Source organism: Anser brachyrhynchus (genome assembly GCF_964034855.1).
Source record: "Anser brachyrhynchus genome assembly, chromosome: Z".
Taxonomy (NCBI): domain Eukaryota; kingdom Metazoa; phylum Chordata; class Aves; order Anseriformes; family Anatidae; genus Anser; species Anser brachyrhynchus.
In genome coordinates, this window is record NC_137697.1 from 45,149,779 (window position 1) to 45,293,957 (window position 144,179).

General features: G+C 42.1%; 1 protein-coding gene across 1 annotated transcript; it reads right to left on the minus strand.

Annotated features, from left to right (window-relative positions):
* Window positions 1-6,889: 6,889 nt before the first annotated feature.
* MEGF10 (multiple EGF like domains 10) lies at window positions 6,890-111,580 on the minus strand. Its single transcript, XM_080573312.1, has 26 exons — window positions 111,466-111,580; window positions 100,059-100,160; window positions 85,264-85,390; window positions 82,232-82,333; window positions 81,189-81,289; window positions 73,214-73,306; window positions 57,619-57,865; window positions 56,875-56,995; window positions 54,768-54,904; window positions 51,292-51,504; window positions 45,236-45,410; window positions 44,228-44,348; window positions 41,126-41,289; window positions 37,936-38,038; window positions 27,694-27,840; window positions 25,362-25,496; window positions 24,848-24,976; window positions 23,018-23,146; window positions 21,245-21,373; window positions 18,561-18,689; window positions 17,791-18,027; window positions 16,358-16,485; window positions 16,077-16,200; window positions 14,099-14,143; window positions 12,230-12,436; window positions 6,890-11,266 (listed from the first exon to the last, which is right to left on the minus strand). The coding sequence occupies exons 3-26, from the start codon at window positions 85,371-85,373 to the stop codon at window positions 11,106-11,108; spliced, it is 3,387 nt and encodes a 1,128-aa protein (XP_080429438.1). The 5' UTR covers window positions 85,374-85,390; window positions 100,059-100,160; window positions 111,466-111,580; the 3' UTR covers window positions 6,890-11,105.
* Window positions 111,581-144,179: the final 32,599 nt, after the last annotated feature.

The window sequence follows — 144,179 nt, forward strand, 5'->3', positions numbered from 1 at the left end:
CCCCCCTGTCCTCCAGCAGCGCGGGAGGCCCCCAGGCCCAGGATGTTTTGGGCCTCCCCGCTGCACCGCTGCACGGCGGTGGCAATGAGCCGCTGCACGAAGCCGGCCGTCTGCCTTCCCAGGGAGGTCCTCAGGAGCAGGGTGAGGGCCCCCTCGTCCAGGCCAAAGAAGCGCAGGCCTGAGATGACGTTGCGCTGCGCTTCTGAGGCTGCCCTGCCGTCATCCCCGAGGAGCTGCCCCAGCTCGTGGCGCAGCCAGGGCAGCAGGGGCTGGAGCACAGCAGGGTACAGCCGGAACAGGGACGCCCAGGCGAAGGGGTGGAGGCCGCCCACAGCGGCTGTGGGCACTGGGCCTGCAGCCTCTGGTCGGGAGGCTGCGTGGGCAGGAGCTCCGTCTGCCTGCTGGGCGGTGACCGGTGCCTCCGCAGGTGGTGGGATGACGAGCTCCTTGAACCTGTTGTCTGCCCGCACCGAGTGCATGATGGAGCTCACCCTCCTCTTGCAGAGGGGGCACTCGGGCTTGCTCTCAGCCCACCGCTGGATGCATTCAAAGCAGAAGCGGTGGAGGCATGGCACCACAAAGCTGGGGTTCACCCAGCTGTCCAGACAGATGGGACAGCGGGTGTCCAGCGCCGTGGCCATGCTCTCCACCTGCTGAGGTGAGCTGGGGAGAACTGGCGATGACGAGCCGCTCCCTCTCACCGGCGCTGCAGCAGCAGGTGTCACGCTGCAAAAGGCAGAGAAGAGGCCATGGTCATCGGCTGAGCCGGGGGCGGCTGGAAGAGTTGTGCAGGTCCCCCAAGGAGGAAACCCTTCCAGCTGCCCAGGGCCCAGGGGAAGGTGTCCCCACCGCGCTCACCTCTGCTGCCGCGAGCACTCCTCCTGGGTCTCCCGACGGCCCGAACGAGGCAGGGCCGCGGAAGAAGCTCCGATGGCTCTGGGAAGGGCACTGAGAGCTGCTGCAGCAACTCCCAGAGCACGACACCAGCACCAAGGCCAACCTTGCTCCTCACTCCAGACCTCGCGTAAACGCTCAGCTGGAGTGCGGGCACTAGCCGGCGGGGTGGGACTCTGCGCCCGCATATGAGCAGCGAGGGCCACGCAGTCACAATCCGTCGCTCCAGGCTCTCACAGTGCGTCGCTCGGAGCCATCACAATGGGCCGTCCTGCCCCGCAGCGCTCGCTCTGGCAGCGCTCTGGCCCCAGCACATGCGTCTGTGTCTAGCACAATGTCACTTACCACTCTGCCCAACAAAATGTTTGCCTTCATCTTGGCGTCGGTGTTATCCACCAGTCACTGCAGCCTTGGCCGTGTCTTCCCAGTGCACCATCAGATCACCCTGGCCATGGCAGACACCTCCGGGCCCATAAAGCAAGAGCGTCCATTCCATAAAACCTCGTGCCTGCCTTTGAAGCTGCACGACACAGTCCTCACACTGCTCTTGCTACACTCCAGCACAGCTGGCCAGCCCTCGCGTTGCCCTGGTTCTCCCCACAGCAGGCTAATGGCAGCCCTTGCCTTGCCCTCAGGAATCTCCTTGATTTTGACCCTCTCTGGAGGGAGCAGGGCATTCCCCTCTGCTTAGCACCCATCAGGCCTCATCTGGGCATCGTGTCCTCTTTGGGGTCCTGGGCGGGAGAGACATCGACAAGCTGGAGGAATTCAGGGGAGAGCACTGATGCGGTGGGGCTGGAGCACTCGCCCCGTGAGGAGGGTGTGGGACCGGGACTGGTTCAGCATGGAGCAGAGTACGCTTAGGGGCACAACGTGGAGCCTGTGGGAATGGGATGACTGCAACGGGGACGAGATCTTCCCAGCAGTAGCTGGCAGGAGGAGCGGAGGCAGATCTGGGCCTGGAGAAGTCCAGGCTGGTGATAGGGAAAAACAGAGAAGTCCTCTCAGGGTTCCAAAGGACACTCAAGAAGTCCTGTCAGGCTTAGGAGTGGGTTTTCTAGCAAGGTGGTGTCACCCCTGAGCATGGAGGTTTTCCTGACCCGAGTGGAGCCAGCCCAGAGCACAAGGGTCACAAGCCTGCAAAGGGACACATGCGGAAGTCCAGGGAGGGAAAGCGTCGCCAGTGTGAAATGGAGACAGGGTTTCCAAATGAGCTCATTGCAGCCAAAGCAAGACGCAGAGGCCCTACAGATGCAGAAGGCCCAGCCCCGTTGGGCTCTCTCTCCTCAGGGCCCAGAGCCCCTGCGCGAGCACACGTCCCCTCTCTGTGGGGTTCAGAGCAGGGCTTTCAAGCCCTGTAGGAGCAGAGAGCCAGGTGCCGTGGTGCTTGATTTAGGGAAAGGGCAACATAAAAAGCCATGGTACCAGCAGTGGTGGGACATGAGTGAGCAGAAAGAGGTCCAGCTTGAGCAAGCCACCCAACTCAGAGGTGCTCAACTCACTACCAAGAAGCTGATGAGTCAATAGCACCAGGCCCCATGGTGCTCAAGAAAGGGAAAAGGTCCCCTGCAAGGTTAAAGGGCTCAGCTCCTTCTGCTCTGGATCAAAATGCACTCAGAAAGCTCTGGTCCAGGCCCCACGAGGGACAAATGGTGGTATAGAGGCTATGCAAGAGCAGGCAGAGAAGCCCCGCGGTGCTCTGCAGAGGACAAAGAGGCTCTGCAAGAGCAGTGGGCAAGGACAGCTGACCCAAATTGGCAAGAGGGATATCCCATACCAAACTGGGATACCAATACAGACGATACGAAATTGGGTGGAACTGTTGACTCCACCGAGGGTGCTGAGGCCCTGAAGAGAGACCTAGACAGGTTGGAGAGCTGGGCAGTCACCAACAATCTGAAGTTTAACAAGAACAAGTGCCCGATTCTGCACCTGGGAAGGGGCAGCCCTGGCTATACGTACAGCCTGGGGGATGAGATGCTGGAGATCAGCCCTGCAGAAAGTGATCGGGAGTTCTGGTCAGCAGCGAGCCAAACATGAGCCAGCAGTGTGCCTTGGCAGCCAGGAGGGCCATCCGTATCCTGAGGTCTATCAGGCACCTAGCCAGTCGAGGTGTAGTGGGTTTATGTGGCAAGGTTTTGGTAGCGGAGGACTGCAATTGTGCCCTCTGTAAGAAGAGTCCAGCAGCTGCCCCATGTTAGATTAGGGCCAGTTTCAGCCAGATCCAAAGAGACCCACTGCTCCCCAGAACCGAGCCAGTAAGCGATGTCTTTTGCGCCTTTCTGAGAGCAGATTTAAGAAAAGGAAAAAGCAAGGAAACAAACAAACAAAAGAAAACAAAACAAAACAAATCTACTGCACAACAGCAAGTGGTAGAGTGAGGAGTGAGAAGCAGCACTGCAATCCCCCAGGACAGTGCAGAAGGAGGGGAGGAGGTGCTCCAGGCACGCAGCAGCAGTTCCCCTGCGGCCTGTGGAGAGGCCCCTGGTGGAGCAGGCTGTCCCCCTGCCGCCCACGGGTCCCACGGCGGAGCACATCTCTACGCTGCCCCCATCTCAATCCTTATGATGATCTGGCAGGGAAGAAGACTGGTGTGGCTGAACAGGGAACTTTTGCTGAGTCTCCGGGAGAAAGAGAGTCTATATCCAGTGGAAGAAGGGACAGGCCACTCGGGGAGAGTACAAGGAATTTGCTAGCATATGCAGAGAGAAAATCAGAAAGGCTACAGTCAAACATGAGCTCAACCTGGCCACTATGGTAAATGATAACAAAAAATGTTTTTCCAGGTATATTAACAGTATGAGGAGGGCCAAGGAGAATCTCCATCCTTTATTGGACTCAGGGGGAAACATGACTACTGAGGATAAGGAAAAGGCTGAGGTTCTTAATGCCTTCTTTACGTATGTCTTTCCTAGTCAGACCACTTGTCCTTGGGGTACTCAGCCTCCCAAGATGGAAGTCTGGGTTGGGGAGCAGAAGAAACCTCTCACAGTTCTGGTGGGAAGAGTTGGAGACCTGCAGCTCCACCTGGACTGTCACAAGCCCATGGGGCCAGATGGGATCCACCCGAGGGTGCTGAGGGAGCCAGTGGATGTGATTGCTGAGCCGCTTTCCAGCATCTCTCAGCCGTCATTTTCATCCGCAGAAGTCCCAGATGACTTGAGGCTTGCTAATGTGATGCCCATCTCTAAGAAGCGTCGTAAGGAGGACCTGGGGAACTACAGGCCTGTCAGCCTGACCTCGGTGCCAGGAAAGGTGATGGAACAGGTTGTCTTGAAGGCAATTGTACAGCATGTGCAAAACAACTGGAGAATCAGGCCCAGTCAGCATGGGATCATGAAAGTCAAGTCCTGCCTGAACAACCTCACCTCCTCTTATGACCGGGTGACCTGCCTAGTGCATGAGGGAAAGGCTGTTGACATAGTCTACCTAGATTTCAGCAAAGCCTTTGATATGGTTTCCCACAGTATTCTAGTGGAGAAGCTGGCAGCCCGTGGCTTGGACAGATACACTCTTTGCTGGGTTAAAAACTGGCTTGACGTCTGGGCCCAGCGAGTGGTGGTGAATGGAGATCCAGCTGGAGACTGGTCACCAGTGGTGTTCCCCAGGGGTCAGTGCTGGGGCCCATCCTGTTTAATACCTTTATTGATGGTTTGGATGAGGGAATTGAGTGCTCCCTCAGTAAGTTTGCAGGTGACACCGAGTTGGGGGGAAGGTGTCGATCAGACCCATGGTCTGATTTTTTTGTTGTTCCTGTGTGGAACCAGGAGTAGGATTCAAAGATCTTTGTGGGTACCTTGCAATTTAGGATGTTCTATGATTCTGTGGATTTAAATTATATATAACATGTTTGAAATGAGGGGTAATTTCATTCAGCTACAAATTCTGATCAGATTCTGAACAGGGGTACAAACATTTGGTGACATATCATTTAAGTGACTGTAATATAGGGTTTCAAAGATGTCTTTGGTGCATCAAATGAACCTTATATTCTGCACATTTTAAAATAATAAACCAAAAGGAAAGTCAGTTAGTGATTACAAAGAAAACATTGATAAATCAGGGTTGTTATACATGTTTTTGTGTGCAGAATGGATTTCTTTCTTTTAAAATAGAAATGACATTTTAAGGCCCTCTTTGGAGACTGTAGAGGTAGCTAAAAAAAGTTTATAGGGAGGAGGAGAAGCAGTCAAAGTGGTGACTCACATACCCTATTCTTCAAACTAGTAACTCACTAATCTGTTTTATTTTTGTTCTTATTTTTGTTTTTGTTTGGTAAGTTTTTGTTTTGGCCAGCGTGAAAAGCACTATAGCGCTGTCTTGTCATTTCAGGAACTAATGTTGCAGCTCTTACCCATCCTCAGTCAGTCAACAATGCCATAGACAAAAGGGGAAAAGAGTAGGAAGATACTAAGAAGGGGCAGTAGAAAACAAAGTGCAGGTTTTCCTTTTTATTTTGAAGAAAAGAATAAAGTGCTTTTCTAGGTCACATTTGGTAATACCTTACCTTCCAAATATTTTTGCAACATACTTTTTTGTTATTCAAAGAATAAGTAGTAGCAGGTTTTAACCATAATGGTACACAGAAATTGTTTTCATTCTTCAGACGAATGTAGCAGAGCTTCTGCATTACCATCCATTAATGCTGATCTTGTCACAGATTCATGACAGTAAGAATCTGATTGATGGAGCACTCTTCATGTGCCACACAGAGCATACATTAACCACTCTAGGTTCCACGGTGATAAAATAAACCAATGGCTAGAAAAAGCTTGTATCCAGTCTTTTCTTTGTCTTGCTGCAGTTTTCAAAGTGTTATCTTTTCCACTTTCCTATTTTAAAATTATGTTTACGCGGAACAAAATCCTACACACCATTACCACTGCTGTGATAGGGATTTAGGGGAAGATTAAAGTGAATGGAAATCAAATTTTCTTTATATTATCTCTGATAATTATCTCTGAAGAGAAGGGATGAGCTGGAGGCTGTAGTGAGGTGAGGCAGTTGTTCAAAGGCAGGTGATTGGTGTGAAAAACTACCTTTCAACTCCTGCTGAGGTTATACTTTGGCTGATTGCAGTGTAAAGTCTCACCACAAATTTAAGGTGTTAATGAGGTAATTTAACCCATGCAAATATCATCAGATCTTGTCATTTTTGGAAAACGTGCAAATATGTTTGAGGCATTTCATTTATTGTTGGCTATCCTGTTGAAGGCAGTTCACTCAGTGTTTTCAAGGGTCTTGGGAGAACTAGAGAGTCCATTTACTTTCTACTGGTGGTTAGAATCCTAGAAGTAACCCGTATAACCCACACGACCACTCACGTATCTGAGGCATGATGTTTGGTGGAGGTGTCATGGTGACTAACTACTACCTCTTTGCTTAAGGTGAAACATAATTGAACCAGTCCTTAAGAATCTTCTGTGGGATGTAACACTTTCCCGTTAGTACCTAATGCTAAATCCCTCATCCTTGAGCAAACAGTGATAGCAAAGAACAATTTCCCACACCACCTACTTGTAGCCACTGCTTTTAGGTTCATATAAAGAGTCAAAGTTAAAAGTCAAAACAGTATCTCATTTTACTCCATGTTTGTACTTCGGTTATTGGCTTTTTAAAGGTCAGTCGAAGGTTATTGTCCTACAAAAAAGGGAAAACACCTTGCTTTCGGCAGTTCAGTTCCACGTCTTTTCCAAGGGCAGAGCTTTACGCATTCAAGAGACAGCCTTGAAATAATCACCCACTTCACAGAGTTGATTCCTGTGTGATCTGACAGTAATAACAAAAGTTCAGCAGTTTAAAATCCAAAATCAACCTTGCTATTCTGCAAAGCACCTCAGAAACTACTGGCTTTTTATAAGAGGGAAAATAAAATACATTACTTGTTGGCAACGATAACATTATTTATATTTCCCGTTCAATTTAATATTCATCCTAAGGGGCCTAAGGGAGGAGGGGGGGAGGGGGGGAGGAATAAATTCAACCATTTCCCATCTTTCATTAGAAACTTTATTATGTTAACCTACAAGTATGTGAAGTGAAATAAATGGTAGTGAAGGGCAAAATGATGAACATCAGTCATCTTTGGAAAATAGATATATTTTAACAACAAAACAGGTTTTTGTTTTTGCTTTGTTACAGCTATGAAAAAAAAAGTCCAGACATACTTGATAGGTTTTCTTTAAAAATATATTACAATTCAGTCTTATCAAAGTGAAGTCATGTGGTCTAAAAAACTGAAAATAGAAGTGTTAGGTTCAGTGCTCTAGCACTAGTGTAAGCGTACCAAAAATGGAAAGATTTTCTATACAGTAATTAATAAACACACACACAATTGTTTTCAGTCATTTAAACTACTATATATATAATCTTTAATATAAAGCATTTTTGTCAAAATTAGCTCTGTATTCTTCAGTCTGGATTATGGAGCTTCAGCGTAAGGATTACTATTTGGAAACATCTAATTAAAATATCCAATTGTAGTCACAGTACTTTGAAAATTCAACATATGTTAAATAATGCATTTTCTGCTCCTGAATTTTTATTCTAATTTCAGTATTAACTTGACTTTGCAGATTGTCTCAGAAGAAAGTACGATTACAACAAAATCTTCATTCTCCTCTAATCTGTATGTGCATTTGCAATTAAAATTGATGGGAGCTCTCTGGGTAGATCAAGATGAGGACAAAGTTTACACATAACAGTGTGTTTTGATTAAAAATATTTGATAAAACAAAAAGCTGTTGCAGTTTATTATGCTTCTAAGTGACCAGAATAAATAAGCCTGTACTATCTAAACTTAAAGTTTATACTTACCACATGCTTTAAAATCAGCTATTCACTTTGTGCAGAATTTTGCACTTTATTAAACTGCTAAACAACTTGCTAGGGGATAGCTACCTCATTTTTTCAGTGCTATATTTCTCACTCTTATCATGTGAACACGTAGAAACAAGCATCTCTTTCCAATCCTATCTGTGGTGAAGCCAATTCTCTCTGTGTAGCTGGTGTTTGCTAAAATTATTGCATCAACTTACTCATTAAGTTCCCACCAGAATATAGAATGGATGGTCAAAAGTATTCTAGTTCTTTAAGAACGTACTATGATCTGCAAAAAGGACTGTTACAGTCATGAGAGTTGAGTTTTGAATCTGTTAAATTGACAACAGATGTACTCCAGAGCTAGCCTCCCTAACAGCCATGCAGGAGATGAAAGGATTGCAAACAGAAGTCCCAGGTGCTTTTTTTCCTCTCAAACGAATGATATAAAGATACCATTCAAGAGGAATGTATTACCCCTACAGGCAACCCATTTTGTAAGTGTCTACCAACAACCATCCGCTGAAGTGAATTCACAAGTCATTTACTTGACCTAGATGTACTGCAAATATAGCTCAGACATATTCAGACATTGCTTACGCTGACTACACAGCAGGATTTTTACTCACAGAAAGGCTGGTTATGTATATATGGCTATGTATATACTTCGAACATACACAATAGGCAAAAGTATCAGAAATCCATTTGTTCCCACAAATATCTGGCTGAATATATCACTAGAGGAAATGTGTGTCATACTGGAGATTTTCAAACCAATTAAAAATCACGTATTGAGCTCTTCGTTGCTGCATATTAAAAAAGAACTGTTTCTATGATGAGGATTTATTTATCTAGAGGTCTCCAAATTTTATACAGAGTAAGAAAATAATTTTTTGTGAGCTTACAATTGCCAAATACAGCATTTTCTATTCACGGCTTCAAAGACAGGTTTTATTTTAAAGTCTGTTTCACACAGTACAAACACATGTATATACCATTAGCGCTACATGTTCCTATATGCACACAGATCCAGTCAATATTTTGTTTTACGGAGGGATTAAATGGTGACTGGCTTTTAAAACCTTGTATTTAATTGCTATGCTGGCAATGACCAAAGCTGATCAAGTTGTTTGTTCCAAGGATGTGCAAGGGTCAGTGCTTACAACCAGTAAGAACCAGGAATGTTAAGGGGCGCTGCAAACAGGCATATGCTTTCCCCAGGGTTAAGCACACCTGCTACAATGTCTCTGATGCCGAACTCTCATTTATCACCACTTCAATGACAACAAATAAAAGCACATGGTGTTTCCATTTCAAACCAGGGGTTTGTTTTCAAAAACATTTCTGAAAGTGTGTGTTTGTTTGTTTGTTTTTCCAGTTGATACTCTGTTGCATTTAGTATTTCAAAGGCAACTGGTTGTGATTTTCACACAAGTACATCTATTCCACCATGATAGATACTTCATTGTCTCGGGCTCTGCTGCAGTCCAGCCTTAAAACTGTCACAGCAGTCCCTGTGCTGAGCTGGCACACACACCAGACTACTGACCGATCAGCTCCACATCACATAGTGAGTGTATCACAGGTCTCTGTGCCAAAATGTGACTCCAGTGCAGAAAGAAGAGACTAGTAGGACTTTATGCTTCCCATTATATGCCATAGAATGCAACTACCTATATCCCTAAGCTCCTCATAACAAGCTACAGAGTTGGTACTAGAGCAGGGTGAAGATTGCTGGGATTGTGTCACAAGCATGTCAGCAGATGGCATCACTGACAGCAGAAGCAGCTGGAAGTAATATTGCCACAGCTGAGAATATCTTTTTTAGGTTTCTAAAGGTATCTTTACTTTTTCAGACTGTTTCAGACAGAGAAAGGAGTCTTTTGGAGGGATGGTCTCCATCCATGTAGTCAACAGAATGAGCTAAATTTCAAAGCGGGAGTCTGTTTTTCTGTTTTTTGTTGTTGTTGTTTTTTTACTTTTTCTGCGTTGTTGTTATTATCCCCAACAAAAGACCTTGATATTTTATTCTTCCAATGAATTCATTTCATAAAGTTAAACTATTATGTAATTGCTAACCACCTCTTATAGTATCAGTATGACATTATCCTTACTTTAATCCTCTTCCTCCACCCAGAGGTCTCTTTAACCAGACAAAGTAAAGGCCAGTTGGCAAAAATGCAAAAAAGAAAAAAAGAAAAAAAAAAAGACACACAGTAGAATATTTTTGCAATTACAAGCTAGATCACTAGAAACACAGACGTACACCTTAAAAATTGAGACAGAAGTTAATGAAGAATGGGGGTACATGTGTCACATTATTAGCAATGCAAAAGACCAGCTTAAGCATGTTTTTCCCTACATCAACTATAAAAAAAGAAAAGGTGCCTTTAGCAAGTATGCACAGAGATTGCTTAGTTATTTCTAAGAAAAAAATCACAACATTTAACTGTTTTTACCCTATATTACAGTAATTATTACTACCTGTTTATAAAATGTAAACCGTTCATTGCAAGTCAGGTTTACATAATTCATCACCTTTTTCCACTCCTTACACACTCAGTCCATGCTGACAAAAATAAACTGATTTAATTTACATATTTTATGAAGTAATTACTGATATGTTGTGGATTATTAGTAGTGAATGGAAGAAATAGTGGTCAGAACTGCAGCATATGGAGTTGAAATGTAGCAAAAGATTTGTTGAGGACTGGTGCTGGGTTTGGAGTACCCAGAGATCTTGAGGCATCATGTAATATTGATGTATGCAATGCTTTTGTCATCTTCAAAACTGTTCAAGCAAAGTATTCCCACCACCAGTAAGGGACAAAGAATGCCTGATGGTGGAATTCCCAAACAACTGCAGTATTGTGCTTACTCACACCCCATCTGATCTTGTTTCTTAGTATGTCTTGACTAAAGATCAGAATGGAAGGTAAAATTTGGCAAGGCAGTTTTTCTTCTACATAACTAATCACCTGTATAAAGTGGCATTTGGCAAGTTGCACTGTCCTGGGAGTATTTCTACTTTGAAACATGACAAATATCAAGTCCACGTTTAAAGTAGCTGAAGTGGGATCTGTTAGCAAAACCGACCTGCAAACTAAGATTTTTAAGCAAGTATATTACAGTATAAATGTGTTGTATACCTGTTTCTATAAAATTAACTGCCATGAAAAAAAAAAAGAAAAGAACAATCAGGGTCTCCCAAGTGTGGCATTTGTCCATCCATCACTTGTATACACAATACAAACTTCATGTAGAGATTCCTGTTTTATGTACAGCAATTGCCTGCTGGACAGATTAGGAGCAATAGGATCGTAAACTAGAGGAAGGAGCCATGCCACTTGTCCCCTTGAGAGTCCCACTGTGCTACACTCCAGCTTTTGGGGTCATTCACTGCCAACCTCCTTTGTAGAGGATGTGGGGCTGTCTCGAACTGGTAGCAAGTCATAGTGACATGGAATGTGGCTGTTTTTCGGGAGATCATAAGGATCCTGGCTGAAACGTCCACTGCTGCTGAATGCTCCCTGGACAACGCTCACCGTTGGTTCTGCGATAAAAGAGAGTACATACACTCATCACAAGAAATGGCAGAGAGATGACGCTGTATTTCATTGCAGTTTGCATTACAAAATATTCTGTCCTATCTGCTCCAAGACAAAGATTCCTTGTCATGCTGAGTCCTGAAATGAAGGTGTGTTGGTAAGTTGATGCTAAGGCATTCCAGCTTTACACTAAATAATGCCTCTAAGCTTGCATCAAGGACTTACCATGAGTATATTTAATGACAGAACCAAGTGGATCAGCATCTGTTCTCTGTGTGTGGACAAAAAAAAATAGTAATAAAAAATGGGGGATTTAAATCAAGATCTTATAAAAATCCTTAAAAATACAACACAGATAGTGATGGATTTCAGAAGAATAGCTAACTGGGGACAGTAATGGAAAATGGTGTCCTGTAATGCGTGACACACATTATTCTGGTCCTGAGACCATTAGGGAAATAATATGCTACAAGACTCCAATGTTTTCTGTAACTACAGTAATGCAGCAACCATATAGGAACCCTTTCAGTAAAAACCCACTTCTGTGGGTGAAAATGCATTTTTCTGCTCAAGGAGAAGAAACAGACCTTTTCTATCCCTCCCATACACTTGTTCCACCTGTGTTCAGTACTTAACAGATCTGAATTATATTGCAGTTAAATGCTGAGCATACCTTCTGCTGTTGTTTACAGAAAGACTTTCAAACTAAGGAAATCCAGAGGTAGCTGTGGGTTATTGAACACAGACCTGAAGGTATTTTTAAATGGTGCTCTTGTGAATTACACCACTCATCTGAAAAGAATGAGCTTGTTTTTACAGCTTTTGAGCAGAAAACAGAATTTGAAAGCATCACAATTTTTTTTCAGTGAGTATTTTTTCATGTGTTTTCATTAAATTGATTCAAAGGAAAAGAGTTTTGTGCTTCCTCTTATTAACCTTCAAAATCTCGAAGCAGAATTTCTACTTACCAACTTCATAAACATTCTTATTGGCTGAAGCAGAGCTGGCAATCTCAGCATACGGGGAGTCCCTGCGTGCTGGTGACTTCATTTCAACATATCCGCATTCTGAACTCTTTGGTACAAGAGCTGGTGGGTCTTTTATAGTAGCATATGGGTTTTCAGAGCTACTCAATGAGCAATTGCTTAAATTGTATTCTGAGTTCTTCACTAGATCTGAAAAAAGAAAAACAAACTACTCTCTCAAGTACACTACATAATTTGGACATTGATACTAAACAGAGCAAAATGCATTTCCACTTTTACACAACTCTGAAATTATACAGACATTCTTTAATCTTGAGTTTTAAAATTCACTCAATATTTAAATTGAAACTAATCGTAACACTTCACAATTGTTATACAGCCATTAATGAAAGCACCTCTACTGGTCTGTTCTTTTATGAGATTGATCTTGCCATCAGCAAAACATCTGACCAACTTCACTTCTGATTAAGATAGAAGCTAGCATTAAATACAGATAATGTGTAGAATCAATTTTTTATACGGTCTTCAGAATATTTTTGCCTTTGCAAGTGCTGAACTAAGGACATGATTAAAGTAAGTGACCTAACAGACTGTTTCTGATAGCAATGGCTAGGCAGATGGCAAGGTGGTTTATAGAGATGGCCTATTTGGTGCAAAACTTGAGCATGAAGCCACACCAAAAGAGTAACCAGTTTCTTGGAAGTTTCTCTGAAGTATGTATAGGAAAGCTGAAAAAGAAACACCAAGTGTCTTATCATTTCAGGATTTAGGTGAAGGACAGCTTGCCATAGTTTAAGAGAAGAGGCATCTTCTCAGGCTGAGAAGAGTCTCTGTGGTGTCTGTGTTACTTTGTTCTCTGTGTTGCTTTGTGGTATGCTGTATTATTTAAACTTCAGAGCTGAGACTTTCTCAACTGGTTCCTGAGTGAAGATCCAGCTTGAGAATGACTTTGGTAAACCTGCCAGTGGATATGTGCTCATAGACTTGTGTCTCCTTTAAGATATGTTCCATTAAGATTCCTCTAGTTCTGCAAAACCAGGGAATCTCAAGTAGCAATATATAGCAAATCACTTCTCCAGCTTAAATTGTCCAGTATTATAAATAAGGTGACAAACCAGCTGTTCTTGTCAACATATTTAACTTATTTAGCTACACTTTTTTTATTGTTTGGATATCCAGACATTCTAATCATCCTTGCTATACCTCAGTCATAAAACAAAAACAGTTGCATACACAAGTATGGTGCAGTATAAAGTCTTATAAGTAAACTGGATAACTCAGAATATCAAAATACCATAATTACCCCAAATTTCCTAAGGTTTTCATTCTTCTCTATGCATTCATACTTCGATAAACATTCCAAAGTCCTGCAGTGAGCATGTTGAAGCATTGCAGGCTTGCTTGTGATTATGCAGTCCTACACCGTCCATGCCATTTGCAAGAGGAATTGGTTCTCTTTTAAAGCCTTTCATCTGAGGCAGCATGCATCCTTACCTAGCTCACTAAACTGAAGTTCCTCTAGAATGGCTAGAATAGAGCCATTTTGTGCCTCGTGCATTACAGAAACATTTGTTGTATGGGACACATAAGGAACTTAGAAAGCCTTGAGGTTTTTTGGTTTTTTTTTGTGTGTGTGTGTGTGGTTTGTTTTGTTTTAAGAAACCTACCCTCACAAAAGAAAGAAAATAAATCCACAAATAAAAATTCATGCATTTAGGGCATTGATTCAATGACACAGTAATTTAGTCCAAAATTATTTTATATTCTCTTTGCACAGAAACCAAATATAATTTATAAGAGTAAACTGATTATTGACGTCATTTCATCTAAACGCACCAGAAAAAAACTCACCTTTCAGGGATTTTCCCAAATAACCCCTATCAAGTCCAAAAGCACCTGAGAAAAATGATACCAAAAACAGAGCAGTTTTAAAATCAAAGAAAACCGATTACATAACAGCTTCTATGTCTTTCAAATTAGCTTTGGGATTGATTTCTACCTTAGTGGAAGTATTCTCTCATAAACCCCATGAGACTGCCCAATATAGGGTTGCAAAAGCATTGTTCATATTTGCAAGCTTTCAGTACCTCTCTGAACAAGAAAGGTGGGTAAGGTTATAAAGGACTATTAAATTATCTGGTTGACCTCACACATGTCACAGGCCATTACATTTTGCCCAGTTACTCTTGAATGAGCCTAATAACTGCTGTTTGATTAACGCATATTTTCTGTCTGGGTAAACTGTATCTACCAGAAAGGCATCCCATCTTGACCTGAAAACCTCAGAGTATGGAAGTTCACTCCAGTTCTTGGTATTTTGCTTTCACAGTTAATCACTCCCACTGTGTTGTCCAAGGTCATTCTGTTACAGCTCTTTGACCTGAGGGAATGGCCTGAGCTACTAGTGCCTCGGTCTACAGCTTTACAATTAGCTGTTAGGAACAAATTTATCTCAATATAAATCTCAATCTAAACATCAGCAATGACTGACAACTGTTTTCAGAGACCTGGTACTTGCCTGGTTGTTAATTTATTCAAAAAGCTTTGATTGATACTATGCAGTACTAATTTTTTAATCAGACTGTATGGTGGTACTATGCTAGAAGGCTTACAAAAGCCTAAAACCATTTTACCTATACAGCATCTCTATAAACAAAAGTCATTGTTTCCAAAAACGAAATTATTCTATTTGAGAAGTCCTAAAACAATGAATTGTATTCCTACCCCATAAGTTACTAATTAGATCTCACATTAGCTGTTCTATTGTTTTTGCTAAGACTAATGCACAGGTCACCAGCCTACAGCTACCCAAGTCATCTCTGTTTATCTAGAAAACAAACATAATATCAGCACTCACCCAGTCCTCTCGAATCTCCCTGTTACTCAAGGTACACTGCAGTGGACTAACCACAGCTTAATGTGCTACTACAAACACTCTTGACTAAGAAAATGTGAAGTTGACCACCGTTATGACTGAAACCCTTTTCTACAGACTAGATCTAAGCCTCAGTTGTGTCAGCAAAAGATCATGGATGAGCATGATAAATAAGGGCTCTATACTATTGTTCTCATTCCCAGAATCTGCTACTGTTAAAGACCAGAAATGAAGGTAAGAAACGATACTCAAAATTGCACTGGCACTGAAAGACCCTTACAAAATTTTCACTTGTCAGTGATAACAGTCAATATAATCCAGCCTTTTTGGAATGCAAGAAATTGGGAAATGATGACAAGACAGCAAAAGACAGCATAAAGCAGGATACAGTAACTTAACACTTGTGAATTTTTCTTCCTAAGATGTCCTTTGTTTTGGCAAATGAGAGACTTAACTTGGGAGATGCTCCTAGAATTTACAGCTGAAGCAGGTCAGATGATGAGAAACTATTTTTAAACAGATTCAAGATAGTGGGGATTAAAAAAAAAAAACATATATGCAACCTCTCATTTATTTTGTAAGAAATTGTAATTTTGCCAAACAAAAACACTACTGTAGAACATTCATTGCATTATGACATTAATTAATATGAAAAACATTTTATAACAATGAGATATTTTGCATATCACATCTCGATGGGGCATCAGATTGATTGACAGTCCCTCATAAGGAGTCACTTTTTCATCTGTCAGGGTACTGCCTTAAAGGAAGGACAAACCCATAACCCTGAGCCTCACAGAATCTGACAAACCTGACATTACGAACAAGGCTTACTAGTGTCACAGAAGAACCATTTTGATACCCTGACTGGAGAACACGTTCTACACGGAAAAAAATAAATCTGTTTTCTATTCCATCTCAGCTACAATAAAAATAACATTGATTTTTTCTTACCGAGCTCATTGAGGTAACCCCCATGTTTCCAGTCAGCAGGCAGTGTTCCAGTGTAGTCCATGATGGTGCCTCGTTTTCCGGGTTCCACATTTTTAAGGTTCACAAACAGCTGATTGTTTTTTGCCTATTTCAAAGAAAGACAGATAATTGAAACTAGTAGGGGATTGCTGCATTCCACTAGGAGATAATCAGGGAAAGTGAAATAAATCCAATGAGAGGGAACACAGTAAAATAAACTGGCAGCTAATCTACACAGAAGAATCTAGATTTTTCTGCTTTACCTTTGCCAGGGTCAGTCTGTCCATGTTGTTGACATGAGGTGGGGTAGTGCACTGTGTTAGAGTGTGATAACTAGGGTTGGAGAAATAGTGACTGTTAGCATTTCCACCATTACTATGAGGGATGGTTTCTGAAAAGGAAAAGAAAAGAAAATGATTAACTTAAAATAACATGCGATTTCTTTCCTAAGCTATGTTTTCCATAGTGCTAAGTGGATTTCAGAATCTAGTCTGGAGTTTCTTGAATAAAAATCTAGAAATCTTGCATACATCTAAATGAATAAGAGAGAGACAGCAGTAACTGACTAATTGCATAGCCACTTTTAGCAAAGAGCATTATCAAGTGTTACTTAATGATTTGCCTTTCTGATCTGATCCCTTGTTTTATTTTGCATCTGTAACCATGGCATTGTCCAAGTCATAGACACTTTTACCACAGAGTTCACAGCAACATTTTTTTTGGTGCTTAAACAGCACCACTGTCTTCTCTGGTACATCTTTCTCTGCTCTGACAACTGCTTCTGCTGGCTTCTTTAGCTGCCAGCTTCCTTAATAGCTGTGTGCAAAAGACAGGATCACCTGAATTTTCATGTACACCTGCATCCCAACTCACATCCGTGGATCGAAAACTCCTGTCCTGTTTCAGGAACATTGCTCTTTCCCCTCATCTGTTTCAAACTTGGACCACTCTGCCCCTCTACACAGCCTTGCTGCAGCTAGTGTGAAATTCTGATTTTTCTCAATCTATAGCAGTCTTTCTGTATACAAGCTGTTGGCATCGAATTTAAAGTCTCAGCAGAAACTACATTTTGCCACACTTTCCAAGTCCGTTTAAAAGTAGGCACAGAGGAATAGTGAAGTCCATATGTCCACCAGTTAATACAGAAAAATATTTAGGGATTAAAATGTTACTGAGTAGAGCAAGATATATGATCACTTGATCCTTTATTCAGCAATTAGCATATTTTACCAGCATATACCAGCTTTATTGTACTAAATGCACAGATGAAATGACTACGATACAGAACAAACTAAACAGCTACAGATGCTGAACCAGCATCCTTCTGAACCCTGGTGAACCGTCTCTGGCAGCTGGAAGGTGACACAAGCCTACCACTGCTCTGGTGTGCTGGTTTACTAGCAAGTGGTGTGGTCCCAGGGGCTGCTCTGCTATAAAGCACCATTGGGAGCAGTGAGTCTGACTCCTCTTTCCCAAAGACGGAAGAACCCTCCCCTGTCTCTTTCGAGGGAGGCTTGCAAAGCAGACTTGTAGATGCACTCTCTGGAAACAAATAGGCTCCTGCTCAGAGCAGCCTTCACTAATGTAGAAAGATGAAACGCACACATTCAACCCTGTTATATGAATCCCATCAGTGCTCGACTGAAAACATAAAGTCAAGAGACAGAGGAAACAATCTGTTCTAAATCTCACTTACCTGAAATGGTGTAATCTGCATTGATGACTCTCATAGCAGGTGTATAGGTCACTGAGGGCATATTTGTTTCTTTCCCTTTCTGTTTTTGTCTGTAAATGATGAACAGCACTAGCAGGAAAAGCACAACCAGGACGAGAATGATAATGCCTGCTATAGCCCCTATCTGGTAAGAATCAGCAGGGATGGCAGTACTGGTACGGCTTAAACTGTTCAAGTTTCCCACTATAATTACACCAGCTGAAATACACAAAGAAATGAAAATATATTACATAAATTATGAGGCTTACATTTCAGGAGCAGAAGACAATATTTCACTTCTCAATCTTTCTTTCTGTTAATTTTAACTGTACTTCACAATGCCAAAATAGAACTATGTCAGAAACCAGCACAAAAACAACCCTAGCCTTGAGGAAAATCATTCTTCTTCTTCACAGAAAGAGGTGAAAAGGTAAGAAAAAAGAAAAGAAATTCTCTAGGCAAAAGTGCAGAGCAGATAACGTGCATGCTCTTACCAGCAGCTTTGCACAGTACAGCACTGTAAAGCATTTCATGCAATCAGCACCTAAGTGCTTTGGTCCAATAAACTACCACAGAGGCATCTAATACTTACAAATCTACAAAATGTATACAATTTAGTAAAAGACAATTTAAGCACATATTAAACACACACAAAATTAATTTTATGGCTGATACATAGATGACCTCAAATAGGTTGACTAAGTTTTAGAGAAAATAATTCCAGTAATTTTCAGCACCTAGGTAGGCCTTACCTTGATCACACCTGGCCCCCTTCCAGCCTGGGCTGCAGTAACAAGTCCCTGTGATGTGGTCACAGGTCGAGTTGTTCAGACAGTCACATATCTGCCGGCATCCGTACCCATAGGTACCTTGAGGGCATTCTGCAGAGAAATGAACAAAATACGTGTAAATGAAAAGCAGACATAGTTATCACTTCTGAAACGTATACAGATCTGTATGTATTACAGACCTACAGCACTACACCTGCTACCATTTGCTGCCTCACCACGTATGTTTTTGCACATGGCCAGCAGATGGCGATATCTTATGAGTGGTAGACCCGAGAAGATTTTCTGAAGGGGAACGCTCTACGTGTGTGTGCACATGCAGACAGAGAAAGAAACTGCATTCAAAAGTGACTTTCTTTTACCTGTTATCTTGCTGCCACTAAGAAAGTGAAAACAGAAAAAAAAAAAAAAAAAGAAAAAAAAAGTGGAAAAAAAATAGATTAGAAAGGCAGAAGACAGTGAGGACAGTTCTGCCCAGGCATGCCTGGTCTCACAGGTCACGCAGATTCAAGTGCTTGAAGAACCCTGTAATCATGAATGGTGCCAGACATCCGGCTGGTGTCATGACTATGACAGATGTGCTAATGCGGTGACAGGGCAAGAGACTAGGATCACTAGTCTGAGATGTGCCATCTACTTACATAAAAATAAAACTGGTCCCAGACTGCTTATGGCATACTTTGATACCATAATGTGTACACTGAGAAACTACATGGAGTAGAAAAATATTAAATTATGAAAAATAAGTTAATTGGAACAGTTTTACATGCATTTGTCTCTCCCAGAATGATTTGTATACAATAAATAATTACCAATCAAAGCGTCTCCTACATCACATAATCAGCATGATAGAAAATTATCCTACACTGATAAAAATTACTTCTTTCATATTGATACCTGTGTTACTCTGTGGCTTTTTACATTGTTGTAGTACCTATGGTTTGAGGAAGGGTGGTATTTCTCTTTCTGAGACTCAAATTTCTGAACCTCATGATTTTCTAACTACATTAATTTGTCTTTTTTTAAAAAAATCTAACACATCTGTTATGTATTCCTAGTTTACAATAATTTATGACATAATATAACACAATACGTGCCAAAGATACTTCTTTGCAATCTTGATAAATCCAGATGCAAGTGTAATTTCCTGCTCATATACCACCTTCTTCTCTTGGTTACATTCCATAAAACAATATTAGCACCACTGAAGTCAATGTCTGTACAAAAAGTACTATTCCATGATATATTTTGGCATTTTGAAATCTAAACTGCAATGAAAAGTCAATTTTTTAAAACTGAAGTTCCAATTCATAAATATCAGAACACTTAGTTTAATATTGTTGAATCATTATTACCAAATTATAGTATAAAATGTCAAATCTATAAACATCCTAACACAGCTAGGTTTGCCAAAGTATTTGAAATAATATTTTGATATGATGATATCAGAAGAGGATCTTAAAATCTTCATCTTTTCCTAAGCATTATTCTCCTTTTTAAGTGAAACATCCTGATATCATCAGAGTAGAATAAGAAAACTGAAATAACTAATAATTACATGTTGCAATGTATTATTTCACTGAAATAAACATATTCCTCCAAAATATTCACATTTCATTGTAAATGTATTTTTCTTAGGAAAAAAAAAAAAAAAACTTTTCTGTATTTTCAGTGGTTCTACCCCAGGTGCCCGTTAGCCTTACCTACAAAGCACCTGTTGGAGCTGGAGCTAGGCTCACTGCTGAGGGAATAAAGTGTGTCTACAGGGGTAAAGTTCAGTATATGGTAACCTCCCCTCCCTTCCGTTAGAGTACTGCCAGGTGTGACGTGCTCTAGATAATAAGAAACAACCCCCTCATATCAAAACCAAAGCCTTATGCGCAATGCTGATGCCTAACACAAGTTTAAATCTTCAAAATAGTAATTAAGTTAAAATAGGGGTATGTGGGACCTCATGTTGAATGGATTGCTTTACATTGCACTAATGCATGAAGATTGGGAGCACCACTCACTCGGTGATATTAGCTAATGCTGGACTAATAGCGTTCTGTCTTCACGAGCATTCTGTCTTTATAAGCCTGATTATTCTTTTAATGTTGTACAACATTATACCACCACTGATGTCAGTGGTGCTATTCTTAATTTTTCTCGGGTAAGGAATCACATGTAGAAAAATAAAATGACATTTATTATGCTTTTATAATCCATTTGAATTGTAAAGACACATCGCAAATTTTAATTTTATCCACTAGTAAAGATGTGGTACTACTTATCTATAGTTTTCTAACTAATAATTTTGATTGCGATTTATGCTAATAATTACTCAGACTAATTTGTTACTTTTACATGTCAGAGTTGTTGTTTTTTAAGCATTGTATCCAAAGCAGCTAGAATGTGGTACAAATGCCTCTGAAATGTAGCTACAAGGTGAAAGAAACAACCACCACTATCATAATCAGTCTTAATAACTAATTCTGTGGGCATTTATCTGTTTGGAAATAGTCTGGGTCTGACTCCTAAAGCTCTTGCACAGTCAAGATTCTCATTGAAGCCAGGAGGTTGCATCACAACACTTGCCAAAATAACAGGAGGTTGGCTCAGGGTTTGGTGTTTGTTATCAAGCATGGACAACTCCAGTTCCTACTCACTCTGCTCACAGTGCTTCCCCATGAATCCTGTGCGGCAGGTACACTGCCCACTGATGTGGTCGCAGTCAGCTCCATTCTGACATTGGCATATCAATGCACAGTCCTTCCCATAAAACCCTAGGGGACATCCTGCAAAACAAGGAGGGGGGGGGGGGGGGAAGGAGTGAAACAGGTGCTCTAGCAATAAAATTCAAATATTCTGATTAAGTATGTTATTGAAAAGCCATTTCAATGTGGCATTCTATAAACACAACAGATTAAGACCTACCTCATTTTAAGGGATTTAGAATATTCATTAGGCAACAAGTACATAAAAATGAGATTGCAAATTTTGGGGACAGCAGATGAGCAGAAGAAGCCAGCAAGAAGGGCTCCTAGAAGAAATAGTTTTAAGGAGAAAGAGGGCACTTTGTGAGCCAGAGCAGTGATTCTGATTAGTGATGAATGAACCTTTGGACATATTTTCTACACAGCTGATGTTGAATCATAAAATAATAAAAATAATAACATATTGAGTCTCAGCTCCTCACAAAGATACCATTTCAGTATGAAGAAGATATATCACCGCAAAGAGATCGTTATTCACCAGCAGGAAGCAAAATAACCATGATAGCTGACAGCTGAACCAAAACAGTGAGTGTTTTCCAGAGCTGCATCCATATGGCAATATAATGTACTTCCTGCCACTATGACATTGTTCAGTTGAAAAAGAGAGTTCTGATTTTATGAAAATGTTATTTAAACATGGAATGCAAAACAGTCAGTAGTCTTATTTTTCCTTAGTTTGAAGATAATGGATGTGCCTGGATTACAGAAAGTGTGGATGCCTGTATTGAAGATAAACCAAACTGAAGCCATTAATTGATAATTTATGATAAAGATAAGAAGACAACGTGTCAGTATCTAATGTTTCTCTCTCAAACTTTGTATGAACTGTTGCCAAGCACATAATGTGTGCCACATGCCTACACAGTTGCTGCACTTTTTGCATTTTCACTTGGATGAAAAGGTCTCAGGAAAAAATCAGTATTAATGTACTAATTACCTAAAATCCAAAACGAATGATAGAATAACAACGTAGTGAATTTATGTTTCTAAGTTCCAAGTAAAATCGTTTCTACGTAGAAATGTGAATTACAGCTACTGAGCTACAGCTGCTGTTGCAGTTGACCCCTGGATGTAACAGCTACAGGTGAGAGATGTACAGTTTGACCATTTTGCAATGCCAACAGGGACTACGCCTCAGTAGATCACAGCCACAGCTAAGCCAGATGCTATTCTCATGGCTTTTGTCAGCACTGTGTTATGTTATTATCTTGGTTGTTGGGTCTCCACTGCTACAATATTTCTTGGGGAGGTTTCAGAGAGGGAAAGATTTACATGGTACCACCACCTTGCCTGGTACATAGCTAACATCAACCACACTATGGTCTGCAGCCATAACTGCACATGTAGAGCAGTAGCACCTGAATGGCAGTCATTCATTCTGCATGTGCACATGACAGACTTCTCCGCTGGGATGTCTGCCTGTGGCCAAAAGTTGTCTTCCTCTGAAGGAAGGCTAAAAAGGAGCCCAAATGCAATGGCCAGCAAGCCTCCAGTGATTTTACAGGGTCTTCCCCTGCAACCATGGAGGTTATGCCTTGCATCTTCTGATCGGAAAGGTTTAGCAGCAGGGGAAGAAATTAACAAAATGTGAAAGTCCCGAAGGAAAATTTTGTCACTGATTTGTAGACATGTTGAGACTATGAATGGACAATAACAGTCACTTACGCTGTGTACAGTAAAGGCCAGTCCATCCTGGGGTACATTTGCACTCGCCGTCGTAGGCACTGCAGTAAGCTCCATTATGGCAGTTGCACGTGTGGATGCAGTTTGGTCCCCAGTGAGAAGGCGGGCAAGCTGAAACAACCCAGAGCAAGTAATCAATCATAAATGACAAGTTCTTTGGTACTCATGAAATGGAGAGCTGCTTACAAGCACATGAGAGGGCTGTTTGGTTTGGGGTTTGTTGTTTTTTCTTTTAAACAAATATTTTGGGCTGCTCCATTTAGAGCCGATAGCCAGATTTTTTTAAGCTATGGATTCATTTTACTAAAGATAAAAAGTGCTGAAAAAAACTGAATGTATGAAACCAGTGATACATACTCAATTCTTAGTAACTAGGACACTAACACAAGCTTTCTTGTGGAGAAAGCCATGTAAGCTTCCTTAAGTTCATCTGAAGAAAGACAGTTGAAGGCAACTTGAGCACAGTTAAAGAGATAAGCCTTTTAAGCCCCAGATGTGAAGGAGAACAGAGAAGTTTGAAACATATCTTGTAGCCTACACCTGAAGAACAATACTAAGATTACTCCCTGAATTTCCACTGTTAGATGCTACATCGAAGGTTGGACTTGGTGTTGAGGGACATGGTTTAGTGGGTAACATTGAAATTTTTACATGCATGCATTGGAGATTGTGTGGATTTTGGTACCTTATACAATTAGCTATGCTTCCTCTGACAATTTTGCTTCATCTAGTTCTTTCTTGTCAATAGTAATTTGTATGGATCCAGTAAGGCATCTGGAGAATGCCTTATTTAGTAATTATTTAATAAAATAACTTGATCAAATATAAGAAAACCAGGGCCCAGCCCTTCTTTTTATGTCAGTAACCAAGTCTTCAATGATTAGCAGACTGTACACAAATCAAGTGAGGTAGAACAACACTAAGAATGTGCATCTGTGAAACTTCTTTATGAAAGGAAGAAATAATAAAAAAAAAAGTACTTACAAAAAGTCATAGTGAAAGAGATTTCCTAATAAGATGTTAACAAGTTTAAGAACAATGAGCTTGTTCTCACAACCACAGTACAGACTTGCTACTTGAGAAAATCTTGGCTTTGTTCTGAGCCTTGCCTGTAGCTCTCTATGCAATGGTAGTTAAAAACCAAAACTGAACAAAACAAAATGGCCACGAATATTCATAAAACTGTCCTGAGGATACAAATCATGGGATGCTTACAACACTGCTGTTGAGGAGACTACATAACTGCACAGACAAGCAAATAACAGGCCATGTAGCTTCTACACAATGCAAGATTCACGAATCACAGAATGCTTCAGGTTAGAAGAGACCTTTGGAATCATCTGGTCCAATATCCTACTCCAAGGATCTCCAACAATAAAAGTTTCACAACTTCTTCCAGAATGGAGACTTTGGAGCTTCTCTGGACAGATGACATGCTTGACCACTCTCATAGCAAGGAATTGTTTTCTTGCATCCTATAGGAGTCGCCCTTTATGTAACCTGCGAGCATTGTCTCTTGTCCTTTGGCAGTGCACTTCTGAGACAAGTCCGGTGCATATTCTCTAAAACTCCTCTTTAGGCAGAGGAAGACTGAAAATGGATTACCCAGTTGTATGCTCCAGCCCACTTATTAGAAAATTTGTTGTGTTTATGATAGTGCAAATGAAATGCAGAAAACTTTAGGATCTCTTCATTAATTACCATGAAGTCCTAATTTCTGACTTATACAGCATTTCTTTACCAACAAGGAGAGAATTTATATAGCTGAACCTTGATTGTTTCAAAAATATAAGAAAAAAAGCTGATACTTACGCTGAGAGCAGTCACTACCAATCCAACCAGGGTAACACTGGCAGGATCTGTCAATAGGATTACACGTTCCATTATTGGTGCAGGTGCATATTCCAATGCAGTTCTTGCCAAATCTGCCACTGGGACATACTGAGAACAAGTTACCAGCGTTAGAATTCCTTAGTAATCAGCACAAAATTGTAATTTCTTTATTTCAAGAATAAGAGATTTATATTTGGATCAAGAAAAGTATTTCTTAGTATAATATAGCAGTATGCATTACAAATTCTGGTAAGCCCATTATACATACTGATTATACAAATAATATATATAAGAATAAAGTGCTGTTTTGAAGAAAGGTATTTTTCATACTTAAGGATCAAGTGTTCAAAGAACTTTAGACTGCTTAAGATTTGATATTTATAAACTGCACATACCACAACAGAAACCACTTTTTGTTTTATACTTTCAGTAGATGGAATGAAAAACAGTGCTTGGTCTCTGCATCCCACAGAGTCTTTACTATAGCTTGTACCTTCATTACAGAGGGCTCCAGTAAATCCAGGTAAGCAGTCACATAATCCAGTAATATGGTGGCAGGGGCCACTGCTGTGTACACACTGTGGACATGTCTGGCTGCAGCGGTGTCCATAAAACCCAGGCGAACAAACTGGAATCAGAAAGAACAAATTGCCATTGATTCCTGCACTTTATACACAGTTATGAAATGCTCTTCAGTGCAATTGTTTCTAACTTCTAATTAGCTCTGCTTTCTAAATACACAAGGGTTGCAATGGTCATTGTTACTCACACAGATCAATGCTTTAAAACTGTGTAAGATTTGCTCATCTTCCTATGGAGCTTACTGTACTCTAGTCAGTAACTACTTATCTGACATTATATAACTTCTCAGGCCATATTTTACTTATATGTTTGATATCCATATATATTTCACATATTACGCATACATGCCTGTACATTATATGCCCTCTACAATGTGAATGTCCTTTAAAGTATATTGGAAGAAAAGTACCTTAAAAAACAGGTTTAGCTTTATCTGTAGATGAATACAGTCACCTTAAACCTTAACTTCTTCTGTGCTTCCTAACCTGGCAAACAAATTGCCATCTCTTCACTGAGAAAAATGTACAGATGTTTTCAAGTCATCCTCTCATCTAGATACTCACCGTAACTCATTACCTTGTGCAGACAACTACACATCACCTAACTTTTACAGAAGAGATGAAAAATCCACAGTGCTCCACTTAATTCTTATGCCAAGGGTACTCGTTTCTTTGGGGGGGGGTGCGGGGGTGGAGCTGGAGTTTTTCATAAAATCTCTTTCTTAGTTGCTCTAATTCCTTTTAGCATTTCTTCCTTGTAAATTAGAATATTATGAGATACATCAAGAGAAATACATGTTGCACAGCAGCAATCAGCACTGACAAAAACTCTCTTGGAATCTTTCGATATTTCAATTTCATTCAAGATTCAGTCTTTTGGTTATACACTTAATACAAGTTAGGTGGCCACATCTCTCTAAGAGACTAACTTTTCCAAATGAAACAGTGCCAAAAAGTCTTCCTGTTTACTGAAAAGGCACTTTCTGATTGGGATCCAAATTATTCCTATGACCTTTGTTGTCCGGCCTCCAGACCATGCACCGGAGAGGGGCTCTGAGATGCACTGGCATGGAAGTCACTTGTCCTGATTTTAGGCATAGTTCCAAAACACAAGGAACATTTGTACGTGTAGTGTTACATTTACTCTACCTTTGGATTATCTGATTAACTGCAAGTCTTTAGAGATTAGATAGCGAGGATAATTACTGCACTTATTTAGAAATGCTTAAGGAATACTAATGCTCCACTGATGTGGGATTTAGTAGTACCAGAGGCAATCACATTCTTCAGCTTGAAATCTTGCCCATTCCTGGACTGTTCATCTTCCTCTGTTTCTCAGTCTACCTTTTGGTAATCATTTCATGTCTCCTTCTTCCTTTTCTGCCACTTCTAGAGGACCGAGTAGCATAGCCACTGGGCCTTACTCCCCCTGCTTCTTGACCCTGTTTCTGGGAGACCTGTGAAAAACAGTGCTACCCTCCATTTGCAGAGGACTCACATTTCTCTGCCCTGAGCATCTTTCCCTCCGAGCTTCAACAATGTAGACTGAAGAAAGCTAGGCTGATGGAAAATGGTGATATATTTTCTTGGTTGGGTAGATATCTGCACATCATCTTATTTTTCCCTCCTTGTTTCTGGTATGAATTGCCTCAGTTCATCTGTATCTCTCCTCTTGCAACACTTAAAATTTACAAGGACAAATTTTTTAAATGCAAGCATACATACCTATGTTATCCTTTACCTACTTTGAGGCCTGATCCTATTAGCCATTCTCTGATGCTTCAAAATAAATGTTAAAAAAAAGCAATAGTTAAACTAATGATTCCTACCAGATTCAGTGGGAAGCTAAGGATTTTAGCCTCTGAAACTCATGGACGTTTTATTTACCTGCCAAAATGTGTATTGCGAAATTTACGTTTGTCAATCATATTTGGAAATGTTGGCCTTAGAACAGAGTCCCCTACTCTACTTGTTTCTCAAAAAGTCATGTGCATAACAATGTCACTGCACAGAATGTGAATAAAAGTAAAGTTAAACGACAAAGAGAAGAGCACTGCTAGTTGGAAACATTTACTGAGTTCAGATAACACCTTTCTGTGCATTCATACATTTTGACAATCAAAATGTCTGATCGAGGACTGTTTCATAGTACTTGACAAGACAACTAACAACGTACATGTATCTTATGTATTCCAGTTACAGGAGGAAGAAGCAGAAGTTTTAAAGCAATTATTTTGTCCTTACTTCTTTGACACGTGGTGCCTCGGTATCCTGGTGCACACTCACAGATTCCATCATCTGGAGAACAAGATGCCCCGTTTTTGCAGTAACAGGACAGCGAGCAATTTGGACCCCACTGTCCCTCAGCACACACACTGTCACAGTGTATGCCTGCAACCACAAAGGAAAAAGAAAAAAGGTCAGCCCATAAATAGAAAGCACTCTTATGCATAGCTGTTTTAAACCTTTGGTTCTCAGAGGACTCATTTTTTAAAACACTACTAACAAAAACTGTTTATGAAAACTTCACCAAAATCAGGAGAATAGAATGAGAAGGTAAACCTGTATCTCTGCTCCTGCCTTCCCCAGACCCCCAAAAAGTGAGTTTCTTTTATATTCCAGTTTGATGAGATGTACTTAAGGGCTGATCCTGAGCTCCATAACAGGAAAGCACTTCCGTAGCCAATTCACATGGAACATAAGAGCACCATGGGATGCTAACTCTAGGCTTCCTTCCCACAAGCACTTTAAGATCTACTAGAAAGATGAATGCCAATTTCTCGGTATTATAAAGAGCTCCATCATTTTCCAGGACTGTTATACATATATACTAAAAAAAAAAAAAAAAAAGTCTTTTATTCCTCTCACTTTCACCACCGGGATCAATAAAGAGAAATGAAAGTAGAAAGTAATTCAAATGTAGCAAAACAATGTTTTTTGCTACCTCCATAATGACTGCTTTAAAACAGCAAATGCTTATTTTCAAATTTTCTGTTAGGGAAATACTTGATGAAAAGCTATTGCAGAAACTTTTCCTCCTGAATGTAAAAATTCTTCAACTCTGAGATAATTTTGTCTAATAATGGGGTGCAGGACACAGAATGATTTCTAATTAGTAGTGAGCTGATTACTGCTAAGCTTCATACCAAATGGAAAAATGTAGTGCACACAAAGAGTTTCAAAACACACCATGTGAGCATTCCAAAATGCTTAGCTGCAACAGTGTTAAGGATGCTGGTCAGTCAGTGTTTTGTCTAACCATTTTTGGCATAAAATTGATTAGAAGATCACCACAATCTGAACCCCCATACATAAGCCATAACACAAACCACTAACTATCATCACCTAATCGCCTTTTTTCCGTTGCAGCACAGAAACATGAAATATAAAATTCCTGGTTTTTTTTCACACTATCTGCTTTTACAAATTACGCTGCATGTTAAATGCCAGCAGGCTTCACTGTGGAACTCAGACCGCATTGTGTCTACAGTACTTTGCATTAACAATTAAGTATTATTGTAGCGCCTCTACTGAATGAAGCCCTTCGCTAAGGGAAAAGTGGACTGAATCCAACCACAAGTATGTCTTGCTTTGTAAGTATTTCCAGCAAAATATGCCACAGGTCCAGTGGCTGCCAGGATCCTAAAAAAGCAAAACAGTTTCACATGTGACAAGAAAAAATCTTTAACTTTGAAGAGCAAACCCCAGTGTTTGTAGCAACACTGAAAAATAATTACAGTGTTTATTCATAGGCCAGGCACAGAGGTAATTCCCCAACCCCCACAGCATGTGCTGTGTAAAGCTGCCTATATCTGAAGACCAAGTCTCTAATTAGAGGAAAGGTGAAACTCCAGACACTCAAATTGTTTGTTTCTTTGCAAGAAAATCAACAGATTGAATAATTAAATATGTGGTTCAATAGACTGCACCAACTAATGCTGGCGGTAGAGAAAACACTTGATTTTTAGAAGCCAGGTACTAACCATCTGCAGACAGTATATGGGCCACTTTAAAGCCTAATTTTGTACAAGATCATTTAGTTAACACTGACCGGAAAAGAATTTATTGCCAAAAAAACAACCAAACAAACAAAAAACAAAAGGTTTCTTCTACCATTCCTTTTTTTTTTTTTTTTTTTTGCCTGCACGGGCAATGCCATTCTCCTAGCTGCATCCACATTTGAGAGGCAGAGAGCATAAACTGGCTTCTCAGCAGTCTGGGACAACTTTTTCATAAAGTCTGTACTTCTGCACGAACAGATAGAAGAGAGCGGTTTGATTCAGAGAGATGATGATGCACATGAGCAGGATGAGATCACTGCATATTTTAGAAACAAGACCACTTAATTCAGACACTTCAGACTTCTCTGCTTGAGGTTCCCAAATCTGAAAACTTGGGTTTACGTCTGTGAAAGCACAAGCTGGCACATGCAGGGGCTTTCAGTGCTGAGCCTGACACTCTGTTCACTTGAGTGTTATCTGTCATATCATACAGAGCTTCACTCAGTGAACCCTGCCAGAGAAAAGACATTTTTCACAGAGTCTTAATGGGTTTCAGTGGTGTTCAATATACAATGGTCACTGTTAACAAGTCAGTGGTTGCCAAGAGTTACCATAGAGCATTATCTGAGATTATGTAGACCAGTGACATACAATAACACCAGGCTCAATTATATCGTCTTGATCGGTGCACAGAGGATGCTTTATGACAGTGCAGTGTCAAAGGGTGATACTGGGCATACTGGGACAGAAGAGACAAGGGACCCCATGCTATACATATCCACTACACTTAAAAGAGCCAAAGAGCACCATTAAAAGTGAAAAAGGAGCAAGTTCCTCCAGCACACATCAGGGAAAATTATGCATCAGGGAAAATGAAATTTAGCTTTTGTTCCCCACTTTCACCACCTATGAGGAGGTAGTCGGAATGACATCCCTCTACTTTGAAAAGCAACAGTGCATCCTAGGTATCGCTGAATAACAGTTGTGACAACATAATGTACTGAAAGAGTGCTGCATATGGCATCTGTTTCACTATAAAAGGAATTTTATTAAATTCCTACTGATCAACAAACAAAATCAATTACACTCCTGTGTTCAGAATGAATGTAGCAGGGCAGAAACACAAATTGATTCAGGGATTTACTGCATCTCTGTTTATAAAATTGTTTTAAGTCTCACTCACTCACTGAAATTTAGGTGAGCCCATAAGGCATTTAGAAATGGGAAACTGAGTTTAAAATTTTCCCAAAATCAATTATATGCATTTTTGAGAAAGAATAGGTCGGAAATACTAAAAGAGTTCAGAAAAAGAAAAGAAGAATTTTCCTGAGTCTGATGCTTTGTATTTCCATAAAAAAAGCTATGCTTTTAGAGAAAATCTAGACATTAGAGAGGAGAAAATGACATTTTACTAGAAGTTGGAAGCAAGATTAGACTCATCTTTCACAATGGTATCAGCAAGCTTATGACTGATACAGTTTTAAGTGAATATTAACTTCTTATGCAACAAAATTGGTTTTGATAAGTTTTCATGTTGATTTTGATAGTGATAAGGATATCTGTGAGGAAATGTTTTTGCCAGAGCAATGGACAAAGAGCTCTTTGATGGCCTTCACAAGTTGCTAGGCAATAGCTGAATGGTCATGATAAACTTCAGCTAAGCTGCTCTGAAGAAATGCTCATGCATTTTATTCCCAGTGCTTTATGCCAGGGGCCCCACATCTAAATCAGCATTCCCCCAGCATTTGTGATTGCATGAATGAAGAAAATAATTATTTAAGGATAGGAATGTTTCTGCCCATGCTAGCAGAGTGTTTAAATACTCCCTATACTATATTTTTAATATGTTGAGACTCAATGATCTGTCCAAGTCAGTTCAACATAGAGTTAATGGGTTTTAGCACTTGAAGTGGAAAAATATACCAATTATTTCTTATGATCTTCCAAGTTAAAGTTATTATTGGACTAAGCACTACTTCCCAGTTTATTTTGTTTCCACTAGTCTGATAAAAGTTATCCAAACAATAAAAAGTAAAGTTATTTTTATTTAATTATATTTAATTATTTGAGAAAAATTGTTAAGCATTAGATTACTGCTGTTAAAGGAGTCTGAGACTACTGATGGGGGAAAACTGACAGAATTCCTTCCCTACTTCTCTGTCAAATGGATGAGAGCCAAAAGGAAGACACAACACAGGAAAGTGGTGGAACATTTCAGAGACGCTGTAGAAGTACCCTCATTGTCCTTAGGGGAAGAGAAGGCCTTGCTCCATAGCTGAAGATAGCCAGAAGACTAAATAGAATTGTCTCTTTAAGGAGCTAGGGAGGGGATCAAAGATTTTTCTCTAGATGTTCTTACTGATGCTTCTTCACTGGCGGCAGTAGAATAGTTTTTGCCTAGGAGTTTTGATAGAAAGCCAGATACAAATGCTTCTTTACAAAATCAGTGCTGTATCAGCTTGAAAGCAAACATCAGTATCTGTAATTTTTAGTGGAAGAATCACTTGTGAGATAAGCTTGGTGTCTTTCTGAAGGCTGTATTGTTGCTGCATACTGTTGTCTGACCCAGTGATACTTTTCTTACCGTCTACCACAGGAAAGTAACAGAAAAAAAAAAAAAAAACACTTCTCCTTTTCTTGTCTTCTTGACAGGTAGCAAATAAGTGTACTTAATTTACTGATGTAACGTTTTTCTTTTAAAATAGTACTATTTCTTTCACCTAAAGACCTATTGCGAAGTATAGGCAACAGAGATGCAGACACAATAAAGTCCAGAGGTAGAGTATATGCCTTTACTGAATAGCACTGGAAAGCACACAATTTATCATGACACAGCTTCACTTTGTGGTGCACTGGATGTTCGCAGCTATATGAACTCATGCTTCAGAAGCAGAAGTAAAATCAGCTGATATGGAGGAAAAACTATGTCTTGGAAGAGGCTGCCAGCTTGGGTGCATGAAGACACAAACACTATGCACATTCTCAGCAGCATCTCATTTCTCAGTCTGAACGTGAGAAAGGCCTATGACAGTACACTTTTGTGTCTTTTTCTTCTATGTAGTGGGAAAAAAATAATTGTGTATACACTAAAAGCTAAGGAGCATAGGAAAGGTCTAGTTGGTGCTTCCCTGGGGACCTGGTTATTTGCATAAGTGGGGTGGGTGTCAGATGACAATCCTCTCTGTTATAATCCAGTAACAAATGTGCCTCTTGAAATAATGTTGGGAGCACATGGAAAGACACAGCACTTCCTCACAGCAACAACACATCTGGCGATGGACAATCTGACTAGCATCAGCAGGTGTCCGAGACAGCAGAAAGTCACCAATATCCTATCTGCCATAGCATACGGATAAACACTATGCGTGCTGGTAAAATGTAGGCTGATATTTCTGCATCTGTCTTTTCCATAAACTAATGCTATTGTTTTGGTTCAGATAGCAGACTACTGGTGTTTCACAATCCCTGGCACCACACAACCTTTAAATTGATTTTAAAAATAACAAGTGTGGTTGTTAGTATGACACGACATTTCTTCACAAACAGAAATGTCCAACAGAACTGCATCCAAGAAAACACAGCAGGAATTAATGTGTTACCACTGACACCCATGTTGCAGTGTAATACACAAACAGTCTGGAATAAAACCTTTACCTCTTTTACAATGCTTCTGTGAAAAATCTCAGTTTGCAAGAATATGAATTCTCTAATATTTTAGGCAATTTGAAATATCTGTGTTTTGACAGCTGCTTGCAGGACAGATAAGATGATGGGATGAAATTAACAGATACTGTGGTGCTTGATGGATTGTGGTTATTGAGAAAAGTGGTAGAGGTGTTTCTTTCACAGAAGTTAACTTAAGGTTTTGGTATAAACTACCAGGAGCCTTAATTATCTACTGGGGGTTACATTTTCTGTGTCTTTCCTCTACTTCATGGCTCTGTATATTAATGCTTCTTACTCTTTTTCATTGTCTGACTATTGCACTCCCTCTAAATGAAGAGAAGCTATTTATAAGTTATAGTGAAAATGTCAAGGGACAAGAGTGTTTGGGGCAGACATCATCTTCAGTGTGGGCGGATGTTTCTCATTTGTACCATCATGTCATGTGGCTCTTGGAACGTGATGGAATGGTGAGATTGCCAGGAAAAAAACATCACCCTTAACTCTTGTTTTTCTCAGCAGAATTAACCTGCTCTATAGTGAGCACTCAGTATATCGCAGAGGGTAGGATCTCTAACAGGAGTCCTATAAACGAAGTGACTTGTTTAGGATGAAAAATCTGAGTAGGTAAAAGAAACTAAATTAAAATCAGAAGGTCGATAAAAATAATTTTAATTATTTCTAAAGTTTTATAACAGCTCATGACACTGCAGTAGTCAGAAACTGAACTTACCATTTCATTCATAACCACAATTTCCAGATAATACATCAGGCATTTTCAAAAATAAAGAAAAGCTTCTTTAAGAAACTAAGCCACAGAGGACCTCAGTGCTGACATAATGCTCAGCTGCAGCTCTGTCTTGAGACCAAAGTACAGGGTAGCATGTCAGCTAGGCTGCTCTTTGGTACATGACAACAGCACTTGCGCCTGCTTCAGAAGCAGGGAGCTCCCTTACTATCAGAGGGAGCATGCACCCTACTGGGTCGGTGAGCGCCACCAGGGCAGTGCATTTCCTCTTCCCCAGCACTGTGGCACAACTGTGCCATCCAGCAAGGGAAAAATCTTCCAACCCTGATTTATTTCTGCAAAGTTATATAAACTCTTCCCTCTGATGAAATTCCCTGGAGAACAGAGCAGTAGAAAACTGCCCTGTTCAGAAGGCTGAGAAAAATGTTGCATTTAAAGTAGCTTCTCAGAAGCTTTATATGATTTTGTTGATATCAAAACATTTGGATTGCCTTGGATTCAGTAATTTATTCTTGTTAAAAAAGAAAAAAAAATAAAAGGAAAAAGAAAAACCTTCATTTGGGTTAGATAAGCATTAGACTGATCCAAAGTCATTTTCTCCCTCCCTTTGGGGGGATGAGGAGGGTGGGTGGGAGTAAGTAATACCAATAAATAGAAATTACTAAGTCTGATATTACTTTAACAAATCTAATAGAAAAAAATCTAACCTATTCTAATATAATTTGTTGCAGTTCAGTAGTTTCACGTCTGTGTGTCTGTGTCTGTCTGTCTGTGTGTGTGTGTGTAAAAAAATAAATTCTCCATCTGTTTCTCCACATATTATGCATCCACACATGTATTCAACAACTTTTCTTAATCCTGTGGACTAATGCTATCCTTGCAATGTAACGTTCCAGTACAGCTATTTGAGAACCTGTTTCTAAGATATTCTTTTTTTTTAATTATTCTAAATATAAGTGTCTACACAAAGAACAGATTCCTCATGGGGTACTGCTCTGACATGTGAAGTGTGGGAGTAGGATTTTTCCAGGCACTCAGTATAAAGCAAACTATCCCATTTATGTCATGCCGTGTGTCTAGACATCACCAACATGTTGGAACTAGTCTGATACACACGCTGTTGAGATGACATCATCCAGGGACAGATACTCAATTATATCTATAATCACGTAAGAAGTCTTTTCCTAGTGAAATCTTTTTCCTTTCTAAACATGAAATTGAAACAAGCTTTTACTAAAGGCAAAAATATTTTATCCTCTTCAATACCTGAGTTCAAGCACAGTCAAGATTTCTGCTATGCCTGAAGTTCTTGTCACATACTTCATTAGCTATCCTGCACTGGTTGGAAATTTTTTGAATCTGTTATAAAAGTTGCCAGATTTTTATTATGGCCTTTCAAAACTACTTGTTTTAATCTGGCTTTATTCATTTACATACTTTTGGTCTCTGATGATTTCTCTCAGTATTAGAAAACTTGTAAGACTTATTTCAGACAGTAGCTCTAAAGCTTGTGAACATCCCTATCTGTCTACATCAAGGTTGCTCAAGATCAGCAACCGATCACATACTTTTTAATGTGGGTATTCTTTAATACATCTATGAACTTTAAAAAAAATCATATTTTAAACAGTTCCAAAAAATTTGAGGAAGTATGTCCAAACACACACATGCTACTCAGACTACCTGACAATGAGAGCATCAAAGGCTGTTGAAGTCATAACACGATCACCTAAAAGACAAAGCAGCATCTCTAGAAATATTAATCAATGGAATAATAGTTTCTATGTTTTTATCTTTTTTGTTCGTTTGTTTTGTTTACAATTCCCTCAAATCACTTCTATTGTTTTTGCATTACTGTAGTATTCATTTCCCAGAGGTATTTGAGTTCCTGACTGCAAGTCACAGTGTAGCTTGTGGGAAAAGAATAAATTCAATCAAATCCTACAACAGTTAGCTGAGTGCTGGTTATGGAAGCCTCTCTCTTTCACACTGAAAGGCGCAACAAGAGAGAGGTACAAGGAGAAAAGCCTCTCCAAAGGACTTGGCAGAATCTTACAAGCAAATTGCACAAATAAGGAATGGGTAAGTACTAATCGACCTGAACTGCAGACACAGCACTAAGTACCTTGAACACAATGTTTGTGATCCATCTACAGAGCTAAAAAAATAAACATGTGAAACTCAAAGTAGGGGGGGAGGGGAGGAGGAGGTCAATTGTTTCTCAGGACATTACAAGCGCAAAGCAAACTTTTTTGAGCAGAGTAATTTGCTAAACTTGTACATTAGATAACTTGTTGCAGGTTATTTGCTCATCTCCATTTAGTATGTCTGGAAGTATCAGAGAAAGAACAATACCATATTATATTCACAGAATCATGGAATATCCTGAGTTGGAAGTACTCACAAGGATCATCGAGTCCAACTCCTGGCTCCACACAGGACCACCCCAAAATCAGGCCAGATGTCTAAGAGCGTTGTCCAAGCACTTCTTGAACCCCGTCAGGCTCGGTGCCGTGACCACTGCCCTGGGGAGCCTGTCCCGGTGCCCAGCCACCTTTGGGTGCAGAACCTTTCCCTAGCACCCAGCCTGACCCTCCCCTGTCCCAGCTCCATGCCGTTCCCTCGGGTCCTGTCGCCGTCCTCAGAGAGCAGAGCTCAGTGCCTGACCCTCTGCTCCCCTCGTGAGGGAGCTGCAGGCCGCCATGAGGCCTCCCCTCGGCCTGCTCTGCTCGGGGCTGAACAAACCAAGGGGCCTCAGTTGCTCCTCCTACCTCTTGCCCTCTACACCCTTCACCATCTTTGCAGCCCTCCTTTGGACACTCTCTAATAGTTCTATGTCCTTTTTAGACTGCCCCAAACTGCACACGGCAGTCAAGCTAAGAACACACCATCCCAGAGCAGAAAGGGATAATCCCTTCCCTCAGCTGGCTATCAGTGCTGTGACTGAGGCACTCCAGAGCACAGTTGGCCTTGCTGGCTGTCATGGCACACTGATGACTTATATTCAACTTGCTGTCAAACAAATCACTTTCTGTGGGGCTGCTCTCCAGCCTCTTGTCCCCGACCTGTATGTATAGTCAGAGTTGCCCCTTCCCAGGTGCAGAATCTGTCACTCACTCTTGTTAAAAACTTCATATTGTTGGTGATTGCCCAGCTCTCTAATTTGCCTAGATCTCTATTATACCTGAAAGCATAAAAAAAATCCTTTCTTAAACCAGCAGAAACAAACCAGTGTGTTTTTCTTCCTGACTTCTCATCCTTAAATGGTATGAGTCCCTCCCTGAGATCAGACACTTGCAACAGTACAGTATCACAGTGGGACACAAAGTCCTGAGCACTTGAATAGACAAACTTACAGTGTCAATTAGTCATTACTGATGATGGAAGAGCTTTTCTATCACTTACAGTAGAGATCTATGTGAGAACTAAATCTCCTAAAGCGACTAATTATTTCATGATGTTTCACACTTCTGCATAGTTTCATCATGTTTTCAGAAATTCTGCTTTCCACAAACAGGGCGACAACAGTGCAAAACACGAATCTGATAAATTACTAAATACACATATTTCCTAAAGCCACAATGACAATATTGGAGAAACCTAGTTAAAAAAAAACGTGCAACTGTTTACACAATAATATATATATATATATATATACACACACAGATTTTTTTTTTCAAAAGTTTGAGAAACCCATATGGCAACACAGCTTCTGCATGATTTACAATCTTTTTGGCTGCCTGATCAAAGCTTCCTCAGTTTCTGGATATGATGCTTCCCTACCAAAACTGCCAGCACAAACTTGATTATCTACAGTTGTTCCCCAGTTTCATGAGAAGTCATACTGTGGAGGTGCCCAAGCTGTAAGATTTCGCCTTCTATTTCCAGTTTTCTGTGGAACCCACACCCAACAAAGTTTCCATGCCTGTGAATCACAGGAAGGGACACAACAGCCACAGAACTGGCCCCTTCTTCTTCCAAGCCCACATATTCCTCCTCTACCCACAAAAAGGCAAGATCGAATACTGTCATACTGGAAACTTTCATCATACTTTGCAACAGTCTCTTTTATACCTGACCATCCTGGTAGACAGCGACAGTAACCCGTGGTAGGATGACAACCATCTGCATGGCTGCAGTCACAGCGTTCAGCACAATCCATGCCATATGTGCCGTCCTGTGGCCAGGGGGAAAAAAAAAAAAAAAAAAAAAAAAAGAGAGATGACGAGAACTGAGAGTTAGAGGAGAACAAGTTCTGGGCAGTCCTGCCTCAGAAAGAAACCTCAGATCTCTCCTAAGTCTGTAATCAGCTTACTTAATATAAAACTCTTCTGGCTTTTGGAAAAGTTTAATGTTGTACATTTTCATTTTTTCATCCAAGAGGAGAAGATAAAGAATTAATTAAATTCTCTTGACAAATCACAGACTAAGGGGTCTGGAAACTGTGATTCAGAAAACAGTAGCCTATGTTATCAGTGGTAATAATGAAAGCTCTATTGTACTGTCCTTCTAACTTCCCTTACAGCTGAGTTCCTACTCTGGGACCCAGGGGTCCTAAATGGGAAAATAGTTCAGTTTCCTTTCTGTCTGAGACCCTGACATCTCCATATTTGCCAAAAAAGGATGCCATGTAAAGCCATAATTTCTAAAAGAGAGGAGCAAAACGTTATATTAAAATACATGTTCAGAGTGAAGTTTATTGCATAAACAATGCAAACTATACTACTTTCTTCTAATTAACAATCTTTTCTTCTGCACTACATTATATACACTATGTTAAAAAGAGTTCTTTGTGTATGATATAGAACAAAAAAATAAAATTATATTTTGGCTGTGGAGCATTTTTGAACCCACAAAGAAGGTTATCAAGAGCTGAATGTAATGTTACAAGCTGAATATCCTTCTCAGTGTGTTCAGCTGTGCCAAAAGAACATTGCCAGTTTTCATGGCACTATATCTGAATATCTGAATTTGACTTTCTCCTTCTTCAGTAGAAGGTGGCACATACTTCTAGGCAATAATTCCATACAAAATCACTCTAAGAAAATGAAAAGAGCAAAACGTTTGCAAAAAAAAACAATGAAGAAAGATCCAAGGAAAAATACAATATAATTTCAGGTAATACTTCTCGGGCTATCCACACCAAAGGAAAAAAAAAAGGGGGGGGGAACATGTCAGGTTTAACCAATCATTTACATTCAAGACTAAAAATTGGTCACAGTCACATTAAAAACTGGAATAAAACCTGTATCAAAATTCATCTGCTGTTCTTTGATGTTCGTGCCTACATTTCTGTAAAGTTACACAGGATTTATCTATTCAATCCCCAGTCTTTCAAGTCTCAAGTAGAAAAAAATCAAATATTAATTGAAAATAAGTAGTGTTTTGCCCATCTCAATAATCCATTTTTATAGAGAGAAAAATAAAAGATTAAGAAAGGCAATTCCTATGCATTTAATCAGATTTGGAGAGAAAGAATGAAAGAAAACTCTCAAATATATTGTTGAAAAGAGGTAATTCTTCTAGTCTGCTATGTATGTTTTCCAAACTTCAGTCAAATCTTGATTAACAATCTGAGCAAGGATATTGATTTTCTAAACTTAATGAAACATATTGAAATCCATCAATTTAAATAAACTGTCTGCATATGTTGCTCAAACAAGAAAAACATTCAGATGACATTGGACCCATGAGAATTATATTTCTCTTTATTCTCCCACTCTGGAATTTTGAGGTAGAATATGCACTACAGTGTGTAAATGTTTATGGACATTATTTGATGCAGAGAGAGAAAAACTGGGAAAAAGAGAGAGACTAAGACACTGAGTGTGGGAATGCTGAGTTATTTGAGACAGAAATTCTTTTGAGCATTATTTTGCTATATTTGGAACAATGGAACAAATGGCATAAAACAATACCTATTTTTTTAATAAGTTACTTTTGGAAGTTAATGAGCTTGGGTAATCTTCAAAATTGGACACTAAGTGATAAACAAAGCAGCTTTAGAAACAAAAATAAATAGTCTTCTGATGGAGATGCATTTGTTGGAAATACTGCATAAACACACACCGTAGACATTCTAATCAGCTTTCCAGAATATTTCAGAATTTGTTTGCCATTTAACTTACTATATCAGAATCAGCATATGCTATACCACAACAGTTCAATAGATCAAATTTTTATTCAAAACAAAGGTGTGTCTTCCAGTCATATGCTGTAGTTCGGGTTCTGTTATCATATTACTGCTAAGCAGAGCTAATCCAAAATGACAGAAGCTTGAATACGACATAGGTGGAGAATTTACATGGTTCATGTAAATTCAAAGGACAGGTAAAGGAGAGCAGAGGGAACTTTTTAAACAAAACAAAACAAAAAAAACACTGAAGTTTGTTTAAAATCTCCCAGAAAATTGAACCCTGCCATTGGAAAAGACAGAATCTGGAAAGCCACATTTATCCACAGAAAATTTTTCTTTTTTTTTCTTTTTTTTTTTTCTTTTTCTTTATGAAATGTACTTACAACAATTGAATAGTAAATTGCTTTTGCATTTTTCAATTTTTTGTATTTTGAAATTAAATATTTTTATGGCTTCTCTCGGTTACAGATTGCAATGTGGAACAAAACTGATTAGAAATTTGTTTTCATCTATGCAGTGATTTCTAATTGTGCCGTTCTCAAAGTCTGGGAGATGATGGAAGTTCAAGTCCTGATACAAAAGTAAAGATCTGTCATGGGACTGGGTGAAAAGAGTGCTTTCTCATGTGTGGCTGAGAAGGTAGGAAAGTTTATCACAGATATAAGATAATTAAAATTATGTTGTTAGATGTGGAATATATTTTTGCTACATTTTTCTCTCATCATTTTTCCTAGAAATAGTTTAACAGAAGCAGTTTGGATGGCATGTGATGCTGAAAAAAAAATAAAAAATTTGGTACTGAGTGTTTCCACATATTCTACAGGAGCTTGTGAAAAGTCTCAGGTTAAACGTTCCAGTATGAAAGCAGAAGAAATGTTCAGCTGTGCATCTTCATTGTACGTATTCATTTTTTGTGTGGCTATCTATTCTGTTTGCTTTAGTGTGCTGCATGGTAGGATTCTTCCAGAAGATTTTTTGGTGTGTGTTTCTGATCTTGAACCCAGTAAAATATGGGCTATCAGGTACAGAGCTCTTTAGGATTTACACCCATGAAGTCAGGAGAATCACAGGAGTGTCCCCTTGCCCAGTATTCCACAGTGCAATACTGAGCAAAAATTATTAAACTACCTGACAAGGGAGTTCGCACTTTTCTCCTCTCCAGCCTGGGGCACACGTACAGGTTCCATCCAGAGCATTGCAAGCCCCTCCATTAAGACACTGGCAAGTCAAGTTACAGCCAAGTCCCCAGGTACCGCTGGGACAATTGATTGAGCAGTCTACACCATGCCAACCTGCCAAGAATAAGAATTAAAGTGACAAATGAATCAGGTTTCCCTCCATTCCTCACTAAGGACATGTTTCCCTCCATGTCCCATTTGGAATCTCTGAGATGCGCAGTACCAGTAACATTAACTACAGGACACTATTAGCTGTTTCAGCTGATTTGTCCGGATTTGAGTAAAGGAGCTGAAGCGCACCTTGTAACATCTGTGCACAGCACATACTTTGCAGATGGGTGCCAACATATGAGAGCTATTGATGAGAGATCTGAAAGGAAAACACAGACACCTTGAAATTTTGCTGAGAAGCACCAAATTATGTTGAAAGTTTTAAAGGACGGCCTGAAAAAAATCAGGAATATTTTCCCTACACTTAAGCTGCTGCTTTCATAATTCTTCCACCATTATTCAATAGACAGTTCTGCAGCACAGTTTTAACAGAAATCTTAGACTCTTCCCAAACCCTGCCTCCCTTCCCTGCTAAAAAAAAGTAAAAATCCACCCCCCTCCCCCCCCCAAAAAAAGAAGAAAAAACGCTATAGAGAAAGCATAACAGCAAAGTAAAGTGTAGGTTGGATTTCTTCAAGGACACATAGAAGACATTTTAGATGATTTCTATACTTCTCTCCAAATACAAAATAGATTGCAATGGAAAGTGTTTCTAAAATGCAGCATTCACCACTGATTATGCCTGATAGCAATGATTCACAGACTGTGCTCTGGATAGACAGAAATATAAATAGGTTTTCAAAAATGTGATCATCTATTGGATATGACAGAAACTGAGTGAGCCAGTCATATGTTAACAACACCAATGACACAGGCCAAGTTGCTAATTTTGTACCTTGTTTACACTAAGTGAAGGGAAAAATAATTCTGCGCTGAGCCTAATCAATAAACTATGCAAAACACGTGTATTGAAATAAAGCTGCCTCGTGCCCTAGGTTGATAACTTCAGAGTTTAGGGGTCATTTCAGGAAAATGTTATACTGTAGTAGATAGAAAATTGAGATATTTTCTCTAAGTGTCTTTCAAGTTTTTTAAAGTTTCCTTCTACACTTCCTAAAAGAGCTTCCCATATCATAAGCACTATTAAAAGTGGCAATCCCATGAGAAATAACATCAGGTTTGGAATCCTTCTAAGGCAGACAGGTTATATTTTCCAGCCACGTGCTGACCCACCCACACTAACCTGTTTCGCTGAGTTTTGCTCAGAGCTAGAGCAGCCTCATTCCTAACATAATGCCTGAACAGCAATGTGACTATTAGTTCAAAAAGCAGAGGCAGGATTTTCTTAAAGACGGGGTGAAGCAGGCAAGATATGTAGTTATATGCAACATTCAAAAACTGGAAGGTATTCTCACTTCACTGAAATCAACGGGATTTTCATCACTGGCTCAGTGGTGTCATACCAACCTCCAAAACGCTGGGCACCTGAGATATTCCGTATGTGGGAAATACCTCTAATTATTAGGGACAACATGGAAAGATACATTATGTTATTGCTTTTGACTTAGTGCTTTGATCCAACAACATCTTTTACACGACAAGTGTTGGGTTTCAGTTTAATAAATCCATTTCACCATTTGCTGTACTTTTCCAGTGCAGCATGACTAAAATGCACAAGAAGATAGGATGATTTGTGGCTCAAGTAGTTTCTCTCCTCACAATGCAGCTACTCTGTAGACATGCAACAGAGTCAAATCTGCTCCATTGTCTCTGGACAGAAAACAGAAGAACAGAAGCTGGGAACTCTGCATATTCACTGCAGGGCTGATTTAATTGTAACAATCCCCAACAAAATTTGGGGTTGGAACTAGTTGATCTTTAAGGTCCCTTCCAACCTGAGCCATCCTATGAAAATTCGCAGCCATTTGTCTACGTTTCCTCTTACATTTCTTCTCCACTCTCAACCTTTCTGGCATAGCATTTGCTTGGGAGCATTCAACAGCTTTCCCCCTCTCTTCTAAGCAGTTCAGCATCACAGCTAAGAGATGCTTGTCTTTAAATCCTTCCTCACAGCAGAAACAAAGCAAAAAAAGCAACAGGCTATCAGTGTGTATTTCAAGAGGGGATCTTTAAGTGGAGCTTAGAATTATATTTTTGGTTAAACAGGAACTCCATGTAGATTTTAAAATCTTAGAATGTGAAAAGATCTCTGCAAAATGCACCTGAGGGTGTCAGACATCCTTATTCCTGCCAAAAGCATATGCTGCTGGGAGACTTGGAGGCAGGCAGGCACATACAGTTTCTGGAGGAGGTATGCTGACCATCAAAATTACTGTTGGGAGGAGAGCTGTTCAGCAGAGGGGCTGAAAGGCCTGAGTCCACTCACAGTAATGCTGGTAGATGCAGAAAGTTTTGGAAGCAGGGAGCAGAAGACAGCACTGTTGATGGTGTCCTGAAGTTAATAAGGGGGTTAGACAAAGATTTTTCAGAGAACTGCTGAGAAAAACAGTATTCAAGAAGAAAAACTCGCCGGAAGATATCCACGTCAGTGCTAAAATGGCAGGAAAGAAGACTGTGCCTCCATGGTACTGAGATGGGTGAGGATAGCAGACAGAGGTGGTATTCATCTAGATGGAGCGGAAATGGGGCTAAGTGTTTTGGCCAGGTAGGCTGACAACACATACATTGCATACCAGTAGTCATTCTAGCAGCTCATAGCCCTGCCATGAGAGACAAGTGGCAGCCCATCTCTGAGTAAATAAATACTAGTAATTCACCAAGCCATGGTATCCATATCTTTCAGAATGAACACAAAGTACATGTTCTTCTTCCTGAGCAGATGTCCACCCATTTTTCACCTCCCAGTTCAGCAGAAGCATAAAGTATTGAATATATGGTCTTCTAGGGTGTCTTCTGTTAATCAAATGTCCTGCTTCCTCTCTACTTCAAGCACCCAACTTGATTTTATGATTATAGAAAGTTAACCTGAAGACATACTTACCTGCTTTGCAGGTACAAGAACCATCTACTGGTGAACAGATGGCTTCGTTTTTACAGTTGCACACAGAAGAACAGTTCACTCCATAGGTCCCCGGAAGACAAGGAGTACCACAATCAGCACCCTGGATTATACCAGAAACAGAGTCTAAAAACTCTTCCAGGAAGATCAGGCAATACAATTGTATCTTTAACAAGTGACCTAGACGTGCGATTGACTGACTGCGATCACTGACTCAGGTGCTACAACAGTCAGAAAACATACAACTCACGACTGTTCTACGTTGTCACTAAGTTATTCTGAATTTAGCAAAAGGGAGTCCTTAGTGCTGTGCTCTTCATGGCTTCTAGGTCTACATAAAACCACTAGCTTTCTATCAGTTGTTATGAGAGCTCATCACACATAGTGAACAGCACATGGTGAGATCAATGCACAGTATTTTCAGTAATAAGGAAGCCTTTTGCAAAACCAAAACGCACTAATATAGTAGTTTAATAGAAAATAATATGGCTTGTAAGATATTTTTAATTAATTTGGTTGAACTATTATTCCTAGAAGAACAGTCATACTGTAAAATGTTTTCTGTATTAGATTATAAGCATCCAATGCACAGACAACAGCAAATGTGTAAAAGCTACTGAATCCCAAACTGTAAAAACAAATGTCTTTGTCTAGAGTTTCTGTGAATGGAGCATGAGGAGTTGATGCAGTAGGATAATGACTGAAAACTATACTTCCTTTTTTACACCTCAGGAGTACCTGCTCATTAGTACCAATGTCTTATAAAGCAATGAACTTTTATTTGTTAAAATGGTTTCATTTCAGTACTGAGAGCTAATCACAAATTTTGCCTTTCTAGGGCCTTATCCTGTAATACAGCCAGTGGTACCCAAACACCCTTTTCTCTCCTTTCCTGTGGTAGAGACAGGGCACTCTGGCATCTTGAACAATTTCACACTTAACTAAAGGCAGAGGAGTTGAAAATGGACTGTGAAAGTGAAATGTATTTACCTTAAATCCAGGGGCACAGGTGCATTTTCCAGTCACACTGTCACAGTCAGCACCATTTTGGCAGCTGCAAATCTGCTGACAAGACTCACCATAGAACCCCGGGGAACATGTCTCGTTGCAGTAGAGTCCAGACCAGCCAGGCTTGCAGGAGCATTCCCCAGACATAGGGTGACAGCTGCCAGGAGGGGATGAAAGGATAAATAATTCAGAACTAAACATGACACCAATATTTTTTTCCAGAGAACAAAATGCTGTTATAGATCGGTTGCATAAAGGATCTTGTATTCTATGCATAGAGATGGTTTTCCTCCCCAAACCGCAGAACAGAAGGGATATATAAATGCATGCTAACTAAGATAAGAAAAAGCAGCATTATACAACAGATAGACGTTTTGGTAGAACATGGAAAGAAAAAAAGATAGATCATTTTTCTGTGGCTTGCTGAAAACAAACTTCTGTCTTAAAACATAGGTTTTACTATAAAATGCATAACAATAGTTACAAGTATTAATGTGATGAAAGCATTAAATTCCCCAAAATGTATCACTAGGTTTCCATTGTAGGTAAACTGGGACCCTTTTCATAACTCCACCTATATTCATCAGTGTTTTGTCTAAGAAATATGATGCTTTACAAAAATAATATTATTTTAGCATTGGATGTTGTGGTAACACAACATCTGATCAACAGCAAGCTCCTTTTTGATAAACCTTTGGTTGAAAAGAGGACAACTAGCAACTTCAGATATACCATCAGACTTGTGACCTTCTGAAGAGTATCTCCCCTGTGTTGGCCATACCTGGTAGGAGACCAGCTGTCCCTACCTGGAACAGCAGTTCCATTGAAGGGCCAGTCAGACAGCTGTTGCCTCATGACAAATGGACATCATCAGCTGTGCTAAGATGTATGTGCTGGAAAAGTGGACACAATGGGGTGCTCTGTAGCGCTCTGGCAGACAAAGCACTTGCTTAATTCTCACCAAAGGAAAGCCTTAACATCCAAATCCAATATATTTACAATGGGAAGACTGTTTAAAGATATTTGTCTCCACTGATTGAAGTGAAGTTCCTTTAAGTGTGCTGGAAAAAATGTGCCTTCGTCCAGACACATTAAATGATCCATGACAAGAGCCTGATTCTGCAAGACTTGCTGACGTGTGGGGGTGTGTATTTTTCTAACCATCTGAAAGTTTGAAAAAACACCTACTACACTTTTAGGTGATATAAGTAATAACAATGTTCTTTGGAAAAGTTGCATCACAACAAGAAAAAGCAGTATTAGTTGCAACTGTTCTTGGTCTCAAGGTATATTATTTCAAACCAGAAATTTCTTGTTGACAAACGCAACCACCTGATAATGTAGTGATGATCACAGAAAGCACAAATTATAAAGGTATGGGATGATATTATGCCTACATAATTAATATGTCTCCATATTATTGCCTACACTATAAAACTCCAAGAATTTGGGGATTATGAAGAAATTAAAATCTATTTTTAAAAGTATTAAGCTAGTTTACATAAAGTGAGAGGAAAAGTCTTTTCAACTAAATGATACATGCATAATTGGTTCAAAACTCATGGTATTCAAAGTCAACAGTACTGGTTATTTATTCAGCTATAAGTATACTTACTGTGGAATAAACTGAAACAGAACTATTCTCGTACAAAACGAACGTGAGATTATGAAAGCACATGATACAGCAGGAGAATCAGATTTGTACCCTAGTCATAACTCCTTCTTGTAGGTACCCAAGTGGCATTTTGGATCCAATTCCCCTGTTTCTTACCAGCAGAGGAATACAGGGACAGGCATATGGAAAGATGGTTCAATCCATAACTGAATAGTCATTAGAATATGAATTAGAATATATTTAAATTGTAAAATTAGTAGTACTGTCATTTTAAGACATAAATCCCAGCATTATTTGTTGTTGGCTTTTTTCCCTTCAGGAGAAGAGGAGACTACATGCATGAGCAAGCATTGGGTATGAAGCAGACAGAGGCATTGATATTCTGTGCCCCCCAGTGAGTGTTACTAAGGCATACTTGCACATATATTGATTGACACCAAAATTAGTATTCTGTAATTTGTAATTAGATGTAGGAAGCTGGAGCACTTCTGAAGCTTTTTGATGGGTTCTCATGCAGTTAGCTTAATTGGCAATAAGATTTATATGTTAAGATAGGGAAATAAAGAGATGTTGAGAGATGCTGCCAGTACATTTGCTCTTATTCCTGGTCTTTTGTTCACACTTTCTGGAAATACAACCTTATTTTGTACACAGACAAAAAATATTTCTGGATAGTTGATAATATATATTAGGAAGACTTAGATGAACTTCATCATTTCTAGTGATTTATATAGATTCTAAACTGCTACAGTAACCTGATACACCAAAATTCTGTATCAATTTATGCAGTACAAAATTTCCATGAAAAGTTCTACATGTATGTACAAGCCCATCAGAAAAATACAAAATTACAAGATGCCTGAATCTTGATTTTAAAAACACCCCCGGACTACCTGGGTTAAGCATGTATCACATCATAAAATTTCCTTCAACTGTATGTTTCTCAGAAAAGGCATAAGACAACAGAAATGCCATTAGGGCTCACGTCAAGAATAAACCCTAACTCCAGCCTTGAACTGTAGGAAATCATTGGTGATCCAGAATGACCACAGATGATACTACCTACAGGTGTGAACCAGTAGTGAAAGATCACCAGAAAGAGCTTAACAGAAGAGATCAAATTTAGCTTGGAGATCAAGCTGAAAGCAGTATGCATTCAGTAACACAGGTGCAATATAAATCCTTTGTAAAGCTTCTAAATAAATATGCAACTACGATCTGATCTCTTTAAATTTTTGAAACAATCATTAGGTGTTACTTGAGCAAAGCCATGATGAAACCAAGCCTAGCTGTGTTTTAGCCTAGAATGCTTCTGTAAAAAATGAAGTAGTAATGTTGACAAAAGCAGATCAAGGAGTCTTTTGTGCTCATTCCTGCAAACTAGATTATCATAATGACAAGTTTTAACAAGCCCCACATGCAGTGGGTGTGGGTGGCAGGCACGCATTGGTCTGCTCATACCATCTCACAGCACTGCTCATATCGAAGGGTGTTTTATGTGGTCATAGTCTCAACCAGCTAACTCTCACTCTAGTTTTATTCTTGACTACCTAGTGAAAAGGTGAAAAACCAACAGTGTCACCTAGTCACAGAGAACAGAGGGAGGTCTGTGTCTGATTTGAGCTCTAGCTCAAATCCTTTCATCCATATGACAAGATGTAACAGAGAAGAACCATTTGTAAAAAAATCACTTGACACAAGAGGGTTGTTATCTGCTGCTGTCCTCTGGGCACCTCAAAGGAAAAAAATCTCTCAAGTACATCTATATCTAACCCTTTATGGAATGCTTCGCTGCTGACATAGCCAAGAACAATGATGGGCATGCCACTCATTCCCAGGAACAGCTATAAACCAACAGCAGCAATGAAAGCCTTGTAGCTTATCCTACCCAAAACGTAAATTGACTCAGGTTTAAAAAAAGAAAGTCTGATTGGCAAAGCTGTTCTGATGAAATTTCCTCAATCAATATACAGGAATAGAAGTACATATTTTTGAATTATATCATGTATTTGTCCCTTTAAATACTTGAAGAAAATGGCTAGTTACATTCTTGTATGGTTCAACTTACCTACACGTATTTTACAGCAATTTTTTTTTTTCTGCTAAGCATTTTTTAATTAACCTTTAGTTCATTTTCTGAGCATTTTTTTATGCAAAAACATAAGCAATATCCCGGGGCTCAAGGCTGACCAACAGCTCCTCCTTGAGAACATCTAAACCAGTGGTCATACCCAGATGAAAGGTTCCTAGAAGTCCCATCAGAATACTAGATGTACAGACACACAAAGTTTATTCAAAGAAGGAAATATACCCCCTTTTAAGTAACCTGGAATTACTCACTGTTACGCTGCTAAATGGTTAATACCATGAAGATTCTTTGGCTACTACCAGCCTAAATATTACTTGTGGTAAGCAAGTAAGGGATGAGGCTATTCCCTGATGTGTTTAGCAAGTTGTCTCCTGGATGACTGATATTTAGTCACAGATGAACATAGCCAGGCACAACTGGCTTCCTACAAGATTCTCAAAAGCGTAAAGGAACATGTCCGCAAGGGAGCTTTCTCTTCCATTCTGTTCCTAAGATACCCTTTGATTTTTCTTATTCGGTGGTTTTAATCATTTCCTGACCTTAGGGGATGAAATGGATATGAAAAATACACTTGTAAAGTCATGAAAATTTTTGTTTTCCCCACTTTTATTATGCCTTTGCAAATGTGCTCCCATATCTAAAGTGCTGTTTTCATTTGTCATATGGAGGTAAAAATGTTCAAAAAAAGACCAACCAACCATGTGTTACTGTTTACATGTGAACATTTGTGATCTGATTTGACCACAAGCTGTCTTGCAGCAGTATAAATGAAGAAACAGCTGTGTTGAACATGAATCAGAAGTAATCCCTGTAATATCAGAAATACTATACATGTAATGCATTCCTGTCAAACAAAGCTTCTACAACAGTCTACAGACAAATTTTCAGGAACGCAGCTAACCATAATTCATAACACAATAGTATTCAGTCTGCTAGCATAATTTGAGAGCTGGACACGTCAGCATTATAGTTCCATTTATTCTTGAATGCATTGCCCAGAGAATGAATAAATGGCTGGATTTTATGTTGAAAACTCAGGGTTGTTTTTTTTTTTTTTTTTCAAAAGGCTTTTCAAGTAAATGGGATAAACAGAAGTGCAAGCACACAACTGTGAAAGAGTATGAATGGAAAGTAAATTCAGTTTGCTGTCACACGGTTTGCCAGCAAAAGATATGTTGAACAACTCAGGCAATCCACAAAGTAATTTTTCACAGAGGCCTAGCAGGTATTTCCACATAAGTGCTTGAGTGTTTTAACATCACTTTTAAAATCTGACTAAAGGTTTCTGTTTCATCTGTGAGGAAAATTGCATCTTGTATACAAAGTACAGCACCATTCTATGCAACAGTCAATGATTTCTGCAATTTCTTCCACAACAGCTTTCAACAGCTGAACCTTACAGTATGCTCACAAAAGTTATATAAGGTACTGTGATTATTAATAAAGTCATGTATATAAACACATGCACAACAACCAAAGTATTTCATCAAAACAATTGTGTTTTGTTATAAGAAAAGAATTGTTCTATAAATATGTTGGCTTGCTTCAACTGACATTCCTCCTTCACAGCTGAAAGATTGTCTCTGAATAGCTAGTCTATAGATTTTCATAACAATATGTTCAACCAGTGTGGAATCCACGAAGACATACAAAACTCAAAAATAGGATTCATTATCCCTGAATGAAGAGAGATGTTAGAAGGTAAGCCAACTGGAAAACTATTTTCATTTGATTTCTAGGGATCAGATTTTAAGCTGTTTCTAGAAAAAAATGTTTAAGTGAAACAAACAAACAAAAAAGTGTTTCTGAAATCTAGGTTTACAGTTGCTAGGACTTCACAAATTTTTATTAAAAGAACCTACTCCAATTCTTATATACATATAGAGGGGGAGGAGAGGAGAAAGAGAAATGGATTCTCTTCTTATGCCATATCTCTTAATGTGATATCTCCATTGATTTCAATTCAGTTACTTCTCATTTACAATATGTGAGGATACTGGCTTCATATAGTGAACAATATAAAGATTTATTCATGTGGTAAATATAGACAAAGGTTATACTTTGTCTTATTTCATGAATCATTGATTGAATATGGAGGTTAATATTAAGATCAAATATAGTTGCAAGCACCAACATTCAGAAGGTCTGCATTGGTGTTTCCCTTCTTGACATGGTTAGAAAATACTAAGCATTCTCAGAAATCTTCAGCTGTTTCTGTTTGCATGAAAGTACATCAGGAAACATTTCTACATCAGATTTTTATTTTTTTTTCCAGATTCTGATTTCTATGTCCTATGCAGAAAAAGAAAACACACTAAAAGGTGTAAAGCCTACCTCCAGGTATTAGGCAAGTGGCAGGGACACTTTTTGTCACATTTAAGACCATAAACTCCCTCAGGGCAAAGCCTTGTTTCGCAGCGCTCTCCAGTATATCCTGGTTCGCAGAGACAAGCACCACTAATATGGTAGCATTTCCCACCATTCATACACTGGCAGGTCTCGGCACACCGTACTCCGTAAGTCCCCACCGGACACTCATCTTGGCATCTGTGAGAAAAACAAACAAACAAAAATTAGGTTTACTTCCCATAAACTACAGTTCAGTGGGATTTAAGGGAAATAGGGTTTATGAGGAATTTCTAACACAGGTCTAAAACTCCTCATAAGTAGAGTAGGAATTTATATAACTTTATATTTAAAAGTGTCTGTCTCTTTGTCTTCCTTTGCTGCTTAGTAAGAAAGACTTTAAAACATTGCTTCTGCAGACTTCTCTGGAAAAGGTCTCCCGTCTCTCCAATAAAAGAGACAACATGCATATGCAGATGCAGACCACTGCATTTCTCATTCAATAAACAGAACAAAAACGAATCCTCTTAAATTAGATCTTAGGTATGAAATGGAAAAAATTGTCACTTTTTAAGTGTTCTGGATTCTACACCTAGTAATACTGTGAACAGCCAGCAGACATCTGTGACTCAGGCTCGGAGGTTCCCTGGCAACTGCTATCAGCTGACTCCAAAGAGAGTATTTTCTAACTATGTTTGCAAACCTGTGAAGTTTCCAGAATACCTTTATTTTCAGAATTTTACACTAAACTTTTTTTTTGAAGTCGATTTTGTCCTTCAAAAATTCATAGAACAAAATAGGAAAATCTTCAAGATCCCCAAATTCTTTCTTTCATCTGACTTTACTTATGTTCATATGTTAGAAAAAAAGCTCGGTTTAACCCATATGGAAGAGTAGTAATAATTTTTGTTGCTCCTTAAGCAGAATGTTTCCTAATAAAGACAGGTCTTCACCAAACCTTTCCCTTTCATTCACAGAGCTTTCAGAAGACAAATGTTTAAGTTAAGTTGTATTGCTTTAATGTTTTACATATTAAAGAAATTTAACTTAATTATCAGACTGTATGGTTAGATGTCCAGCCTGACTACTAAAAACTAATTTCTAATACCCCACTTCTATAACTTGCAAATCAATTACTAAGGAGTTTCAAAAGTTCATTTGGTTTCTAAAGTTCATAAAGTTCATTTGGTGATTTTAAGAAACGCAATGCAAGTTCATTTTTTTCAGCTTTAACTGTCAATAGTTCTACAGCATAACTAAAGTTTCCAGCAATAAGTACACTTAAAATATTTTATATGTGCATCAGGGTAGACCTCTCAGCTAAACATGTTCATGCCTTGGGGCCAGGGATGACAACATTTCATAGCTTACATGACACAAAATATCCCCATATTCATCTATGCAAGCATCCTATAAACTATGAATTATGTTTACCAGTCCACAGAAACAAAAAAATAAAACAGTTAAATATCAAAGCTTCAGATCAGAACATGATGACACTGAAGGTGTGAGGTCTGCTGTCAACTTAGCATGGAATATCACCACATAACATCTTCTGCAATTTGGATGCCTGTAAATTATATCAAGTTACAGATCACTTGATAATATGGCACACTGTTAATGCTTTTATCAGATTGTAACCTGCCCATTTCCCCAGTCTTATAAAAGAATCTCCCTGTTGGTCTCTTTCCATTTTTCTTATGCATTTTCTTATAGCATTTTTTTTTTGTAATTATTTCTTCTTTTATGGTTGATGGTTTGTTTCAGGAGAGTTTCAAAGACTAGTACGATACAAGACACTGCAACATGTAATAATTTACCAAAGCCCTCTGACTGAGGTAGAATAGGAAGTCGTGTTCATTTCACACTTCTGCAGTATTTGCCTCAAATTGATATAAATACCTTGAAACTTCTGGACAACACTATCCCTGCTCAGAGTGGAGCCAGCAATAAAATCCCTTTTACTTTAGAGGTAGAGCATTACACTAAAGTGGACAGCCCTGTCTCAATCTTTCTTAACGTAGTTATACAAATAAAGGTGAGAATGAAATCTCTCCAAATGACAATCAATGACCCCAGGCAAATTAGACAAAATTTAACCTTCCTACTTCTTTTTAATTTCATCTTCTTCAGCTTCAAAAAGTTTTAGTTTAAGTTGCATTCCCTTGTGTTAATATGCCCTAGGAGTTCTCTGTTTCTTGCTGTTAGACCAAGTTCCAGGAGTCACTACCACACTGAAATCTCAGACAAACACCACTAAGTTACAAACAAAAGTGAAGAATAGCTTAGCACCTTTAAAGATTGTCCTTTTTGCTGCTGGTATGTCCATGCAGCCAATGCCCACACAATTATTTTAATACATCCATCCCTTGCCAATCCATTGACGAGAAATAAGAACCAGCTGTCTACAACCTTGCTTCTGTCCCATTCCTGCCCTTAGAGTATCTTGAAAAACAAAAGAATTGCAAATACAGCCTGTTTTGCAGGAAAGAGGGAGCTCAGACTTGCAAAATGGATCAAAATACTGCAACCTGTAAGGCATTTCAGACTACAGTCAGATTTAAATTCAAAGACATAAAATTTAACTGCTTTAAGAAACATCTGAGTGTGGTACGTGGATTCTCACATTGATACTCATTTGATTTCCCAGCTGAAATGTGTTTCTTTAAATGCATCTGCCACCTTCTGCACCGTTTCTTCACAGAAGCAAATTTAATTTTGGCAAGCTCTGGACTAATTGTGTCTCTTTTTCATGATTTTGTTTTCCCTTATGCCTGGCATGGCTCTCCCCATGTCCTGTGAACAGTTGCGTGGGAAGTACATATGGTTATAATACCTACTATTGTTGGCAGAGATCCCCTGGACTGACCCCAGTGATTAAGCTACTGCTGACTTCAGCAAATGAGTAGTGTGCTATTTAAAATAAATGCAGGAAAGCACTTCTTTTATACCTTTTTCCTGCCTTCACAAATGATGTCTTGCTATGTTTTCATTTCTCTGACATCTACTACAGATTTTTTAACAGCAAAGTCAGAAAATAATGAAGTTTCAGTACTTTGTTTGAATGGAATACTTTATGAGATAACTCTCCAGCATGCTCATTTTGAAGAGGAGCTGGATGAGCTTTCCTTTCTACTACCACTGCCAAACATCTGCACAAAACCAAGAGCTTCCCACCTTGCCCCACAGCCCAAACTGCATTATTCTGCACAGCGCTCAAATGAAGACACACAGGATACTGGCAGCTCATGTGACACAGCAGAAAAATCCTGAAACTGAGCAAATCTCCACAGAATAGTAATCATGTGACCCAAAGTCAGCTAAGCAACATCGCAAACATTTCACAAAACTCTTAATCATATCATGGGCATTCTCATTCATCTTTCTAACAGCTTCTTAATTTTCTCTGTTGTAGCAGACCCCTTGCAGTTTCAGCAGTCTCATAAAAAAAGAATTTTACTTACCGTTCCCCTGTGTAACCTGGGCTGCAATGGCATTGACCTGTTGCTGAGTCACAGGTCCCTCCATTGTGGCACTGACACTCCTGGGAACAATTTTTCCCATAACGACCCTCAGGACAAGGCTGACCACAAACTGTGCCCTGTGTATACAGGAAAAAAAAAAAAAAAGCCTTAACATTAGGTTTGGAATTGCAGGTCAGATGGACAGTGAAGAAAGGTTTGTAATGAAGGAAGATCAAGATCATGCCACTCATCCAGTGCTGATCTTGGAAATGCCAGGCTCCTCTTCAGCTTTAAACACAGGGTACACTTCAGCAATGTAGGAACAATCTGCTAGGATTTCCATTTTGCAGGCCAAAGTTCACGGAAAACACTATCTCTAAGCAACAATGAAAACACTCAGACATTTAAGACTAATTGATGTCAATCTCTTCCCAATTTCTTTATCAGGAGTAGTATACGTCAAGACATCCAGAAATGCCCTCCAATGAATAGTGGCTTACAAATCTGTAATTACTCTAATGCCCCAATTATACTACTTTATGATCTTTTTTTTTTTTTTCCCTGACAAAAGGAAAAGCTCTTTAATTTCACTGAAAGCAGTATATATTAAAAGCTTCGGTAGGATTTCTGCTTCTTTTCCACAGGTTTTGAATTTCTGCACTGCTAATTACATCATTGGGATTAACTGCACCTATGTAGTGATAGAAGTATCAGACTTTAAGACTTTTAAGACGCTAATTCAAGAGAAGCAGATTTACAAGTATCTCAGACAAAAAATACACAGGAATTTTAGCAAACATAAGATAATACAGAGCTTGTACCTGGCTTCTTTATGCCATCATTACATGAAAAGCAAAAAAGATTATGCTGACAAAATTGTGTTTCACAAAATTGAAAAATCTAAAACTAACAAGTTATGCTTAAATAACTACAATGGAAAATTAGTCAATGAGATACATAACGAGTAATTTATCAGTTAAGACACACATTGGTATAAAATTTCCATCACTTCTTCATAGGCTATATTGTTTTTCATTAGCTGCATTGAGAATAATAGAGAATGTAAAGAATTTATGCAAATATTTTGAGTATTTGCATAAATTTATTTGCTTAGATTTATCATTAATTTCTGTTCTTCTATCATGAAGAGGAATAAAAAGTAAAAATTACCATAATCCAAGCTAGGGAGACAGTAAACAGTGCTATTCAAACACACAAAGAGACATCATCCACTTTCCGAAAAGTTCTCTACTTGGTGAAAAACTTACCCCCACCACAAAAGTCCTCATGTACTGTGAGATAATTAGAAGAACAATGTTGTTTTTTTTACCCACCATGGAAATGTACATTAAAAAAATTATTAATAAATACAATCGATAAATATTATCTGCAACTGTATTTTAAGAAAATAGTTGGGCTTTTATTACTTCCAACTTTTTGGTCACCTTCCAACTCCATTTTTTTTCCAACTCAGAATTGGCATGCCAGCCTTGTGGTAAGGAAGCCTACAGGCAAGCGAGGAAGTTCATTTGTAGCTCAGAGGTCAATTCTTCTTTCCCATACCCACTGACAAAAGGGTAGGAAGTCTAAAGATAATGTCCAAGATCTGATGTTCTATTTCTGTCACCACCATTTAACCATTTAACATGGTACTTTGGTGTTTTCTTGGAAATGTATGCATACCATACACTTGAGAACAAATAAAAAATCCACCACAACCAATGAATAAATTTCAAAAAATTAACCTTTCTCTATGGAGGTATCCAGGGAGGTTATAATCTCCCTAAAGCACCAAATTATATCTAGAAATGAGCACCTTCTAGACCAAATTTAAAGGATATTGTCTCTTCATTGTGTGATTCATGTCCTTAGCATTCCAGAATCTTACATGGTTAAAAAGGCAGCACAGAACTGGAGGACTTTCAGTAACAGATGGTTTTGCAAGTATTTTATTCCAGTCCCTTATGCTAAAATACACTTCTTATTACTCCTGGCTACAGGGAGACTGCATTTGCTATACTAATTGGCTATCCATTTCTGATGCTGCCTGAAATCTACAAATATGGAAATTTTATGGGGCCGTGTTGATTTCAGAAAGTGTTATTACCATCCATCCCGACGGGCAGGCACACTCCCCAGTCACGTGGTGACAGATGCCTCCATTCTGGCAGGGGCACCTCTCCTCGCACTGCGGCCCGTGCTTCCCAGGGGGACAGAGATCCTCGCAGCTGGAGAGTTGGTGCACAACAGACAACTGTTACTTCAGCACGCGCCCCAGTCTCCAGCCACCTCTTCATTTTTAATGCTATTGTTACATTTTCTAGCCAAAAGCATGCAACAGAAAGCAGTCCAAAATAAAGAGAAGCAAACTGAATATTCTATAGCATCCATGAAAAAGCAAAGCAAAACAAAACAAAACAAAAAAAAATACAACTAGGAAACAGACATAGCAATCTAGGCATTGTTTCTTCATAAACATGTTTTTTTCTGCAGTGGTTGGTGTTCATTCACTTCTGCTGACAAAGCTCAAAATATATTCTGCTAGGACGAAACCAAATCACTGTTTCAACGCAGTTTTCCAAACTTGTAGCCAAACGATCCTCATGGTTGTCATAAAGAAGCTCCTGCTGCTACTTTTTGTGGCTTTTACTTAGCAGCGCAGATCAAGAGGACTTGAGGATGCACTGAAATACGGTTTGCACAGCGGCTTCTCAGCCAGCCCTGCTTCCCTGTGTTACACAGCAGAACGAACAACAACTCAGTGGCAGAATTTACTCCAGACTTTCTTTCTCCTGTTAGCACTATTTAAAGCCTTAACCTTCCCCCAGGATATAATACGCCCTCTGCTTACAAGGCACCAGTGTATCCAGGAGGACATCTGCACTCTCCAGTCACATGGTCACAGGTGGCTCCATTTTGACACTGGCATTTTTGATGGCAGTCATTTCCATACGTCCCTTGGTCACAGCGCTCCTCGCAGCGCCAGCCTTTGAACCCCGAGGAACAGTGGCATGCTCCAGTGATGGGGTTGCATAAGGCTCTGTTTTTGCACTGGCAACGGCTGCTGCAGTGAGGTCCCCAGTGGTCAGGGTCACATGCTGAAAGGGCAGAAGTAACAATTTATAGCACTTTTGTAATAGCTCGTGGTAGAGCACTGAAGATACTATGAGTCAACCATAAAAAAAGAAAGAAAAAAAAGAAAAAAAATTATAAACCAGAAATGGTTATGTGGTGCTTCCTCAGCTCCTTAATAGAAATTAACTACTTGGTGTTAAAACATCTGGATGTTACAGTTTTGGTTATCCAACGTGTTGTCACAATCACTCAAGTGCATCTTTTCTCGTCTGCCCCAATGCAGCCCATTAAACCCTACAAGCAAACCAGGCAGGATATTTCAGCATCAAAAGAAAAAACACATTGTTTAGGAAGAAATTTTTCTTAAGTGAGAAACATGGGAATTCTGTAAATAGCCGGAAGATTAAGGTCACCCAGAGTTCAACAGGAATGTGCTAATCATATGGTCAAATGACCTGGTTTTATTTTTATGTTTTGTTGATAACAGCAATGCAACAGAAAAGCCTCAATTGCAGCTACTGGTAGTCTGGGCTCTCCCCTTGGTGACTGACAAGCACTGTTCTCCCCGTCTTCTCCTGGGGCAAAAAAGCCAGGCAGAGAACAGGCACGCTTTCCGAGAGTAAGACGACGTAATTCAAGACACATCCTCAGGGTAGAAATTATTGAGCTATGGGAGCTGTTCACTTAGGCTACACAAATAAAAAGGGATTAAGGTCTTTTAAAGAATCTTTTCCTTAAGATTTTTTTTCCCCAGTAAAGGTCACAAGAATGTGCATGCTTAACGGAGATATTGCTAGCAACTAGACGCAAGAAAATGCAGAGCAACCTAAAGCATTGTATTATACGCACTCAGCAGTACTTTCAAACTGACAGAGTGACTGTCCATCTGATTACTGCCAAAGTTTCTCCATTTACCTATTTGAAGATGCTTATTTTCTGTTCTGAACTATACACACAACACACTGCTGTCTGTGGCACACAGCATGTCACAAGATGCCTTTACCCTTGATAACTCATGTTCATTCACAACTTGTATATACTTATTTTCAATGTCTGCATGGAACAGAACATGTAATCTGCTTAATCAGTCCTCAAATTGTCCTCAGCAAACTAGATATTTGGAGATATATGTAAGGGCAGTGGGACTTCTGAGACAGTTGCATGTCTCTGATCCCTATACTTTTTTTTACTTAACAGATTAGTCTGGATTCAGATAACAGTCATCCTTCTGCTCCCAAACAAAATAGACAATTTCAATTTCAGTTATTCCTCATGGAATAATAATCAAAAACAAAAAAAGAGGTCCTGAGATGTCTGATAAACAGAAGAATTCAGACTGACCAACAGATCATGGATGTTCCCATGCAGAGCTCATTCAAGGATGAACGTAGCCTGAACCCACCCTATAATATAAAGACACAACAGACAGTGTTTGGTTGAAAAATTCCAGCTTGTGTTCTTCCACCAACAGCTGGAAATGGTGGAGTCCAACACAGAGCTGTTTGTAGAACCAGCACAATGAGTCTCAGAGCCATACAGACCAAAACCATCCACCACGCATCTGCCATTGCATCAGACACCCAGGCACGGAGATTGCCTTGCTAGAGACTGCCTCACTTGTGAAGCAGAGGAGCCTCGTACCTCCTTGCTCTTTTTACAGCCCCATCCCCAGTCTGCCTCCCTCGATGCATCCTGCTGACACCTGCAGATTTACTGATGTTTGAGGTGAACGTGCTGTGTCTGTGAACTTGAACCTCTCTAGACTATTTTACTGCAAGAGCATGTACTGCACAGTACATAATAATTTATTAGTTTCCTTACGTGATCTTCACATTATGCTTGCAGGAAATCATTAAAATAAAAAGCATGGTATGGCTGCTAATAGAATTTCCAGTCTCATGACCATTCTCCTGGCAATGGCCAGGTGGGTAACAAATATTGACTATGTAATTTTTCATTACATCACAACAGTGAAGCATCCCACCAGGATCATGATGGCCATACCATAGTGTGGCTGCGCAACAGTCCATTATGCAAGTTCTGTCACCAGTGTAGTACCTAACTGTGAATTATGGGCAGAGCTGTGGAGAAATTTGCAGGATTAATGGGAAAAAACAGTATTTTTGAATGAGACAGATAGACCATGTATTTTACCTCTATGTCCATTGACTGCTAATCAATAATGTTCCCCATAGGAAATTAAAGTGATTTGTCAGAAACTGATACGCAGTTTACTATTAAAAAAGAAAAGGGCAAAGGGTAGAAATGTTTTCTGTGGTGAGTTCTGTTTGTTTTTAATTAGTTTTTAGAAGTTAATTTTACCAGCTACAATACCAGACTATTTCTGCTGCTTCCTACTATTCAGAAGCTGAGAAAGCTGGACTGGAAGTTGCACAGCTGCTAATCTGGTGGAATGGATAGTGTTTGTGCTAATGACTATCGTCAGGTTACAGACTGTCAGCTGGAGTTTAATCACAATAGCTGCTCCACTGTCCTGACCGCACCAAGGTCACAGACACGCGCATATGCTAACACTACATGCACACACACACCGAAGTGCCAGCTCCTGGCTTCTGAACAGAGCTGAGGTTGTACATCATCTGTCTCAGCAGAGGGTATGCATGAAATAGAAGCAAAGTAGAGAGAGGGCAATCCTCTCTTCAGAATGGTTTCAACAAAAAGACAATGCATCTTAGCCCCACTAACTCCTGGGAACAGTCTCAATACTGCAGAAATGCAAAACCCAATCTGTAAACCAGAGTTAATTTTCTGTATTTCTCACATAAAACTTGCCAGATATTGCTGTTTTATGCAGAGCACCATTCTTACAAAGTCACTCTCCTTCCCCTTTTCACATATGTTGTATTCACCCCCATATTTTTCCAACTTAAACCAGACAAGACGGCTAGCTGTAACGCTCACTACCAGTTTTTGTAGGAGATTCCCAGGATCCTCCCTACCTTCATCTTACACCACTGGGGAAAAAAGCATCAAAGGAAATGTTTAACAACACTGTGATATTGATGCCACATCTTGCTGCCGTTTTTCTTTTTATACATTATGTTCATCTGGGAGCATCTTTTTAGCCTCCACGGCGCATGCAGTGCACGTCATACAGTGCTACAAATACCATACAGAGAACTTTTCCTTCAAAAGGATGCTCAGTGAAAGTGAAAGCGTGCCTTTGGCAATAGGGACACCACATTGAATAAACCCTCGTGTAAAATAAGCAAGAATGGTTTGAAAATCTAAGATAATACAGTCTGCAGACATAAAGAAATGCTCTCTGAAACTGAGTGCCGAATGATGATTTTAGGAACAGGGAGAAGCTCAAGGATTCAAGTTCAAAAAAAAAAAAAAAAAACCACTTTCAAGGAAAAAAAAAAAGAAATTAAAATCTGTGATGCAAAATGCTATAATTCTTGGGCCTTTTGTAGCATCTTTGAAAAATTAAAGTTGTGTATTTCCTATAACTTTAACTCACATAGTTACTATACGAGGCAAGATGTGATTTTATGCAAATGGTTTCTGTGAGCGGCTGGTGACTTGCAAATTTGGGTTCAGGGAGCCCTGATATTTTATATCACAGAATATTGGTTTCTATAATAATTAGAAGCATATATGAAGAATTTGGTAACTTCTTTCTGCTCCTTCTAAACAAAGATGTTTTTAACAAAATGTGGTTGCATATTTGTCATTTTTTCTGACTTTTTTTTTTTAGTTGATTTCATTTCATTTTTAGTTGATTTCATTGAAAGGCAAAAAAAAAAAAGTGAATAAGTAAGTATTCTCAACAAGCCCACCTTGATCACCTACAATTCTATACCTCTGTAAAGAATGGCCCATAATGAGAACAAAATAAGGCTATCAAATCAAGTCAAAGAATATTTCAGAACAAAATTCTCTTTAGAAACTCTGACTTACAACTACCTTTTAAGTATGCTACAGCTCCCTTTATAACATCACATTCAAGTCAGACAATGTTTTGTTTGTTTTGAAATCTGACTTCCTGCTCCTTTAGTCTTTCTTTTTGGCTAACGGGGAGGTAAAAGGAAAAAAATCACAGCAAAACTTCACTTTTCTTACCATCGCTTTTTGCAGCTGTCCTACATGTAGCACCAAGATTTTATCTTGGTTTACATTTCTTTGCTTTTGTACAGAAAAATGCTGTTGTGTGTTTTTGGATATATATAACATTGTTGTCAGAACAGAGGAGACCCTTACTGCACAGCAGTAGGCTATTGTATTGTTAGGGTCTTTCAAAACAACTTAAAACAATATCCCCTTCCACAAGTGGCAGAAACATAGTAAACCACTCTCTCACTGCAAACACAATATTGTCAAGTACAAATTTAAAATAAATAAACAGTGGCAAACATGCAGAATTCCTATCTCTCTGTCTCTTCAAAACGTCAGCAAAATTTCTTCATATATGTTCAAGGAATCACAGCCGTTTCTAAATGAAAGTTAATTTTCCTCGCTCCAGTATGGAAAACAAACTGAAGCTGCCTGTAATATCTGTGGCTGTCCTTTCTTCATTTCTAGGCTGCCACATCAAGGACAAGTCTAAATCTTTGCGCCTCCCTTTGCATCTCTCCATTGACTCTCAGGTATCTATTGACTTGTCCTTACTTCATGGCCTCTCTGGTCTATCCCTCATCTATCATTTCTCATTCAGTATCCAAATATCAACCACCACATTTACACTGTCCATGACATTAGCCCCTTTGTTACATTTTCAGACCATTGTCTTTCTTGCTTCTCAAGTTTCCTCTACAACTTGGCACAGCTTACCACAACCCCAAGCTGTAAAACTGTCACGTTGCCCTTCTCCATGTCCCTACCTTACAACTCCTCCTTCCTGTGAAGTTCACGAAAAGTAGATGTAAGCAGCAAGTACAATGAAATCTGTATCTGCCATGGTCATTTGTCAGTGTCGCTTCCTTCCTCGTCTCCTATGTGTTTTGAGCTTTGTGTTACTTCTTTTCCTTTCCTTTCCTTCAATGACAGGTTCTCTAGGACAGAAGCAACTTTCTATTCTGTATTTTTTCTTGTAGAAAGAGTCTAAGACTACCCTGCAGGAACAGACAACACATCCACAAGGGCTCCAGGAACCACCATCACCTACAACTAAGAGTACATCAACAGTAACATACCCTGTTTAAAAAGTATTCCAGTCTTTTGGAGCAGAGGATATAAATAAGAAAAGAGTAGCATTTCTAGGAGTGTCCACAGGTGATTTGCATTATTGGTGTTGGTTCACAAGAAGCTCAACGTGAGCTGGCAATATGCTCTTGCAGCCCAGAAAGCCAACCATATCCTGGCTGCATCAAAAACAGTGTGGGCAGCAGGGCTGGGGAGGTGATTGTCCCCCTCTGCTCTGCTCTCGTGAGACCCCACCTGGAGCACTGCGTTCTGCACTGGGGCCCCCAGCACATGAAGGACATGGACCTGTTAGAGTGAGTCCAGAGGAGGGCCAAGAGGATGATCAAGAGTCTGGAGCAGCTCTCCTACAAAGACAGGCTGTGGGAGTTGGGGTTGTTCAGCCTGAGAAGAGACAGCTCCAGGGAGATCTTGTAGTGGCCCTCCAGTACCTAAAAGGGGTGTAGTCCCCCTAAAGGGGGGACTCCTCCTAAAGGGGGACTACAGGAAAGCTGGGGAGGGACTTTTTGTCAGGGAGTGAAGTGATAGGACAAGGGTGAATGGCGTTAAACTAAAAGAGGGAGATTTAAATTAGACATTAGGAAGATTTTCCTTACCCTGAGGGTGGTGAGGCACTGGCACAGAGAAGCTGTGGATGCCCATCCCTAGAAATGTTCAAGGCCAGGTTGGATGGGGCATTGGACAACCCGATCTAGAGGAAGGGGTCCATGCCGGGGGGGGGGGGAGGTGGGGAATTAGATGGTCGTTAAAGTCCCTTCCAACCCAAACCATCTATGACTCTGATTATCAGGGAATAACAGATTATTAACAGCCAAGAACAGACGATGTTAATGAAGCAGACTAACACTGAGAAAACTTTGATGTATCTAAAGGAGTAATCCACTGACAATCTGGCTGTCATAAACCACTCAAAAGCTATCCATAGTTTTGAATTTGGAATAACTTCTTTTTCCTCAACTACAGAAGTGAAAAAAATGCTTGTCTTAACATAAATACATGTTAATAGAACTAATATCTCAGATATCCAGTAAGAAGTAGAATCTGATGGATCTCAGTAAAGACAGAATGACTTTTTATGAAGGCTGTGTTTCCATTCATAGGTGAAATAGCCACTCATCTCATCTATCCTTCTGAGGACCTCAATAAAGAAATGCACACATACTTCCCTTTTCTCCATTAACAAGAGATGCCCCATCTAACTTCCAATTGTCAACAGGAAAAAGGAAATTCAGTTCTATTTCATGTGTTGCATACATGAACATGTGTTCACTCTTTTCCCCCAAGGAGAGTGCCATAATTACAATATGAAGATTTGCAAAGACTTGGCATACACCATATTCCAGATTAAAATCTTGTCAGAAAATCAGATCAATAAACTTCTTGACAGGAAAGAATATATATTCTTGATATAACAGCAGTCAGATCATATTTTATGTTAATACATTATGTAACTTTGGTCTATACAAAACTGAATGTGATAAGACTTTATGGATCCTCAATTACTCTTTGCTGATATGGACAGGAAAAGTTATAGCCATGCAGATGCTACTCTTAATGATCTTTATTTCTGAGCATGTTTGTGTTTAGAACAATATCTGTTGATTCACTAAGCAAAAGCCATGAGAAAAATATGAAAGTTGTCACTAATGTAAATCCAGATCAACCTTACTGGAAAGTTTATAGAGCATTAAAACTATTCTCTGATACTATGGTTTGGTTAGCTGTGATGATGGCATTTTTTTTCCCTTAGAACATTCCTGCAGGATAATTAATCTCCCAAGTGGAATTAAAACCAAATAAAATTCAAAGTCTGATTCTGAAATCTATAAATAACCAAGTATGTTCAAAAATTGACAAGATGCAATAAGCCCCTAGTGCCAACAACCTGTATGTCAGCCCAGATTGCAAGACAGTAAACATGGAACAGGACAAACAAAAATTTCAGAGATGAGTCTAAAAGGCCAGAAAACAAAGCTGGCTATTCTGAATACAAGAACAAAAATATCCTCTAGAAAAGTTTTGAAGTCTGATTTAATAAAAACATGAGATTATTCTCCATATATTTTTGGATATACTGTTCTAGCCTCCTCAGGATGTTATGAAAATTCATGCACATACATATCAGAAGATAAATCTTTTCCTGCAGAGAATCACTTATAACAATTATAAAATATCATTGACTTTTAGTAAAAGACTTAGTATGCCTACAACCTAGACACAAAAATGCATAGTGTTTTTTTTTCTTTCTTTTTTTTTCAGAACACACTTTCTATTACATCTGAATTTCCTTTGAGTCTTTTGTTTCTATCTGATTTCATTTGGTATATTGAAGGCCTTTTACCCTGTGGCATATTTTTCATTCTTCCTTTTTGTTTTGTGCAAAAGAAAGGATTTTTATTCAAAATGCTAAGCTTTAATTTAATTCAGGGATTTTATTTTATTTTATTACTTTGTAAAAGCCTTTTGATCCGTGAAGTGGAAGAACAATGAAAATGTGTTTTTCAGATCCTGTAAAAGACTGGAACTATATGCCTTTCACATGCCATAAATTTCAGAAGACTCTTTAAAGTGCTTTGGACATCAGAACACAAGTCTGGATAATGGCTAGGGAAAACACATACAGATGGCTCTTGGTGTTCAATTTACTTGGTACTGAGATAAAATGTGTTAAAAATAATCACTACTATAAGAAAAGTTACAAAAGATTGCATTGTATAAAATATCTTGTTGTCCATGATTCTGGTATTCCAGAGATCTCCATGTAGGACCATAAATTAGCCTTTTTCCTTTTTTTTTTTTTTCCCCAATAACTTGAAGGTCATCTTAATTGTTAAGTTAGTATTATCCTTCACGTGTTTGAAAACCTGCTAAATGAGCCAGTGACTAAATATATAAAGCACACTGAAAAGAAACCAATACTAAAAATACTTCTGCATTGTTACTTGGGGGGGGGGGGGAAACAAACAGAGGTTATCCGAGAAATCAACTCAGGTAAAACCACTAATACGCTGAGTTTAAAAAATTGGTCAAAGACAAATTGAAAGGCTTCTCTGATCCAGATTTTTTTTTTTTACAAATGAATAAAACAATTGCCATTTACTTCAGTGCCTTTTTTCAGTAAATCTCAGTTTAAGTAAATTCTGTAACTGATAACTCAGTTTAGTAGAAGATACATTTTCGTTTATGCTTTCACTTCCAGACTGGAATGGTAATCCAGCAGAAAAAAAATGAAGCATCCTATAAATCCTATCAATTTCCCTAAAACTTCGCAACTCACTTGCTTTATAGAAATGATCTTACACATAATAATAATATAATTTAAAATGCATTGTTGTACGCCAGAAAAGCACAGCCTCTGTGTAGCCCTGGGAATTTTGATATGACCTACCGTGGTGCCACTGTAGTGACTCCATTGACAATGAACATGATGGCTACTTCCATTAATACCTGTTCTCCCTGTTAGCACCTGTCCTAACTTGCTGGTGGGTTGGTTTCTCATTCCAAAAATACTAGCCTTGTTAGAGGAGAAAATAAATTGTTCAGCTGGCAAAACTGCTGTATCAGTTATGGAATTATAGAAGTTCCACCTAAGGGAAGTGAAAACTATCGGAAGGATATGCATAATAGGAAAAATTTAAATTTAAGACTGTTTATGATGTTCTGTCACTTTTGCTAACACAATGCATTTACATGTGACCATTCTGAAGTTGAGGGGCAGGAGGGGAGTTCTAAGTTACTTGAATGAGCTAATTCTCTACATTTTCCATAAAAACAAATGGCTCCGCATCAGGACACTCTGCAGTTTCACTAGTGTGTTTAGCAGTTACTAAGTTCTGTGAATTAACCTTCTGTAGCACCAGCATGTGATTAAAACCAGAACTTATTCCTACTGCCTGTTGAATGGCTTAGAAAAATTAAGGAAGAACTAGGCTCTCTATGTGTATCTTGCAAGCTCTCAGTTCAAATGTTTTTGAGAAACAAAACAGAAAGCAATGCCTTAGAAGCATTCAAGATACACAAGTTGTGTTGTCAAGTGTATGAGATGCTCCTAGGCACCTCGCCTTGCACCTGGAATTTGGGGGCCGTTTTATCTGGGGTGCAAAGTTGTCTGCAGAAAACATTCACACATCCACCTTTTCGGGGTTAACGGATATTACAAGCTCCACTGAGAAACTGGCAGTGTCTGCAACTCACGTGAGTGTCTCACACAAGCTATGCCAAGGGATCCAGTTTCTGCCATATTCTGCATCTGCCAAGTGCCATGAAGAAAACAGTGAGATTTCCATGCAATTAGTAAACTTTATAAACATCCACGAGAGTAAATGAATTCTGACAGTAGCAGAGCTACTGTACCTTTCCTTAACAGGTGCATTTAAAGGTACAAAGATGTTTTTCTGAGCTGACAGCTTTAAACACTCAGCTTGAAATACTAAAGAAAAAACCAAAGCTGTTCTTTTCTCATGTTTTATAAAACTCTGGAGCCAAATTGCTTAATGCCATAAAGCTACTTGTTCTACCTCCATGCCTTCAGACTATAGTCCCAATATTATTCTATTAATCACCAACAGAATTAAATTACAAATGAAAATCCAATGATTCAAACAAATCTGTGATTACAGAACAGAACAGAAAGTGCATATTCATGTTTCCATAGACAATCTTAGCATACTTGTCATAAACCAAAATGGAATACATGTCATTCACTTTTTGCCTTACTACTCAAGCCAGCTGGGGATCAGGAAGGCTATATTCCTTGCAGACATGCCAGTGAAATATTGATTTTGGCCTTTTGCCTCTGCTCCAGCTTATTCAGAAATTGTCCTATTGATTTTGAAGGAATTATTTGTGGACTACTGGACATAAGAAGAAAAACAAAGTGAATGTCATGATTGCTTTACTAGGGATCCACATTAGGCTGCATATGTATCTAACTTGCACACACATTCAAAACTGATGATGAGGTCTGTATATTATGTATTACAGCAAAATACTGTTCCAATAGTGAGAAAAGAAAATGGTCAGAAAATGTAATCTACAAATGGAAAACAGACTGATCTGCTCTACACGTCTAGATAGCCAGCTATCACTACACTTAGCAACTTTTACAGACTTCTATACACAGCCCATAGTCAAAAATGTTCTTATATAACAACCTAACCTGACACACACAATTTAAAAATCTGATACAAACAATAATCTAGTTTAGAATGGAAAAATTGGGCTTGGTTGGTTGATGTTTCTTTTCAATAACATGTATTTGTTCACATTTTTCATCTACAAACATATCTTCTCCCCAGGACCAATCAACTTACACTCCTGAAGTTCAAAAACACTTCAAAGTGGTGCTGAGAGTGTGCTGTTTGTGCTGATTGACTCACTTCAAGGTACAGATTCAACCTGTCTTCTGTCCACTCATTTGTCATTAATCTGTCTACTGTGCTCAGTCAATAAATCTTTATTAGAATAACTTGTTTTGTATGACTTTTATCCTTCTGCTAGTATGCAAGTGTTCTGTAAATAAGTGACATCCCAATTCAAATAGTTGTTTGTTTTTTTCAGATAGATGTATGTTAGCATCATCTCCTCCATTTATTCCCACTGAAATTCACTGCAAGCAAGTACCATCTAATGGGCTGTAATACCTTTAATTAAAAAATGGCCTGAAAAAAAAAAATACATTTCACAGAGGAAACATTCTCCAAGGAGATATTATTTAATTAGTCACATTCATAAAACATGACCCACGTTCTACACACAGAAGAAAACATCCACTCATACGTTTTTCTTGGGCAGGATATAAGGTTTTCAGAAAGGCAGAGGACGTGAAGGCTGGAGAGCTGAGGGTTAGGTAAGAAATAAGCACTGAATGAGGACAGCCTCAGAGACATTGATACAGTATTCTACTTAAATCTTTATCCCTCTCCCCTGAACTGAAAGCAGCAGCTGACCTAAGCTATTGGGATGTAAAGGTTGCCACAAAAGGAAATGAGAGTCTACCAAAAAGTTTATTCCCTGACAAGTTTATTAGACCATAGCATGTGGTGGTGTGCAAAGATAGGGGAGGAAGCTTAATTACCCATCTTTTATTGTACAATACACCAATTTAGTCCATGCAATTACTATCACTTTTAGAGAGAATATTACAGTGTTCAGGAAGCACTTGTCTGCAATTACCACCCAGTAATCCACTGTAACACAAAAGCCACAGCATATGGTTTAAAAAATTGTTTCAAACGAAGTGGGTAAATAGAACTGAGAAACAACAGATAAAATCAAGTATAGGGTATGATTTGGCAGATGGACAGATGCTGCAACAGGTCAAACTGTGTTGTTCAGATACTTGCAAATGAAATTCCTTTGTAAGGAGAATAATCAATCCCAAGAGAGAAAGGATCGTATATTGGAAGAAAATCTTTAGTTCTGAAGTTTTATGAAAAGTTCTGTGCTTAGGTAGAAAACAGTTGTTTCCAAGGTATTTGTGTCCATGAAAATGAACAGAGTTCTAAATCTGAGAGTTGGCTAGTGTCTCACACTTTGAAAATTGTCTCTCCCCTTCAGTCACACTCTTATTTGGTCATCAGTAACCACTACATGCCTTACAAAAGTACTGGCATGTCCTTTAACCACTGTTCCTTCTTCATTACTCAATTAAGTAATCAAGTGTTTATATGATGCACATTAATACAGTATGGGAATTTACATGTATTTTGCTTTAATTAATAACTTACTGTATCAACTGAAATGATTATAAAAATAAAGCTCTTTATTTTGCTTTTCTGTTACTAAAACTAATCAAGTCAGGGAGCAGGCAGAAAATACACTTAAAAGCAAAATGTGAAAATCTACGCAGGGCAAGCAACAATAAAAGCCAGTGCCAGAGATTCAACTTATCTTTCCAAGACCACTCTCTGCTCTACAATTTGATGTGATCTGCACTGTAGCTCTCAGACACATGGACAAGTAAATCACACATGGTTAGCAACAAACTGCAGCATTCACACTCAAAAGGACAATCTAGTGAAAGCAACATCTTACTTAAATTTGTCTGCATGGAATGGGACAAATTCCAAGCCAAATATCCCAGTAACATATGAACAAAACTATCCCCCTTCTTAGCCTACCCCCCTTCTAGGGCCACACTAGCAATCTGAAACAAATTTCTGCAGTTCCAGTTAGCTCTAATGTCATGCAGAAGCCTACAGAGGATCACAAAACTCTCAAGAGATCACACTGTTCAAAAGTACTTGAACAAAGGCTCTTTCAGTTTTGGCCTGTTGTGTATTCACACCAGAAAGTATTTTTGCTATTGAGACTGCCGTGACAAGCAGTAAAAGGCAGTGAACTGAGGAAGAAGCACAGGAAAATAGCCGCACATGTATTCAGAATGAATTATACCAGGCAGGTAAGGGAAATGGTCTCTACAAAATCCTGTGAGAGGAAGAATTATTTCCAAAGAGAGATTTAGAGATTCCTCTCTCATCAAAACTCCCCTTTCAGTGAGTTTCAAACTTTGAAATTTCAATAAATAAAAGTATTTCCTCATTCTAGGTTGTATAGTGATACACATTTCTTTTGTACATTTGATTAGTTACAGAGGAGCTCAATTCATAAGGCTTTCAGAAAGAAAGATAACATTTTTTTGACAATTTCCTTTTACAATTCAGCACACTAGATTAAGATCAGCATTACCATAACATTGCAATGCCAACTCTTTCCGTTTTATGCTTTAAGCAAAATTTGCTGTTTCTTTAGATCTGTTTATGAAAAGAAGCACTTGTAAGTACATACAAAGACTATACACCAAATGTAATAATTTTAAAATAGCAAGTTCTTTTTCATGTAATTGGTGTCATCAGCAAACTTGCTCAAAATACCTTCTATTCCTACATCCAGATCGTTTATAAAAATATTGAAAAGTACCGGCCCTAAAATGGAGCCTTGAGGGACCCCACTGGTGACCGCCCGCCAGCCTGACGCAGCCCCATTTACCATAACCCTTTGGGCCCTGCCCGTTAGCCAATTGCTCACCCATCGTATGTTTTTATTTAGCTGTATGGTGGACATTTTGTCCAGTAGGATCCTATGGGAAACCGTGTCAAAAGCCTTGCTGAAGTCCAAAAAAATCACATCAGCTGGTTTCCCTTGGTCCATCATACGGGTGATCTTATCATAAAAGGAAATCAGGTTAGTTAGGCAGGACCTACCCTTCACAAACCCATGCTGGCTGGGACCAATGACTGCTTTGTCCCCCAGGTGAGCCTCAATAAGTTCGAGAACCATCTTCTCCATGATTTTACCAGGCACTGACGTGAGACTGACAGGCCTGTAATCACTGTAATCACTGGGCCTGTTCAGCCTGGAGAAGAGGAGGCTGAGGGGAGACCTCATCACAGTCTACAACTTCCTCGTAAGGGGGTGTCGAGAGGCAGGAGACCTTTTCTCCATTAACACCAGTGACAGGACCCGCGGGAACGGGGTTAAGCTGAGGCAGGGGAAATTTAGGCTCGACATCAGGAGGGGGTTCTTCACAGAGAGGGTGGTTGCACACTGGAACAGGCTCCCCAGGGAAGTGGTCACTGCACCGAGCCTGTCTGAATTTAAGAAGAGATTGGACTGTGCACTTAGTCACATGGTCTGAACTTTTGGGTAGACCTGTGCGGTATCAAGAGTTGGACTTGATGATCCTTAAGGGTCCCTTCCAACTCAGGATATTCTATGATTCTATGATTCTATGATAATTTATTAATTCTCTTTCTCTCATGTTTCACAAAATACGCTGCCAAAGCAAGACATGATCAGTTCCAGATGAAGAGTCACTAAAGTATCTTGCTAAAAAAAAAAAATCCATATTTTTATTAAGTGAAAAAAAGAGGGTGAAAATATAACCAAAATTATTTTTGTCCTGCTGATTATCTATGTTTTTCACAGTTATTATTTTTTACAGAAATCCCATACTAAGTAAACTGGTAGCAGAATAGCTATGCAAGACATATGCTCTGTTTTATGAATTATATTTTTATATGGTTTGTGAAATTTAAATTATAAACATTTCTTTTATTGTTGACTAAAAAAAATACATTCCTTTCAAGTGGATAGTCATTAGCAGTGACCTACGTTGAACTTGACTGTAATGAAGTACATGGTTTAGTGTTAGACTAAACATAACACTTCCAAAGACCTTATGAAGGAGAATAGAAAGACTGAATAAATAACCTGTTATAATGAGCAAAAATACAGAATTACTCTGAGAAACTCTATTTTGGGTAAAGGGAAAAAATAATTTGTGCAGACCATGAATTGTTTACCTTTGACAGATGAAGAGACAGTACACAAAGATGCCACTCCTACTATGGAGGGGTTTCTGCCCTCTGTCAAGACCCATTGTCTTATTACAGCCTGGCTCCTGGACTGCAGCACCTGGTTTCACATTCAGAGGGTCCAGAAAATGGCAATGCCCAAAAACGTCATCCATTGCTATTACTTCAGTACTTCACTCCATAGTTTTGCTATGTTCTTGTATCAAGTGTGTGATGGCCTCCACCTTCATAATTTCTTTATTAAGTATGACCACCAGCTGGCTGATGTGTGACTGAAGCCATACATCAACCAGGACACCATATCAAAGTGTCCCAGACTCCTCCTACATATGTCCTCGATACTCCTTTCTTGCTTCCCTTCTCTTATGCACACACTCTCATGGCAAAGGGGAAAGAGAAGGTAGTTGGAGAAAGATGACTGAAGTAAGAGAAAAATGTAAAGAGACTGAGCAAACAGGGAGGAAGTATTCAGAGAAGAGAAGAACACAGCTGGTTAAAAAAAAAAAAAAAAAAAAGGAAGATAGGGTTGTCTGGAAGATTTACTTATAGCTTTTATACCTGACCTTGCACCATCATTCTTCACAGAGCAAGAAAATAAAAAAATGGAGATTTTACTGTTCAAATATAACTATTTACTTACTCCAGATACTAAGATCTGTACTTTCTGGAATGTTTCTGAGCACAAAATAGCTCAAGACATTTGGTGCTGGTACAAGGTAACACTGTCTGCAAGTAAATGAAGAAAAAAATCAGACCACACATAGTAACCTGATAACTCAAAACAAACGCCTTGACCAGGAGACCAAGCACAGGATCAGTGATAATCCGCCCAAAATAGAGGACAACACAGTGGAAAGAGCCCAAGACAGGCAGAAGCAGGTGAAAACTCACCACTGGAGCAGTTGGGTCCTCCCCAGCCAGGCTCACACTGACAGGTGTTTGGAGCAATACAGCGACCATGGACACATTTGTCAGCACAGTGAGCTGTCAGAGAAGGAAATAAAAATAAAAATAAATTACAACTCCTAACACTTGGAAAAATATTCAAAACTTACTCTCATTCCAGATGTTTCATGCCTCAAATACCGTTTAAAAGTAAAATAAATATTAGCACATTAATATTTGATGGCTGCTCTTCAAAATAAGTTGTCTGATTTCTGTCTCTTCCATTTTTCCGTATTTTGAAGGATCCAACTAAACCAGGTTGCTGCTGCTCAAATACTTTTCTGCATTTAACAAAGAGAAAATTGTCCACATTTAATGAAAAAACAGTCACAGTATAATTTAGGTTAGAGAGCTGCCTGGACATGGTCATGGGCAGCCTGCTCTTGATGGCCCTGCTTGAGCAAGGGTGAAACCAAACCCTTTACACTAAGAAAGAGGGAAAACTGCAAGCAAAAAACGTGTGGTTCTCTTGCAACAGCATGGACAAAATATGATTTGCAACACGTCAGTATTTTAATATTGATTTTTCTGAATGGTTGCACAGTTCATATAAAACACAACAAAACACTGATGACACTTAAGGTAAGGCACAAGGTACAAACCCTATGAATCACTGCAACCTTTTTAATAAGTGATAAGCAGAGCTGCTTAAAAGTTTTCATTATTATTTTTGTTACGATTTGCAAGAATGTATGTGTGTGATTCTGCAGTTAAGGCTTATTTTGAAATAAGTCTTATTTGACACCCCATTTTGACAAAAAGAAAACTTGAAATGGCTTCTATATCCAGCACACCAACATAACTGACTCACATTACACTGAAGAGGAAGAACTGGCAACCATCAACTTTGTTGGCATCATATTCCTAAGGAAATGCCCTCAGCCTTCCAAAATATATACACTGGAATCATTTCCATCCAGTTCAAACAACAATAAAACTTAAAAAATGTGCACAGGATGAGAATTTTCTTTGTACCTACATTTCCAGAAAAAAAATATGACAGGAATGTGATCAGTGTATCAATGAATACAAGGTGCACAATGGGGAAAAGACAAAGTTGGTGTTTACAAGAAGTTTAATGAGACCACACAAATCATTGCTGTTCTGAACAGATTGAAAATGCTATACAATAATTGGGACAAATACTTGCAAAACGTCCTGTGATATTTTTTCTAATTAAACATGATGAAGCAGGATAGTCATCTTTATATTTTGTGTGGTCACAAAGAAAGAAAGCCACAAAGAGATCAACAGTATGTATTACTTAAATCATTGGTTATCTGGGATCCCAGCCACTAATTACGTATTACAGCCTTTAGGTTTCCTTTGCAACTTTTATGTTTTAATAAGCTACTTTCCAGATGTGTGTTAAAATGACCTTCAACAGGGAGAATATGTATTTTTAAATGTCAAAAGATAAAAAATATTAACGTCTATTAATACTCCCAAAGCCATTTCATTGTTCTCTATCTATTATGGAAATAATGACTAAATAATACGTCCCATGACTCCATTGGTTTTACATCTAGATATGAATTACTTACATCGTTGAAGATTCTTGCCTAATAAGTGGTGACATGGCCAATGAAGCTCTCCCTAAACCAAGTGTGTGAAAAATCTTCCCAGTAAACCGTAAGACAACATGAGGTAGCACATACGTGCTCTGTGCACACGTTTGAATAACTTACTGAATAAACTTACTGAATACCAGCACGCATTACCCAACATCATTACCACTGTATACATTTTTGACAGCCAAACCTCTGCTAGCTTCAGCAATTAAAAAACCATGAGATAAGGACCACTGAAAGACCTTTTAAAATGTAAATACTGTTGTTTCCAAATAAACATTATAAAGATCGCTTAAAATTATATATATGTATATATATTTCATGTCACCCTTCTCAGAGAAAGAAATTTGTATATTTGTATGCCACACACATATATATATACATATATATGTGTGTGGCATACAAATATATACATACATACATATATATACATATATATATGTGTGTACATATATACATATATACACATATATATGTGTATATATATACACATATATATATGTGTGTGTGGCATACAAATACACAAATTTCTTTCTCTGAGAAGGGTGACATGAAATTCTTTACTTTGAAGAAGTTAAACAAAGGCCAAGAATGTTTCAAAAATATTCAAGATTTATAAAAAATAATTTTCCAGTATTCCTTTTTTCTTTTTTAAGTTACTTAGTGCCCCAAAACACATCTGATCAATGGACACTTTCCTTCTATATTCTGGATATACCTATTTTGTAACCAAAAGAAATTACTCTCCAGACACTAACTGGACTAACTGATTCTTATTAACTGAATTGTAGTTAACATTCTTAAGAGACAGCATATATACCAAGATCATTTCACTGAACACTGGGACGAGAGCGCCACAATTTACTACATGACCTAGAAAGTGTGTAAGGTGAGAGCAATGAGAAAAGCACTAGTGAACAAGCTGAAAAGACCTGAATTACATCAGGAACAGAGAGACTTTTCTCGTAGACAAGATGTAAGAAAATACTTATGGGCAAGAACAGGTGAAAAACTTGATGTGAAGTCTCTTTGATAATGAGCAGTGTAAAGAAGCACCAATAATTCACTAACAGCAGTAAATTGCATAGGTCTTATCTTATTCTTTTGCAATGGAAAATCAATTAACATACAAAAAGCAATCAGAGCTTACACTTGCATACCTGCTTTTTTATCTTATTTTCCATTTTCTTCTGTGTCTTATTGTTTCTTTCAAAATCTTCCCTAAAATTTTGCCTTGTCCAACTTATAGGTCTGTATTTCAGCACATCACATCTTTTTCATTTTCTTAAACACGTAAGGTAGATTTGCTTTTTCTGACTACAGAGTATCATCAGCCAACCTGAAGTATCTACAAAACACCTGCTGCTGCATGCACGTGCAGGAGGGGCTGCCCAGTTCCCCAGACACAAGCGTATCTTCGTCCCTGTTCCTAACTCACTTGCAGGCACTGGTGTTTCTGCACCCAGCCAAATGATAATGCCCTGTTGAGAAAACTCAGCAATGTGAATCAACATGAAAAGACAGGTGTAACCTGTGCAGATCATCCACACAACTAGTACAGAAAGCTGAAAACAATGTGAGGCAAGGGCTTCACAAAAATGATCACAGACATGCTGCAGCACCATAGCTTCATACTAAGGGGGGTTAAGCCAGTCGTGCCAGAAGCATAGCACGTGTAATGCAATCTTAGATCAAGTTGCCATTCTTACATGCTGATTACGTGGCTTATACTGATACCAATGAAGGGAGGGAGAGAGTGCTCCAACTCAAGAAAGGATTACAATTCAAATACCTGCTTATATGCTGATGGGCACCACCATACCACCTGCGGTGGAAATGCAGATTGCTCCTCCGCTGTGATACCTACTTAAAGTATCACAGCTGAGTGGAGTAACTCCAGTGCCTCATGCCACTTCCACTTCTGAACTAGAGCATGTATGAAGAGCAGAATATGATAAGACTTGAAATTTCTGAATGGCATTTTATGAATCTGCTCTCTGTGATTAAGAAAGTGATATGAAGTTATTTAATGATAAGTCACCACAGACAACATCTAGACAGCTGTGCATTACATTATCTGATGTTAAAAGAAGATACAGAAGAATTTCCAGTAATCAAATGTGAAAAGGCTATTTTTATCTTTAATGGAAGTTCATGAATGCATTTTTATGATCATATTATCTGTCATTTATTCCCTTTGAAAAGCCAGGCGTAAACCAACTAACACAAACAAAAGCTTGAGCTATTTTGCCTGTAATTATTTATGTACGTAAATGACCAGGAGAATCCACTATGGTTCCCAATTTAGACTTTCAGCTTTTAAACAAATGAGTCACAACATCAGATAAGCAGCTACCTGAAGACATACCTGATTTCATGAAATTTCATGCCTGAAATCTCATTAAATAAATCTCATATTAAATAAAATTCTGATCAACTGCACTGAGAATTCGTATTAGAAGGAAAAAAGTGATACCTGAACGAGGTCTGCTTTTGGGTTGTAAGTAAATCTCCGTATTATTTCTTTCACATAAATCACTTCCAACAAAAGAAGTCATACCACATGCATGACTGCATGCTCTGTGTTTGTCATTTTTGTTAATACCATTGTATCCTGCTTTGGATTCCTAGTCTTCAGAAAGAGTAATTTGAAGAGATATATCCCTTTTCAAGAAAAAAATAAGCTTCTTTATCTGTTAAAGTCCTCAAAATTTTGTGAATGAAATTTGAATGCATAAACCAATTTAGATTGGAAATGTAAAAGAACTCTTCCACATATTGTACAAGGTTTAACTTCAACTTCCTTGAAATTAATTAAAATATGGTCCCTCAGCATTTTCTGTGAAAAATGAAATTCACATAACTTTTAAACTACATTGTAAATGTGTTCTTTCAAATAAATTCTTCAATTCCATATTGTATGCTAGAACGTATCCTTTGGTTAATCCTTTTTTTTTTTCTTTTTTTTTTTTTTTCTGTGTTTAACGTCTGTTTTTATTAAGGTGAGGGAAATTCAGTTATGTAGTAAGATAGCTTCTTAATTCTACCTAAATTCTGCCTATTCTCCGTTTTCTTTCTCAAGGAAATTCAACAGGCTTAATCCTGCTATGTTGTCAGAAACGGTAAGTCAGTGTTCACACTACCAAAATGCTATAAGGATGAATCTACTTTACGTGCGTTAATCTACAGCAAAGCCACCAGAAGACATCTTAAAGGCTGAATCCTTTTGTTTCAGAAACATGGTAAAAATTGGATGGATTTTGTAAATTTAAAAGTAAATAAATAAATAACTAATAACAATTATACACTTTCTATAAAAAGGTCTCAGCATGTAGCCCAGACTAGCATCCATATTCCAAATAAAATAAAAATTAAAAAAAAAAAAAAGAGCTGCAATATTCACAATGCATTACACTTCCTTCATTTAACTAAATAAAAGACACGAGTCAGAACTGCAATCCATGTAAATACCTCAACCTTAACAGACAGTGTGATGATATTTTTCTGCTGATACTGCTAACAATATCTGATTCTGTTATAGTCTCTGCCACTAGTGTTACTTGACTGTTTCTTGGCTAAAAGGTGCAAGAATTTGGATTTTTTTGAGCGATCATATGTGTACTTATATTGTTGATTTTTCACTTTGTGGCACGATACATAGGCTTATCAATGGCATTAATTAAAAGATGATACTAAAACTCTGAATCTGGGTTTGAACAGTTTACATTACAACAGTTATTTGTCATTTAGAGAAGAACAAACAAAATACAAATTATTGTTTAAGTGATAAAAAGGCCTGTTTATATATTTTCCACATATGAGTTTATTTACTGAATCCAAAAACAAAACACAAATTTAATTTTTACCGAAAAGTGAAATCTTAACACAAGTGTCACCTACTGAAGCACCTGAAACTGAAAGTTTTCAGGAACAAGTATGAAAGTTAGAGTCACAGTTCCAAAGAAAACTTATATGCTAAGACAAATTCAAATTCGTATGCTCAGACTGAACTCGGAAAAAATCAAAAATCTATATGTAAACCACTTAAATTTCAGCCCATGCTTTTCTCTGGCTGTTGGTCATTCTTTCGTTTTGTGAATACAACATTTAGAGACTTCAGCAATATGAGGTTCCCACATTCTTGCTATGACTCTATACAGTGACAAGTAATTCTCTTCCCACAATAGTGCAGTAGCACTATCATTAGTAAGTACTACCACTAGGACAATTGGCACTGGTGAGTATTCATGCTGTAAATTCCTAATTAGTATTTTAAAAAGGAAGTCACAAGATTTCACTTCATCACTAAATGCACTAAAGTGTTGAGTCATACCAAAATCATCTGCCAGTAGAATTTTCTAATTGAGCTTTTTAAACTGAGAAGTCAAGCAAAGGAACAAACAACAACAAAACATCAAACAAAAAACATCACCGTCCTTGGGGGTGCTTAGGGAAAGGTTGGACATGGTGCTTAAGGTCATGGTCTAGTGGGTGATATTGGTGGCGGGGGGATGGTTGTACCAGATGATCTTGGAGGTCTTTTCCAAATTAAGGCACTATTTCACATTTATGTTGAATAAGTAATTTTAATGTACTTACTGATACTAATTTTCAGACTTTGTTTACCAGAGACCAAAGGTGCATCCACTGCACTGACTTCTCCTAAACTGGTTTGCAAAATCCAGCAGCAATGTCAAATCTCTTGTTATCCGTTACTTTGCAGAGTGTTTTGCTGGAGAAGCTCCTCCAAACATTGAACACTATGCTTCACCACTGTCGTTGTGGCAGTAAAGGAGACAATAAACCTATGAATTCATCTCTGTTTCTCCCATTTTCAGATGAGAAAAGCACCAGGTAAAGAAGCATGCTGTAGATGGTTAGGCAGGAGATGTGTGGTGACAGACATGTGGTGACCTGTGGTGGCCTGCCCCAGGACGGCAGGAGCCCACCCGCAGCCTGCACCATGCAGGCCCTTGGGACCAGGCCTGGGCTGGGGGGACACGAGGCTGATCTTCATGCATGAGCAGCCTACACATCCGACAGGGCAGCATACATGCTGCGGCTCTCCCAGTATGTAGGGCTTGTCACAATTTTCCCTTGGCTGGGCTTGCCAAGCACAGGCCTGCTCAGCAACTGGGCAGCAAGCTGAGACCAGCCCCCACAATCCAGAGGCTCCAGCCCCTCACTGGGCTGCTCTTAAAGACACCTACATTCACCCCCAAATCAGCTACTGACTCAGTCCCTCTGACGGAGTTCATCAGGGTTGCTCCGTTTTTTAAAAAATCTCATTAGAACAGCTGAAGCAAACCCAATGAATGGAGACAGCTGCTTTCTATGATCATTCTGTCCCCTAAAACTAATAAAAGTATATGCGCAGGTCAATATAGCAAATGACATTACTGACAAAAGACTGACTCTGATATGACCAGTTTTTCAAGGAGATTAAAAGTTGAAGACATATTCAATGTCCTGACTTCTGGAAAAGCTACAGTCCATGCTGTGTACATGTGTATCCACAGGGGAAAATAATGTTAAATACTACTGAATTAATTTTATTTTTAGCTGTACACATTTACACATCTCAGAGGACACACTGCCCTTCACATGTGCTCACCTATTACAAGCTCATTGCTGTCACTCCTGCCAGTGCAAGCACCTAGCTATTCAGCCTGCCCTACAGCTTTGAACAACTTTCCAGATGACCTGTGTTCAGCCACTCACATACACTCTCAAGGCTCTGGATTAACACACCCTCTCTTTTAATTCTTCCTTTCTACTGTGATCTTGAATGAATATCAGACCTTTCTAGGTTCTTCACAAGGCTATACAAGAGGGAGAAAGACAGCCAAGCCAGGGGCACTGCCAGTCTGGACAGAGTTCTTCAAAGTTTAGGTTTAGAAAGCTTTGGAGACAGCAGCATGTGCCCTACAAAAGGGTGCTGCTGCCTTCAAACAGTTGTTACAGACCTTCGTATCTGCAAGAGAGAGTTGCTCAGGGATCAACCAGGGCCCATGCTGAGGAGGACTGCCTTGTATTTCCCTACTGGTTTTGTCGGTGTTTATTTTTTGTGTTCAAAAATGCTCTGACACTTGTGCTATCTGAGATGTAATGTGCCATATAATCATTAGTGAGAATCACATCAAGGTTGGTTACTTAGACTTCTGAGATCCAATTATCCTGTCATTTCCATATGCACAACACCAATTGACTTCAACGAGATCTGCATGCGCACCACTGATGAATAACTGAGCCCCCAGTAACACAGCTCCCACAAATCACCCCTGAAAGGGAGCCAAACCAGCCCTGCAATGAATGTATGGAATTTCAAAGCAAAAAGAAACTGGACTTACGGACACACATTTCCCTGCTTTCATAAAATCCAGGGCAGCACTGGGATTTACGTCTGTACATCGTTTTTTCACCATGTCTGTAGGCAGTACGGTAACTGATTCTAAAGAAAAGAATGAATGGTTGTTGCTTATATTTCATAGTTCAGAAACTAAAACATTTATACACTTACAGATTTTTTAAAATCTTCAGATATCAGTAAAAGGAGAGGAAAAACCCTCCAGAAAGAGACCTTTATTTATCTGTTGTTGTATTTAATAGTCTTGTTGGTTCCACATCAAGCTTTATTTCCATGGGTGGACAGACAGCAGTAAAGTTAAGGATTCTGGCTACTTAACCAAATCACAAACCAGAGTATCATTGCCTTCACCATTAGCATCCCCAATGGAGATTAAAGTCTGGCAAAACAAATCCATTTCCCTGATCACTACTGGTGTCAGTTCCCAAGGAAAGTCTACTGGGGTTTATCCTTACAAGGGAGAGTCTGGTTTCTGGGGGCTGAGACACAGTGCTGGTTAAGACAAGAGAAGTGCTGGTTAAGACACTTGAGGATATCTTGAATATCTCTAAGGAGATATCTGGACATGATCCTGGGCAACCTGCTCTAGGTGGCTCTACTTGAGCATGGGGGTTGGACCAGATAACCTCCAGATGTGCCTTCCAACCTTCTTTTTACTTCCTTTTCAAGTAACACACATTTTCCCCAGAACATGAGATTCAAAGCAGCAAGGTATCTCATGAAGTTTTTGAACAAATGCACCTGGTAGGATCTGGAGAATTTCACTTCATGCATTGCATGCTTTTTTCTTAACCTGTTCTTTTTCTGTCAGTCCTCTGTAGGATGATATACCCTGACATGCTGACGACAGATATGTGACTTTTCTTGGATCAGACATTTTTCAGTTGACTCCGACCACCAGTGCTACACAAGTGAAGTTGCTATAAATAAAATATCCTGTATGCCATGCTTGATTTTAACAGACACAAGATCTCTACACATATCTACAATATCAGCAGTTTGACAATCTTCGCAATTATACATCACCTGTGTCGTGTGCACTTAAACCAGTTTAGGATGTCAGTACAGCTGGTGTAGTAAATTTGATCAAAAGGATGTGGATATGACTCTTGCACTGTGACTGAATAACTGGGGAAAAAGAGAGTGAACAGATTATTGAGCAAGTCCTTTACATTTAACATGTGATTTTATTAAGTCTTTTACAAAGTTCTAGTAAGTAGCTGTAGTTAGAATGGATAACAAGGCACATATTTGAGCACACCTCTTAGGCACATCCTGTAACTCCTGGATGTGCACACAGTCATAGCACACTTAGCAATAGACAACCATGGCTTTGACAAATACTTCTTTGCTTTCTAAGGTTAGGAGTCTGCTAAAAAGGTGTTCCATAAGCCCTCACAAGCAAAGTTGTTTAGTCAGTTTCAGCCTAATGCTGTCTGTTACAAAGGATCTACTATGGTCTGCTATTGTTTTTATCTACTATCTAAATGCTACTAGTTCTTAATTTCCTCTTTAAAAATGTAGGCATAAAATATGTATCAAAATTCATCAGAAAATGCTTCAACATAATGGTATAAAAAAAAACAAAATATTCATGTGCAACAAAACCAGCAAGTGCAAGTTTAGGCTAAATATGAACCAGCTAACTTTATAAAATAGAATATATGGATTGAAAGGGTTTTTATCCACTAAGGGAAGAAAAATATACATGCAGAAAGCAATCATGTCTCTGTGTAATACATTTGATGAAATGGTACTACAAGACATTTAAAGAAAAGTAATTATGTCTAAATTTTAAAAGCAGTTGTTGTCTCAAATGAGCAGCTAACTGAAGCAGCAAGGCAATGAGATGTGTGGCACATTTTCTCCTGTTTTACTAACATCACTGGAGAGCTGAAGAACTAGTTAAAAGACACAAAATTATATTTCTTCTTTTATCATACAAAACAGAAAAATCTCACTGGATTTTCTGAAAAAAAAAATCTTTTTAAAACTGTAGCTCTATCCATAATAAAACATTTTCATCAGTAGTGGAAAGGTCTTTCAATGTACTTACATATAAAAGTGGGTGTTAGTATAGAAGTATACTTTTTTTTTTGTCAGAAGTACTATGCTGAAGATCTATTATCTGAAGATCTATTATTTCTGCCTGTCAAATTATGAGTGTAGTGAAAATCCAGAGCCTCCAGAGCTGTCAGTGGGGCCAGAGAAACAGAGCCCTGCTGCAGAAGGGAAAAATATTGAATCACCCTAGAAAACTCTTGCACAGACTGTTTGTGCTGGCAGTCCGACAGTCCTTGGTTGCATAAGGGGGTTAGAAAATATGGGAACGTGTGGTCCATTCCTGTTGTAGTGCTGGTTCCCGGGAACAGTCAAAACCCTGAGCGCACAGCCCGTCTGGCTTTTACTCACACTGTCTTTGACCCCCTCAGCACCTACTTTAGGGTAAAAGCCACAGTCTCCTCCTCCTAATGTCATCACCTACACTCAGAGAAAACATGTCCTGATCTACTTACTCCTCGCTGCCCAGCACTTGCTCCCTGTTTTCCTTATGCCCATATAGAGGCAAGCATCCCTAATCTGTCCAGCTGTCAGAGCAAGCCCGACAAAACGTCTGCGCTTGTTGTTGGACACGATGCTCAGCCCATCCGTTTTTGCTGTGATCGCAGTTCATTTGTAAAGAATGTTTCATGACAGGGCGGGGTAGGTTTATTTAAAGCATATAGTGCTGCCAGTGACAGCAGCAGCAATGAACTGGGATCTGGTGGTTTTACTCATTCGTAGCCATGTTCCCCTGCTGCCTGCTCTGAGACACAGCATGGATCTTTCAGTTCGTTCAACAAACTGGAAACACTCGATGAGTATTTTTTTCTTCTGTAGACTTTAATTACTTTGTTTTAAAATACATTATGCACTATAACATTTTTTTTTGTTGTTTTTTTTTTGTTTTTTTTTCCATTTTGCTTTCACTATAATGCTTCTTCCCTCAAAAAACACTTATATAGATAAGAACAGTTAACAAATGATACACAATATGGAGTAGTATCAAGTAGCAATCTAGGCTTGTGCCTGAATATTGTAACCAGGTATTTAGTATGGTAATTACTTCATATACACAATTTCGTATATGCCAAATTGCATACCAAGAATCTGCTCCTACCTTTGCTGCACATAAGCTAAAATAAATGGCTGGGGGAAGTCCTTAAATACATTTTTTGATATACAAACTTCATAAAAATTCAAATACGAGTTTCAACTTCCTCTACAAAGATTTAGCCCAAACAATTGCAAATATATGTACAGTGGCTCAGCGGCATTTCCAGCAACTAAACATAAAAAACAATTTACCTCCAATGGAGGAAATACTTATGTTCTCAAATGAACAGTTAGACTGTCTCAGGGGTTAGCTGATCAGTCATGGGCTTAATTAAATAATAATAATGAGACATTCAGGCCTGGTTTCACTACTATAATCTTTGCTCAAGAAAACTACAACAAATGCTTGCGGTTCAACCTCTCCTACCCACTGTGAGCAATCCACTCGCAATTAACCTGAAATTGGGTGAACAATTGGACTAACTAAACTGATGAATTTATAGCTTCACATTATAAATTTCTGAACCTCATCAAAAAAAAATTAAACAACAAATCTTAATTTAGATTCCAGCAATGTTGAAAAGGAAAGAATCAGCATAATCAAATTTGGCCAAACTCCAATATGGCTAATTACACTTTGCATATGTAAAAGCTCCTTTTCACTTAAATTGAAAAAAGCTATTTTTAATTTCTTTCTTGTCCCTAGATGGTTCTGTAATATTACTGGTGCCACTGTTGTGTTTTTCCTAACCACTACTGAAAAGATGGCTGCATTTCAGCCCACTGTGAAATAGTCTTTTAGTTATGCATGAACTTACCTTGCCCACATGGTTATGCAAAATTTTATTCCCAGATCATTATTTAACTGAAAGCTATAAATCAATTAAAATGTACTAAGCAAAACAAACCAAAACTTTTACAATCAGAATTTGTGTAAAGTCTTACATAAAAGAAATTATTACCTTTCCCAGTGGCTACACACATTTGGATCTTCAAGGTTCAAAGATAAAGTTATCCCTACCCAATGGTACAGGAGTATGACAGGAAAGCCAAAAAAGGAGTTAAGAACCATCTTTTCAAAAAGGTGACCTGTAAGAAAAAAATATACATAATACATTAATGTTATTACATAAACAATAAAGGAGCCAAAACCATTGACTCATTTTATTAGGCTATACATAAAATCAAAGGTTTGGTGATATATATGAATAGGTACTTCAAGAAACACATGAAGCATGCCTAGTGGCAGCAAATACATGCCCACTGTGGTAGAAGACGACAAATAGAGTAGTTGATGCAAGTAGCAGGGCAGCCAGCTGGTCCTATCACATTGCAGACAGCCAGGCTCAGTCTGTTTAGCAATGGCTTATCCCTGCCAGGTAACAGAGCTGCAGTTTTAAAACAGATTGGCACTTGCTCAAGACCACAAGAGTAGAAACACTCCTGTTCAAGGTTTTGCTGATAACATGCCATCAGAAAGCCTGAAGACAACTTAACCAAAATGCTACAGCATTCACTGATAGCAGCACCAACTTCTTAAAAACCCCAGATAAAGCCCCACCTCAAGCAGCTTTAACCAACGTAGCACCTTCTTGTGAAAAGCTCACCCCCGAATCACACAGTGACTGCACATCCCTAGGGATGCCAGAGCACTGAGTACCTGGGCCACCAAGGGGGTGACGCCCAGGGTGTGCTCTGGAAAGGCTGCACCCCAACACCGGGGCACTACCTCAACCCAGGTGCCTCCCTGTGGGGTGACGCAGCAGTGTAATGCAGAGAGATGGATGTCAGAGGAGCAAAAAGCAGTTTTATAGTGTTCTGTGGTGGGAGCGTGTGTGTCTGTGTGCTATTCTTTTACGCAAATGTATACGTGAAATGATATATATATATATGCACGAATGCTCCTCAGTCCTTCAAGATGTTAAACATCATTATTAGTAGATACAATGTCAGCTTAGGACTTGCTAAAAATGGCACAGTGCCTTTTACTAACTAATAATTCCCATGCAAGCAAATTAATCAGTCAGGGGAAGGGTTTAAATGACTTTGCTTTAAATTGTTAACAGACAGTCTCACATTTTATTCTCCAGTGTTAATGGTCTTTTAAGTTGAATTCCCAGTATAGTTTGCATAAATATCCCGTTTTATGCCAGTTGTAAAATTCCCAGACAGAAAAAACTTTCTGCTCATAAAAAAGTTACTATTATAACATAAAAATCTAAAAGATTATCCCAGTACTTTGACTGGGTCTATCTTAGTTTTCAAGCAAATGATTTGATTTGCATACCAAAACACTTTAAATCTAACCTACCATTAATTCACAATTGCCAGAATGAAAGCTGGCAGAAGGTAACCTGTAATGATTGAAACATCCATTTCTGGGAAACATTTGACCTTTTATCTTCATTTTCACACAAATTTTAATACTATGTGGCTTCTGATATCACACCACAAATTGAGATAATTGAGTGTAATCCATAGGACAATAAGAAAATAACTTCTAATTTTATTTTCTAAATATTTTTAACAAAATAAAATAACTAGAAATAGAAATTTCTTACTTTAAATATTATGGAACAGAATAGAGTAAAACACACCAATAAATTACTTTAAGACAAAAAAAAGTCCGCTATTCTGTGAAAATAAAAAGATGTAATAGTCTTACTTTACAAGAACTTCTTCAGCAGTCAACATAAAAAGCTCACAAAAAAAAAAAAAAAAGAAAATATTGTATTTAAGATATCCGAGGACACAGAGATGATCCCATTTTGCTAAATCCCTCTTGAAAAACCATGGCTGCTGAAGGACATTTCATGGTCTATAACTGTTTCTGTGCACAAACACTGCATAGCAGTGTCATCAATGTGGAGCTGTTTAAGAAGGAATAAAAGCAGCTGTATTTTCAGTTAATTTCAACGAAGTGGTGATTTCCCTCATTAGAAATATGCACTTTGATTATGCAGACTGTAAACTGTATTTCCTTTTTTTCTTCTTCTCAACTTCAGTAACTTTCCTTTTGGATACATTTAACAAAATTTAAAATTAAAAAAATAATAATTTGCATGAACCCCCTAGTGTAAAACTTGATTGCATTCCCAATCTTTTGCTTAATTATTAAGGAAAATCAAAACAGAAAATCAGTACCACTGATTAGCATTGCTAAAGTGTTTATATTAGCAATAAAAAATGCAGATGACTGATTTAACTCTTGCTGTCTGCAGTTGGCACTGAGATGCCCTGTTCAGAGATTCACTTTTCTTCTTGCATATTGCTTAAATCATCTCACCCAATACTACATCAGTGTCTTTGCTGTCTAAATACATATACATAGTACCTGTGGTTTCAGTACTAAAAGTGCTCATGCTGCAGAATGCTTTCTCTACGCAATGATTAGTTCAAGTATGAGGGAAATAATAATTCAGTCTAAAACAGAAAGCTCCTCCAACCTACTACAGCATATATTTATAATTCACATCCCCAAGCCATAAACACTTTCTACAAGTCATCCAGCCCTCTCCTATGAGAAGCACTGTTGACCTCAATGAAGAACAACTTCAAGGAGGCAAATGGTTGTTCCCAAACACTCTCTAATATCCAGCAACATGTTTGCATATACAGAAAAAAATGACACTTTTGAAACTGTATTTAAACCAGCAAAATTATAGAACTGCTGGCTAAGACAATATGGCAGCGACCAAGTCATAGGGAAGCTAGCAAAATGCATATTCCAGTCATTTTGATTGTTAACCAGCACGTACAACTCTCTCAGTCTATGACTTCAACATCCAACTGAACACACAATTAATTTAACTGAGCCTAAGGCATTTTACTGCCAGGTCTTCCTAGTGTTGTACACTACAGTGTACTATTAGCACAGTGCACGACAGAACACATATATCTGAACAAAGCACTAAAATCTTACTCTCCCCTGACATTTTTAATACTACCCTTGGAGAAAAAAACTTTAGTTGACAAAGCTGCATCTTTACTCCCATTTGAGCAGGATCTTTAAGGCAAGGCCTGTGCAATATGTGGTCAAGGTCTGTTTAGTTCTGAGTTGTCTCTGTTTCCACAACCTTTAATACAGGCCCACGGTTTTCAAACACTAAGAGGAGAACAGCACAGCTGCATGAAGCATCTGCAGATTATTCCTATGCGTTTCTCTACTCCTATTAAATAAATTTAGCTAGTGATCTCTCTATTATATCAAATGAAGATATTAATAGTCATCAATAATAGTCATATTAACAAATTCTTCTGATCATCCCGAGGCATATTAAAATTACTATCAAGTTCATTTTTAAGATGGTATAACAGGTGTACAGTTACCCCAAAAATATACCCCTACAAATTACAGGTATTCACCTAAAATATGTTTGATGAATTATATTCATCCCACTAGTAAGCAGATGGCAAAGCCTGTATGTGTACTGCATAAACACAGTTAAGCAGTGCTACACCTGATCTGAGATTTGTAGGCACCTTCTCTGTGACTACTACTGCTGCCAGTTTTGTACACATTTTTTCCTGTACAGTCCAAAATCAAAACTAGAAAAAGAGTAAACAACTAAAAAATAAAACCAAACATTTCTCCTCCATCTACTGAAAACTGAGTCATGATTTCAGATGAGTTTCTCCACCTGCCCCAAGCAGAGCTATGAGCAGAACACAGAGCACACAGCTCTCCCTTACATTGGTCTGCACAAAAGGTAAAAAAAATAGGTGGAATTGGGGGAGAAGAGAGAGACAAAGCAATGCAAAACATGAAAGTGAAGGTTGCTCAAGGCTGTGAACAAATATTTTATGGTCAGCAAAATCAAGGACTGCTAGTGAATTAAGCAGGATTAGAACTGCATGAGCAATAGAGAATACGATGATACAGTTGCTAACATGACATAATGGACCCAAGAGCAAGGGAAATGCTGATGTAGCTTTCTCATTACTGTTTCAAAAGCATTTTTACCACTGCAACATAAAAAATGCAGCAAGAACATGCAATATAACTAGAGGAAGAACTTCAGGATAGTAAGAGCTTTTCATACTCTGTGATGGTGTATCCAAGGTTTTACAACACTCATTTCCATCTTTCTGCAGTGATACAGCACGAGTATGTCAAACAATGTTATCTGGGCTGTAACCCAAAGGGTTGTTTTTAATTATGCTTACATTGCACTATCCTATATATACAGCAAATACTATTTAAAAAAATCTTCATTCTGTCCATTGTAGCTGAACTCCCAGACTGAATCTGTAAACTACACACTCATTACTGGAGACTCTGTTGCTACTACCTCTGCCCTCACCATCTCCATACCATGACTAAGCCAGAGACCCAAAATAGGCTTAATGACTGCTAGTAGCCACTAGAAATTACAGCTCCAGATGAGGTAAAGACTTTTTGTAAAGATTTTCTGGCAAATTCTTTGATTCTTCACTTCCTGTTAAGTGTTTTCCATATTATTATAGTATTGTCATTCTCAAAGTTCAGCTCCTCCATCAGAGCCACAATTTGTTTATAAAATCATCTACTACACTGCCAATGTCAGGCAAAGCAAAATCTGAACCTGACCTAATCTTGTCAGTGATGCTTAGTCCCATGTTAACTTCCATGAGAAAAAAAAAAAAAAGTAAAAAAAAAAAGTGACTTTTACTGAGTACATTAGAAAATTAATAGATGAAAAATAGGAGGTGATTTTCCTTTGGAAGTCAGTTGGATGCAGTGTCACATGAAACCTCACCCATAAAACAGATATGAACTAGCATGAATAGCAGAATTATCACGCAGAGCTTAGACTGGCTGAAAACAAACAAACAAACAAACAAACAAACAACAAAAAATCACAACAAACATAAATAAAGCAACCGTCTTAAGAAAAGAGTGCTCAAAAAAATGTCACGCCAAAGGCATCACCCCCAGTTAGGGGAGTGCAGAAGAGACCAAACTGCAACTCATCTGGCAAGGCTGAACTTTTCTTGACAGAACATGTGTGGGACTATTAGCTAAATGATAACCCAATAGGGCCCTAAACTGCAGGACTCTTTCACACCCTGATTATCAGAGATGACAAAAGGCCCTTCCTTGGCGCAACTTAATCGAGTTAACCCTGTTAACTTGTGCTTCTTTACTTTTAAGCATTAATGCACATCCAGATGTCTGCTAACTGACAGGCCACTTCAGCCACATGCTTAATGACAACCTGACCTTGCTTGCTGAATACGCTAGATGTATGACTAGCCATGACATGTAGTAACCCAGTCACCAAGCAAGCTGTTCCCACAGGAGAGGGTGTTGATTTCCTGATTCCACATCCTACAATGCCACAGTTACTTAACAGTCCCTCCAGCCTTCCACTTCTCACACATTTATTCTTCCAATGGCTTTTTCATACCTGAGGTATCTAGGGGTATGGCAGCCATTTACACCAGTTAACACAAGTTTAAGCCTACAAGGCAACACAGCAATGTCCCAGACACCCCTTCTCAGTTGTTAGCAGGTCTTGCATGAAAACATGCATAACCTTAAGACACTCAAGAACAGCTACACCTCAGACAGAGTCTCAAACTTAAGAACTAGCATCTTTAAGATTCAAACTGAAAAAAGTGAAAACTTTCAAGAGTCCAAAGCTTTTTAAAACAGACCATGAAAATTAAATGGAAAAATCATGAATTTAGGCTGATATCTGAAAAATAACCAAATTAAAGGCTGAGTGTGCTGGAAAAATTCTCCTTTATGGGGACAGATGTTTTGCTATTTTTTTCAAGGGTAACATTATGAAGAAAAACAAATAATGAATTACTGTTTTTTGATTTAGTTACTTTTTTATTATTATTTTTTTCTGTCTCTTTTTAATAATAGAGGTTCCTAAAGAAAAAAAATGAGGCTTATGTAATCCCACTATTTGCATATATGTATTGGCCCCAATGGTTCCAATAAATTCCAAATCTGTTGGTCATTTCAACTGACGTCAATGAAGGGAAAGAAGTCTTGATTCACCAAGTTTCAGAGAATCCACTGACAACCCACAAGTCTGCAGATGACCAGGCATTATTTGCCCATAACTCACAGAAATGCCTGATTTGGAAGCTATGGTATCAGGATCCTTTAACAAATGATATCATTTCATAGCCTGCATATCTGAACTGCTCCTTCTAAGTAAATAAATAAATAAATAAATAAAAATTAAAAAGTGGAATAATATATGATTTTATGTTAAATAACAGAAAGCACCTGTTAAATTATGTTTTGGAATAGGCACCTTCTACTTAAGCATGAAAACTTTCAGGTGGAAACCTGGAGAGGCTGGCTAGGGTCACACTGCTCATTGCTCCAGAACTGTCTAATAAATTCTCAGACTTCAATTACAAGGAAATTTCCATTTCCAGAATGAAATAAGGTAACTATGCACCTTGGAAGAATCAGAAATCTTTAACTCTCAGCAAACTTTCAGCTTTACACTAGGTGTGCCACCCAGCGCTGCAGCACAGTCCCATACAGCTGGAAACCCCGCAGCGCTGCTGCCCAGCATCTCACTGCAGTACAGACACAGAACACAGTGCTATTCCATCACCGGGATGAACTCGCTAGCTGGTCCTGTAGCACTCAGGACTTCCCTGCAAGTTACTGAGCAGTATTCTTCACAAGATACAGTCTCACTGTAAAAGACCAGACAGGAGTTTCCTTAGGATCTTCAGGCCTCCTGAAAAACAAGACTCTCTTTGGCCCACCAGACTCACTTACTGCCATGCAACACATTGACTGCACAGTGAGAACTTCCACAGGCGTTAAGCTGCCAGGGATGATACATCCATTCATCAGTACCCTTCTCCTCCCTCAGATCAATAGTAAAAGGAGAGGAAAAGAAAGTTCAGTGGAAGTCAAGTTTGCACGGGGCAAGGAGGCATGGTAAAGAACAAATGCCAGCATGCCAGATCCTTTGCAGATGGACTCATTATTATTCCTCTGGGGCAGGCTGCCAAACATCACAAGCATGGGGTCATTTCACTGTAGCTGTCATTGTGAACTAACCCAGAGCACTGTTCACATTAAAAGTTTTTTTTCTTTTTCCAGGAAGATAACAAGTACAGGTCTTTAACATACAAGCTTGTGATCATTAAGGTTAGTCACAGCACACAGAACTGTGTGAATGGCACATTGAACATGTCTAAAGATTATTCCACATAGGAAGCTGAAAGGATGAATTGTTAACAAATAAATCTTTTGGCTAAATGTGCTGTCCACCTATTTTCTACTCAGATGAAAAGTTACCAAATAAAGACAGTTAAAGCTGTCTAGAATCTAAGCCAAAGTATCTGAAAAGCACACTTCCAGAAGATGAAATGGCAGCTAGAGCATAAATCCTGATATAACTTCTTTTAAACAAGAAACATTAAGTGAACCATGTCAAGTAAGTGTACTTAGTATCTTAGTATCTATTTTTGGTCTGGGTATCCCTGGAGAATGATTTATTTAGCTCTCATACAAAAAGTAAACAAAAAAAAAAAAGAAGGAAATTCCTCAAGATGTTTAATGTTCCTTCATCCCAAGCCAAATAATTTAACAAGAGTAAGTGATGGACAGAGAAGCTACATGTGAAATGAGTAAGAACAAACAAACGGAAATTGGTTCTGGAAAGAATTTATAATTAGCTAGTTTTGTAAACAGAGATCACTGAAAATCTTAACAGGTTGTGTCCATATGTTGATGGCAGCATTGCCTCAGGGTCACTACAACCTGCAGCTTTCACCAGTGGAGAACCTTGGTCCCAGAGTAGGTCTCTCTCTTCCACACAAAGTGAAGTGCATACAGGAGCCTGTCTTGCCTGATCTTTCTCTCAAGTTTTGTGTAGCTGTTCAGAGGTTACCGTTTCCAAGCAGACCACCTGAACACAAGCAAGCTACTACAGCTGTTTTTTGCCTGCACCCTCCATCCAGACCTTCGAGGTCCTCCTCCTCTCCTTCCAGCCCCTCTCCACAGCATCTGAAGGCCCTATGGCTGGCCAGCTGCTCCTGGGGAAGCCACCAACCACATTTTGGAAGAAAGCAGTGGCAGGACATAGGAACATGCAGGAGCTGGGATCTGGCTGGTGCCGTCCCCCAGCTGGAATGATGCCACCAGTGCAGGGAGCTGCAGCGAGTGGGGGACAGGCACTAGGCGCAAGTCTACTGGGCTGGCAGGCACGGGACTGTTCAGAGATGCACCAGCGGCTTTCAGTCCATACACAGATGGCACTCATCAGCCCTGGGCATCCTTCCCAGCGTGGCTGTTGACAGCTAACAGAAAGCAAATAACATACATTTTAAGAAAGGCTATACACCACAGGAGTTGATTCAGAAACCATATCCAAACAAACAGACCTTTCCCCACCCTTTTCCCTTTTTAATCAAATAATGTACTCCTTCCTGGACTATCAGTCTGTATATTAATCCCAGCACTGTTTCAATAGTACAGGTGAAGGCACTAAGGTCTATCCAGATGCATTTGTTTAGGGCTAATTATTTCTAAAGTTAGATGTTACTGGCATGTATAAAAGCTCTGTTTTTAACAGAATAACACAATAAGTAATCTTTACTGAATTTTTAGCATAGTGCCTTTATCAGATAACATGACCAGACATCTGATTTTTTATTTATTTTTTCCTAAGGATATTGTATTCATGGATGCAACTGTGAAAACTTTGTGGTTGCTGACAAATTGCCTGGGACAATCCTGTGGTCACCTAAATACACCAATTCCCTGGTTCCACTTATGCGGAAATTTTCATTCATGGTTTTACCCTCTCTTGACCGTAGCTTTTGTGAACTTTCTTTTCCTTTTATCTCAATTACCAGCCTTCCAGACATTGTATCCAACTTTTTGCCAATGCATAAAGTAGCACAACCACAAGACTGACTATTCCTTTAGCTTCCTATGCATTTTAGGATCCATTTCAAATGTGTTCATCTTCCTGTAACAGTCTTTTGCTTTCTTGTTTCAGCTCTCTTCAAAGACCTCCTCTGTTGTTTTTTTCCTTCCCCCATTACATACACATTCTCTTTTTCCACATACATTGCCCTCCTATATTAGATTCTTCTCCTTTCCTGTCATAGCCTCTGTCATCGCTGACAAAAATCTTCAATCTGCAGTTCCCCACACTTGCAACAGCCTTTCACTGTGCCCTTTCATCATGAACAACACAGGTATAAGCACCCTCATTTGTTTATGTCTTCTACTTGCTAACAAGTAGCTGTAATTTGTGAATAAGTTAGTTGGTAATACTGCTTCAGTACACTTATATTTTTAAATCACCCAAAGAAATGTCATTTACATATGACACTACAGCAAACAAAATTGTTATTTCAGTTAGCTCCTTTTTTCATGATTTAGACTGAGCATTTCATTTCTGGAAATTCTTATCACATAACTTTGTTACAGTCTTCAAGTTTCAAAGGAAAAAAAATAATTCCGATGCCAACTCATTTTAACAGCCTATGTAGCTTCTCAACATGTTAATGCATTACTCACCAACTTTTGTTTTCAATCTCCAGCAATCTAGTTCAAAACATCTATGACTTGAACAAGATTCCCCTCCCCAGAACAAAGTAAATACAAAACATTCTGATGAAAGAATGAGGAACTTTGTGAAAATGTCTTCCTTCACATTTCATTCCTTCACTTCTTTCACATTTTGGCTTTTGCAAAAGTTAGAATGGATATAGTACTCCTCCATTCTTTCCTCAAAGGGGAAAATGGAAGACCATAATGCAAAACCAAAAGAGCCTGAATAATTCTATTCAACAAACCCACAGTTAAAGGAGTAAATCCTACTCCCTTAAAGTCAAAGGCGATTCTTCCCTGAACAGCTTTCAGTGAGCCTAGCAGATAACCGGCTGAGGCTAACCTACAGAGTGAACAACATGTTGAGACCATGGTTACCACAGCAAAGTGGCTTAACAACAGCAGGAGCTCCTTTCAGTGCATCTTTTGGATTTGTTACTAGCTGGAATAAATGAAACAAGATATAGACTAACGTGCAAGATCAGGCTGATTTTCCCATCTTGTCATTTCATTTCTCACTTATTTTCCTTCACCACAGCTAATTTACTACATCTGAAGGCCCTAAGAGATGCTGCCAAGTGATCACATCGTGTCCATTTATACTGGTCGTCACTCTACCTCATTGCCTCTGCCCCCAGGAGAGCATGGGCAAGACTTTGTTTTACTCTTAACTATATGCCCTTCGCAAAGCTTATGAACATCTGCAGTTCTGAAAACAATGCTTGTATGTGTAAGCCTTCTCTCTAAATAATCCCTGACCTTTACTTTAGACTAGCTTGTTTGATTTGTACTGCTCCTTGACATTACTGAGTAACAATCTGGATTGGTCACACTGCCCCATCTGTAGCCTGTACTATCTGCAGACATATAAATAAGAAAAGGGTTAGGGAACAGCTGATCATTTAAGACACCTAAATTCAACACTTCATTATTAAAAAAAAAAAAAAAATCAAACTTAAAAATATGTTTGTGGTCGTGTAATTTTAGTTCTTGGTGTTCCTATTTGTCAACAGAGAAGAAAAGATACCCCTGGAGAGAAGTTCAGCTTGATAGATGCCTATGGGGTCTAGAGGTTTTCTCTCTTCCATGTTTGCATGCATGAACACCTGCACACATACACACGCTGGTGCATATATATAGATGCAGGTAAATGCACGCAGGCACATACAGATTCACTATACTACTGGCTAACTAGTTGCAGCTGGAAGGCAAGGTGCTGTGCTTTAGGGAAAAAATACTACTTCTAAAGAAATAAAACTGCTACCCAACACTAGTGATTGGTAGTAATAAAACATGTTCTTTCCAACAATGACAAAGTAAACAACTGTGCATTTTATGCATAAAAATACTTTGATAATATGAAAGTAATTTCATATCAAAGTTCCCAGTCATGATTTATATCATTTTCAGTTTTCTCTTACCTTAATTTTGAATACATTCCAAATTATTACATTCTTAAATTCATTTATTTTAATGATGAACCAGAATCTCCTTTAAAAAGAGTGACTGGTTCATCATTAAAAGAAAATAATGAAGGCAATTGCCTTAGAAGCTCTAACAATCAAAAGAAGACCTTTCTGGTTTTAATTAATATTTCTTTCAAGATAAATTTTCCTATTAAAATATGTTAATTTACTTCGGTTCCAGGTTATCTGAAACCTTCCTAAAAATTATGTCTGCTGCTAATTCCAGCTGAAAGCAGTGTAATTTGAAGCTAGAAGAATCAAGACTGCATTTTTATTAACTTGAGCACAAGGCCCTAAATCCCTCAAATTGTTATCCTTTAGGACACATGTTGCATTCTTTAAATCTGTACCTCTTTGCAGTATGGGTTGTAAAAGGACAGCAGTAGCATGAGCACATATCAGTCATTACAAAAACGGTCTATTGATAGCATTGTCTGACAAAGCACCTTTAGTAACAAGGCACCCTATTCAGAGATCTAATTTTTGCAGACATTTGTATGCCAAATTCAAAGAATCTCTATGATGGTGGGTTTAATGAGGTACTTTGTCATTCTCTGTAATAAAAATTAAAAGACAGACAGAATTCTTCAGCTTAATTGCCACATCTGTTATTAGGCACTTCACTGTGATTGATTGGAGTGTATGTGTCAGAGACCATGCCAGAAAACAGACAAACTTTGTAAGCAGAGTTATAACTTATAGCCCAACTGGTATTAGCAGCATCTCTGTTACAACTTCTGCTGCTCCTCAGTTAAAGTTACATGAACATTGGCCTTGGTTCAGACATTCATCAAGAGAAAAAAAAAAAAAAAAGTGCTTTTTTAAAGCATTTACAACATTCAGAAGGAAATGCAATTGTCATTTGAATGTGTGAATGTGTCATCTCTCATTAATTAATGAGCGATATAAGCAATCCGTAGAACCAACCAGGACAAAATTTCACATTGAGTAGTACAACTGCTGTTTTAGTTTGATAACAGATGAGCAACCAGCTGAGAGGACAGTGAAAAACAGCGCAGAATTTGCAGAGGGATTGCACAGTCGGTCACAGTCAGGGAGCTTCTGGGAAGAACAAAAATGACATGGACACTCTCCTCTGATCGCTGTGGAAATTTGGGATGAAACCTGAATTAAGTCATGAAACTTCTTGTTCCCTCTGAGATACAGAGCAGCCCAACAGCTCAAAGCTGCCAGCATTTGCCAGGTCACTTGGCTGACTGCAGCAAGGATACCCAGGCATCTTAACTGGGCACTTCACGCAGGGGTAGCAAACCTAACTGCCGTTACCCAGGTAGGGTAAAAGCCCATGTTAGTGAGAGCAATCAAAGGAGCCACCCTGAGGAATTGCCTGATGCTGGGAGGAAGCACATCTCTCCTCCTGCCCATGGCGATATGCTGGATGATGCTGACAGCTGACTTCTTATAACTGAAGACTCAGTTTCATGGTAATGACTACTATGACAACTCCACACCCAGGCTGGTATATGACCACTATTACAGTGTTTTTACTAACAGCTGATATTCTTTTGGCTCTAAAATCCGAACGATTCACATCTACCAGTTCTGACATAGCAAAATGATTCTGAGCTTACTCAGGCATTCTCCCTCAACTAACTGCTCTTTTCCAATTTCACACAGCTTTTTTACTAAATGCACAGAAATGTGTGTTGCTATTGTTACCAAGGAAGATGGACAGGCCAGCTGCCATATTGCTTAAAATTATTTCTTTTCATCCAGTTCATCCAGTAAGGAGCAAGGGATTATTTGACCTTCCTTACTAATTTTCTGCTCTGCGCTAGCAAGTCAGAAGAAAGGTAGGAATGCGTAAAAGAGCAACAAAAACTCTACCAATATCCATTGCATCCTCTCCTGAAAGGCACCAGGATGTCCTGATGTTGAAAGCCAAAAAAAAGCTGTCTACCATGGGCTGGGACAAAAGACAGTCGCTTCATCCAACCCAATCTATCAGCTGCCTTGTGAACTAATCCATGAATAAACCTTTCTTCTCTCTGGAGGGCAGACTGGGACACTCCAATTCACTCCCTCCATGACAATAAGTGATCATTTTTTGGAAAGTCTTCCCCACTGGCTGAGATGAGCCAGGGCAGATGCTCTCTGCTACTATCTGAAGGTCTTTGTTGTGCTCTCAGGAGTCCAAAGCTACTCCAGACTACAACGAGTTCCAGCAAGTTCCTGTGTGGTTCTCTACCTTGCGGGTGTCTTTCTTTTTATGTGGCTTTTGCAAATACCTCATCTCCCTTATTCTCTTTAATTTAGGCTTCGCTTACTTAAGCACACTTACTTTTAAGTGTATGTCATGAAATAATCTTACATATTGTATTTTTATCAGCATAACTCCTTTCAAGTTCTACAATATTTTTTTCCAGCAATGTAAGGCTTTTTGTTCTCTAGGCTACTACCATGAACCACACCGCAAATACAAAGTATTTAGACTCCTGTCTAGATGTTTTATTTAATTTCATAAAAGACATCAACAGCAGAGCGGAAAATAGAATTTAGGCCTCCTAGTCCCTGTTTTCAGCCAACCCTCAGGACTCAATGCCTCCAGTATATTATTTTGCCACATTGTGCTTACCATGTCTGTAGCATCATTATTAGAACCAGGAAACACAGGTTTGGGGGTACTGGGCATTCACAAAGAAATCACTGCACACAGAATCACAAGTGAGAGGATTTTTTAACAGATTTGGTTTGTCTCAGAGGAGGCCAATAATGCCCCCTTATCTGTTTGTTTTTGCATTTCTTTGTTTTTCCCATTGGCATTCTTGTTGTAAACTGCAATGAAGAAAAACACACATACATGCCTAAGAGAAAACCTCCATGTACTAAAACTTTGGTATTTCCCTGGAGATAGGCAATACAGAAGAAAGCAGGGTAATTTTTGGAAGTGTGGTAAGAGACTCCCACAGGAGAGGAAAAAGGAAGCTTCAAGTACGTCCTCGCATGCAGACTCCACAGATGTTTCTGAATTCCACTAAACATATTTGGAGTGACTGCAGTGGATTTCTACTTCATTCCAACAGCTTCCTACCAAATAACAAGAAGCAGAAAGCTAAGAAATTTTTACATTTCTCATTGCCAGGAGAAAAGCATTTCCTCCCTGCATCCCAATACTACTTTAGCAAACTAAACCAAACCAAACAAAAATCTATTTTCTGAAGTTGATTCACTGTCAAAACAGAATTCAACTTGTAAAAGGGTGGGGTGTGCATAGAAAACTTGACAGTTTTCAAAGACTGAAAAAATATATATATATATCTGTATTTTAGTGGTGCAGACAAGGACTGCAAATTTGGACTTTTTTCCAAATCACTGCATCCTTGGAGGTTCACTTCACAATTCCTGGCTGTTATTATTCATACATAATGCAAATTGGCATAAACTAGCATTGAGCAAGAAAGGGTTGAGCACATCTTGAAAGTGCATTAAAGTTGCAGAACAACAATACCATTTCAGAGATGTGACCAAGTCTCCTGGCTCTCTGAAATGGGTTATGGAGATGGAAAAATCTACTGACAGCAGTAGGGCTATTTACAGCGAGGAATTATATTCCTTGCTGTACTTTTGTTTTGGTTTTCAACAGCTACTCACCCAACATGCTTACTCAATAATTAAAAATTGATTATTTTGTGAGTTCATGGTTTAGGTAGCTTGCCCAGAAATTCACTTCTATTCAGTGCCATCTTCTGTCTTAGAGTGGTGAAGCCCCATTGTATACCTGCACAGCAATACTTACAACACCTAGCTCTGCATCCAAAGCGACTCTGAAGCACACAGGGCACTAATGATGTTATGCGTCCTCAGCAGAGTCCATCACAGAGTTGGCAATGCAGCTCTTCTATAAAAGAAAAAAAATAATAATCTGTTAAAAGAGACAAGTTGTTCTGCTTGTGGACGCACCACTGGGATCTCTGAATGCTCATACACCTGACAGCATGTTACCCAGGCAAAGTGTGAGGATGCCGCATTCGTGTTCCTCACCTCATCTACCCCCTAACCACTGATTTCACTTAAGCTTTGACTGGTTTACTTGACGCCAGTGGGAACATCAGGCCATCAGCCTCTGTTCTCTTATGCCTTTTATTTTAGAAGAAATTAAAATAGGTAGAATGTAAAATACATATATTTGCAGACAGCATAAATATTCATGACATCTATTCCTCAATTTAAAATACACACTTCAATCTCACTGGCAGATACCCTTCAGAAACAGTTGTTATTTACAGTATCAGTCTGGGGGGGAAAAAAAAAAAAAGATGAAAGGATCAAGTTACTCTTCACTTCTAAACAAGCCTGGCCACAGCTGTACACCAGCTTCTGAGCAACTGCTCTGCGAGCACACAACAGGGCTTCTGTCCTCCCACAGGGTTTGCTCGGGTCACCCACCCGCATGTGGCGCGGGCCTGGGTAGCACCAAAGCGCCATGGCGGGGCAGGCAGGGCCGTGAGGTGCAGGGGCCAGGGAGCCCTCAACGCCAGGGAGCAGCGCCCAGACAGCCCCCATGCCGCCCACGGCAGGAGGGGCTTGGGCACAGGGAACTGAATCGATTTTTCGCGGATTTTTTTTGATTGCGAAGGCAATCAGGGAGGGCTGACAGTTCACAACAAGGCCCCACAGGCCGGGCGTGACTGATAGGTACAGCGCCCGCGCATCCACCAGCGCCCAGCTCTGTGGTGAAGTCTGTACAGGCTGAGGAAGCTCCAGAGGGGGTGGGTTTTGGCTTCCAGTTCTTCTGCTTGTAAACACGACTCTGAGAAACTGCAGTTTTCAGTATTTTTTCTTTCCTTTATGCTATGCCAGGAAGGCAACCCCAGGTACAAAGCAGCAGCAGCACCAGTCTGGTCATGGGTGCCAAGAACTTTGTTATGTCAGGAGAATAAACTATTTTTTAATTGGCACATGAAACAATCATTTGGTTAACCAGAATCTGCTACGGCAATGATAATAACCAAGTACATTATAATAATTATTATAGTGTGTGTTACTTGGTCATCTCTAAAGAAACTGATAATGCCCTCTTACTTGTCTGCTTTTTCATTTCTTTATTTTTCCCTTTTTCATTTTTTCTTTATTTTTTCTATATTGGTATTATTGTTGTAAACCACGATGAAGTAAAAGCACTCATATATCATAGGGCTGGAGCACCTCTCCTATGAAGACAGGTTGAGAGAGCTGGGGCTGTTCAGTCTGGAGAAGAGAAGGCCCTGGAGAAACCTCATTGTGGCCTTTCAATACTTAAAGGGGGGCTTATAAAAAAGATGGAGAGCAACTTTTTTCTCAGTCAGACAATGACAGGACAAGGGGGAAAGGTTTTAGACTAAAAGAGGGGAGATTTAGATTAGATGTTAGGAGGAAATTCTTCACTGAGAGGGTGGTGAGGCACTGGCACAGGTTGCCCAGAGAAGAAGCTGCAGATGCCCCATCCCTGGAGGATGTTCAAGGTGAGGTTGGATGGGACCCTGGGCAACCTGGTCTAGTGGGTGGCATCAGGGAACACGTCAGGGGGACTGGAATTAGGTGAGCTTTAAGGTCCCTTCCAGCCCAAGCTGTTTGATGATTCTATGATATATGCCTAAGAGAAAGCTTTGATGTACTAAAACTTTGGTTTATTTATATATTAAACATATTAGTATTTATTAAGATAAATATATATGTAATAAAAGTATAATAATAGTCACCAAGCAAAGTAATTTGTATACTTCCAATGCATTAGAAAAGGCCAAAAGAATGGGAGAATCTGACAGCATCAGGCAGGACTGCAGGAGCTTATGTCATGAGGGACAGTGACACCAAACTGTATGAAAAAGACAAGAAACATACAGCACCATCTCAGCATTATACCCTACCCATAATTTTTAAAATACATACTCCAATGTCCTGCTTTTGTGGCCTCAGAAACAAACACAGTACAGACAGATGTGATCTGAACAGAAAAACATACTTGGGACATGAGTTCATTTGTACAAATCCAAATGTTGGTATTTCGAAACAATTTCCTCTCACTGAGAATAATGGCCACATGAGAAAACAGATTTCATATCTGAAGAGGCTTCTTGCTTTGCTGTTTTTTAGGAAAAGGACAATTTCCTGTTTCATATGATGTGCACTTTTAAGACATTAGAAATGACATTATAATTGAAGAGATTCTTATGCACAAAAAAAAAAAAGTAATTATATGGATAATTAAAATCCACTCCAGTAAAAAGGCTGTGCTGTGGCCTACAAACATCCTTTAGTGGCAGTACATACAGAGATCACAAGCGTCATTTCCATAACACTTGCAGGAGAAAAGGGAAGCCCAGCTCCTATGCAGGCTGTCATCCTCCTAACACAGTTTAAAAAGTAAAGTACCTTGGCGAAGTACCAAATCCTTTTCTTGAGTACTGTTTGGGGAAAAACAACAACCCCCTCCTCCCTTCCCTCCCCCCCCCCCCCCCCCCCCCAAAAAAAAAGCAGCCTATTTAGCCCAGCTTTACCACTGGGAAGACTTTATTTACCTGACTCACTCACAAACCACTCATCCCAGAAGGTTTCTTTATCAATGGGATGAATTTCTTAGATTAGCTCTCTTGGATGCCAGCTCAGCTGTATCCTGTATCATAGAATCACAGAATCATAAAATCATTTAGGTTGGAAAAGATCTCTAAGATCATCTGGTCCAACTTTTAAGCTGGCACTGGCAAGTTCACTATTTAACCATGTCCTTAAGCACTACATCTACATGTTTTTTAAAGACCTCCAGGGATGGTGACCCAACTCCTTCCCTAGGCAGCCTGTTCCAATACTTCACAACCCTTTCAGTGAAGTATTTTAATAATATCCAACCTAAACCTCCCCTGGTGCAACTTGAAGCTATTTCCTCTTGTCTTATCACTTGGTGTTTGGGAGAAGAGATCAATCCCCACCTCACTATAGCCTCCTTTAAGGTAATTGTATCCTCACTATAATGTTTTTTCTATCACAAAAATTTACTAAAATATGTAAGATAAGTATTGGAGAAGAAGCTGGTCAGGAGTCTAACTACACCCGTCTTGATCCCCAAAACTAACACCTCCTGGTATTTTCCCAACAAAACTCTGCAGTGTCCTTCATGCGTACTAAAGGTAAAAGAAAGAAGCAACAACCACCAAAAAATGTCCAAGTGTCAGGTCAAAATTAGGTGGGATTTTTATTGAAATATAAAATTCAGATAAAGTCATTAAGGTCTCCAGTTTTGACCCTCAACCACAACCAACTTGTCATTAAAAATAATCTGTGCTGAGTCCATATACAGCCTACAAGAACACCTGACTGTTATGTTTTTGGTGTGTGGGAAGTGAGGGTGGCAAAGGGCTGGATGAAGCAGGGCAGAGCTCGGACCTTTGTTGGTGCAAGTGCAAGAAACAAAAACATCAGCTCTCCAGGCACTTATTCGTTAGCATACAGATATCAGTATACCATGCTTTTTGATTTATCACTTGTACCTCAAACACAAAATACAGCCTAACCCTCTCCAGCTTAATTCTGCTGACACAAAACTCTTAATACAAGCATAGATAATTTTGGTGAGAGCCTCTCCCAAAAGTATAGACAAAACCCTCCACTAAAAAGCCTTATGACAAAGGACTGAATAAATAGGAAGATGAATTATTTAATACAACTCTGTTACTAGTTAAAAAAAAAAAAAAAAAGAAGCTTTCTGTTTCTCTGAGCACTTCAAAAGCTTTTCTAATGTAAAATTGTAAAATATTCACTAGGAAAGTGCAAACAAAGTAGGAATTATGCGTCAGTGTAAACAAAACACAACCACAGAATACAGAATTATTTTTTATTCTGAATTTCTGTATTCAAAAATTATAATAGTCACAAATGAAAAACATATTTGAGCCTTTCAGGAAATTTAAGGTACTGACCTCATAGTGCTTTTTTCTTATACTAGTACCAATATACCAACAAATAGGCAAAGACCCCTGTAAATCATGTTTCCCTTTAGCTGAGGGCTTAGGGGCAAGTTGAATAGAGTCCTCTGTCAGAATTCAAACAAAAAGGTAACGCATGGCAGTAGGTGGGGAATGAGGCCAAGGCACCTCTGCCAGGCATGATCCCCAGCAGCTCTGGCCAACATTGGGTGCAACCGCCTGTGCGCTGGAGAAGACAATCCAGCCCTCAGGGCTGCAAAGGCAGAACAGTTGGTATTATACAAACACATTTCTAATTGAAGAGCTTTCCACTCCAGCTGCTGTATCCTATTTTTTAAGTACATTTACAATGGCTGATGCAAGTATGCTGCCTCTGGGGCCAAGATTGCTGCAGTTCACAAGTTGTCAAGGACATTTCTTCATATATCAACTTGAACCCTTTCAAGAGGGATTTTAAGTCACCAAACAAATGCTTCTCACAAACACACATGACCATTATTTGTGCATAAGTTCTAGTAACCATAACATGTATGTGTTGACAGACCAGTGCGGTTCTAAGTTTTGTAAACACTCTAGAGGAAATTATAACTCAATTATGCATGCTTAAAAGTGCACTGTATGGAATCAACCTTGTAGCACAGGGCAAAAGGAACTGAAAGATCTGCATGGTCTCTTGACACACTCTTTCTGATTTCCACCATGTCTGTTCTCAGTTCTACATTACATTATTTTTTTTGCTGATTTCTGGCAGCAACTTCCAAAAACAATACACAAACCAGTTATGTCATTTTGGAGTACAATTTAACCAGACCTTGGCACATACACACGCATACACACAGACACATACATGTCTTTTCCTTCTTTTTAACATGCAACTGCTTCCAGCATATTCACATTCTCAGGGCTACCAAGCTTAGTTTGACTATTGGTTTTCGGAGGATCTGATGCCAGCCAGCCATGCATAATGGCCTCTTTGTCTGGCTGTCACATGAACAGTGTTGTGTTACAATTATTGTCACTCCAGGCTTAAACTGCAAGGCATGCTTTCACACAAAACATTCACTTTGGGGGCTCTTTTTGGCAGAGCCCTGTGATGAAGACTCTTTCGCTCCTGCAGTTAATCAGTTTAGCAATTCTGAAACTTTAAACATAAGGATTCAAAAGCTGTCATCCAAATCAACTGATTCTAAAACTTCTCTACGTAAAGAAAGGGGCAAATAACGTAAAATAACCATCAGCTAAATCATTATGCATGAATCAAAATCAAACTCAAGTGGTTAATAAGAAAACAGATGGCTATGGTACAAAAGGTCTGAATAAAGCCAACACTGAGTGAAAACATAGAAAAAAGTTCAATCTAGTTCACCTTTGCAGTATGTGATGTCATAAGGGTACCACCATGTTAGTGGGATTCCCCTAAAATCCAGCTTAGGAGAAGACAAGCACAGCATCACAGCTGCAAATTCCTCCCCTTTGTTCCACCAGCTAACAACCTCGTTGTTCCTGGCTGGGTCTATAATGCAAGGCAGATGCACCCTGCAGCCCTGATCTTTAGATATGAATTATGACCACGTCTTAACTGCATGTCACAATGAGACTGCAGCATATGGCTTCCTCGAGCACATGCTGGTTCCTCATGTGAAGCCCCCACACACGGTCTAAGCCAAAGCTGGGGAGCTCTGGGAGAGCTCCCAAAACCTGGGCTAGCACTGTGGCAGAGCTGCGGTGTGACTGCCGAGCTCAGCCAGTGGACAGCATCACCAGACATGCTGCAAACTATGGCTGAAGATCTCATCATGACTTTACCTAACCTCTTTTGATCAGCAAGTATTTTGTTCCAAATAACAGGCCAAGACAGGGAAAATTTTAAGTCAAAGCTATCTCCACCTTGAATATTTTTCTCCTGTACCTTAGAAAAATGCCTGCAAGATAAAAGTTATATCAAAATAGTTCTACAAGATAAATGAGTAACTTAGCAGGTGAAAATATTATTACTTGTTACGTAAATCCTTTAAATTTACTGAGCACCCGATCAGACTTTGTTACAACAAATGTCCTGAAAAGTAGATAAACAAGATTTCAGTGTAAGAGAAACTTCAAAAGATGCTGTGCACATGCTGAACTCATTGAGCCTAAACACGTCTTTGTTTCCATTAATACAAAATCTTCTCACAAGGCTAAGATTGAAATATGTTAAGAACTACATCCTCATGTCTTCACTGTCTCTTTGAAGCATTTTGTGCTGCATATATTTGTCTCATACTGTTGCTTATGGGATATAGTACTACTCACTTTGAAGAGAGCTTACGGGATCTAACCCTGAAGGAGATAAGTGCAACAAAACAAGAACTTACAGTATAGTGCTTGCAATGTATGCAAAACTTTAAAAAACAATGGCTTCTTTCCAAAAGATGTGGGAGTGTGCATGAAACAACAAACTACCAGCTTGTTTATTTGCTTCCTGCCCAGTTCATACTTCTTTCCTTTGCAGTCCCTTAAAGCAACATAACTGCTGCTAAACCCAGGTTTCATATTCTATCCTACTACTGCTCATAGATGTGTCAGTCGCCCTAAGCACACATTATTGCTCTCTTGTTCATGTTTCTTCTTTAGGTGCCTCGACCAGCCCTCGCTGCTCTCAGCATCCTGTCATTGTTTCAAGCATTTCCTCCTGGACCAGCACTGCCCTTGAAAGACACCACGAGGAAAGGTCAGGATCCCCCATCCTCATGTCTGGACACCTTCACCGACACCACAAAGCCCTGCTGGTTTTCTCTAGACCAGGCTGACAACTCCACCTTCTGCATCTCCATAAGCTCATGACTCCTCTGAGCCAGCACACAGTCTCAAGCTATTTTACTTACTGCCCCTTAGGACATCACATGAAATTCTCTACCACTAAAGCTGGAGTGCTCTCGTCTCTTCTGAAAACCTTCTCGGTATCTGTGGGACACCATCCTTTTAGCTATTTAGGCTAGTATCTGGTGAATCATCTTTGACATAGTTTTCTCTCTAAATACTCCTATGTTTTGAATTCAAATTTCCTGGATGTTTCCTGCAAATGTCCAAATTATAACTTTCTATCCACACACAAAACTCTCGTACAGTCTGACACCTATCTGACCATTGAAGCTTCTTTTTGGTGGATTGGAAATTTGATCAATACGTCTTCATATACCTTCAGAAGACTAATACAAAGAATGTTTCCCCATTTCTATGTGACATGTCAGCTATTTCACTGAAACACTTCCTCAATTGCTTCCTGTTTTCACAACTCATGCTTTTCATGGCCTCTTCCCATACCCATCATTTCTTGTATCTAACAATATGCTGACCCCTTTTTTGGAAGGGCCATGGCACCAGCCCTCACTGGAAATATACTAGTTTTGCAGGGAAATAGGTTTGTGCCATCATCTGTTTAAAGACCCCCTCTTATGAGGAACTGTTAGTAGCTGAAAAAACTTATATTAAACTCTTTAAACATTTTCATGATTTTTCTAAACAATACTATGACTGTGGCTTGACAGCTGTTTTCATGATTTCATTGTCCTTCATTTTTTTTCTATTGTCTTTTGTCTTAGATTTTAGACTACAAAAGGCAAGATCATTTTTGCTTTTGTTTTTGTGCTGTTATACAGCTCCTGTTACTAGAGCCACACAACCTACAGCTGTTAGCAGTGCTAGTATTTCTACTTTAAATATAAGATACTTTTATAGTAAGTCTTTGTATTCAAGTAACTTTGCAAATGTTAACTTGCATCTCTTCAACTAAAATAATTTGGTAGCAGTGTTAGAAGCAGTGTTCTTTTACAGCTGCAGAAAAAAAAAATCAACATCTTTTCTGAGGTCACACAGCAAGTCAATTTCAAAGTTAAATTTATGAGTTTTGATTCCCAATCTATATTCTTTCATTGTCTGGCATATTGAAAGGGCTCAGAATTAGTACCTCATTGCTGACTGTGGTCTAATTTCTCTGACATTCAGATACAAAACACAGATAAAACACTAAGAGCTGGCTGTCTACATTTTAATATAAACCTAATGTGTACATCCAAAGGAATGAACCACAAATCCTTACACAAGCAAAACATCAATTAAAATCCAGACAGTTTGAATGGGTTAATTAACAAGAATGCTGACACAATCAATAAAGCTATTCTAGTAAAGCCAATCCTTGCCCAGAATACTCCTCCTACTTTTCTGACAGATGGCTTTAGATCAGACATTACTCTTTTCATAAGAAAAACATTTGGAATATCCAGAAACAGAATCTAATCATAGATGAAAAAATAATGCAATGATGTCTAAGTTCATGATATATTGATTCTAGTGCATGTTTCAAATCTTTCAAGAGAAATATGAGTACCAATTACTCGGAAACCAATCTCTTAATATTAAAAATTAGAATCAAATTCTATTGCTGACAGTAAGTCAGTAACATAACTACTGTATAGCGAAATCTGGTGCCACTGGCATCATTCATCAAGCAAGGCACCACCTAACAGGAACATGGGTGTAAGAACCTTGACCGTAATTCCACTGCTCTGTTCCACCCCACACCTAAGGAAAGGTTCACTGTAGTTTTTTATTGCTATATTCTGTATTCCTTAAAATGAACAAACTGGATCACATCCATGTTACAGCATTCTCCACAGAAGAATTAACCTACCCTAATTTTGACTAAAATTGTAGCACAAGTGAAGAGAATCTTTTTTTTTCCTTCCTCAAAAGCCACTTACTTTCCCTAATGAGAAGAAGTGAAAATGCCTAGACAACAAAAAGGTATGTACAGACATGGTGCAAAACTCCTGCCAAGTAATCTGAATATAAATTCAATGGACACTTACCAGCTGCAGTCAAAAGCCCACTCCAAACTCTGTTAGATGTTAATCAAACTTAAGTATGTTAATGCGTGGTTCCTGTGCTCTTTGCACAGCTGAGCTAACTGCTTTTGTTAAAGTGCCTTTGCTTCCCTGGGTGTACACCCCCATTTAGTAGAACATCCTTTTGTGGAAAACATGGTTATGAAAGCCACTAATGGACCACTCACAAGGCCAGAACTGTCACCCCTGGGCTCCTTCATCCTCCACCTTCTGGCCTCCCTGGACACCCGCCACCTGAGGACACAAGTCCATGCTTACAGTCGTGTTTGATGTGTAGGCATTAGCTATGCATATTTCAGCTACAGCAGCTAAACAGCAAAATTAATGGTATACAAAGGGGGTGCAAAATCACGTCACAGAGGCAAAGGCATCACTATTTCTGTCTACTGATGCTGCCTATGGAGGGTTGAAACTGGCATACACAGTCCTGCCCCAAAGAACAGTGCAAGTATGATAGGTGATTTCCAGGAAAATTAAATAGACACAACCAACTCACTTCCCATAGGTCACTGAGCAGCCAGAAGTTGTGATTATTTTTTTTTTTCAAGATATGGATTTGAACCAGTGAGGAAGAAACAGAAAATTCACTGCCAATCCTGGGAGCTGCTCAGCTTCCACCAGAGATTTCTTTAAATCTGTAACACTAACAAATTCAGCATCCAAAGAACTCAAATGCAAAATCGTGCTGTCTCCAAAGCATTGTTAACAATCAATGTTAGCATGATGCAACTGATCTACCTCTTGTGGGAGTGATCTGCATTTAAATTTGATCGTATGACAACGGCACATGGTGATTGCAGTTGACTTTGTAAGAAAAGTGAAATACATTTTACTAGATTAAGTCTGATGTTCTCAAGCTGTGCAGCCACATGAGTTGTATGAACAACTAAGAACTTGGACCTAAATTACACTGTTTGTCCAGCTTATTAAAAAGTCCAGACCACACCTGCTCAGCTGGCATTTCTGACTCGAGATCGGGGAATCACAGAATATCCTGAGTTGGAAGGAACCCGTAAGGGTCCTCAAGTCCAACTCCTATGGAAATGGAGATGGAAGACAAAAGCAGGCTTTCTAACACCATTTTATTTGCAGGTCCACAGAGTAGCAACCAATAGAGATAATTTGCCCACCCAGCCTGTTTTTCCCTAAATTCTGTCTCCAGAGTTGCATGCCCCTCCTTCACTTCAAAAAGAACACACATAGCTAATTATGTATGCTTTTCTCTCGTTATTGTGTTATTGGGCACAAATGTCATTTAGGGGTGTCGACAGGGAAGCTGAAGCCTGAAGCCAGCTTTCAGTTTCAGTCTCACAACAGACATGCTGGTCAGTCAAAGCATCTAAGAGTTTTCCGCGTGGGTCTGTAGCTTATCTGCTGGGAAAAAGATGTCCCTCTCCAGACCTTTTTTTTTGCTTCCAAGCCAGTGGATAAAAACATTTTTCCTACATTTAGTCATTATGTTAATCTGCTGCTGCTAAATCTCAGTTACAAACCTGAGAAAGTACAACATCAGACACCTTCAGTAGTGATGGCGTATTACAAGTTGAGGTTTTAAACTCTCTCTCTAATCAAAAGTTGGGTACCCAAGGAAAATGTCAGAGCTCATTTAGAGATACTAGAATTGCACATCTGCTTTGACTACATGAAAACACTCAGAGATTGGCAGCAACACTTAAGTAATTCATAAGATTACAAATAAAACGGCATTCCCAGCTCATTCTAGGAAAAGCAGCTGTTTTGGGGTGTTTCGTTTTTCCTAACTGATTTGTACCTACATTTCCAGTTTGAACCTCCTTCTTGGCTGAAACAAAAAATAGGAAATATTTACACTTCTGCGACTGCAGCCAAAACAGAATATGTACGGGATACCACACAGGTGCGAATTTTTCTAGGCAGCCTCTGCAGAAAGACGTCCGCTGGAACGAAGTCAAGCTATTAAGCAGATGTGCATTTCCATGTGCAGGTCATGCTTATTTACATACGCACACAAACATCCCTCTCCCTCCCTGTACGCCCTACTTCCAGTCTCTGTTCAGGACTGCCGAAAGCTTTCCACGACAACGATGGTGACCTTTAAAAAAATATATAAAACCGCTCAAACCAGCGCGCCCGAAGCCGGCGGACGGGGGTGAGCTTCTCGCTGCCTCCTACCCCGCAGAGTGGGCTCGGGGGACAGCAGCGACAGCCCCAGACCCGGAGCCCCGCCACGAGCCGGACCCCCAAAAATTTCAGTGGCACGGGGCGAGATGCGCACGGAGCCGCTGCCAGCTGCTCCGCAAGGACGAGGAGGACACCGATGGTCACCGCAGGACCCCTCAGCCCCCCTCCGCACCCCTCCGTCCCGCAGCCCCCCTGTGCCCACCTGCCCCGTCCGACCGGGCGCTGGCTGCCGCCGCCGGGTCCCCGCCGCCGCTGCGCCGGGCGAGGGGCGGTCGGTGTGTGCGGCGGGGCCGGCGAGGCGCTGCCCCTCCTTCCCTCCCTCCTCTCCCTCCCTCCTTCTCTCCTTCTCTCCCTCCCTCCGCCCGCCCCAACGCCGGCCCGGCCCAGCGCCCCCCCCCCGCCCCCGGCCCCATCGCCCCGTCGGACGGACGGGCAGACGGACGGTCACTCAGCCGCTGTAGGGGATGGTGGTGCCCCCCGCGGCTCGGGGTGCTGCCAAACCCGCACCACCTCCCCAAATAATCCCCGTGCAGTCCCTTTCGGGCGGCCTGAAAATTACCCGGGGAGGCTGTTTGGTAAAGCTGGGTGGATTTTAGCGCTCGAGGGGCGAAGCCCTCCCCAGACAGACAGACGTCCCGTGTCCCCCGCCTCGGCACCGCTTGGGTGGGGAAGGACATCACGGCTTTTCCGCTGCCGTATATTCAAAGGAAATTAAGTGGGGAGAGGTCTGGGGTTGTTTCCCACACGTTTCAGGTGAATCGGACGTGGAAGGAAAATGTTTCGCGAAGCTGAGCAAGCACTGCCTGTGTCTTTTTGCAGAAGAGAGCCCCAGAAGGACTGACAAACGCAATCCTATCCCCTAAAACTCCGCTTAACACAGCTTCTGCAGCGTTGGTTGATACGCTTTAAATACAAAAAAGCAACCATAAATACCCAGGACAGTAAGCAACTTGCCAAATTGGCTGTTGCAAGGGGAAACCCTTTGCTCAGGGCAAACTGAGCGCGGCTGGAGGTCCGGGCTCTGCTGTTCCCGCACGGGAAGCTGTGCCACGGCAGCATCGCCGGCTTCCCGGCAGAGCGGGTGGGTTTCAGCCCGAGGACCTCTGCCGGGTGCGGCGGGGAGCAGTGACACCTGCCGGGACGGGTCGCCTCCGCCCTCCCTCGGGCACAGCGCGGAGCTGCAGCGGCTCTGCGGGCGCCTGGAGACCCGGCAGGTGAAGGTCCGCGGGTCTGATTCCACCTCAGCTCGCAGGAATCAAAATTAAAAAGGAAAATCGATGACCCGAACGCTCTTTTTACGTGCACTCCTATTCCCTGTGTCTAACCCTGTTAGAACTAAGGGCAGTTTTCATAGGATCTCAGAATGGTTTGAAGGGTTGAAGATCATCTAATGCCAACCCGCCTGCCATGGGAACAAACCCCACTAGAAGGTGCTCAGATCTCAAGTCTAAGTGATTAAAAAAAAAATTAACATTAAGATGACAAATATTAAAAAATAAAAATAAAAAAGTTTATTTCCAAGTTGAAACAGATTAAAAGTCCTGATTAGACTTTTTAAGACAAGCCAGAACAAAGTGGGATTTGTCTGCAAAAGGAGCTTGTCTACCCAAGTGAAAAAGATCACTATTCTCTTTTCTGAGGTTGTTGCTTAAATTCACCTTCATTGCCCTTCGTGGGAGAATGTATCAGTTTGTTTGTTCTCAATATGTGTGCCTAAAAACTTAGCAGTGTTTTAAAACACAACAGTCATTCCAAATAATGGTAAATTTGTAATTGAGTTACAAATCACTGCTCCTCCACTTTTGGTGTCAGAAAGGGATATTTGTATATATTCATTCTCAGATCCTAGTCAACATATCAAACAAAGTTATGCCAGTGCTGTGCTACTCCTTGACATCTCTTATAAATTGGAGGACATCTTCTCTGTTTCTCTTAATCATTTGTTCAAATATAACGTATGCATATGCACATGAAATAGTGAGAAAAGTGCTTTATATTCCTCATCCTTTTTTGCAGTGAGAACCACATTCTTCTGTGAGTTGTATCATTTTCTTTAAGGGAAATTGCAGAAAGAACTGTGCTGTAAGAATATGGCCCTAAGTGCCCATTTGAAGACAACTTCCTCTTTAGCACAGTTGTCATGGAAATGCACACACCAAGTTGAAAATTAACAAACTTAGCAACAAGTGATGCAGAGATCTTTTACTGGAAAACTGCATCTTCTTTGAGAAGTTCCTCTCTCTCTCTCTCTCTCTCACTCTCTCTTTCTTTGTATCGCTTCCAACTGAAATCTTCAGAAAGTCTACATCTTACTATCAGGTTAAGAATCAGTGTCCATTTTAGAGGTCTGTGACATGTACAGATTAGGGACAGAGACAGCATTATTTGCTTTAGAAGCTAGTTCCCACTTCTCAGTCTTAAAGCCTACACTGTTTTATGGTTATTTAGAATATTATTCTCAGTAATTGCAAGTGTAGAACAATATCGTGTTTTCATTTCAGCCATCCTAATCTGACCTCCTTAATCAGACAAAGTTTGTAACACTGTTCAGGGGATATGCTCAAACTCATTTGACAGTTCATGTGTTGCTTTAAAAATTATGTACCTGTAGAAGATCAAACATTATAAGAAAATACAGTCATCACTGAAAGTTAAACATCGGGTTAAGCTAGTCATCATTGCAAAGGGAAATTCAACTTAGCTATGGTAAGACACTACTCTTGGGATGTGGTGAATCGGCCTCTAAAGGTGTTTGTCTATCACTGCTGACTAAACACGACCTAGATTGGATGTTTAGCTTTCAGACAGTGAAAGGTGGTGTGAGATGAAAACCACTCAATGCTGCATGCTCGGGGATGTTCTAGGCAGTGCATCCAGATTGCCAGCCAGAAGCTCATGGTGAGCTGCAGTCTTTTGCTGTAGAAGCAATGAAGATGTAATTCCTGTTCTGAATTGTAGAAGAAAGCTATATATCTTGAATACTGCTAGATGATAAAAATGCCTGACTTGTTAATGAGAGCTAAACAGTATTAATAATTCTGAGGATTAGACAAAGAATGAGACTTCTCGTGTCTACACTCTCCTGGTATCAGTAATGTCCTTCAGTTCAACCAACAAGGCTGTTTCAAAACATTCCAGGTGGAGTGTCCATATGTGGTCCACATTAATTTCTACGTAAGTGTGATTATTTCTCCACAGATGTACCTCTTGAAAATAGCCATTCTCACTCTTTGACTGCCCAGAAAAAATAAATTGTATGATGGTGTCTGTGATACTTTTTTTTTCCTTTTTTTTTTTTTTTTTAGTATGAAAAACTTTTAATTTATTTTGTGGAACGTCTGGATTCTAGATAGCAATTAGAAATCACAGGGGGATTGTCATTGGCCATACCAATATCTCAAAGCCTTTGAGCACACTCATAATGTAACACAACACGCCTAAGAGACACTGGGTAGTAGTAAAGCAGCAACAGGAAGAGTAGAGATCCAGAAGAGGAAAGGTGCTGAACACTGTGTACTGAGAAAAAGAATTACATAGGCATAAAATATGCATGTATAAATACAGCACAAGAAGTGTTATCTACAAATACACCTACCCAATATTTTCTAGACTGGGACCACTTCTATTTATCACCAATAATTTATCAACCAAAATTATTTGATCTGAAAATAATTGCACGTGGAAATAAATAACTTGACTGACTCAACAGCAACACAGCAACATGTTTCATTAGAACACAAAACCTGCAATCACAGTCCAGATTGTGTCTATAATTTCACACTATCATGATTTCAAGTTGACGTATTCTTTCTCAGAAAATGAGGTACAAAGAAGAGAAATGGTGTGACTCGCAGTCCAAAGTGTTTTTCTCATCCCGTAACCTCAATGGCCCAGGAAAGCAGAGTAATGCTGCTGCCTTCCCTGAGTGGTTCATTTATACTCTGTTTTTTCGTGATAGGGGAAGTGTTACTTTTTTAGAAACTGTAAAAACAGTCAAGAGAAAAAGTGAAAGAAGGGGGTCACTGAGATCAGTCTGTCTCCTCCTATTTGTGCTTTGGCCTTCAGAAGTAAAAGTTGAAATGATCATCAGCTGGCCATAAACTTGAATGTTAGAGGCTGTGGGGAATGGTGATGGGAAAACAAGAGAACAAAAGTAAAGAAAGCAAGGAAATGAGTGTGGAAAAATAGAAAGATAGCAAGGATAAAAAGGCAAAGCAATAAGTTGAACAAGGAAGGAGAAAGGAGTAAGAAAAAATATACAGAAGAGAACATGCAAGAATGTTTTTTGAATTGTCAGGGTCTTTAAATCCATGCTGCATTTCAAGACAAACAATATTTTTTTACCATTCCTTATCATTTTACAGCATTGTATTGTATTGTATAGTATTGTGGGCCTATTTCTGGGCATGAGTAGCAGAGGTAATCCTTCTGTGGCATGTGACATTGAAATAGAATGGAACAGTTAAAAAATCAATGATGATTTTTTAACATAATATTCTAATCAACAATTCTTTCTTTTAACAAAGCTCTCAATTTCTTTTTGTTGTAGACTTGGGGATGTATCATTACAGGTTTTCAAATGAATCTGTAAGATAAAAAATGTCAAAAACTTAAGTGTAATAATGGAACTGTCTACTATTTGAAGACACAGGCCAAAAAATAAAGACTTTCATTGTTGGAATTCCTAAGTTTTCTGCTGTGTAAGAAATAATAGACATTCTATGTTTAACTTCAAAACCAGATTTTATTCATTTTACATTGGTCACCTTGGCTACACCCAAGGACACTGGCAGGTAAAAAAAAAAATAAATATATAGTACTGCCAGCAGACAACTACTTAACATTCCAAGCCCAATGAAACATGTACAGCAGACACAAGCAGTCTTGTACAATCATCCCAACAAAACAAAATAAACAGAAATAAGATATAACTTACAGTATTGGCTTTTTGGAGGTGTTTTCTATATACAGAAAAATTATCTTTACATTGCAATGATCCTCCTTAGAAAAATAATAATGTTGCCATGCTGTGTTATTAAGGTAATGTAATAGGAAAATCCAGGACTGCTTATCCTACTGCCAGTAAAATGACAAACAGAAGTAACTTAAGTAGAGTTCTTAAAAATATTTCTTCACTCTTTTATAACACTGCTTATCAAAAACCTCTCAGCTTCTTGCAAGCATTAATTCAGATAATCTTGAGATTCTTATATATCTCACACACATTAGTAAACAGAGGCTCAGACTGGCTGACTGATAGAGCTTAAAACAGACCAAATATGTATCATAGAATCACAGAATAGCTTGGGTTGGAAGGGACCTTAAAGATCATCTGACTCCAAGCCCTCTGCCATAGGCAGGGATGCCACCCACTAGATCAGGTTGGCCAAGGCCCCATCCAACCTCACCTTGAACACTTCAGGAATGGGGCATCCACAGCTTCTTTGGGCAACTTGTGCAAGTGCCTCACCACCTTTACAGTGAAGAATTTCCTCCTAGTGTCTAGTCTAAATCTTCCCTCTTTTAGTTTAAGACCATTCCCCCTTCTCCTATCATTATCTACACAAGTAAACAGTCCCGTCTTTTTTATAAGACCTCTTTAAGTATTGAAAGGCTGCAATGAAGTCTCCCTGGAACCTTCTCTTCTCCAGGCTGAACATCCCCACCTCTCTCAGCCTTTCTTCATAGGAGAGGTGCTCCAGCCCTCTGATAATCTTTGTAGTCCTCCTCTGGACTCACTCTATCAGACCAATGTCCTTCTTGTGCTGGGGGCCCCAGACCTGAACGCAGCACTCCAGGTGGGGCCTCACAAGGACAGAGCAGAGGGGGACCTTCGTCGACCTGCTGGTCACACCTATTTTGGTACAGCCCAGGATGCAGTTGGCCTTCTGGGCTGCAAGCACGCATGGCTGGCTCAGGTTGAGCGTTTCATCCACCAGAACCCCCAAGTCCTTCTCCACAGGGCTGCTCTCAATGAGTTCTTCTCCCAGTCTGTGCTCTTGTCTGGCGTTGCCATGATCCATGTGCAGCACCTTGCACTTGGCCTTGTTGAACCTCATGCAGTTCACATGGGCCAACTTCTCCAGCCTGTCCAGGTTCTTTTGGACGGCATCTCTTCCTTCTTTGGTATCAACTGCACCACTCAGTTTGGTGTCTTTTGCAAATTTGCTGAGGGTGTGCTCAATCCCATGGTCTATGTCATTGATGAAGATACTGAAAAGAAACAGGCCCAAGACAGACCGCTGAGGGACACTGCTTGTTACCGGTCTCCACCTGGACGTAGAACAATTGACCACTACCCTCTGGGTGCGGCCATTGAGTCAATTCCTTATCCACCAAATAGTCCACTCTTCAATTCCGTCTCTCTCCAATTTGGAGATCAGGATGTCATGTGGGACCATGTTGAAGACCTTACAGAAGTCCAGGTAGATGACATCAGTCACTCTTCCCTTGTTGGCTGATGCAGTGACTCCGTCGTAGAAGGCCACCAGATTGGTCAGGCATGATTTACCCTTGGTGAAGCCGTGCTGGCTGTCCTCCTTGTCCTGCATGTGCCTTAACATTGCCTCCAGGAGGATTTGTTCCATGATCTTGCCAGGCACAGAGCTGAGTCTCACTGGTCTGTAGTTCCCCTTGTCTTCTTTTCTACCCTTTTTAAAAATGAGAATGATGTTTCCCTTTTTCCAGTCACCAGGAACTTCACCTGACTGCCCAGACCTTTCAAATAGGATGGAGAGAGGCTTGGCAACTATATCAGCCAGTTCCATCGGGACCCTGGGATGCATGTCATCAGACACATTCTCTGTCTTCATTTGCCAGAGGCACTACACTCTCCCTAGTCTTTCTTTTGTGGTCAATGTACCTGTAGAACCCCTTCTTGTTATTCTTTGCATCCCTTGCCAAGTTTATTTCTGTCAGTGCCTCAGCTTCTCTGATCCAATCCCTGCACATCAAGACAGCATTTTTGTATTCTTCCCAGGGCACAATGGCCTTGTTTCCACCATCTGTGACTTTTCTTCTTTTACCTAAGTTTGACCAGCAGATCCTTATTCAACTATGCTGGTTTTCTACCTTCCCTGCTTGATTTATCACATATGGGAATAGAGATCTCTTACACTCCAAAGAAAATATACTTAAAGAGTTGCCAGCTCTGATCAGACCCTCTGTCCCTGAGGAACGTGTCCCATGGGATCTCATCCACTAATTCTTTGAACAGCTGTCAGTTGGCTCTTCTGAAGTTCAGGGTCCTGACTTTGCTCTTAGCCAGGTCCACATCCATCGAGATCACAAACTCAGCCAGGGTGTGGTCATTGCAGCCTAGGCTTCCTCCAATCTTAACATCTCTAATGAGTGTGAATGCCTTGAATCCTGATTCCCTATTTGCTAATACCGTATCAGACCTCTACACTGCTACAAATATACTTCCCCACACACAACCCCACACCACCACCAAAACTTGGAATTAGTTATTTTATTTTGCTCTGAAACCTCAGAATGAAATTCATTGCCTTGTGTGCTTCTCAGTAAATCTCAGACTTTACTCACTGGTAAAAAGAGCAGCTGTAACAGCATCTTCAGTCTTACAGACAGAGATAGAGATACATTCTATTTAAAAAACACTCCAGCAACGTAATAGCAATACATTTTCTTTTTTAAGATAAGATTTTGCTCTGTAACATTCCAGTATACAGAAATGATAATGCCCAAGGGCGGTACTATACTCCAATCAGAGGTGACACCAGTCAAGGAGACTTCTACTTTGCCCTCCCCCTCCCCTTCCCCATGGAATGCTCTGCCCAAGTGTGCCCCCATATCTTCTCACTGTCTCTCTGCTATTGACTAACTGGAAGAAGATAAATGAGCAGTTCAGATCACACAATACAATACAAATTTTCTGCTAGTTTACAACAGCTCATAGTAGTGCACAGAGGCTGGTGGCAGAAGCCAGAAAGGGGTTTCTTCATACTGCTCCAGAATATGGTCAAGCCTAGCACAGACAACAAACAAAGATATATATTTCAATATGATATTGCATTTATCTCCTCTAAGTGGTACGCAGTGATAGAAAGAATAATCTGAACAGGTCATCTAACAGCTAAGCATCACCTCAGTTAACAATGCTACAGGTGTTCTTTTATCTTTAGAAAAAATATTTAATGTTTCTGTTCCTTTTATTTGTCTCAGACCAAAATCACATATTTCCACTTAAAAATCAAACAGCGTATTTAAAGAATATCTATGTGCAGTAAACTTTCTCTTTTCTAAATGATGCTACTGTTCCAAAGCATTCACATTAGTGAAGTACACTTCTGTTGCAGGGCAACAGAGCTACAACCTTTCCCAAAAGAGTCTTTGTACCAATGCTTATACTTGTACAAAAACTATTTATAATGCAAGGTTGGGGGGGGGGGAGGGGGAAGGGAGTGGGAGGGAGTAAGAAAAGTTGCCAGAACTTCAGGCTGATTGGTTATCTAGTCTCTGAAATCTTTTTAATGCAAAAGTATGAGTTCAGTTTAATTCAAGTTCAGTATTCCCACATAAGATGTTAAAAGATATGTATTCATTTTCAGAAGAGGAGCATCTTTTAATTTCACTGATTTTTTATGTTTCTGTGCTAGACTGTAGACCAATTTCTGATGTGTGAAACAGTCAAGGCAATAGAAGGAAGCTATTTCCAGCTTATGCAGCCAAGCTAGTAATGTCTGTTGGAGCAATAAAGCCATGAATAGCACACAATCACTGACATAATCAATCAGATATGCTTTACCACGTTTATACCCATTGTTGGAAGTAAACCTATTGTCTCCTTCATTTAATAACTGGTGATGCTTGTAGAATTACAGAAATCACAATCTATAAGGTCCAAAAGTTCAGTAGAGTTTGCTTTAAGGTCAAGTGCATTGATAAGACCTTCTGTGAACTTCCTCTTCCCTGGGATAAAAAGTCCCTGCTGCATCAGCCTTTCCTTACAGGAGAAACACTCCAGTCCCTTCATCATCTTGGTGGCCTTACCTTGGACTCTTTCCAGTTTGGTCAGGTCTCTCTTGTACTGGGAGGTCCAGAACTGAAAACAATACTCCAGGTGTGGCCTCATCAATTCTGAATAGAAGGATCACCCCTCTTGATCTACTGGCGAAACTTTGCCTCATACAGCCAAAAATACCATTAGCATTCTTAGCAGCACATTGCTGGTTCATGTTCAACTTTGTGTCTAGCAGGACCTCCAAGTCATTTTCTGCCAAGCTGATTTTCATGTGGGTGGCCCCCAGCATCTCCTCATGCCTGGGGCTGTTCCTCACCACATGCAGGGCTGAAAATCATAGAATCATTAAGGTTGGAAAAGACCTCTAGATCATGTGGTACAACCACGCCTCTACCACCAATATCACCCAATAAATCATGTCTCTGTACCACATCCACCCGTCCTTAAACACCTCCAGGGACAGTGACTCCACCACTTTCCTGGGTAACCCAACCCAAGGCCTGACTACTCTACGGGAGAAGAAATATCTCCTAATTTCCATCCTGAAACTCCGCTGGCTATTCCCTCTAGTCCTATCACCAGTTACCTGTGAGAAGAGGCCAACCCCCAGCTCCCCACACCTTCCTTTCAGGTAGCTGTAGAGAGCAATGAGGTCTCCCCTGAGCTTCCTCTTCTCCAGACTAAACAACCGCAGTTCCCTCTGCCCCTCCTCATAGGACTTGTGTTCCAGGACTTTCACAAGCTTCATAGCCTTTCTCTGGACATGTTCCAGGGCCTCAATGTCTTTCTTGTACTGAGGGGCCCAAAACTGAGAACAGTACACGAGGTGCAGACTCACCAGAGCAGAGTACAGGGGGATGATCACCTCACTAGCCCTGCTGGCTACACTATTCCTGATAAAAGCCAGGATGCCGCTGGCCTTCTTGGCCACCTGGCCACACTGCTGGCTCATGTTCAGGTGAGCGTCAATCAACACCCTGAAATCCTTTTCCTTTGCACAGCTTTCCAGCCACTCTGTCCCAAGCCTGTAGTGTTGCATAGCCTTGTTGGCTGAAGTGCAGGACCTGGCACTTAGCTGTGCTGAACCTCATCCCACTGGCCTCTGCCCACCAATCCAACCTGTCCAGGTCCCTCTGCAGGGCCTTCCTACCCCTCGGCAGATCGACACTTTCCCCCAACTCGGTGTCATCTGCAAACTTACTGAGGAAGCACTCAATTCCCTCATCCAAATCATCAATAAAGGTATTAAACAGGATGGGCCCCAGCACTGACCCCTGGGGAACACCACTGGTGACCAGTCTCCAGCTGGATCTCCATTCACCACCACTCGCTGGGCCCAGACGTCAAGCCAGTTTTTAACCCAGCAAAGAGTGTATCTGTCCAAGCCACGGGCTGCCAGCTTCTCCACTAGAATACTGTGGGAAACCATATCAAAGGCTTTGCTGAAATCTAGGTAGACTATGTCAACAGCCTTTCCCTCATGCACTAGGCAGGTCACCCCGTCATAAGAGGAGGTGAGGTTGTTCAGGCAGGACTTGACTTTCATGATCCCATGCTGACTGGGCCTGATTCTCCAGTTGTTTTGCACATGCTGTACGATTGCCTTCAAGACAACCTGTTCCATCACCTTTCCTGGCACCGAGGTCAGGCTGACAGGCCTGTAGTTCCCCAGGTCCTCCTTACGACGCTTCTTAGAGATGGGCATCACATTAGCAAGCCTCAAGTCATCTGGGACTTCTGCGGATGAAAATGACGGCTGAGAGATGCTGGAAAGCGGCTCAGCAATCACATCCACTGGCTCCCTCAGCACCCTCGGGTGGATCCCATCTGGCCCCATGGGCTTGTGACAGTCCAGGTGGAGCTGCAGGTCTCCAACTCTTCCCACCAGAACTGTGAGAGGTTTCTTCTGCTCCCCAACCCAGACTTCCATCTTGGGAGGCTGAGTACCCCAAGGACAAGTGGTCTGACTAGGAAAGACATACGTAAAGAAGGCATTAAGAACCTCAGCCTTTTCCTTATCCTCAGTAGTCATGTTTCCCCCTGAGTCCAATAAAGGATGGAGATTCTCCTTGGCCCTCCTCATACTGTTAATATACCTGGAAAAACATTTTTTGTTATCATTTACCATAGTGGCCAGGTTGAGCTCATGTTTGACTGTAGCCTTTCTGATTTTCTCTCTGCATATGCTAGCAAATTCCTTGTACTCTCCCCGAGTGGCCTGTCCCTTCTTCCACTGGATATAGACTCTCTTTCTCCCGGAGACTCAGCAAAAGTTCCCTGTTCAGCCACACCAGTCTTCTTCCCTGCCAGATCATCATAAGGATTGAGATGGGGCAGCGTAGAGATGTGCCCCGCCGTGGGACCCGTGGGCTGCAGGGGGACAGCCTGCTCCACCAGGGGCCTCTCCACAGGCCGCAGGGGAACTGCTGCTGCGTGCCTGGAGCACCTCCTCCCCTCCTTCTGCACTGTCCTGGGGGATTGCAGTGCTGCTTCTCACTCCTCACTCTACCACTTGCTGTTGTGCAGTAGATTTGTTTTGTTTTGTTTTCTTTTGTTTGTTTGCTTGCTTGCTTTTTCCTTTTCTTAAATCTGCTCTCAGAAAGGCGCAAAAGACATCGCTTACTGGCTCGGTTCTGGGCAGCAGTGGGTCCCTTTGGATCTGGCTGAAACTGGCCCTAATCTAACATGGGGCAGCTGCTGGACTCTTCTTACAGAGGGCACAATTGCAGTCCTCCGCTACCAAAACCTTGCCACATAAACCCACTACACCTCGACTGGCTAGGTGCCTGATAGACCTCAGGATACGGATGGCCCTCCTGGCTGCCAAGGCACACTGCTGGCTCATGTTTGGCTCGCTGCTGACCAGAGCTCCCGATCACTTTCTGCAGGGCTGATCTCCAGCATCTCATCCCCCAGGCTGTACGTATAGCCAGGGCTGCCCCTTCCCAGGTGCAGAATCGGGCACTTGTTAAACTTCAGATTGTTGGTGACTGCCCAGCTCTCCAACCTGTCTAGGTCTCTCTTCAGGGCCTCAGCACCCTCGGTGGAGTCAACAGTTCCACCCAATTTCGTATCGTCTGTATTGGTATCCCAGTTTGGTATGGGATATCCCTCTTGCCAATTTGGGTCAGCTGTCCTTGCCCACTGCTCTTGCAGAGCCTCTTTGTCCTCTGCAGAGCACCGTGGGGCTTCTCTGCCTGCTCTTGCATAGCCTCTATACCACCATTTGTCCCTCGTGGGGCCTGGACCAGAGCTTTCTGGGTGCATTTTGATCCAGAGCAGAAGGAGCTGAGCCCTTTAACCTTGCAGGGGACCTTTTCCCTTTCTTAAGCACCATGGGGCCTGGTGCTATTGACTCATCAGCTTCTTGGTAGTGAGTTGAGCGCCTCTGAGTTGGGTGGCTTGCTCAAGCTGGACCTCTTTCTGCTCACTCATATCCCACCACTGCTGGTACCATGGCTTTTTATGTTGCCCTTTCCCTAAATCAAGCACGACAGCACCTGGCCCTCTGCTCCTACAGGGCTCGAAAGCCCTGCTCTGAACCCCACAGAGAGGGGACGTGTGCTCGCGCAGGGGCTCTGGGCCTTCTGCATCTGTACGGCCTCTGCGTCTTGCTTTGGCTGCAATGAGCTCATTTGGAAACCCTGTCTCCATTTCACACTGGCGACGCTTTCCCTCCCTGGACATCCGCATGTGTACTCAGAAAATGTCTGAGTATTTGTAACAACACACTTGGTGTCCCTGTCCCTACCCTCGCTGCTTTCTCCCCCTTTTCCTCCTGATACTCCCACCGCTTCCTCGTGTGTCCGCTGGACCCGAAGGCCAATGGGTTCAGACAGGTGGGAGAAGGGTACGTCGATGCAGCCCTTTGCAGGGCCAGCTGGGGTGTTGGCGCTGGCGTGCTTTTTCCCCACGTACAAGGCACTATTGAGTTGCTTCCCCAAAAACACCTGCTACCCATTTCCAGGCCTGCACATCTGCAGCTACGCTGTGTCCGGCCAAGGCAGGAACCCCAAGAAGTTCAACGAGGTGAAGGGCAAAGTCCTGCACCTGAGCAGGAACGACCCCAGGAAGCAGCACTTGCTGGGAGCTGTCCAGCTGGGGATAAGTGCTTTGCTGGGAAGGGGCTGGGGTCCTGCTGGACACCACCTTGGAACCATAGAATCACAGAATGGTTTGGGTTGGAAGGGACCCTCACGACCATCCAGTCACACCGCCCCTCCCACCATGCCCCGCCATGGGCATGAACAGTTTCCACTATGTCAGGAGGCCCAAAGCTCCATCCAACCTGGTCTTGTCCGCTTCCAGGGAAGGGGAATCCACAGCTTCTCTGAGCAACCCATGGCAGTGCTTCACCACCCTCTGAGCAAAGAATTTCTTCCTCAAGTCTGATCTAAATCTACCCCCTTTTAGCGTAGAACCGTCACCCCTTCTCCTATCACTGCCCTCCCTTGTAAAGCGTTTACCCCTCCAAAAAAATAAACAAATAAAACCCTCAGCAACCGGCACCGGGCAGAGCAATGCTGAGCAGGGAAGTGTATTGGGTTGACATGGCAAGGCCATGAAGGGGAGCGGCAGGGACGGCTTCTGTCAGAAGTGGGACGCAGCTGGCTCCCCCAAAAGGGACCCGCTGATGGCCAAAGCTGAGCCAGTGTGCAATGCGTAGGGTGCAGCTCAAGTTGCACCAGGCTTGCCTGTTAGGAAGAATTTCTTCATGGACAGGGTTCTCAAGCCTTGGAACGGGCTGCCCAGGGAAGTGGTGGAATCCCCATCTAACGGTCTTTTCTAACGGTCTTTTTCATCAGTGGTTGTATCCTGCTCGTGAAGAGCCCAGCCATGGTATCCACCCAGCAGAAAGCCATGGCCTCTACTTCTCTTGTGGCCTCTCCAGCCACAGCTACCAACGTGGCTACCCAGACGTAGGTCTTGGGGAAACACGCGGCCATCCAGGTCTTGGGTGCAGGGTGTGCCCGAGTCTTCTGTCAGTGTCTGACAGCAGCAGCGGTGGGTATGCCTGTGGGAGGTGTGCCCAGGTTGAAGAATTGCTCAGCTTGGTGGCAGAGCTTTGGGAGGAGGTGATGCTGAGGAGCATCAGGGAGTCAGAGAGGGAAATTGACTGGTGGAAGCATACTCTACCCACCCTGAGACAGACTCACGAGCCAGCCACCACACAAGAAACAAAGGTTCCCCCATCCCACCAGGCAGCCACTACACAAAAGACAAAGTTTCCCCCATCCCACCAGACAGTAGGAGGGGACCTAGGTCAAGGGGGGGGGAATGGAAGCAGGTTTTTGCTCGGGGTGGTAGGTGAGCCCTCTCCCTGCCCACCTCACCTTCCCGACTACCCTTCCGTAGGAGGTATGAGGCTCTAGAACTTGACAGTCAAAACAACGATGTAGATGAAAGCCCATCCCGGTTGGAAGGGGTGCCAAAGATAAGGCAGCCTACCCCCCGCGTCACTACATCTTTGTCCTGGTTCCAGTTAGGACAGAGTTAATTTTCCCTCCTAGTAGCTGGTAGGGTGCTATGTTTTGGATTAGGGTGAGAAGAGCGCTGATAACATGCTGATGTTTTAATTGTTGCAGAGCAGTGTTTACACCAGGCCAAGGACTTTTCGGCTTCTTGCTCTGTCCTGTCAGCGAGCAGGCTGGGGGTGCAGCAGGAGCTGGGAGGGGACAGACCCAGGACAGCTGACCCAAACTGGCCAAAGGGGTATTCCATACCATCTGACGTCATGCTAAACAATATATAGGGGTGGCTGGCCGGGGTGGGGGGCCGGCTGCTCGGGGATAGGCTGGGCATCGGTCAGCGGGTGGTGAGCAATTGCGTTGTGCATCACTTGTTTTCTTACACATTATTATTATTAATACTATTATCATTATCACTATTATTATTATTATTGTTATTATTATATTCCTGTCTTAATAAACTGTCTTTATCTCAACTCACCGGCTTCACTTTCCCGTTTCTCTCCCCCATCCCAGAGAGGGAAGGGGGAGGGTGAGCGAACGGCTGTGTGGTATTTAGCTGCCAGCCGGGTTAAAACACAGCAATCTTCTATCACGAAAGAAGGAATGGTTATTGTCACGGGGGACTCCCTTCTGAAAGGGACAGAGATTTGCCGTCTGGACCCAACCCACGGGGAAGTCTGCTGCTTCCCTGGGGCTCGGCTAAGAGACATTGCCAGGAACGTCACTCGCCTGCTATGGCCCTCTGACTACTACCCTCTACTGGTTTTTCAGGCTGGTAATGATGACGTAGGAAGGAGAAGTCCAAGAGCAATCAAAAGGGACTTCAGGACTTTGGGGTGACTGGTTGAAGGATCAGGGGCACAAGTCGTGTTTGCCTCTGTCCTTCCGATAGGAGGGATCACCAAGGCTGTTGGAGTTTAAGAAGCATTTGGACTGTGCTCTTAGTCATATGGTCTGAATTTTTGGGTAGACCTGTGTGGTGCAAGGAGCTAGACTCGATGATCCTTATGGGTCCCTTCCAACTTGGGATATTCTATGATTCTACGATCCTACGATCAATGTTGACAGGCAGACTTGGCTCATCAAAACGTGACTTTGAGACTGGTGCCACCGGCAGAACTTTCGGCTTGTTGATCATGGGAAGGTCTCCGTGACACCCGGCCTGCTGGCACCAGATGGGATGCACCTCTCTCAGAGGGGGAAAAGGATTTTTGCCCAGGAGTTAGTGGGGCTGATAGATAGGGCTTTAAACTAGAGTTGAAGGTGGAAAGGGATAAAACCAGGCACGCCGGTGATAAGCTAAGGGATGGTGCGCTAGAATCAGAGGGACCGTGGGCTAGTGAGGTCCTTCGGTCTGCTCCACGAGGTGCTGCGTCCAATGAAGCACATTTGAAGTGCTTCTACAGAAACGCACGCAGTATGAGGGATAAAGTGGATGAGCTAGAAGTCTTGGCCCAGTCCCACAGCTACGACATCATCGGCATACGCGAAACCTGTTGGGATGAGTCCTGTGACTGGTGTGTTGCAATGGATGGTTACAGGCTCCTCAGGAGGGACAGGCAGGGCAGGCGAGGCGGTGGGGTGGCGCTGTACATAAAGGAGGGGCTGGACTGTGTGCAGCTTGCCGTTGGTGATGGCAAAGTTGAGAGCCTCCGGGTAAGGATAAAGGGACAAACAATTAAAGGGGATGTCGTCGTGGGAGTCTATTACAGACCACCCGGCCAGGACAACAACGCCGAAGAATTATTCCTTGAGGAACTAAGAAATACCTCGAGATCAGCTGCCCTTGTCCTAATGGGGGACTTCAACTTGCCAGACGTCGACTGGCATTACCACATGGCCGGCCCAAGCATGTCCAGGAGGTTCCTAAAGCACCTCTATGATAACTTCTTGGTGCAGGTGCTAAGGGAGGCAACTAGGAAAGGTGCCCTCCTAGATTGTTGCTGGAGACCAGAGAGGGTCTTGTGCGGGGTGTGGCAACTGGTGGCCGTCTTGGTCATAGTGACCATGAAGTGGTTGGGTTTAAAATTTTTGGTGACAGGAGGAAAACTGCCACCAAAACTTCAGCCCTGCATATGGGGAGAGCAGACTTCAGGCTGCTCAGGGAACTAGTCAGCAAGGTCCCCTGGGAAACTGCTTTTGAAGGCATTGGCGTCCATCAGGGCTGGTCAGTCTTTAAGCCCTGCCTCCTAAAAGCACACGATCAGGCAATTCCAAAACATCGCAAGTCAAGCAGGCGGCGCAGTAGGCTGGCTTGGATGACCACAGATCTTCTTCTGGAGCTTAGGCATAAAAAGAAAGTGCATGGCTGCTGGAAGCAGGGTCAGGCAACGTGGAAGGACTACAGGGATGCTGTTCACACTTGTAGGGAGAAAATTTGTGCGGCCAAAGCCCAACTGCAGTTGAAGTTGGCCAGCTCTGTGGGAGACCATTAAAAGGGCTTTTAAAAATATATGAATAGAAAAAGGAGGACCAGAGAAAACATAGGTCCACTACTTGTTGGGGATGGTCACCTCACAGACAAGGACACAGGCAAAGCAGAGACGTTTAATGCCTTCTTTGCCTCTGTCTTCAACGCTGATGATGGGCTTTGGGACCCCCGGTGCTCTGAGCTGGAGGACCATGACGGTGGGAACGATAAACTGCCAACCCACCCTGAACGTGTGCAGGATTTGCTGCTCCACCTGGATCCGTATAAGTCCACGGGTCCAGATGGGATTCATCCCAGGGTGCTTAGAGAGCTGGCTGACATCATCGCGGGCCCTCTCTCAATTATTTTTCAACGGTGTTGGGAATCTGGAGAGGTCCCAGTTGAGTGGAAGCTGGCAAATGTTGTACCAATTTTCAAGAAGGGCAGGAAAGAGGACCCTGGTAACTACAGGCCTGTCAGTCTCACATCAGTGCCTGGTAAAATTATGGAGCAGTTCATCCTGGGAGTTACTGAAGGGCACCTGGGGAACAATGCAGTCACCGGTCCCAGGCAGCATGGGTTCACGAGGGGTAGGTCCTGTTCGACAGATTTGATTTCCTTTTATGATAAGATCACCCATCTAGTCGATCAAGGGAAACCAGCTGATGTGATCTTTTTGGATTTCAGTAAAGCTTTTGACACAGTTTCCCATGGGATCCTACTGGACAAAACATCTAGCATACACCGGGACAAAACCATCGTACGATGCGTGAATAATTGGCTGATGGGTAGGGCTCAAAGATGTGTGGCAAATGGTTCCACATCAGGCTGCTGGCCGGTCACCAGTGGGGTCCCCCAGGGCTCCATTTTAGGGCCAGTTCTCTTCAATGTTTTTATAAACGATTTGGATGTAGGACTAGGTGTTTTGAGCACATTTGCTGATGATCCTAAACGTGGAGGAGTTGTTGACTCTGTTGAGGGTGGAAAGGCCTTGCAGAGAGGTCTGAACAGGTTGGAGAGCTGGGCGATCACCAACCGCATGAAGTTTAACAAGAGCAAGTGCCAGGACCTGCACCTGGGACAGGGAAACCCTGGCTATATGTACAGACTGGGCGACGAGACGCTGGAGAGCAGCCCCGCAGAGAGGGATCTGGGGGTTGTGGTTGATAGCAAGTTGAACAGGAGCCAGCAGTGTGCCCTGGCAGCCAGGAGGGCCAACTGTACCCTGGGGTGCATCAAGCACGGCATCACTTGTCGGTCAAGGGAAGTGATTGTCCCGCTCTACTCTGCGGTGGTGCAGCCCCACCTCCAGCACTCTGTGCAGTTCTGGGCACCACAGTATGAGTGTGAAAGACTCATGAGAGAAAGAGTGTGAAACCATGGCTTTTTATGTTGCCCTTTCCCTAAATCAAGCACCACGGCACCTGGCCCTCTGCTCCTACAGGGCTCGAAAGCCCTGCTCTGAACCCCACAGAGAAGGGAAGTGTGCTCGCGCAGGGGCTCTGGCCCTGAGGAGAGAGCCCAACGGGGCTGGGCCTTCTGCATCTGTACGGCCTCTGCGTCTTGCTTTGGCTGCAATGAGCTCATTTGGAAACCCTGTCTCCATTTCACACTGGCGACGCTTTCCCTCCCTGGACTTCCGCATGTGTCCCTTTGCAGGCTTGTGACCCTTGTGCTCTGGGCTGGCTCCACTCGGGTCAGGAAAACCTCCATGCTCAGGGGTGACACCACCTTGCTAGAAAACCCACTCCTAAGCCTGACAGGACTTCTTGAGTGTCCTTTGGAACCCTGGGAGGACTTCTCTGTTTTTCCCTATCACCAGCCTGGACTTCTCCAGGCCCAGATCTGCCTCCGCTCCTCCTGCCAGCTACTGCTGGGAAGATCTCGTCCCCGTTGCAGTCATCCCATTCCCACAGGCTCCACGTTGTGCCCCTAAGCGTACTCTGCTCCATGCTGAACCAGTCCCGGTCCCACACCCTCCTCACGGGGCGAGTGCTCCAGCCCCACCGCATCAGTGCTCTCCCCTGAATTCCTCCAGGTTGTCGATGTCTCTCCCGCCCAGGACCCCAAAGAGGACACGATGCCCAGATGAGGCCTGATGGGTGCTAAGCAGAGGGGAACGCCCTGCTCCCTCCAGAGAGGGTCAAAATCAAGGAGATTCCTGAGGGCAAGGCAAGGGCTGCCATTAGCCTGCTGTGGGGAGAACCAGGGCAACGCGAGGGCTGGCCAGCTGTGCTGGAGTGTAGCAAGAGCAGTGTGAGGACTGTGTCGTGCAGCTTCAAAGGCAGGCACGAGGTTTTATGGAATGGACGCTCTTGCTTTATGGGCCCGGATGTGTCTGCCATGGCCAGGGTGATCTGATGGTGCACTGGGAAGACACGGCCAAGGCTGCAGTGACTGGTGGATAACACCAACGCCAAGATGAAGGCAAACATTTTGTTGGGCAGAGTGGTAAGTGACATTGTGCTAGACACAGACGCATGTGCTGGGGCCAGAGCGCTGCCAGAGCGAGCGCTGCGGGGCAGGACAGCCCATTGTGATGGCTCCGAGCGACGCACTGTGAGAGCCTGGAGCGACGGATTGTGACTGCGTGGCCCTCGCTGCTCATATGCGGGCGCAGAGTCCCACCCCGCCGGCTAGTGCCCGCACTCCAGCTGAGCGTTTACGCGAGGTCTGGAGTGAGGAGCAAGGTTGGCCTTGGTGCTGGTGTCGTGCTCTGGGAGTTGCTGCAGCAGCTCTCAGTGCCCTTCCCAGAGCCATCGGAGCTTCTTCCGCGGCCCTGCCTCGTTCGGGCCGTCGGGAGACCCAGGAGGAGTGCTCGCGGCAGCAGAGGTGAGCGCGGTGGGGACACCTTCCCCTGGGCCCTGGGCAGCTGGAAGGGTTTCCTCCTTGGGGGACCTGCACAACTCTTCCAGCCGCCCCTGGCTCAGCCGATGACCATGGCCTCTTCTCTGCCTTTTGCAGCGTGACACCTGCTGCTGCAGCGCCGGTGAGAGGGAGCGGCTCGTCATCGCCAGTTCTCCCCAGCTCACCTCAGCAGGTGGAGAGCATGGCCACGGCGCTGGACACCCGCTGTCCCATCTGTCTGGACAGCTGGGTGAACCCCAGCTATGTGGTGCCATGCCTCCACCGCTTCTGCTTTGAATGCATCCAGCGGTGGGCTGAGAGCAAGCCCGAGTGCCCCCTCTGCAAGAGGAGGGTGAGCTCCATCGTGCACTCGGTGCGGGCAGACAACAGGTTCAAGGAGCTCGTCATCCCACCACCTGCGGAGGCACCGGTCACCACCCAGCAGGCAGACGGAGCTCCTGCCCACCCAGCCTCCCGACCAGAGGCTGCAGGCCCAGTGCCCACAGCCGCTGTGGGCGGCCTCCACCCCTTCGCCTGGGCATCCCTGTTCCGGCTGTACCCTGCTGTGCTCCAGCCCCTGCTGCCCTGGCTGCGCCACGAGCTGGGGCAGCTCCTCGGGGATGACGGCAGGGCAGCCTCAGAAGCGCAGCGCAACGTCATCTCAGGCCTGCGCTTCTTTGGCCTGGACGAGGGGGCCCTCACCCTGCTCCTGAGGACCTCCCTGGGAAGGCAGACGGCCGGCTTCGTGCAGCGGCTCATTGCCACCGCCGTGCAGCGGTGCAGCGGGGAGGCCCAAAACATCCTGGGCCTGGGGGCCTCCCGCGCTGCCGGAGGACAGGGGGGCAGCCCTGCAGCAGTCCCCAGCCACACTGCCACATTGGTGGGGACACCATCAGCTGGCCCAGAGAGCTCGGAGGGAACCAACGCAGAGGAGCTCCCTGGGACCTCAAATGCTGCCTTCCACGGGAGACCGAGCCGCCTTCCATCCGTCCCGGTTCCTGAGCCTAGAAATCAACAAGTGCCAGCGGAGGAACCAGAGGAGGCTGTGGCCGGTCCCTCCACTGCCGGCCAGGGCAGGGACCAAAGACGCAGGGGGCCCCGGCGAGCTGCAAAGAGGAGGGCCCCCACTTGCCAGGACTCTGCCCCACCCGCAAAGAGGCCACCCCGCCGGCGACACTAGGACAGTGCCCCAGGAGCTGGCCAAGCTGGGGCTGGGCCAGCAGATGGGGCACACGCCGGCAACCGGGGGGGGAGGGGGGAACAGGGAGGCTCACAGCAGTCTAAGGCTTTTAGACAAAGCAAATAAAGCCATGAAAACTGCAGAAAATGTCTGAGTATTTGTAACAACACACTTGGTGTCCCTGTCCCTACCCTCGCTGCTTTCTCCCCCTTTTCCTCCTGATACTCCCACCGCTTCCTCGTGTGTCCGCTGGACCCGAAGGCCAATGGGTTCAGACAGGTGGGAGAAGGGTACGTCGATGCAGCCCTTTGCAGGGCCAGCTGGGGTGTTGGCGCTGGCGTGCTTTTTCCCCACGTACAAGGCACTATTGAGTTGCTTCCCCAAAAACACCTTTTACCCATTTCCAGGCCTGCACATCTGCAGCTACGCTGTGTCCGGCCAAGGCAGGAACCCCAAGAAGTTCAACGAGGTGAAGGGCAAAGTCCTGCACCTGAGCAGGAACGACCCCAGGAAGCAGCACTTGCTGGGAGCTGTCCAGCTGGGGATAAGTGCTTTGCTGGGAAGGGGCTGGGGTCCTGCTGGACACCACCTTGGAACCATAGAATCACAGAATGGTTTGGGTTGGAAGGGACCCTCACGACCATCCAGTCACACCGCCCCTCCCACCATGCCCCGCCATGGGCATGAACAGTTTCCACTATGTCAGGAGGCCCAAAGCTCCATCCAACCTGGTCTTGTCCGCTTCCAGGGAAGGGGAATCCACAGCTTCTCTGAGCAACCCATGGCAGTGCTTCACCACCCTCTGAGCAAAGAATTTCTTCCTCAAGTCTGATCTAAATCTACCCCCTTTTAGCGTAGAACCGTCACCCCTTCTCCTATCACTGCCCTCCCTTGTAAAGCGTTTACCCCTCCAAAAAAATAAACAAATAAAACCCTCAGCAACCGGCACCGGGCAGAGCAATGCTGAGCAGGGAAGTGTATTGGGTTGACATGGCAAGGCCATGAAGGGGAGCGGCAGGGACGGCTTCTGTCAGAAGTGGGACGCAGCTGGCTCCCCCAAAAGGGACCCGCTGATGGCCAAAGCTGAGCCAGTGTGCAATGCGTAGGGTGCAGCTCAAGTTGCACCAGGCTTGCCTGTTAGGAAGAATTTCTTCATGGACAGGGTTCTCAAGCCTTGGAACAGGCTGCCCAGGGAAGTGGTGGAATCCCCATCTAACGGTCTTTTCTAACGGTCTTTTTCATCAGTGGTTGTATCCTGCTCGTGAAGAGCCCAGCCATGGTATCCACCCAGCAGAAAGCCATGGCCTCTACTTCTCTTGTGGCCTCTCCAGCCACAGCTACCAACGTGGCTACCCAGACGTAGGTCTTGGGGAAACACGCGGCCATCCAGGTCTTGGGTGCAGGGTGTGCCCGAGTCTTCTGTCAGTGTCTGACAGCAGCAGCGGTGGGTATGCCTGTGGGAGGTGTGCCCAGGTTGAAGAATTGCTCAGCTTGGTGGCAGAGCTTTGGGAGGAGGTGATGCTGAGGAGCATCAGGGAGTCAGAGAGGGAAATTGACTGGTGGAAGCATACTCTACCCACCCTGAGACAGACTCACGAGCCAGCCACCACACAAGAAACAAAGGTTCCCCCATCCCACCAGGCAGCCACTACACAAAAGACAAAGTTTCCCCCATCCCACCAGACAGTAGGAGGGGACCTAGGTCAAGGGGGGGGGAATGGAAGCAGGTTTTTGCTCGGGGTGGTAGGTGAGCCCTCTCCCTGCCCACCTCACCTTCCCGACTACCCTTCCGTAGGAGGTATGAGGCTCTAGAACTTGACAGTCAAAACAACGATGTAGATGAAAGCCCATCCAGGTTGGAAGGGGTGCCAAAGATAAGGCAGCCTACCCCCCGCGTCACTACATCTTCTGTCACGAAAGAAGGAATGGTTATTGTCACGGGGAACTCCCTTCTGAAAGGGACAGAGATTTGCCGTCTGGACCCAACCCACGGGGAAGTCTGCTGCTTCCCTGGGGCTCGGCTAAGAGACATTGCCAGGAACGTCACTCGCCTGCTACGGCCCTCTGACTACTACCCTCTACTGGTTTTTCAGGCTGGTAATGATGACGTAGGAAGGAGAAGTCCAAGAGCAATCAAAAGGGACTTCAGGACTTTGGGGTGACTGGTTGAAGGATCAGGGGCACAAGTCGTGTTTGCCTCTGTCCTTCCGATAGGAGGGATCACCAAGGCTGTTGGAGTTTAAGAAGCATTTGGACTGTGCTCTTAGTCATATGGTCTGAATTTTTGGGTAGACCTGTGTGGTGCAAGGAGCTAGACTCGATGATCCTTATGGGTCCCTTCCAACTTGGGATATTCTATGATTCTACGATCCTACGATCAATGTTGACAGGCAGACTTGGCTCATCAAAACGTGACTTTGAGACTGGTGCCACCGGCAGAACTTTCGGCTTGTTGATCATGGGAAGGTCTCCGTGACACCCGGCCTGCTGGCACCAGATGGGATGCACCTCTCTCAGAGGGGGAAAAGGATTTTTGCCCAGGAGTTAGTGGGGCTGATAGATAGGGCTTTAAACTAGAGTTGAAGGTGGAAAGGGATAAAACCAGGCACGCCGGTGATAAGCTAAGGGATGGTGCGCTAGAATCAGAGGGACCGTGGGCTAGTGAGGTCCTTCGGTCTGCTCCACGAGGTGCTGCGTCCAATGAAGCACATTTGAAGTGCTTCTACAGAAACGCACGCAGTATGAGGGATAAAGTGGATGAGCTAGAAGTCTTGGCCCAGTCCCACAGCTACGACATCATCGGCATACGCGAAACCTGTTGGGATGAGTCCTGTGACTGGTGTGTTGCAATGGATGGTTACAGGCTCCTCAGGAGGGACAGGCAGGGCAGGCGAGGCGGTGGGGTGGCGCTGTACATAAAGGAGGGGCTGGACTGTGTGCAGCTTGCCGTTGGTGATGGCAAAGTTGAGAGCCTCCGGGTAAGGATAAAGGGACAAACAATTAAAGGGGATGTCGTCGTGGGAGTCTATTACAGACCACCCGGCCAGGACAACAACGCCGAAGAATTATTCCTTGAGGAACTAAGAAATACCTCGAGATCAGCTGCTCTTGTCCTAATGGGGGACTTCAACTTGCCAGACGTCGACTGGCATTACCACATGGCCGGCCCAAGCATGTCCAGGAGGTTCCTAAAGCACCTCTATGATAACTTCTTGGTGCAGGTGCTAAGGGAGGCAACTAGGAAAGGTGCCCTCCTAGATTGTTGCTGGAGACCAGAGAGGGTCTTGTACGGGGTGTGGCAACTGGTGGCCGTCTTGGTCATAGTGACCATGAAGTGGTTGGGTTTAAAATTTTTGGTGACAGGAGGAAAACTGCCACCAAAACTTCAGCCCTGCATATGGGGAGAGCAGACTTCAGGCTGCTCAGGGAACTAGTCAGCAAGGTCCCCTGGGAAACTGCTTTTGAAGGCATTGGCGTCCATCAGGGCTGGTCAGTCTTTAAGCCCTGCCTCCTAAAAGCACACGATCAGGCAATTCCAAAACATCGCAAGTCAAGCAGGCGGCGCAGTAGGCTGGCTTGGATGACCACAGATCTTCTTCTGGAGCTTAGGCATAAAAAGAAAGTGCATGGCTGCTGGAAGCAGGGTCAGGCAACGTGGAAGGACTACAGGGATGCTGTTCACACTTGTAGGGAGAAAATTTGTGCGGCCAAAGCCCAACTGCAGTTGAAGTTGGCCAGCTCTGTGGGAGACCATTAAAAGGGCTTTTAAAAATATATGAATAGAAAAAGGAGGACCAGAGAAAACATAGGTCCACTACTTGTTGGGGATGGTCACCTCACAGACAAGGACACAGGCAAAGCAGAGACGTTTAATGCCTTCTTTGCCTCTGTCTTCAACGCTGATGATGGGCTTTGGGACCCCCGGTGCTCTGAGCTGGAGGACCATGACGGTGGGAACGATAAACTGCCAACCCACCCTGAACGTGTGCAGGATTTGCTGCTCCACCTGGATCCGTATAAGTCCACGGGTCCAGATGGGATTCATCCCAGGGTGCTTAGAGAGCTGGCTGACATCATCGCGGGCCCTCTCTCAATTATTTTTCAACGGTGTTGGGAATCTGGAGAGGTCCCAGTTGAGTGGAAGCTGGCAAATGTTGTACCAATTTTCAAGAAGGGCAGGAAAGAGGACCCTGGTAACTACAGGCCTGTCAGTCTCACATCAGTGCCTGGTAAAATTATGGAGCAGTTCATCCTGGGAGTTACTGAAGGGCACCTGGGGAACAATGCAGTCACCGGTCCCAGGCAGCATGGGTTCACGAGGGGTAGGTCCTGTTCGACAGATTTGATTTCCTTTTATGATAAGATCACCCATCTAGTCGATCAAGGGAAACCAGCTGATGTGATCTTTTTGGATTTCAGTAAAGCTTTTGACACAGTTTCCCATGGGATCCTACTGGACAAAACATCTAGCATACACCGGGACAAAACCATCGTACGATGCGTGAATAATTGGCTGATGGGTAGGGCTCAAAGATGTGTGGCAAATGGTTCCACATCAGGCTGCTGGCCGGTCACCAGTGGGGTCCCCCAGGGCTCCATTTTAGGGCCAGTTCTCTTCAATGTTTTTATAAACGATTTGGATGTAGGACTAGGTGTTTTGAGCACATTTGCTGATGATCCTAAACGTGGAGGAGTTGTTGACTCTGTTGAGGGTGGAAAGGCCTTGCAGAGAGGTCTGAACAGGTTGGAGAGCTGGGCGATCACCAACCGCATGAAGTTTAACAAGAGCAAGTGCCAGGACCTGCACCTGGGACAGGGAAACCCTGGCTATATGTACAGACTGGGCGACGAGACGCTGGAGAGCAGCCCCGCAGAGAGGGATCTGGGGGTTGTGGTTGATAGCAAGTTGAACAGGAGCCAGCAGTGTGCCCTGGCAGCCAGGAGGGCCAACTGTACCCTGGGGTGCATCAAGCACGGCATCACTTGTCGGTCAAGGGAAGTGATTGTCCCGCTCTACTCTGCGGTGGTGCAGCCCCACCTCCAGCACTCTGTGCAGTTCTGGGCACCACAGTATGAGTGTGAAAGACTCATGAGAGAAAGAGTGTGAAACCATGGCTTTTTATGTTGCCCTTTCCCTAAATCAAGCACCACGGCACCTGGCCCTCTGCTCCTACAGGGCTCGAAAGCCCTGCTCTGAACCCCACAGAGAAGGGAAGTGTGCTCGCGCAGGGGCTCTGGCCCTGAGGAGAGAGCCCAACGGGGCTGGGCCTTCTGCATCTGTACGGCCTCTGCGTCTTGCTTTGGCTGCAATGAGCTCATTTGGAAACCCTGTCTCCATTTCACACTGGCGACGCTTTCCCTCCCTGGACTTCCGCATGTGTCCCTTTGCAGGCTTGTGACCCTTGTGCTCTGGGCTGGCTCCACTCGGGTCAGGAAAACCTCCATGCTCAGGGGTGACACCACCTTGCTAGAAAACCCACTCCTAAGCCTGACAGGACTTCTTGAGTGTCCTTTGGAACCCTGGGAGGACTTCTCTGTTTTTCCCTATCACCAGCCTGGACTTCTCCAGGCCCAGATCTGCCTCCGCTCCTCCTGCCAGCTACTGCTGGGAAGATCTCGTCCCCGTTGCAGTCATCCCATTCCCACAGGCTCCACGTTGTGCCCCTAAGCGTACTCTGCTCCATGCTGAACCAGTCCCGGTCCCACACCCTCCTCACGGGGCGAGTGCTCCAGCCCCACCGCATCAGTGCTCTCCCCTGAATTCCTCCAGCTTGTCGATGTCTCTCCCGCCCAGGACCCCAAAGAGGACACGATGCCCAGATGAGGCCTGATGGGTGCTAAGCAGAGGGGAACGCCCTGCTCCCTCCAGAGAGGGTCAAAATCAAGGAGATTCCTGAGGGCAAGGCAAGGGCTGCCATTAGCCTGCTGTGGGGAGAACCAGGGCAACGCGAGGGCTGGCCAGCTGTGCTGGAGTGTAGCAAGAGCAGTGTGAGGACTGTGTCGTGCAGCTTCAAAGGCAGGCACGAGGTTTTATGGAATGGACGCTCTTGCTTTATGGGCCCGGATGTGTCTGCCATGGCCAGGGTGATCTGATGGTGCACTGGGAAGACACGGCCAAGGCTGCAGTGACTGGTGGATAACACCAACGCCAAGATGAAGGCAAACATTTTGTTGGGCAGAGTGGTAAGTGACATTGTGCTAGACACAGACGCATGTGCTGGGGCCAGAGCGCTGCCAGAGCGAGCGCTGCGGGGCAGGACAGCCCATTGTGATGGCTCCGAGCGACGCACTGTGAGAGCCTGGAGCGACGGATTGTGACTGCGTGGCCCTCGCTGCTCATATGCGGGCGCAGAGTCCCACCCCGCCGGCTAGTGCCCGCACTCCAGCTGAGCGTTTACGCGAGGTCTGGAGTGAGGAGCAAGGTTGGCCTTGGTGCTGGTGTCGTGCTCTGGGAGTTGCTGCAGCAGCTCTCAGTGCCCTTCCCAGAGCCATCGGAGCTTCTTCCGCGGCCCTGCCTCGTTCGGGCCGTCGGGAGACCCAGGAGGAGTGCTCGCGGCAGCAGAGGTGAGCGTGGTGGGGACACCTTCCCCTGGGCCCTGGGCAGCTGGAAGGGTTTCCTCCTTGGGGGACCTGCACAACTCTTCCAGCCGCCCCTGGCTCAGCCGATGACCATGGCCTCTTCTCTGCCTTTTGCAGCGTGACACCTGCTGCTGCAGCGCCGGTGAGAGGGAGCGGCTCGTCATCGCCAGTTCTCCCCAGCTCACCTCAGCAGGTGGAGAGCATGGCCACGGCGCTGGACACCCGCTGTCCCATCTGTCTGGACAGCTGGGTGAACCCCAGCTATGTGGTGCCATGCCTCCACCGCTTCTGCTTTGAATGCATCCAGCGGTGGGCTGAGAGCAAGCCCGAGTGCCCCCTCTGCAAGAGGAGGGTGAGCTCCATCGTGCACTCGGTGCGGGCAGACAACAGGTTCAAGGAGCTCGTCATCCCACCACCTGCGGAGGCACCGGTCACCACCCAGCAGGCAGACGGAGCTCCTGCCCACCCAGCCTCCCGACCAGAGGCTGCAGGCCCAGTGCCCACAGCCGCTGTGGGCGGCCTCCACCCCTTCGCCTGGGCGTCCCTGTTCTGGCTGTACCCTGCTGTGCTCCAGCCCCTGCTGCCCTGGCTGCGCCACGAGCTGGGGCAGCTCCTCGGGGATGACGGCAGGGCAGCCTCAGAAGCGCAGCGCAACGTCATCTCAGGCCTGCGCTTCTTTGGCCTGGACGAGGGGGCCCTCACCCTGCTCCTGAGGACCTCCCTGGGAAGGCAGACGGCCGGCTTCGTGCAGCGGCTCATTGCCACCGCCGTGCAGCGGTGCAGCGGGGAGGCCCAAAACATCCTGGGCCTGGGGGCCTCCCGCGCTGCCGGAGGACAGGGGGGCAGCCCTGCAGCAGTCCCCAGCCACACTGCCACATCGGTGGGGACACCATCAGCTGGCCCAGAGAGCTCGGAGGGAACCAACGCAGAGGAGCTCCCTGGGACCTCAAATGCTGCCTTCCACGGGAGACCGAGCCGCCTTCCATCCGTCCCGGTTCCTGAGCCTAGAAATCAACAAGTGCCAGCGGAGGAACCAGAGGAGGCTGTGGCCGGTCCCTCCACTGCCGGCCAGGGCAGGGACCAAAGACGCAGGGGGCCCCGGCGAGCTGCAAAGAGGAGGGCCCCCACTTGCCAGGACTCTGCCCCACCCGCAAAGAGGCCACCCCGCCGGCGACACTAGGACAGTGCCCCAGGAGCTGGCCAAGCTGGGGCTGGGCCAGCAGATGGGGCACACGCCGGCAACCGGGGGGGGAGGGGGGAACAGGGAGGCTCACAGCAGTCTAAGGCTTTTAGACAAAGCAAATAAAGCCATGAAAACTGCAGAAAATGTCTGAGTATTTGTAACAACACACTTGGTGTCCCTGTCCCTACCCTCGCTGCTTTCTCCCCCTTTTCCTCCTGATACTCCCACCGCTTCCTCGTGTGTCCGCTGGACCCGAAGGCCAATGGGTTCAGACAGGTGGGAGAAGGGTACGTCGATGCAGCCCTTTGCAGGGCCAGCTGGGGTGTTGGCGCTGGCGTGCTTTTTCCCCACGTACAAGGCACTATTGAGTTGCTTCCCCAAAAACACCTGCTACCCATTTCCAGGCCTGCACATCTGCAGCTACGCTGTGTCCGGCCAAGGCAGGAACCCCAAGAAGTTCAACGAGGTGAAGGGCAAAGTCCTGCACCTGAGCAGGAACGACCCCAGGAAGCAGCACTTGCTGGGAGCTGTCCAGCTGGGGATAAGTGCTTTGCTGGGAAGGGGCTGGGGTCCTGCTGGACACCACCTTGGAACCATAGAATCACAGAATGGTTTGGGTTGGAAGGGACCCTCACGACCATCCAGTCACACCGCCCCTCCCACCATGCCCCGCCATGGGCATGAACAGTTTCCACTATGTCAGGAGGCCCAAAGCTCCATCCAACCTGGTCTTGTCCGCTTCCAGGGAAGGGGAATCCACAGCTTCTCTGAGCAACCCATGGCAGTGCTTCACCACCCTCTGAGCAAAGAATTTCTTCCTCAAGTCTGATCTAAATCTACCCCCTTTTAGCGTAGAACCGTCACCCCTTCTCCTATCACTGCCCTCCCTTGTAAAGCGTTTACCCCTCCAAAAAAATAAACAAATAAAACCCTCAGCAACCGGCACCGGGCAGAGCAATGCTGAGCAGGGAAGTGTATTGGGTTGACATGGCAAGGCCATGAAGGGGAGCGGCAGGGACGGCTTCTGTCAGAAGTGGGACGCAGCTGGCTCCCCCAAAAGGGACCCGCTGATGGCCAAAGCTGAGCCAGTGTGCAATGCGTAGGGTGCAGCTCAAGTTGCACCAGGCTTGCCTGTTAGGAAGAATTTCTTCATGGACAGGGTTCTCAAGCCTTGGAACGGGCTGCCCAGGGAAGTGGTGGAATCCCCATCTAACGGTCTTTTCTAACGGTCTTTTTCATCAGTGGTTGTATCCTGCTCGTGAAGAGCCCAGCCATGGTATCCACCCAGCAGAAAGCCATGGCCTCTACTTCTCTTGTGGCCTCTCCAGCCACAGCTACCAACGTGGCTACCCAGACGTAGGTCTTGGGGAAACACGCGGCCATCCAGGTCTTGGGTGCAGGGTGTGCCCGAGTCTTCTGTCAGTGTCTGACAGCAGCAGCGGTGGGTATGCCTGTGGGAGGTGTGCCCAGGTTGAAGAATTGCTCAGCTTGGTGGCAGAGCTTTGGGAGGAGGTGATGCTGAGGAGCATCAGGGAGTCAGAGAGGGAAATTGACTGGTGGAAGCATACTCTACCCACCCTGAGACAGACTCACGAGCCAGCCACCACACAAGAAACAAAGGTTCCCCCATCCCACCAGGCAGCCACTACACAAAAGACAAAGTTTCCCCCATCCCACCAGACAGTAGGAGGGGACCTAGGTCAAGGGGGGGGGAATGGAAGCAGGTTTTTGCTCGGGGTGGTAGGTGAGCCCTCTCCCTGCCCACCTCACCTTCCCGACTACCCTTCCGTAGGAGGTATGAGGCTCTAGAACTTGACAGTCAAAACAACGATGTAGATGAAAGCCCATCCAGGTTGGAAGGGGTGCCAAAGATAAGGCAGCCTACCCCCCGCGTCACTACATCTTCTGTCACAAAAGAAGGAATGGTTATTGTCACGGGGGACTCCCTTCTGAAAGGGACAGAGATTTGCCGTCTGGACCCAACCCACGGGGAAGTCTGCTGCTTCCCTGGGGCTCGGCTAAGAGACATTGCCAGGAACGTCACTCGCCTGCTACGGCCCTCTGACTACTACCCTCTACTGGTTTTTCAGGCTGGTAATGATGACGTAGGAAGGAGAAGTCCAAGAGCAATCAAAAGGGACTTCAGGACTTTGGGGTGACTGGTTGAAGGATCAGGGGCACAAGTCGTGTTTGCCTCTGTCCTTCCGATAGGAGGGATCACCAAGGCTGTTGGAGTTTAAGAAGCATTTGGACTGTGCTCTTAGTCATATGGTCTGAATTTTTGGGTAGACCTGTGTGGTGCAAGGAGCTAGACTCGATGATCCTTATGGGTCCCTTCCAACTTGGGATATTCTATGATTCTACGATCCTACGATCAATGTTGACAGGCAGACTTGGCTCATCAAAACGTGACTTTGAGACTGGTGCCACCGGCAGAACTTTCGGCTTGTTGATCATGGGAAGGTCTCCGTGACACCCGGCCTGCTGGCACCAGATGGGATGCACCTCTCTCAGAGGGGGAAAAGGATTTTTGCCCAGGAGTTAGTGGGGCTGATAGATAGGGCTTTAAACTAGAGTTGAAGGTGGAAAGGGATAAAACCAGGCACGCCGGTGATAAGCTAAGGGATGGTGCGCTAGAATCAGAGGGACCGTGGGCTAGTGAGGTCCTTCGGTCTGCTCCACGAGGTGCTGCGTCCAATGAAGCACATTTGAAGTGCTTCTACAGAAACGCACGCAGTATGAGGGATAAAGTGGATGAGCTAGAAGTCTTGGCCCAGTCCCACAGCTACGACATCATCGGCATACGCGAAACCTGTTGGGATGAGTCCTGTGACTGGTGTGTTGCAATGGATGGTTACAGGCTCCTCAGGAGGGACAGGCAGGGCAGGCGAGGCGGTGGGGTGGCGCTGTACATAAAGGAGGGGCTGGACTGTGTGCAGCTTGCCGTTGGTGATGGCAAAGTTGAGAGCCTCCGGGTAAGGATAAAGGGACAAACAATTAAAGGGGATGTCGTCGTGGGAGTCTATTACAGACCACCCGGCCAGGACAACAACGCCGAAGAATTATTCCTTGAGGAACTAAGAAATACCTCGAGATCAGCTGCCCTTGTCCTAATGGGGGACTTCAACTTGCCAGACGTCGACTGGCATTACCACATGGCTGGCCCAAGCATGTCCAGGAGGTTCCTAAAGCACCTCTATGATAACTTCTTGGTGCAGGTGCTAAGGGAGGCAACTAGGAAAGGTGCCCTCCTAGATTGTTGCTGGAGACCAGAGAGGGTCTTGTGCGGGGTGTGGCAACTGGTGGCCGTCTTGGTCATAGTGACCATGAAGTGGTTGGGTTTAAAATTTTTGGTGACAGGAGGAAAACTGCCACCAAAACTTCAGCCCTGCATATGGGGAGAGCAGACTTCAGGCTGCTCAGGGAACTAGTCAGCAAGGTCCCCTGGGAAACTGCTTTTGAAGGCATTGGCGTCCATCAGGGCTGGTCAGTCTTTAAGCCCTGCCTCCTAAAAGCACACGATCAGGCAATTCCAAAACATCGCAAGTCAAGCAGGCGGCGCAGTAGGCTGGCTTGGATGACCACAGATCTTCTTCTGGAGCTTAGGCATAAAAAGAAAGTGCATGGCTGCTGGAAGCAGGGTCAGGCAACGTGGAAGGACTACAGGGATGCTGTTCACACTTGTAGGGAGAAAATTTGTGCGGCCAAAGCCCAACTGCAGTTGAAGTTGGCCAGCTCTGTGGGAGACCATTAAAAGGGCTTTTAAAAATATATGAATAGAAAAAGGAGGACCAGAGAAAACATAGGTCCACTACTTGTTGGGGATGGTCACCTCACAGACAAGGACACAGGCAAAGCAGAGACGTTTAATGCCTTCTTTGCCTCTGTCTTCAACGCTGATGATGGGCTTTGGGACCCCCGGTGCTCTGAGCTGGAGGACCATGACGGTGGGAACGATAAACTGCCAACCCACCCTGAACGTGTGCAGGATTTGCTGCTCCACCTGGATCCGTATAAGTCCACGGGTCCAGATGGGATTCATCCCAGGGTGCTTAGAGAGCTGGCTGACATCATCGCGGGCCCTCTCTCAATTATTTTTCAACGGTGTTGGGAATCTGGAGAGGTCCCAGTTGAGTGGAAGCTGGCAAATGTTGTACCAATTTTCAAGAAGGGCAGGAAAGAGGACCCTGGTAACTACAGGCCTGTCAGTCTCACATCAGTGCCTGGTAAAATTATGGAGCAGTTCATCCTGGGAGTTACTGA

Excerpts from the sequence above, each read along its gene's own strand:
- MEGF10 (XM_080573312.1), bottom strand. The coding sequence starts at position 85,373 with ATGGTTCTTAACTCCTTTTTTGGCTTTCCTGTCATACTCCTGTACCAT. Across the intron at positions 57,866-73,213 it reads AGGACCCAACTGCTCCAGTG|CATGTGACCCTGACCACTGG; the intron begins GTGAGTTTTCAC and ends CTGCCCTTTCAG. Across the intron at positions 38,039-41,125 it reads AGTGCGAACTCCCTTGTCAG|GACGGCACATATGGCATGGA; the intron begins GTAGTTTAATAA and ends CCCTGGCCACAG.